The sequence below is a fragment of the Chanos chanos genome, chromosome 6, assembly GCF_902362185.1.
Source record: "Chanos chanos chromosome 6, fChaCha1.1, whole genome shotgun sequence".
Lineage (NCBI taxonomy): Eukaryota > Metazoa > Chordata > Actinopteri > Gonorynchiformes > Chanidae > Chanos > Chanos chanos.
This window is the reverse complement of record NC_044500.1, coordinates 32083498-32227676: the sequence shown is the minus strand read 5'-3', so window position 1 is coordinate 32227676 and position 144179 is coordinate 32083498. Positions and strand designations below refer to the sequence as shown.

At 38.2% G+C, this 144179-nt stretch overlaps 1 protein-coding gene across 1 annotated transcript; it reads left to right on the top strand.

Moving 5' to 3' along the window:
• Positions 1–28842: 28842 nt before the first annotated feature.
• grm7 (glutamate metabotropic receptor 7) lies at positions 28843–117709 on the top strand. The gene is made up of 9 exons (XM_030776568.1): positions 28843–29065; positions 53867–54002; positions 54524–54678; positions 66028–66165; positions 76275–76475; positions 85720–85859; positions 94369–95304; positions 112955–113201; positions 117660–117709. The coding sequence occupies exons 1-9, from the start codon at positions 28954–28956 to the stop codon at positions 117707–117709; spliced, it is 2115 nt and encodes a 704-aa protein (XP_030632428.1). The 5' UTR covers positions 28843–28953.
• The last annotated feature ends 26470 nt before the right edge of the window (positions 117710–144179 follow it).

Genomic DNA, 144179 nt, shown 5'->3' with positions numbered 1-144179 from the left:
CCATGGATGACTAATATGTGGACTACCAATATGTAGGCTATAAAGTAGGGGAATTCCATGGAGACAGGTAATTTATGTGGTTTCTATGTAATGTATAAATGTGTAAATGACATTAAATAAAATTAGTTTTATGAAAAAGCTTTAAAACCTTTTGTTAAATGTTTATTCCTGTTTGTGTCTGAGTGAGGCCTATGTACATTTTACCATTCACTTTTATTTTTTTTCTCTACATTTACTTGAGTGAACACTGTTAGATATTCTGCTTGCCCTCATGTTCTCTTTGTTCCTATTGACTGATCCTTCAGTGTCCATTAAAAGTTGTAAACACTCAGGGACCAAACTCAGTTCAAACTTTTTAACCACTATCAGTTAACCAGGATTATCCCTTTTGATTGTGAAACTATCAGGAATGCCTTCATTATGTTTCCTCTGGTCTTTTCTGAATGGTGAGGTTTTTTTTTTTGCTCCAGTTGTCACAGTCTCATGAATGGACCATGTGGCTCATTAAATTCTGTCAGGAGACAGAATGCCCTGACATCATATGTATCATATGCTCTCAAAACATTAATGCAAGTCTTCACTGCTGTGCTTACATTAGTGTCTTGACAGCACATGACACCAGACTCCAGGGAGTAACTTAACCTGTTTCCATGGATACAGCAGGTTGAGGTTGATCAGTATGGCAGTTAGAATGTTTTGAAGCTTGAAACTTAGCAAACTGCTCACCAGTGTTGCCAAGTACATGGTATTCTGGTAGAATTGGGTGTTATTGGGGGTATAGTCTTCAGGTTAGGATTTCTTTTTTTTTTTTTTTTTTACTTTTGATTTACCTTTACATAAATGAGATTTACCTGTGTTTACATGACTGGTTTTCATCTCTGACTCCAACTTAAAAACACGAAGAAAGAGTATATGCACACTCCTTAACCTCTGTAAATAAAATAGTTTCTACTGCTTTGCACAATGCTTTGTGCACAGAAACAGCCAACCAGCACAGAAAAATACGACACGGTCAGTGTTTGCAGTACCACGTACAGTCTTGTACTACAAGACTATTCTGTATCCCTCACAAACATTAATCAGACATTCAACACATACATGGACTTGCCTCGTGGCATGGACATCCATACACATGAGTAAAAGTTTCTTTAATATTAGTAGATTTAGTATTGGCATTATAGGGGTGACAGTGTGTTAAAATGTGTGAAAACTGATTCATTGATTGATGTTCCGCCACAAGATCCTTGTTACCCTATCATTTAGTCTTAGCTGATATTTTACGTTCATTTGAGCTTAAATGCAGCCTACATTTCTGGGTAATTTTTTTTTTTTTTGCCTTTGGTCAGTTTTGGCCAGTACTTCTCTTCTTGCATCTTAACTGAGAATCTTTGTGTCTTTTTGCTGTGTAAGTAATTATATGCTGCAGAACTGCAGAATTCTTATTTTTGGTCTGAGTCTGTCACAGCTGATGGTGCTGGCAATTGCAGCCCTGTTGTTGTTTTTTTGTACTGATAAGAATTACACCTGGTGTAATCCTGCAGTCAAATCAGTGATGTGAACACAGCTTTGAGATACATTTAAATGGTATTCGCAGCTTCAGTGTCATACAGGCTTAATTAGGTGAATGTGTTGATAATGGACTGTGATCCGTACAAGCTCTTTGTCTGTAAACCTAATGTGGGGTACCTGCTGCCTGTCCCCAAAAAACAGGCTGACAAATGAGTTGATTTTCATTATGGTGCAGGACGATCCTTTTTGGCAGCGCAGAGAAGGAGGTTGGCTGAAACATTAGGAGGTTTCTAATTATGCCCATATTTAAATCAGAAGGTAATTAATTTAGCCCTGTCAAACTGGAGTAACAATTATAAACAAATAGATTATTCACTCACACAGACAGTTATGAGTAGCTTGGCATATGCTTGTTTGTTGCAACTTTCTTAACGAATTTATAACAAGGCAAAGTGATGAGCCAACTACCTAGAATGCTTTATCAGAGCTTGTTTAAGATTGTACAGTTTCCTGATTTCTGAAGTGAGACTGCTGAGCCCAAACATGCTGTAATGTCAAAACATACTTTTCTACAAACCTGTACTGATCTACTGAATTTACCGGGTTGGTTTGATTTGGGTATGATGTTCCTGAAGGCCATAATTTGAATTTGCTGCATTGTTTGTGATGTATTGCACATAAAATAAACATGTTGGAGCAATAATCAGTGGCAGTGCAGGGTTGGAAGGTGCAATGTCAGTCTTTGATGCATTAAAAGTGAATGAATAAATAGATAAAGACATCAAAAAGCACAGAACAACATTTCAAAATTATAAAATTATATATATATATATATATATATATATATATATATATATACATACACACACACATACATACTCTGTGTGTGTGTGTGTGTGTGCGTGTGTGTGTATATATATATATATATATATATATATATATATATATATATATATATATATATATTTAAACATTAACAATAGCATAAGTACTGATTGTCAAGAATACATCACAGTCCTCATATTTTGTTAAATTATGTATTTAAAAATGTTTCTTCAGGTGAATTCAACTTAGCTCTCAGTACTATGCACATTTCTTTTGATTTGTTGTATAAGGCAATAGGAGCAAAAATATTTTCTAAGAAATCGTGCACAGCGTGGTGTGACAAGCTAAATTATTTTTGCTGATAGATATCACCCTGTAAGAGAAGAGAGACAATCAAAATGTGATATAAACATTTCTCATGGTAAACCTTGAGCTTGAAATCATTTTGTTGAAGATACAATATACATGCAAAATAGACCATGAATCACATTCCAGTACATATAAACATATAAAAAGAAAGGGAGAGGAAAAATAAAGCAAAAGATAAATACCTTAAAACTAAAAGCTGTGTGTATAGATGCAATCAATTTGGAATAGCAGTGAAGAGCTATGTGCTACAGAATGTTGTCACATATACTTTCATTGTGTGATGTATAAGATGATAATTTCAGCTCGAAAGCTTTCTGTTGGACGGTGTAATTCCATCTTGCTGAAACTGTACTGTGCAAAGTGATGCAGGAAGCTGCTGTCATAAAATGTCATGTCTTGATATGACAAGATTCATGCATGTTGTATCCTCACAATCAAGCTATTCAATTTGCTTCCTTGTCCTAAACATTAGAAAGCGAATGACAATGTTGTGTGATGGGTTTTAAATAACACTGTAAGTGACCATTTGATCATTTAGAGAGTGAAGAAGTGACAGTCGTATAGTGTCAAATGATCATAATTTTAAACACACAAAACCATAAAGATAGAAAGATATTATAGTGATGTAGGTGCAGGTTACTTGACAAAAGCTGAAATCAGGAAAAAAGTAAATGTATATTGTCCAAAATATTTATGATGGTTCACCAAAACACAGCAAAAATAAGGAATGCTAAAATGCCGCAGAACATGAAGGCACTCTACTACATGCTCTACTGATGAGCAAAGTAAACAATAGCATTCACTGACTGTGCAAGGATGTCTACCTTCATTTAGGTTCTGTGGCACTTATACTATCAAACCAAGGTTAAAAAAATGTTGGACAGAAATGATTAATCATTGCTACATCTGTAGCAATCTGAGTAACTAATCAGTTGACTCCTTACAATTAATAGCACATGTGCAATACATTTGACAAAAAATGTAAAAAAAAAATGTCTTCATGCATTGGGTTTTTCATAACTATACCCTTGTCGTTTGCTTGCTTAAACCGTACTAATTGCCCATGTCAAAATCGTCACGCACACCAAATGTCTGCAAAGCTAAGAGTGAAAACATTTTTGTTCTGGTACAAAAAAAAAAGAGGGGGGGGGGGGTCTTATTTTCAGGCAGGTATTATGGAACAGGAGAGGATTCCTCAGCCAGTGAAACCATAAATGGAAACTGAGAGCTCTAGCAATTTAAATTCCATTCATATGAAGGAAACTTAATACAAATTCAGCACAAATTATATTGTGGGGTGTTTTACAAGTAGACTTTTCACAGGGGTGGCGTAAATCCTATATAAAGCTTAGAGGGGATGATATGATTATTTTCTTAATTCAACAGAAATGGCTTATGGACAAGTGATCAAACTGTTCCTTTCTTCACCTGACTCTCCCTCTCCCAGTTATTTCCCTCTCAATTCTGAATTCCATCAACAGCTCATCAGCTCACATAGACATGAATTATATACCATGTGTTGCTGTACTGTTCCTCTTATTTCATTAGCTTTGTTGTCTTGGTAACATTTGTGTTTAGTTTAGTATCCATTGCTTTTCTTATTCTGTTGCATAGGTGTGTGGCTTCTCTAGATCTGATAATCAAAAAACAGCTTTCAGAAAATTTCAAAATCTCTTCACTTAGCTCTCAGGCTAAGACAACCTTCATGAAATCTGTCAAAATCTACATATTTCCCAGACAACCTACAAAATTTGATCATTTCACAAGTAAGGGAGACAGTGAAAGAGATTTTATAAGTTTGTTACCTTCAAACGTTACTTTGACGTTACTTATATTATTAATCTTAATCACAGTATGAATCAATCACAGCATACTGTGTAGTGTGTACACTGAAAGAAATTCAGCTACTTATGGTGTCGGTGTAATAAAGAAGGGGTATATTTATGGAACTGAACCCAATGACTCAAATTGTTCACATGAATTGTGAGTGACATTATTAGGGATGATGACCAGAAATTTTTCCTCAGTGACTGAGCTTGTATAGGAACCTTTGAGTGATTGCGGTTATGTCACCTGTGGATAGAACAAGCAGCTATGGCAGTTTGGGGTCGCTTTGTACTAGATGATATTTTCTCCCTTATCCTCACTCCTCTCATACTGTGCTCAACAGCCTCCCTCCAATGTCTACACGCTAATGGACACCCTTCTCTGAAACCTAATCTAGCAGAACTCCTTGTCGAAAAGAATTCTTTTTTATTTCTCTCAATTTACCTCAGTTTTCCTCATGCTTGCACAGAGGAATGTTAGATTTAAAAGGATGAGTCTGAAGCAGTGCCCTGGGTAGGGACTTTGCCCATAGAGGATAATCCTTTTTTGAGACTTGCATGTCTGAGGGCAGGCTAGCGGAGTGGAAAGCCTGCTCATGACAGGCGGTGGGTTGGCCGGCAGAAGGGGGTGGCTTTAGGTGTTCTTTTGCCTGAACGTCAACACGTGAAGCATAATGTGAATGGGCATGTTGTGTGGGCAGTGTGACAGGGTTTAGGATCACATTGTGGTCCATCCAAAAGGGGTCAGCATAGGATGTCAGCTTTTCCCTCTGCGTCACTTTGTGACTTCCTCTTCTCCACTTTTAAGGGAAAAGCATTTTCCAGAGAAAAAATAATCCATAGTCATAAAACTACCTTATGCTCATGGTGTCCTGAGGATGGACACCGCAGACGATAAGAGATAAGAAACAGCTTGTGTACAAATGCAGCCACCTAAACCACAGTAGGAAATGGGGCTGTTGTACCCTCATTTGTATTGTAAGGAGTATGTGCACATACTGCAATCCAAAATTATAACAAACATTGTATAAAAGACTGTAGTGGTCAGTTGTGGAGATGACAAAAATAAATAGCTCTCCTACTTTGTCATGCAAAAATGGTTCTGAACCAGAAATTGCACTTCTCTCCTAGCAGGATAAAGCTGTAAGCTTCCACTGCCACGCTCTAGAGCTTCTAATTTTTTCTGCTCTCTGCTGGACATGAGATAGAAGTCTGTCCATGTAGTAAAGTAAAACTGAACTTGAATGTTTGGCCACTACCCTGGAGTTCCCTGGATTTTTCCCCAGCACTGTTTGGCTATATAAATACAACAGTTGACCGAGCTGCAACTACACATTAGCCCCCTCGACCTGAACGCTTGGGTGAAGAGGCTGCCATTTCCTGTCTTTTTGGTTAGATGCCTCAGTTGTTTTGAGAGCGGACAGTACTTGTCACGTCCCCTGACCCAAGCTGGTCACGATGCTTGACCAGGTTTCAGATTCAGTCAAGTAATGGGAGTTCATCATTGCTAATGATGAAGAGCTCCTCAGACATCAAGAACACGATGATGGGTCAGGTAGGTGGCCTCAGCTTGCTAATGATCACTCGCGCTGCTAGCCGAGTCTGCCAATACATGCAACACTCTCTTGAGAGACTAGACCAGAGGCCATGAAGGCTGGATGTAGCAAATTATGTATTCATGGATGATGGGACTGCGCAGGACTTGAACACTCAAATTCTGAAGCCAACATCTCATATATATTATATATTTTGTATTTATTGAACAATTGCTGCACAGTTTCCTCATACGTTATTATCATAAGCAATTACTGTGTAAGCATAGAGGAATGGAGATTTGGGGCTTGGCATCGGCCCATCATGCCATTCCCATAATTCAGCAGAAATTCCACAGAGATGATCAGTCAGAAACAAAAAAGCATATTACATCTATTTATCTCAACCATATCACCCTACATATTTTTACCTGGAGTGCTCTTGGTTGCCATAGACTAGGGTTAATTGTGCCAGAATGGTCTGTTTCCATGGTAATATTGTGCAAAGGGAGGAGAACACTAAGTGCTATTTGTCAGGTGTGACAAGATGGTAAGATTAATCACAGTCATTCAAAAACATTATTTTCTCAGAAATGTAGAATGAATTGTAGCGCTAAAATACCTGTTCTGCATGACAGAGCTGTAGTAATTCACATCCGCACTGATGATATATAACAACATATTCATAACAATTTGAGCCATTATCACGTACAATACAGCAATTTCAACAAATTATGTTTTGGATAATGATATGTTTAGTATTTTGGTCAAATTCACACTAATACTTGTCTACAAATCACTTGTATGTTTTTTTTCTCATAATGACAAAGTCCCAAGATGTTTTTAAGGGATAATTTTAATTATTAAGTCAGCAAAGATAATATTTGTTAAATGTACAGTCAGAATTTGGGAAATGACAGTGTCTGACACTTTTTCTAAAACAGAGTAGTTACAGTATAAGAAGACTATCATTTTTCCTCCCATTTTATTATTTCATTTAAACATCTGTTGCTTGATTATTCATTTGCATGAACAAATTGCCCGAATTGTCAAATAGGGAGTCCATTAGGGGAAAGTGAGAACAAAGGGAATGACTGAACATATAATTTTTTTCACCCTTGCAATTCCAAAAACTGTGGAGATATGGCTGGCTAAACATTCCCATCATCATTAGATTTGTTTCTGTTTAATACAATTTGAAAAAGCAATTGCTTGCTCTTTGCCACATTACTTATATGCAGAGCGTGCATAACTGTCTTGAAACATTGCTCTCTCTTCCAGTAAAGAACCGAGCCTGAAGTTGACTTGAGTTTATGCTGAAACATCCTCCAGTTGGAAAGACACAGTGTCAGCATAAGAGTTATTTGTAGTGGTCTGTCAGGGGAGTTCAGCCTCCTCCTTAATATTTTGATTGTGTTTTGCCATTAGCCACTGTTGACAATGTGAAGGCTCATTGTGAAGTATGTCATGTCTGTCCTGGAGGTGTATGTATGTATGTATGTATGTATGTGTGTCTGTGTGTGTGTGTGTGAGAGAGAGAGAGAGAGAGAGAGAGAGAGAGAGTGAGTGAATGAGTGTTTTTGTTTAGTTTTATTGTTTTTCAGCACATTTTCACATGTTAAAGTGTATTGGTCACTACACATAAGGACCAAATAACACTGGCACCCATCGTCATTGTCCCCACTTTGCGGGGCCTCTTATCATCTGTACAAGCCTTCTCCCCTAGCTACCTGTCTGCATGACCATCATTTGTTGAAATCACAAAATTAAACTGAATTTCATGTTAGTGGAAGTCTGTCTGGTGTGCCTCAGCAATAGAAACTAGGTCATTGTGGCAGCATGAAAACCTCTTCTGCAACACAAAGAATCGTTTGGGCTTTTCTTTTTTCTATGGCAAAGCTCTTGGACAGTTTGATTTTAAGTTTCTCAATCAAACATATTTTCCTTTGAACCTACAATGTAGAAATGCATTTGTACAGCCCAGTGGGAACTACATGTACACTTTTGCTGCTAGATCAGTGTGCTGCATATCAATGGGCTTCCTGCCGCACCTTTCATTGCTTGGGGTCATTCATCTCCTCATTGCGGAGTGTAGCACAGACAGAGAAGCCAGTCAAAGGCATTTTCTGATCTGGCACTGAGTTAATGGTCTTCTCCATAGCCATACACTTAATACTGAGGAGAGTTGTCAAAAGGACTGCCATGAAAAATGCTTATCATTCTTAAATGAGGATTTGGGCAATTAGGGTAGGAAATTAAGATAAAATATGATGAGGCCAAATGGTTTTGAAGCTTATATGGATATGATAGCTGGATGTGTTGGATGGGTCGCTAATCAATGAAGTGGTGAGACGAGAAATGACGGATGCAGTTTCAGCTGGAGTCACAGCTTTAAGGTGTAAACCACTCTGAGAAAAGATGGGCTTTGCTATCCACATAGTCTTAAGACTAAAGATATATTTTGCCATTCTGAAGCTTCTTATCTCTGTACTTTATAATTAACAACATTTTGAAAAACAAAGCAGAGCATTATAAGTACGTCAGTCACACTAATAATGTATTTCCACATTTAGATAATATTAAACCACTACTTGTAACTTATCAGTTATTTCTTATTTTGCTTTTTAAGAGCCTTTGGCAATCAGTGCAAGAAACGATAAACAATGAAGACTTTTCACTAATTCATATTGTCACACTGTTTTTTCAACAGTCCTTGGTCAGCCTCTCTCAGTGCTGTTTGCCTTATAATTTCTTACACTACATAATTAGCCCTTCAACAAGAGTCCAGCCCAGGCTCTTTTTATTACATCATGAATTTTGAGTAACAATTACTTTTGGCCCCTGTTATTTATCTATTTGGGTACACTCTCAGTAATAAACCAAATTGTTTTATATTTTTCATATTTCTGAGTTATGAATTAATAATTACTGATCAGACTCCCTCCTGTCAACACTCCACAAAAGGTCCAAGCCAGTCAGTCCAGATTACTGTCACTACGTCCTGTGTAGATGACTCAGCCAGAAAATCAAGTGCCACAGTAACAAAGGATCACACACAATAGAATGGGCTGTAGTCCATCCTTTGCTCATCAAAACACAGACTCTCATTCACCAGTTCTAGACATGTTTTGGCCCTTCCAGCTGTACCCTACTGTTAGACTTTCTGATCCCTTCGCTGTGAAACAACAAAGTCTTCCAGCTAACAGCTTCACTTACTGAATGTGAGGCATATTTTCAGCTTGCTTTGTTCATGTTCAAAAGGAATGTATGATAGGGTATTGTGATCAAAGAATATTGGAATCCAACTGTATTTTATGAGCCAACATGTTTGCTATGAGTAAATGTTAGCTTGTGAATATCTGTGTCTATGAGGAGGGGTACTCAGTCATGCAAAAGTATACTTAATTTGTTACAAAGATTTCTCTGTCCCTTATACGAATTTCCCTACTTAATTCGGTTCAGTAACCTTCAGCAACTGACAAAGGAAACCTCTCCTCCACAAGGTAAGTGTAATCATGCCTGATGTTTCATTGTTCATTTACTATTAGTCAGATAATTATATTCAGGGGTGCACATAAGTAGTTTGCAGGGGCGCATGCGTGGTCAAAATAAATGATGTGCAGCATGTATTACTGTAAGAAGTGCTTTTGCATACCAACATTTTTGGCATTTTCGGGAAACAGTTACCTACTAAAAAAGTTACCAAGGTTAGCTCCGATGAGTAGTTAGCTTATGTTATAACCAGCTTTCTCTTTTTCTCTTATTTTAAGATTTTCATTTATTCATCAACATGTCCAAGAAGCAAGCTACATTAACTAATTACTTTGGTAGTCTGCCACCAAAAAAATGCCAGACTGAAACTGAACATAAAAAAACGAGTATTCATGGAAAAGTGGCTGCAGGAGGTAGCATGGCTCCAAACAGATGATGACTGCAAAGAGATGTGGTGTAAATATACCATGAAAATTGCAATCTTGCTGATAAATCAGGAGGGAAGTAATGACGACAGCTTGTAGGATATTCGTGTAGTGTATAAGGTGAGCACCAAGCAACATCTTCAGGTGCTCCTTTGAGAACCAGACTGAAAATGTTATGTGCACCCCTGATTATATTGATTTTCAGGACTAAATTCAATCTGAGCTATAATGTGGCATGGAAATGTGAATCCAGTAGTCCCTTATTCTGATGGGATGAAGTATGTAGGGCCTAGTCTTGTGTAGAGGTTTTAGTGACGTTCCTTTTTTTTTGGTTTGTTTCATGTAGTGTGATGTACCAGAATATCACCAGCACTGTGAGGTGCTCTCACTCAAAATTCCTTAAAAAACAAAAACATAAACAAAAATACAAACAAACAAACAAACAAACAAAAAAACCCATTATATATATATATATATATATATATATATATATATATATATATATATATATACATTCATGCCCACTGATGTTGGTGAGTGTAACCAGCATTAACCGATTAAATCTTCTTCAAGTCCAATTCTGTGGACAACAACCATAGCCTAACACTGAAGTGTATTTCAGTCAGTGGTTGACTGTGCATTTATGAGAGGCAAAAAGTGTGCCATATATGTGTGGCCTGGACAAGTTCAAGTTTCTCTGTGACATCTCGATGGGATTCTTAATGTAGTGTCTCCACTGCTGTGGTGTTGTAGTCCTTTGATTCCCCTGTAGAATGTTACTTTTCAACTTGGAAATTGAGAACAGTTCAGTAACAACAAGTTCTGAATAGGAAAACCCATAAGGACGCACAAATCTACATTTAGTTTTAATTTTTCATCTTCAGAAGACACGCATGAATGCCTCATAACCCAGTGATACTTGTGCGTTTACTATGAGGTGCTAACATGAAATCAGGCATGTCATTTGCACACAAATTACATCTTAGTCAAAAAAAAAAAAAATACATGTAATTTACACTGCTGAAACACAAAACAAAGCACAGCAACCTGTCAGAACCAAAAGCCAACCTATCAGCCAAGACGGGCCTTTCTTCAGTCATATAAAGATTGTCTCTATTGATAGAAACCCATGAGACCGTGGAAAGCCCCTAATTTCCTGTGATCTGGAGATACTTTTTTTCCCTTGTAATTTTGTAATTGCTTGTCAGCTGTGGATCTGATCATTAGTGGTTGAGCCGTGTTGTCTGACAAGGCATCTTGCAAAGGATGCTTTCAGCTTGCTAGGTTTCTCTGTAGCTGATTGGGATGTCACACCTTGTATAGTGCTGCAAGCTACTATGCTTCTGTCAGATTTGATCTCACTGGCAACTGTTGTGGTTGTTGATAGCTCTCAAAGGTGCTTTGTTAGAGGCTCTCTGGGTGTTGATTAGGTCAGACTACAGGGCTACTGACTGCACAAGTGACAAAAGAGAAACAAATACGGTAATGTTCACTTCCACTGGTGAATGATTTTTAGGTGTAAAATCAACATTGTTGAATACTTTAATACAAAGTTGACTTAGAGTTACTATAGAGCAAATAACACCAAAGGAACAGATTTAAGCAGGCATATTTTCAGGCAGTGGTGTACTGGCCATCGGGCATACTGGGACAAATCCCAGTGGACCGCCGCATTGGTGGGCCGATGGACCATCCATAAAGTTTTTGCTGGCCCTGTCTGTCTCTTTACCAGCCCTCTCTGTGTGTCTATCATTTGGGGTGCACATGAGAGCATGCGTGTTCTGGGACTGGGCTCACTGGCCAATCACAACCAAATTAGTTAATGTGTGTTAACATTCTAGACTAATGCAAAAGTAGCGGGCAGCAGTGAGATGGCCAACGAAAGCCATGGACAAGAAAATGTGAAAAAGTAATGGAAAGGCCAAAAAAATGAGAGAAAAAGAGGACAGGCATTAGAGGCACAGGCTTCCAAATGTAAAAAAAAAATTGACATACTGTTCAGACATCAGCATCCTCAAGTGGCCAGCGACGCTATTTTTGAGGAGCAGACTGAAGCGGTAAGATGGATGTTAAATTATAGGCTAGGCTACATGTTCAGTTAGAACTGCTTTAATTTGTGGTTATAAAATGACCCCACTGATAGGCTACTTGTGACTATTTAAGCCGTGCTGATGGCATGTTACAATGTAAGTCTGTGCCTACTGAAATATGTCTTGGAGTAGACATATGCTACTTTCCATTGCAAAATTCTTTGAATACGTTCAGAATCATTTGTCAACAAAAGACTGCATCATCACCAGCAAGGACTAGGGTGCTAAATGTAGTGATTACATGTAGTGATCACTACATGCTAAATGTAGTAATTACATTAACTCAAGCACACCCCCAACAACCCCCCCCCCCCCCCCCCCCCCCGGCCAAGCCCAGCAGACATGTCGAAGGCTGAACTGAATTTCTTTCCCAGTACACCCCTGTTTTCAGGAATCAACAAAAGAACAACTCCTTTAATAGAAGTCATCCAGGAACATTTAGCTAGAATTTTTGATAACATATTAAAACATTTTACACATTTTCAAAAATTTTATTGCTGAATAGTGTACTTACTGGATGTTAAATGTTGGAAACTGCATGAACAGAAGATATCATTTCAAAGAGTTTGTTGTTTCTAGTCATCAGTGCTGTTGGCCAGGGAAGCACAACAAAGTTACAGCATATAGGCTAATATTTTATTCACTTTGAATTTGTAGCTAATGACTATATAGTCAAAGTTGTTCAAAGGTTAATGCCTTAGTCACAGGAGTGTAGTCGCAGATTACCCATTTGTGATCTTAACCTTTTTTTTTTAATCTAACACACACACTTAACTGAATTACAAGAAAATCAATTCACGTAGCATTGTGTAATTTCATAGCAATTACACCTCAATTACTTGAGAGGCTAATTTGTCTTTCCATATGGCAGTGAACTAATTTTAATTAATATAAATGGGCAACATGATGTGAAGTGTGACCTTTGATTGCAACCCCAGTCATTTTCCACTGAGCTCAAATTCCACAGTCAGGAATCAGTCACAAGAAGATGTCACATTATGAACCATTACTTTAAGAGTATCAGTGTTATTGATATGACCATTTTTTGATCACCCATATTGGTTATTTAGAATAATTGATAATCTTGGATATGTAGGAGCTTCATGTATTTTTCCAATGATATGAATGATATGCTCTCTCTTTTCTCAGAGTGGTATGCTACAAAACATTGAATTTTCATCACTGGCATGGCATAAATTTTCATTTCTTTTAAGGTTATTGGTGCTTTAAATACTGCTGCAAGACTACTGCTGTGGAGTCTCAGGCTGTGTGCATTATTAATTCATTTATTTACTCCTTTGTTTAAACAAGACATTTATAAAGTTAATCTATAAACAACAAGTTCTACGCTGTCTTGTTAGACCACTTTGACCACTTTTTGACCAACTTTTGTGTGACTTTTCCGTGTTGACACCACTCACAGTTGACCATGGCACCAGTGTAAATGAGTGTGCTAACTAAATTGTTCAAACTCCTTAGAGTTCTTACCATCATAAAAGTGTAATGTTATATCTGACATTTGGAATAGTGGGTTAGCAGAGTATCAACCTTGCAAGTGAGTGCTGTGACATTTTGCCTGGAATACACTTGTATTAGAACCCTTTGTAAGAAGGTTCTAGACTGCCCATGACATTCTTAGAGTGTGTAATGAGCTCATTATACCACTGAGACTCCAAGGAACACAAGTGCCGGTGTCTGGGACATCTGTATAACCTTGAATTGCTAAAATGAGGTGAAGGAAGAAAGGACCTGTCAAAGAGCTTGAGATTCTTCACAGCTTTTCTTCTGCAGCCTCCTGACAGATTTCCTTACAAAAAAGTTCTTTCTGTTTGTTTTATTTTGTGCCATGCCATCTCCTCCGTTACATTATGGTGAAGAGTGCATTGGTTGTCATGCACCAAAGTTAAGGCATAAAATGCTATTTGGGTCATAGTTTGAAAGATCATATACTTTAGTTCCAAGACAAAGAGAGAGATAATAAATGGGCTGTGGTTTGGTTTTGTTGCATGAAAGGATCTTGGATTTCCTGTCAACAATATGACATTGCTGTCATGATCTGCAAGTTCCAAATTAGTCTGGCTAAAGAGAGATGAAAAGTGGTTTTATTAGAGGATATAAGTGTAAATGTCTGAGCTTTCACCTCATGCAAGTGCTGTTATGAAGAACCGTAGAACTTGTATCCACATTAAAATGCATTGTGAAACTCTGAGTGCATATGCTAAGCACCTCTGGATCAAAACACAATAGTATGTGACTTCATTTGAAAGTGAATTCAAATTATTTGAATTGAATTTTAATTCAAATTATGCATGTGAATATTGTAAATCTACACTTATTGGGTTCACAAACTAGCCTATTATGTAGGCTATTTAATACTCTGTCCCAAACACATTTTGTAACTGCATGTGTAGATAGTTATCTTCTGATCTCAGGAGCCATGTTACAAGTATTGGGACCTAACAGTAATTAAATTGTGATCTATTTTTGGTAGAGCCAAACCGTTGTGATAATTAGCTGATAACATTAGCACTCTGAGAACAAAATGTTTTTTGTTGTGTTTGCTGTTTACTTGTATACTATGGTTATGACACCTTAGAGCTGTTTCCATTTCCAGATCTTTGTAGATTTAATTTGATATGAGCTGCAAGAAAGCTAAGATTATCCAACAGAATTATAGAAAGAGCAGAAATATTGTGCTGTTCACTTTGGAAACATGTTGTGCTCTTGACTTTATCTGTGCTGTGTTTTGATCCCTAAATGCAACGCTTTGTATTATTGAAGTCTACTGAGCTACTGTGTTGAGGGGAGGAGAAAAATACACACACCACACACACACACAGTAAGAACTAAAACAGTTACGAAAAGTCTTCATATGCATGGCACATACAGAACAATGCTTGCCCTGCCTCTGTTACTACCAAGCTGTTTTGAACAAGCAAGGAAAGATATTCATTGATGAAATACAGACCTTCAGTGTCAGGCAGACTGTTCATCTGGAGAGATTGAGTGTGGTCCTTGAGAATACATGTAAACATGATATTTGTGAACAAAAAGCTAAACAAATTTATGCATGTGTTTGTGCTTAAATCTCTGCTTATTTGGAGAGGCACACTATAAGCAATTGTATTCAGCAGTCATGATAAAATGGTGATGAGAGATATTCTAACTGTCGTACATCTGCCCAACTTAATGGTTAGGGACTCATAAGAGGTGCTTGTGTGTATAGTTGCAGTCAGTGAACCACTGCTGCCAGTGTCCATGCCCCAATATCTCGCTGCACCGTTAAATGTACGAATAGTAAGAGGGAGAGGGAGAGAGAGAGAGAGAGAGAGAGAGAGAGAGAGAGAGAGAGGGGGAGAGAGAGAGAGAGAGAGAGAGAGAGAGAGAGAGAGCAGGATATGTTGGAAGCCATCATGCTTGGAGGCATGTTCAGTCGGGAGTCTCCCTGATGGCTGTAATTGGCACACAAGAGGTGTTTAGTTCATTGTGCTCCTCCTTCTCACACTCCTCCTTGGCTGCCGGCAGGCCTGGGCGTCGCTGGGGTTGAGATTCTCAGAGTCTGACACATTAATTCCATGCAGGTCTCTCCGCTCCTTCAGCTCCATGAAAATGGCATCACAGTGCCACATTTACATTCAGATGAGGTGCTGCTGATTCGCTGCATCAGGACTCCAATATCCAACCTGATGTAAAATTTATCGCCTGTCTTCTCCTAGATCAAATGCAAAGCTGCATGTGTTGCTGCTTGGAGTGCTCACACTTCATTGTTTAGGGGACATATCAATAGGAACTGAATCAAAAAGATATCCCAGTCCACCCCATTCCTGTAGCCAATGGCGATCTTATACTGTTTAGCAGTGTGAGCATACGAGCATCCATCATTGAGACTTTCATTGGTTTGATGCAGTCCGGTTGTCTCTCTTAGCCAGCAGTAGCGAGGCAGCAAACACACATGTTTGCTTTGGCCAAAGCAAGATTCTATAAATGGTGACATGTTTAATGTGTCAATGCACACCTTTCAAAGAAAAGCAAATAACACTTGACATTTACTCTAGAGGCATATTAAGCAATTTTTAATCAAAATAATAAAAAGCGTTGGTGTTGGCCATCTTGGGGTGGAGCTGCTCAGTTTGTCCTCCTGTCTGTGGAGCATGGTTCATTAGTTTAATGAGTCTTATACAGATGGCAGCCTTACCCCCTGAGGTCAAAGCATGCTCTGTTTTCTGCCAGTGACCTGGCTGCAGTGACGGAGCACCGACTAATCATCACTAACAGATCCTTTATGTGGAGGAACCTAAATACACAATGAAATTTGGAGATTATGGAGTTAATGATTGATGCATTACGCTCACTTATCCCTCTCTGATTTTAGATGTGATCATATGTATTTTGAAAATGATTACTGATATTATTATAACTGTTAGGCTGTCTTCATTTCCCCCATACAGTTAAGAGTTTCATGTTATGCATATCACTTATATCATATTTCCATTTCTAGTACACTCTCATGCATATTGTTTTGGAGCATACATATATTTCCATAGCAGAAGCAGTGTAAATGTCAAGGCTTTGCTATTGTGCATTTATATTTATTTTCTCACAGACACACACCACCACCCTGGAGTAAAGATGTTTTCTGCTGTACACATGCTGTGTATCAGCACAGAATCTAATTTCACTTTGATCAAACACACAGCTTTGAAAAATGACATTGTAAATACTGTTCTGTATGAGTGCAGAAGTCTGTGCTCATCTAGTGCTCAGCATTTTTGACACACCCACTCTGTGCAGCAATGATAGATCTTTCAGAACAAGTATCTTTATGGCCAAGCTCCATGTGAAAACTTAGCCCAAAGTCAAGTTATTACTGGCAAAAAAGGGGCTCATAAGCAACTTTTAGACTCGTCCTGCTAAAAAAGATCAGCCAAGTCTTTGGAGTTTTCCAATTCTCAGCAGGCAAGCGGAAACACAGTTATTAGTGTGCAAGGAGATTTGACAATGACTCTCTTGGCTGAGGCCTTGGTCCCCAGAAGTTGAATTAGCTTCAGAGGACATGACTTGGGATTTCCTCTTTTCATAAGTACCAGATTGGCTGCATATTAAATGGCTTACTCCACAGAAAGATTATGAAATGGCACGTAAAGAAAGAGCATCACTATAGGCTCCCAGTTGATTCCCACTGTGGTACTGCCATTACATGGCAATGTTATTTCCCATTTCAGATTGTCTTTTGTTAGATGACTGTTCGGATGCATTTTTTAAACCAGTAATGGATATGCAACAACCAGTGAGATCCTTTCCATTGTTGTAACTCTTATGGTCTCTCCTGGCACTGGATGGACAGTTTCTCACTTCTTAATTTTCAAATGCTGCCTTGTTGCTATTGCCTACTGATGGACCCACATCTATAGCACTATTACAAAGCCCCATCTCTGGTAGCCTTTAAGCATAACCAGCACCTTGATTTTAGGCAATCGCATAAAATGAATCTATATAAATAACTTGTTGTTCAGTGTATGGGGTTTTATCCAAATGGTTCCTCTCAACCACATCCAATCCAGAATGAGTGAATATAAATGGCACTTTGCAGAATCATGCCTTCCCTGAGGCTCTGACTTACTTCCCCTAAGGAGCATAATGCAAGCTGATTGAAAAAAATTGAATAACTGCAAAGTAGAAGGTAGGATTCGGGGACCTTATGTTAAGAGCAGATCAGAGAATTTAACCAGTTGCAGAAACCATAAACTCAATGAATTTATCCCGTTCTCCTTCTCACACATATAAAAATGCCTTACCGAGAGTATGAAGTGATAACAATCTGTTTAAATGTGTAGCTGTGTGAAGGTCTTAAAATGATTACAAAGCCTTAGAGTGGCACCATAACAAAGAGGTATCAAGACACATGGTGAAATGCTAGTGAATGATATTTAGATTTATTCAGGCTTTGAACTTTCAACAATCTAGAAACTGAATATTCTTTCTTTTAAACTTGGCAACATAAATTTGATGTTCACGAAGATTTAGTATGCACGCATTCACTTGAGGAGTTGATGATTTTAATACTGAATATAACATGGTATTGCAATAGCCTTGTACAAATGTGCAACAGTTTAAATGGGTCTGTAAGTGCCCTAGCCCCTGACTTTAAGTGATAAGGAATATGTCTATTATTCAGAACAGAATAATATTCCAGCCATGTCCTGGGAACTAAATGTCCTCAGAAAAGGCTTCCTTTGATAAAACGTTAGCGGTATCACTGAAAACTAGGGTACCACTTTATATTAAGAGGTTACCACTTTAAATTAAGAGAGCATTACTCCCATGTGCTTCAGAATAATTGCAGCTATAGAACTTGTATAAATGCACATGTACCCAGCACCACACCCTGACCTTAGTCCTAACCCTAAACCTAACCCAAACCCTGACCCTAACTATGATATCAACCTTAAGATGTCTATTTGCATAAACTATCTATTATGTATTAATGTGCACTTACAAAGTGGTCATATAAGTGGTCATGTACTTACAAATGTAGTTGTTACTTAAGTACAGAAGAATTGTGGACACTTTATATAAAATAAATCCACAGCCAGTGTATGTAAATTGAAATGTTTACCAACTTACAGCACATACAGATAATTAATTTCTTTTCTTTTTAATGTATTTGCTTTTCACGTGGTCAAGGGAACATGCTGGCCAGTGAATATGTGATACGCATGCTGGGTTTCTTAAAATACACTGATGCTACAGCTTGTTGTCTGTGGCTGGTCTTCTTTGCACAGTCAGATCCTCATGGTCACTGGTGCGGAAGAGCTGCAGGCACGACGCCTAGGGTTCATCTAAACCAGAGCAGGTCAAGCGACTGTTCAAACCATAGTATGATCCCATGGGTAAAACACCCCCCCCCCCCCCGAAGTCGCCGGATTGCTTGGAAGTTGCACGCTATATACTATTGGCAGAACAGGACACTGTGGTTTTTTTTTTTTGGTTTTTTTTTTTGATGTGACAGAATGGGAAGCCCCTTTACGCAGAACACTTTGTAGTGGATGAGGGTGCAAATTGAGAGCCAAGCTTTTTCTACTCCAGCTGGCTCAGTACTGCAGTACCTGCTGATGACAGGAAGCCTCTAGCTGTGGGCTCCACAAACATCTGGCATGGGGTTAGCCCATTTTAAATGTAATATTTTTTTCCCCCTTCAGTCTTTGATCAAGCCTCCCTTATTACAGAAATACCGTTATTCGAATGTATTATTATTCAAAGAAAGTATGTACTCAATTAAAGGTAGGAAAGGGCTGCTGCGATATGCGCATCGCTGAGAAACAATGAGTGGCAGTAAAAGGAATTTTTTGCACTCTGGACGAAGTGGATTGTCTTTGCACCACGAAAAAAAGAAAAATAAAACAAAAAACCTCTCAAACAAGCAGTCACGTTTGTTTAATTAACATAAAAATGGTATGGTTTGCCAAAGTCCAATAAAAGCACACAGAAGCAATGAGCAGTATTTACTTTGAGTGAAACAAGGGGCCTCGCGTGAGTTTTAACACATACTGTAGGATGGCAGCACTTGGTGACAGGACCAGCTGTCACTGCCTCTATTGGCATGAAAATATTCTCCACACATAAAGAGCAGGGAGAACAGACTGTGTCTTATTAAAGTTTGGCTAGAATCTCATCATTGCACTTCCATTTGATAGAATTTTTTATTTGAGAATGGCACCACAGAACCAGCGACAGAAGAAATGCAATTAATTTACAGTCTATTGTATTTAGCACATACAGAATATTTATTCTGTAGCATACAATTAGATAGAAATTATTTTTCATTTTTTATGTTGAGAAAAAAAAAAGAATATATCTACCATCAAATTAAAAGAACTTAAGTCCCTTTTGTGAAATGAAATTTGTGAAAGAAAAAGGAATTTATGAGATAGATTTACTGTACATTGCTCATCAGACTGTCACACATTTGTAAGTGGAAACTCATTCACCTCCTTTTATTGATGTTCTTAGGTTATGAATGTGGTGTTTGGCTAAAGAATTGTGCTGTCTGGTGAGTTTTTCAGTTTGAGCTAATTAATGTGGGAGCCACACAGTTTTTTTCGAAAGTAAAGCAGTTTTATCTAATTTTGATGCACTGCTTTAAGCTGCTGCCACTACCTCTGACTGTGGTTAAATCCTACAGCCTTGTAATAATACAGTAAGACACATGCAGAGTCTTGATCCAATTACATAGTTATCCTGTGGGTAAGAGGTTTGGCTGGGTCCATGTAGCTTTAGCCAGATGAGGCACAGGTTCTAAAGCAAGGCCTTAGGGCCCAGAGGTGTTTTGCGTTCAGACAGGTTTGGAGAGGGGACATTGAAACCCATTCTCCCAGCCTTCGCTCTCTGCTCCCCAGGAGGCTAAGCTCAATTTCAGCCCATTCGGGTGGCACATTCCCCTACACTGAATTAATCATGGCAAAAAATAGACTATTGTGGATATTGTTCAGCATCTGTATCAGTCAAAAACATGGCTGCTGGCGCCTTTGTTTATGAGCCACTGAGGGCTTGAGAAAAGCACAGAAGAGAATATACTCTAATGGAATGCTGCTAAAGTCAAGGGTTCTGTTTGTTCCAAAGAGGATAAATCTGCTTAACAACACAATATAGTACATTTGAATGTACTGGAAACATTACAAGAGGGTCAATGGGAGAACATAGCATTTTGCAACATTTTTTGTTATTCCTACTTTCTTCTGTGTTTCATGGTTTTGGGAAGGGAAAAAAATGGAGGAATTTAACAGGAATGTAACATTTGCTATGTCCCAATTACACTCACAGAACTATTTAGAATCCCAAAACAGGCTCAAAATAGGTTTCTAGTTTTCTTTCTTTCTTTCCTTCTTGCTTTTTTTTTTCAAAATCAAAATGTCTCCACCAGAAAGCAGGGTTTTGAGTAGACTGTGATAAACTCAGCTACATTGTGTCATGCTGATATACTCAGCCAGCTCCAAAGGCCTTGGGGAGTCAGTGAAATACTGCTCACATCCCACTATAGCCCAGGACAAATGACTAAACTGTCTTTCATTTGATGTTTGCATTATGAATACAGCACATTTAGGCTTGTAATCTTGGACACTGGCGGGTTAGGAGAAATGGAGAATGACGGCTGATTTCCTAGCACTTTTTTCTTGTCCTGCTTCATTGACTGTAAACAAGAGTGCAACTTGAGCACAGAAAACAACTTAATTTACATATCCTGAAACCTAAAATTAAGAGTAAAGAAATCTCTCTCTCTCTCTCTCTCTCTCTCTCTCTCTCTCTCTCTCTCACACACACACACACACACACACACACACACACACACAAACACATGCAAACACAATTCCATCTTAAAGGCACAAAGCAACAGAGGGGGCAAATATTATTCTGACCAATCTAATCTTCTTTCTGCTCCGGATAAAATATATATTCCAGAGCACTTCATGTGGAATAGCAGTCCATTTTCTTAGATGATGTTTTAGAATAGAATTGCTGAGGTGACTGAGTACTCACAGCCACATAGTGGATCATAATTTACCACGCTAACATAATTTCAAAGCCTATTTATTCACTAATAAAACCCAAATTAACAGTATTGATATTAACATGCAAACAAGATTTCAAATTACTTACTTCAAATCAATGGTGTGTCATTCAAAGCTCAGCTTTACTTTAGTATCAGTGAAGTGTTGCTAATTATGCTTTCTATGAAGTATCACAGTGGAAAAAAAAATAGTTTAGAAGATATAATGAAAATAATACAGGCATCTTTGCAAACTAAATTTAATGATGCCTAATCAGTTTGAGGCCTTCTGAATCCATTCTTGAACAGTGAGATATCTCTATTAATATGCAAATACTTCACAATTGGTAGTAGGTTTGCTCATTTAATGAAACATTGTGGAATTGTGACGTGGTACTGTTTGAAATTTTTGTTGTTTGTCCAAGCTGATTGTTCTATCAGTCTGTGCTCACTATGACAGCAATATCTATGAGGCAGACTGCTGTTGGCTCATGTTTAGAAATGTCTTTTCAGGAATCCATATAATGTCTTCTAAGGCAAGAAATGAAAATTGGAGAGTCTGTTGGAGTTGGTGTTATCAGTATTGATTTTTTGATGGAGCTAATGCTGTGCTGTCCATATCAAAGTACTCTGTTGATTTAGGAGCTGATTTATTAGCTGTTTTGTTGCATAGTCAGTGCAGGGTGGTAGTGCTGACAGATTTTACTGTGTTCAGAAACAACGCCAATGTGTCTGGCAGCAGATATCCGGAAGGCTTTTTGGCTTCTAATCAGGAGATGTGAGGCCACCACCATTGTTTGAAGCACTACACTGTTGAAGAAATGCCTAATCTTCAGCAATGCCTTTAACGCTGCCTTAAGGGTGCTGCAAGACATCGGAGGTCCATTTAGAATTAACATGTGGACCTCTCTCTACTTCCATCTCCATTTCAACACAGGAATAGATATGTAAGACAAATGAATTAAAGGCATCAGATTAAACAGGATTAATCCACTCCGTGACAATGGACTCATGGGTGTAATGAATTATGCAATTTGAGTACACTGGGCAGATTAATTCCCTGTCACTGAGCTAGAGCAACAGTGTTTAATAGTAAAGGGAAAGCGCTTAACGTCTACTGGGCACTGATTGAATGTTACTGCCTATTATTTTGTATAAAATATTTTCATTGTACTGATTTGTACTATTGTAACGTTTTCTTTTTTTTTTTTCCTTCGCCTCCTCACTTGCCATTATTGGATGAATCCGTGCAGCAGAAAATAGAGGAAAAGCCTGAAAGCGCGCCTCTATTCTTTTGCCCGACAATAATAGTTGTACGTGGCAAAAATTAACACTTGCAATGAAATTGGTGATTTGCTGAACCTGCTGTTAGCAGGTCATGATGATTATAATCCACAGTTACAAAGGTCCAGCAAGTAAACTCCAAATCAACATTACACTGCATAGTAATTTCATATCAAAGCCTGACATGGAGCTAAACCTTTTTACTGTGTATGTCAGGTCATCCCGTCGTGCATTAATTTGGAGGCTTGTGCCATTGCATGGGCATTTTCTTATGCATTGCCACGCTGGAGCAGACAATAACATATGCAAACACATTTGCAAACACATATACACGCACACACCAATACACAGACACTTGTCACTATGTATGCCAAATTACTGCATTACTGCCACTGTAATGCTGTTGTGCTATGTATGTAAATTCTGTTAAACGGTTCATATTTTATTCAGTAAGATGCTATGTACCCGTTACCATATTCCTCGTATTAATTTTGCCCAGCCATATGTGTGTTGTGGGGCATGTCGGTTTAATTTGGTTCAGGGATCAGCCTGTTTAACAATGCACCAGCTGTGGCCTGGTGTTTAATTAAGTAGAGGGAACAGAAAAGAGGACCTCTGAAGTTGAGTTTGATTTGATGATTCAGCAGCAGGATGCAAGGCCTGTCTGGCCCTTTCTGATAGAGCAGAGGCACCGCAGCATGAGCCCCTCTCTTTCATTTAGTTGGTACCTCTAATTAAGGGTCAGAGGGACTTCTGTCTTGGGAAAAGGGAACATAGCAATTAAAGCAGACGCATATGTAGATAATCCCTGGCTTTAGATCTACCTGTCCATCACATTTTCACTTCCCACTTTAGAGGAAAGCTTTGTTGTTCACCTTGAATTTCAAATGTTTTCAGTTAAGGGTTTTTACCGGGTTACTGTAAAAAATCTTGTGTAATGATGCCATATGATAGCTAAATATATGACATGATAGCTCTCTTTCTCTCTCCCTCTCTTACAATATATATACACACTTACATATGTACCCATATATATGCATACATAAAAATACATACACACACACACACACACTTATACACACACATACATATGTGTGTGTTTGTGTGTGTGTGTGTATGTATGTATAGGGAGAGAGAGAGAAAGATAGATAGATAAAGACAGATAGTTAAACAGACAGATCAAATCTCTTCAATAGCACACTATCCCATATGTTCTCAATCATGGTAAAAGTTAATTAAATTCGGTTTCACTCATGTTGTGTGGAAAATGGGAGAGAGAGAGAGAGAGAGAGAGAGAGAGAGAGAGAGAGAGAGAGAGAGAAATGTCACTTAAAATGTCAGTAATCACGACCCATTTCTAATATGCTTGTCTGAACCTCCCTGATTCCTCATTCAGCTCAGGTATAAACCTAAAAAAAAAAGGCATTTTGCCCCAGATCAATGAGGGTCTAGCCATTGTCAAACAAGCCCATGCACTCCTTTTTATTGGTACTGTCAAGGAGCTGACCTTTCTGTCGAGTGCTAAAAATGACCCCTGAGCAGTCATAAGCATGATGTATTGTCTCGGAGCCCATACCTTGCCCTGAACAGCCAAGCTTCGGGTCATATATGAATTAAGCACAGGGAGGAAAATGGAAACGCTCCAGGTTGTTTTGGTTTGCCAAATGTTGACTTTTCGAAATGTGTCATGGGACCTGAGAAAGCCCCAGAGAGGTGTTTATTACCATCTCTGCAGGCCCACAGGAAAATAACACATCATGTGCATCTGACTGCTGTAATGAGGGCAGAATGCTTGACTCTGTATTAAGAACCATAGCATATTGTTCCTACTAACAGTGTCATGGAAAATCATTTATTCAAGGGTATGTTTAAGGCATTTCTGAAGTGACAAAGGAAGTTTTACTCTGGAGGCCTGTCATTTCTGAAGTGCTTGACGGGCATTTCAGAGTAAGGTTTAAATTAAACATGCAGCTAATACTGATAGAATCCATATACAACTGAAATGAATCGGGTGTTGTGGGAAGAGACAACAGTGCTTTAATGATAGCGTACTGTAATAAGTAGTGATATCATAGTCGCTGGAATTATTTTTCTGGTTAAATTGTTGTCTTGCTATCTGATGAACAACGATCAATGGGACAACCTCTCTGAACAGCCCATTGCTCTCATGACAACTCTAATAACACGGCACAGAAGAGGACAAAGCTAGAGATTGTTGCTCTGCTCTGTTTGTTGGCTCAATGAATGCTTTACCTGACTGATGTCTGGACAGTGCCCATTCTCCAGCTGTGATCTTGGTATCTGACATTGGTGAGGGCCACGAGGTCCTGAGGACACAGGTAGCAGACATCCTGTTCCATGGACTGATCTGTCACCCTGATGGACAAGATAATGGAGTGTGATAATGGGGACCTTTCCCAGGGCTGCCTGACGCACAGTGTTCATCATGGCTTTACTGTCATCCTCACAGACACATAAATACACGCCTGACAGGCTGCAGGAGCCAAGGCTGCCATGCCGGACCCTGATATTATTTCCCTCACCTCTCATTTGAGTGTGTGTGTTTGTGTCATACTGAGAAAAGTGGAGATGAAGCTGGACAGGACTGGCAGGGGTTTTTGAGCTCAAGGTTTCATCCTAGATGTAGCTTAATCCCTCATTTTACAGGTGTTGACTCTTCTCCCTGTGGCCTAACTGAAGCTTCCCAAAAACACTTCTGGACAGTGGACCTCCACTGCAGCTTCAGACAAATGGAAAACAGCAGTAGCAGTCAGTTTTGTATAGGCATATGGTGGCAGAACATAGGCTGTTGCTTCAGTAATCCGAATTTGACCTCAGTACACAGACCTCAGTACAGAAAGTTAATACTTGTTCTGAGACATCACTTGGTTTGCCTTAAATGTTAGTGTTGAATCTTAAAGAGTGTCAAGTGATCATATTAAAATAGCTTTCACAAAACAAACCTGGATACCTTCTAGGTTCCGTTCCGAAAGCATTACCTTCTGAGGTGTATGCCAAAAAAAAAAAATGGCAACAAAAGAGCTTGTTTCTGAAAATTCAGGCAAAATAGGCATGATTGAACAATGGCTGGGCTTAATTTAGAATGGCTTCATATAACTAATCTAAATAAAGTGCCTCAAATACAAATACTTCATTAGCAATATACAGAGGCAGGTTTGTACAGCTCAGTCATTGTTGATTTCTGTTTTAATTTGATATTCATTATATAGTCACATATAGTTCTTTATATACTGAATACAACCTCTCCTTCACCTCAGTCTAACACTCCCATCCACACTGCTGTTTGTTCATATGTTAAAGGAAAAATTTTACCTGCCATTAAATCATGAAAGATCAAAAGGCTAATTGAAGGAAATAATGCCTCACTGAAATTCACCTCTTTGTGAATGCTGAGATCCTTTTGTGAGACAGGAATTAACTTTAGGGAGGCAAAAGATCAAGCTGCAGCTGTCAAAGATCAAGTAATCTCTGACCCATGCCAGAATGAAAAAGTCCAAATCATAATTGCATAGCAAACCTTTAGTGTTGAGTTAACCTTACGTCCAGCGCTTATGTAGGATTTATTTTTGCCTTTACAGATACCAAACCTCTAACCACAGTAAACTGCTTCATAGACCTCAACACACTGCACCTTTATAGCACAAACATGTTTCAGAATGAACTAATAGAAAGACTCAGGCTTGTGACAGGTTGTAGCATAAATTGATTTGGGACACACCTTTATGGAGATTGTCTCTAGTAGATTGGCTTGGGCTCCTTCAAGGCCTGACAAACAACTTAGGAATGTCTGATATGTTGATTGCTGCTCTTAGTTTATGTCAAGGGTAAGTATGCACTGAATCTTGATTTTTAGGGTTCGTCCAAATACGAATCCAGCGCTTAAGATTTGGCCGAATCCGAAACCTAATACCTAATACCTAATCCCACTTATTTCAGTTACGCACACATAAATGCGGTAAACACATAGAGAAACTGTAGAATAAATAATCACAAATAAATGATTATTGCAGTTATCACTTTTCATTACAATAAAAATGGGGGGGGCTAGCTATAACTTTTGCTAGGATTTTGCATTTACTAACCAACAGCTGAATGTTCACACTCAGAAACACCATAATGTTTCGGCTTGACAGTAAAGTCATCATTAACTTCAGGATACATGCTTTCTTCATTCATACAAAAACATTAAGAACAATATTGAAAGAAACATTAACTGAAAATTTTGTCCGACGAGAAATCTGTTAGATCTCAAAACCTAACCTTAATACCATTGTCCATCTATGAAATGAGCGATTCCTTTATGGAGAATAAGACACTCCGCATTTAATGGTGACAGTCGGTTGCCACTGTCGGAGAGAATGTCCCCAGCTGTACTGAACAGTCTCTCTTGGCACAGAGGTCGATGGTGGGCACAGGTAAACCTGTGCTGTTTTTGCAAGCAATGGAAACCAGTGATGGTGTGCCTTCCACCACTGAAATGAAGCTTAAGAAAGCGCTGATCTCCACTTCCGCATCTGATGTGGCTGTTTCTGAGCTGTTGCGGTACAGTTCATCCCAGCTTCTACAGATTCCTGAACAGTGTTGCTTGCTGGAAACAAATCAGTTTCACAAATTGTACATCTGACTCAACTTGAATTGCCTTCTTTTGACATGAAGTACTGCCACACAATACTTTTTTTGGTTGCAGCTTTCATTTTTACTCTCCGGCTACAGCCTACTATTGAACCGTCAAATGCAAACAGCTTCCCATCATCACTTGCATCCATAGTCATTACGTTGAGGTGTGTAGGGTTCGGTTTAGTCAATAAAATGGTATGAGGTTCGGCCGAATCCAAACCCCTTCAAAAACGAGAATATTCGGCCGAACCGAAACTGAATCTTGGATTTGGCGCATCCCTAGTCAAGGGTCTTTTTTTAGGCTGAGTAAAAGTATGGAACTAATTTGATATAGTTTGCGTGCTGATGAGATTCACACTGACACGTCTGAAACTGAGCGCTCTTGTTCCACGCTAAGATTACTTCCGAGAAAGTGCTTTTTGGTGTCCCCCTTGTGCTGAACTGTGGCTTAAAGCAAATAATTGAGAGCACTTAAAGCAGCCTCAAGATCACCCGAGATCCAAAGTCTCTGCCAGACACATTTTCATATCTTCGGGACAAAATGCTGACATTTGTGTCATGCGTGGATATACACGCAGATTAATCAGAATATAATTGGAAAACAAGTTTTAGAGAGGAAAAATGGTCTGAGCTACAGTACCTGTGCTTCTGGTCTTCATTCCAATTTGTAGTCAAAACAAGCTTGCTTTCTACCAATTTTGAAATCCTTAAATGCAACACACATGATTTCATTATGAAGTCCACAAAATAATGAGCACATTATGCAGTCTGTCTAACATGATAAATGCTTTATTTCTGTTTATGCAGAATGCTATGCAATTTATTTCACTGTTGTTTTGATTGCCAAATATGCTACTGGTGCATTCTGAACATGTCATACTTAAGCAACAGCATATTTTTTGGCTAGTCATATGTCTTCTGACAATGTACAGAGAGGATCAACTGAAGCACTTTGATTGAGAGTTGATCAAATATGTCTGGTCAAAATACATCTCAAAGCCCTCCAGGGCTAAGATTTTGGCCTACTGGAATAAATGTCTATTTCTGATATAATTATCCTTTTGAGAAAATGAGCAGATAAAGCCCCTAATTCAGAACAAGAGCTTTTCGATAATTGAGTTACTTTGTAATGTATTTGAAATGCTAGACTAGAAAATCTCTGTTTACTTTTTTATTAGAACAGTATTGAAGATTTCTGTGATACAAAGTGTGTGCATGCATGTAAGTGCCCCCCCCCCAACACACACACACACACACACACACATACAAGCTGTTGTCATCTCACCAACACATCACATTTTGGTTTTGTTGCAGATCCCTCAGATCAGTTATGCCTCTACGGCTCCAGAGTTGAGTGATGACCGACGCTATGACTTCTTCTCTCGTGTTGTTCCTCCTGACTCATTCCAAGCTCAGGCCATGGTGGACATTGTCAAGGCCATGGGCTGGAACTACGTTTCAACGGTGGCATCAGAGGGTAGCTATGGAGAGAAGGGTGTCGAGGCCTTCATGCAGCTATCCAGGGAAGCAGGTGAGTCATACTGGCTTAGTGCACAACACTGATACCTCCTTGTTCATTATTTTTCCAACCCCCCCCCCCCAAATAATGACTATCATTCATCATCTGGTTTGTTTCTGTACTCTCACTATTATTTTGTCCCAAACAGGCTGTGACTATGGTAAATAATTAGCCAATTGTAAGACACCACATTATTCTGAAAAGTCTTTGTCAAAAATATGAATGCACTGGCGATTTCAAGTGTCCTTCATATGAGTAAATAAAGAAGATGTGTTCTCTCCCAAAGGCTTCTGTGTAAGATACAATGTAAGCAATCATTCAAATGTCAGACAAACTGGAGTGCTGGAAAATCTTCAGAGAGCAGGAGATTAATTCTAACCCACTCGCTCTCATTACTGAAAAATGCCAGTTAATGCCGCTTGACTTGTACCTTTCAGGGATAAATTTGATTCTAAGCCTTGGCAGAGACAAGGACAGTACGTAATGACGTACTATCATAAAGTATCTAGTTCATGTCACAACACCAGACAAACAATTTTGACAAAGCACAAGTAAACAGATTGGATATTAATTTTGCAGGGAGACTAAAAAGAAACAAACAAAACAGATAATTATTTTGTATGTACATGGCCTATTGGCAAATTATGGAATGCATAATATATGAAAATGTGGACTAATATTATGGGAAATCTTATGTACTCCAAGCATCGTAGCAAACTGTACTACATAATGATTTAATAACCTTCAGGAGCATCTCTAGCAGTACACTCTGCTGAAATCTGGCTGTGTAAATCTGAGCATTTTTACAAAGTGAATGGTGATCTTTCTCATCATATTCCATTTTAGCTGAGGGCTCTTTGGCAATGCTTCCTCGTCATACCAATACTTAACTATCATTTAGCTTGGACTAGTGCGTAGTCATAGGTCTACTTATTCCTTTCTTTCAGTTGTACAGCCTTTAACAGGCATGTTATATGTAAGACAATATATTTTTATCAGCAGCAAGGTTGCAAGATTTATTATAGTTCAAATATGAATGAAATCTTTATTCACAAATGTAACTAGATGGCTTCGGTAATGCTGTACGATTCTTCTTCATAATGATCTGTCAGGGTGTTAGTTCACAAGCAGTTTCTGAGTCTGCCTTACAATGCTCAGCATGTTTGGTTAATTAGGCCAACTCACTTCTGTTTAACTGGAAAGTGGGAAATAGCTCTATTGGTTACCTTAGCAGTTCTACATTCCCATTACTCTGATTTATCTTCCTAACAGTAAAAAGAACACTTTTTCTAAAACCCCATCCTTGTGTGGACCTTGAAACCCAAGGGATATCGTTTTATTTTTATCCTGTATTTTGTTGGAGTCCTACGCAGAAAGTCTATTACAGTAAAGAGTAGCTTTGAGCTGCGGCATAGAGAAGATATTGTGGATAAAGGAGCAAGACTGTGGGTGATGAAACACCTGAAGGGCTGTAGAGGGAAGAGTGAAGTTAGAAAGGCCTTGAGATATTTCCTTCTCCTGTCCTGAATAAGAGGTTCCCTGGTGAGATCTAGTCTTAGAATCTTCATGAAATGAGAAGAAATTGAACTTTGGCCCGTATTTCATTGTCACCCGAGGTTCTGATAGTTCTGAAGCACATCTGTGCTTGGTTTTTGTAGTGCTGAGCTGAAAAAAAAAAGAATATAAATTTCCTGATGGCTTTATACTAGTCTTAAAGACTATCTAGGTTGTGACCCTGTATGTTCCTGGAAGACTCTGAATGTTGTAACTGTTTGAGTGTTTCAATTTCACCATTTATACTTAACTATTTTAGGGATTTTGGACTGTAGTTAATTGTCATTGAGTCATTGCTTGTGATATATAGCCCTGCCACACTTTGCTTTGTCATATTTTCATCTCTGTACTGCTTCCAGGGTTTTGTGTTTATCATCTCTGCTGTGGTTGCTGGAGGTTGGAGCTGGTTTTGTTGGCTCATTCAATAGAAGTGTGTTTATTAAGAAATTCATTAAGCCATGAAAATTTTGAAAAAAAAAGAGAGAAAAAAGTGTCAGTTGTTTGGATCCTCATTTGCCCATTTGATAACTGCACACAAAAATGATGATCCCCAGCTGTCTCACTAAGTTTATAAGTACAGATATGGGACACAGTGCTCTTTCTGTTCTGAAAGTTCTATTGTACTGAAGAGCACACTGCTCATGATTGAACAGCATTCCATCATCACAATTAGTCGGGTGTGACAACTGACCAGGTCAACAATCTCAGAGAGTTCAGCCAAAGGGCTCTCGCACACATACATGCACACACACACACACACACACACACACACACACACACACACACACACACGGATATAATCACATCAGTAGAGAAATGCCCTATGATGGGATGAAACGCATCACTCAGGATAGCCAAAATAGCTTCAGATTTACTGACCTCTGTCTTGCTCTCTGAGGGGTTGAGCAAATCTAAACCAGGCCAGGAAAATACACCCCTTGTTATAACACCTCTCACCACAGGACGCAACATTTGGGCCTGTAGGTGTCTTTGCCATGCTCCACATGTACTCAGCTGCTGCTGAGAACAGGGTGAAATATGACACATCTGATCATGTGACATTTCTCCATGTGACTCTGTAGATCACCACTTATTATCTTTGCACCACTTTGCACAAATATACATTTTTAGGTGCAGTGTGAAGAATATGCACGGTAACCCACCTGTGGTACCCTCATCCAGTAGCAGCTCTAGCTTGTGTGGTGCCCCGGTGGTGCCCTGGGCGACCCACCCCCACCCCATTATTATGAATGAATTTTGGTTTATTTGGTAGCATTTCGTAGTGTGATTGATTTTACTAATTGCATTAGTACTGTACAAAGTTAGAGGTGTGCTATTTCATAGATTGCCCTGCTCCCTCTACCTCAGGTTTCCTGTGGGGAGACCTGAGGTCAGCCTACCCCTGGCCCCTCCCCATCTCGTACTTCCGAGTGGGAGACCTTCCCAGGCAGTAGCCTGCTTAGCTCACAAACTAGAATTAGGATGTTCACTCTGACAAGGTTAATTGACCCACACAGTGTCATGATATCATTGGTGTGATGTGCAAATGAGTGATAGAAAACAGATCGCGTAAATGTCACCATTCCGAATTTTTTTGTGTGGGTGTCCCATGCCGCCCACGGCAAGACACCGCTCTGGGCGGCTGCTCATGTCACCCATACCTAAATCCGCCACTGCCTTCATCTCTGAAGTCATGGCTTGGCTATTCTCAGTGAAACCACCTGCTTACACTCAAGGGTGGTTTTTCCAGTAAACTGATTCAGAGTTGCTTGTTTATTTCACCTTGAGACTATAGCTAATACACAACCATTATGACTGATGAGTATATGTTTTTGACCACTGATGATGACCCTGGCTGATGTTCCATCATCTTAGCCACTAAGACTTTCTCTAGCCATGGGAATGAAAATAATGGATGCCCAACATTTTTATAAATTACTTTAAAAAATTTATATATATATATTTTATATTTTTTTTTTTTTTTTTTGTTATTTTATTTTCACTGGTGGTCTTACTCAGAGCAGCATACTATGATTACTTTCTGTGTCACAGGTCACATGACTCTGGAACAAACTATGAATTACATGTAGAACGTACACTGTTAGTGTTACATATCAAGTACAACATTAATTATAAAATTAACTCAAGAACCACTACTTTGTGGAACAACCTGCTTTTAGTATACTTTTTATCCCTTATTTACACAAACATTTATTTATTTTTTATGTGTACCTGCAGAATATCCAAACTGTTGCGTAATCAAATGATTCACATAGCGATACAACTTTCTATTTTACCCCATTGGTTTGCTTTTTTCATAACTCTGTTCTTTGTAGCAACCAAGTTTTGATATTGTGTAAGAATCCCCCCCAAAAAAAGCTCTTAATGACATCCCAAGGGCAAGTACATATTTCAAGTTTGGCCATCATTAATATTTCAGCGACTTGTCTTCATGTGAATTCTAATCACTCATTAAAATTTCAAGAGATCATGTTGTGGTTGTGGGTATTTGTTGAGTCGTCAGAACAACCAAATTGAAATGGCTGAGCTCATATATTCATGCACAAAACTAAGCAAAGGGCAAGTGGGGAGAGAAGTGAGGATGATATGCATATACTATGATAATTTCACTGTTGTAAGAAGCTTTGCTGTTCTTAAGACTGATCAAGCACTCTCAGGTCATATCTGTACTGGTTAGATTTATCATCTTACTGAATATCTCGAGTTAGGTGAAAGCAGATGAGAGTCTAGGAGATGTCTGTAATTGATCACTTGACAGTAAGAAGCTGTCCAACATAAAAACGAAAAATGATTTCCTAAAACTGTGAGTTAACCCTGACTTTTTCTAGGTAGCTCCTTTCAGTCTTGCTGGCTGAAATCAGCATTTTAGGAACATACGCAGAAAATTAAATGGAGGATTTGATTCAGATTTTATCATAACACTGTCCAGTGAGTTTAGTTGAACCTGATCGGAAAGGCAATTTTTCCTCTCGGGTAAGTAGGAAAAACATTTTGTTCCTTCACTGTGAGTCAGTGAATCTGTTTTTTCTTCGGTAAGGGAGAGTGAGACCAAAATGAAACCCATCATAGTTCTTACTCCCAGTGAGATCCGGCTCACTGGTGTGAGATGCAAACCTGTGGAATTGACCCACAGTAATGTCGAAGGCAATGTTTTAATCAAGAATTCACATGGCTGTATTACAAGACAAAGCATAGCGGAAACTCCAGATGACACGAGAGCTGTTTGCTTGATGGGTATTGGATAATTCATCAATCAATATAAAGGGATGACAATCCCGTTATAGCATTACAGATACTCGATTAATCATTGTGACAGACGTTTCATTTTGTTTGTTGAACCTGCTGGTCTCCTTTTTGGAGGCACACAGAGTCATGCTCAATGATATCCTTTGTCAGGTTATTCTTTATAAAAAAAAAAAAAAAAAAAAAAAAAAAAACATGATTGAGGGGCACTCAGACCGATTTTGAACAGTCTGGTTTATTGATGTTGTAAATTGTTTTGATTTATTCTCAATATTTTTTCTTTTTAAGTAAAAATACAGTAAAGATGATGTTCATCATAATAAGCTGTGGGATAACAGATTGCACTGTTTTTACTTGAAGAATTAAGTATGGTACAAATCATGTAACTAAAGAGGAAAACGACAAATTTTATAACAGGTTGTGCCATACCATAGACCTTTTAAAAGGCAAAGAATGCTACAAGGAAATTCTGATGTGACAGTAAGTAGTCACACTTTCATATGCCACACCTTTTGATGGATTACACAGTACAAAAGGCTTTCCGGGGGGAGGGGGAGGACGCACTGTAATGGTACAGTCCCTTCAGTTGTAGCAGACAAAAATAGAAATAGAACACTAGAACAATAAGGACATTCCAACAAGATCAAGAGACCTGAAGGGATTTTGTGCTTTCTGACTTTGTGCTGCATAAATTTCAGACCTTGAGCAAAATCGTATTACTAATGATTTTGTGAATGTTACAGTATAAATCCTTGCTGACTGAGTTCGGCTCCTCTGGCAGCTGGTCTGTTCGATGTAGAGGAAGCTGTCAGAGATCTTATCTTCAGGTGATAAATGTGAAGCAGCCATTATCCACTCCCTTGCGGGAAAGACCTATCATAACAAATTCACATTTTACAGAATTCCGTCAGATATGTGCCTGTGCTAAAGTGAAAGAACTTACTACCCCTAAGTAACCTCTCAAATGTTCAGCTCTCAAATCAATAATTAATGTGAGTGCTACATCAATGTCTGTGACACTGGTCTGTATAAGTACATCTCTTGGAGATATTATTATGCAGACAGCAATTGAAAGATATCATTTCTTCATTTTAATAATTCCTACAATTAATGTCACTTTGTGTGCAGAGCCATAACTTTAACTCCACAGTTCTTTCTCATCCAAACAAATGACTCTTCTCCTCATAGTGGGTTTAGAATATTTGTTTCCCAAGGACTCTAGCAGCTTAGAATATTCGACACCTGATATGCAAGCTTTAACATATGGGACATGCCAATGAATAAGACGTGAATCATAAGATGTGAATTTCATGATTCCTGATTGCAGTGCTTGTCAGCACTATCTAATGTATTGATTGTTCTCCTCTCTGCTAATATCCTATTAAACTAGGGGCAGAAGGCTATTAGTGAGTCACTCATGCACCCAGGGATTGAACTCAGGTAACAATTGAATGCCTTGTGGAATCTAATGCCAAACAGGCAAAGCTGTGATTAAGTTGTCTCCAGCTTCCTTTTCAGTGGTGAGTACCACATCAACATATTCGCCATGGGGTTTTGCACATGGCAATACCTCCCTCTACTACATTATTCATTTCCCTTTATAACCTTCCCCCTCACCATCGCTGCCGGTGGCTTACATTTAGACACACAGGGAATATTGTGCCACTTTTCCTTCATAAGAGAGCTAATACATCGGCATCTCTGAATTGCCTTGTAGCCACAAAAAAAAAAACCCTATGTGAGCAAAAGAGTTATATTTGTCAGTGGAACTGTGCAGTGTCTGATGTCTGAAATGAGTCTAGATAATGTTAGGTTAAATGGATCTGAGCTGACCTTTGCCCAAAAAGGGGGAATGTAATCAGAGCTTCGGCATCAATCAATAGACATTGTTGTTTGAGTTATCTCCTCGTTGTAATCTTAATTGTTACTTAATGAGCAAGAAACCTCAACACAACACACATATGCACATAGGGAAAAATGCTCTGACCATTATCAAGACAGAAAAAAAAGGACTGTTCTGGCTATTATCTGCCTCCCACATCTATTTTAAGCACTTTGTTTACAGCTTAATAAAGCTTTCCCACATTTTCATGTTGATGTTGTCATGTGAGACTCTCAGAATCACCCACATACATCTACCAGTGTTCTCAAACTGACTGACTTCACAGGAAGACTGGTTATCATTTTTGATCAATGTGTTCAAATGTCTCTGAGAGATGGTACACTCTAGATGGAGAAGCAGAAGATTTGATTCACATACTTTTTAATCACAGTTGAGTTTGAAGACAAAAAAAAAGAAAAAAAAAAGACAGATGTTACCTGAGAATGTGAAGGAGTAGAACAACAAGACTGAGAAACCCGGACAGGCAGACGGGCTCAACATCATATGTCCTTTGAGAATACTGCTAAAGTTATTGAAATGGCATGAGATTTATTGGTTTTCCTGGCTTCTGTCAGTTATGGCTCAGAATCTGAGGGCTGCAGATAGACAGTGAGAAGAGATGGACGGACTGCAAGAAGGCCTCCACAGTGAAGAGCCTCCAGGCTCCATGTTGACAAGTGCAAAATCCTTACTGTCCTCTCCTATGTGTTTAAATAATTTAACAATTCTTCAATAAAAGGTGTGCGGCATGCTTAGGGACCAGGACCTTGCAGGTTTTTTCCCTATCAGGCTCTTTGACAGTTGCAATTTTATCTCTCTTTCTCTCTCTCTCTCTGTGCAATATTCACACAGTTCATTTTGGTGTTATGAAAGCTTATCTTCTACATTTTTTGGTGGTGAAGACATTAGAGCCATGAGGTAACTATTCTTACATTGCAGCTCAAAACTAAAAGCTGATGTAGTGGTGTTTTCCCACATAAATAATTTTTGCATGCAACAAATGTAGCAAGAGGGAGTACTTATCACCATTGGTCATATACCAGTGTGTACTGCATTTACCAAAATACTTGTCTAGCTCCTCTTAACAAAATAGGATGCTTAGAACATAGACAACATGAGGAAATCAGGTTAAAAATAGGAAAGCTTGTCAATCCATGCAGCACATAAAAAGAGTTGTCCATCCAGTAAAATCAAAAAGAAAAAAATACAACGTGAAAACTATGGCTTTATGTAGCAGCACTTGAGAGGGTCAAGTTTACACTGTGTGTTTGTAACATGGGCATCGACAGACATGTGACTCATATGTGGTACATCCAGTGGTGCACGTGACATAAGTTTATTTTGTTCAGTGCTAACCATGACAGTGTTTGAAAGAAGTGTTTGAAAAAGAGCAAACTCTTAAGCCATGTACGTGATTCAGTTGGCTGGATTGCATTTTGGTTGTTCAGTAACATGAGAAATAAAGTATTAAAAGAAGACAAATGTCTTTCAATTTCTATGTCTATCTCATAATACCATATAAGACATTTCATTCAATTAAAGTTGAATCGAAGTCATTCAAAACACTGCCTCTCTATGCATGATAGACCGATATAGCTGTTTGTTACAGACTGTTGATTACTATGTTTTTTTCACATATGACTCTAGTTAAATGAACCTTGTATGAGTAATTATATTCTTTTGTGCTATGAATGTCTTGAGTTGCTGGGTAGATTCACACACATTACTTATTTCTGAATTCATTCTGCTGCTCTCTGTGAATGGAGACTAGTATTTGAACCAATCTGTAGGGGCAAAAAATTGCAATGTTAAAAAAAAAAAGACAGTAGGCTACATATTAGCAATTAGAAAATAATAATATTTGCTGCTGGAACAGGAATGAATTATATCACCTTCTGTGAAGATGAATGTACTTGCTGCAGTGATACAAATAATGGTTTTGTTATAAAATACAGTGCATCACACTACTCTTTTGTAGACAAATGTGTGCAACTACACAACACTCATGAGTTGCAGATATGACAGTGTAAATGCAGTTCAATGCTAACTAAAAGCCATACACGGCTTTATTTTATATACTTTCTTCTTAAACAAGCCCTGGAACAAATGCCTAAGATATGCATTAATAAACACAACCACATTACCAGGTAGGATTCAATTACTCGCCTCTTGAGGTTTACAAATATCAGCCATTCAAACACAAACATGAAGTGTTTTTTTTTTTTTTTCTTTTTCTTTCTTTTTTTTTTTTTGAAACAGCACCTAGTATGATGACTTAAATTATTACACACAATGCAATAAAATACAAAAACTGAACATGATCATTTGTTATGTTTGAACATAACTGGGCATAGTTGATTTTATTTAGCAAGGTGGGTAACATTTTGATGGAATAGTTACAAATCTAAATCTATTCCACACATGTTCCACCATTCCTCAGTTCCCAGTTCCAACTAGGTTTCAGTTGTAGTACCAACCGGCTTTTTCTTATGTGATGAAATTTTGTTTTAAGTGCAAACCAGTGATGAAAGTCCAGTGTACGCTAGATGCCTATAGGAAGTAACAGGAAATTTGGAAGTGTTGGTTAAGGGTAACTGTACATTTGTGAAGACATCAACTCTAATTATTTTTGTTTATGCCAAATGTAACATTGTTGAGGTGTGAAAGTCAGCAATAAGATGTTTGATGAAATCTGAGTGGTGCCCAAAACACATTTTATTAACAATTGGCAAAATTACAAGGGTCAGTCTGAGATTTTGAAGATGGTGTCAGATTAGAATGAAATTTCATGAATAATAAATCATTAGTGTTCCACTCAACATAGTAACTGAAATTTGACAGTCCCTTCCCTTGCCACTGAGTGGTAAGAGAAGGAAAGACCACTGATTTCCCACCGTAGCATTAGTCTAGTTCAACTAACAACAGAAGCTGCTCAAGCAGAGAAAACAGCAGCAATGAATTGGTGACCCAGGATGCAAAAGAATACATATTTTCCAACCTTGTCGACCTTGTCGACCTTGCAGTGAGCTTTGGGGCATGAAAGCCAATCAGTGACGATCATACACCAGATTACCTTGCCGTCATGATTGGCCACATGCAAGAAAGGAAAGGGCTGAGAAAAGAGCCACAGCAAATGTTTTACTACATTTTCATCCCCCCCCCCCCCCCCATAGCCCCACCCCTCCCCCCACCCAAGGTCTGCCACAAAAACCAGAGTAGAAAAATACTGAGCAGAGCTTGTGAGCTAACTGGAATATCTGTGGTCTGTGGAAATGTCCTTAAACTGCAAGAAATAGCACACAGACGCAGCTGATCTCCCTGACTTTGAAAGGGAGAGATGTCTCTGAAAAAAAAAAGCCACAAATCCTACTTTAATACCCCATGCTGAGCGCCAGAGACAAACCTCTCATAGACCAGCCTGCTCAAACAGAATTCTTAAAAGGTGTGGGATAAACCTTTGGAGGATTCAAAGCTGGCAGCCATCTTTTTTTAACTCCCCTTTTCACTCTTTTATAACCCAACCAGCTTATTATGAGCTGAGGAGAGAAAAGGGACAAGAAAAAGCGGAAATATGATATTCCTTCCCGATGTATTTCAGACCATTTTGGCTTTTTGAGTCAAATTAGAGGCTGAAAAGCCATTCAATCACCCTGTCAAAAGTAGTATTTCTGCTCATGTTTTGTGTATAGGCATTAAAACATTGGACTACCCATTGGACCTTTGCAGAACTGTGTAAGTAGTGTGATTTAGTCTGATGAATGCACATAGCTAAGTACATATTTCTTTCTTACATACTGACAACATTTAACTGAGGATATGTGTGTTGGTAATTCATCCAGAGCATTGTAAAATCTACCGAAATGACCAAAAAATCATATCATTTACAAAGCGTATCACTATTGTCTCTGAAGTGCCCTGTCTATTTGTAAACAGTGAAATAATTAAAACATTTCAACAAATAGATTCCATTTTTGCATCCTGAGCTCATTAACTGGTCATGCATAATTGATGGATAAATTTGACTGTAGAATTTTGCATCAACATGTTTACACATATTTAACTGAATCACATATTTGATAAACAGCTAAAGCTTAGATGCTCAAATCAAGCTCAGTAATATGGACACATTGTGAGAAGAATTGTAATAATACTTTGGGATCATGAGTGACTCTTGCAAGTCACATACTCAGTGCTATGCTGGTCCCATACTGCAAGCCATTCCCTGAGATTGAATTTGACAGTTTGGAGTCTGATTTTACCACATTTGACTCAGATATATTTGATTTTGAGGTCAAACCGTAATATCTTTGCCAGTGACAGTTGAGAACAGAATACTGTTTAAAATGTATTTTATGTTTATTTTTCATATAGATCTTTTATTTACATGATTAATAAGACAGAATAACAGTAGGTTTATTGTAAAATATAATGTTTAAACGTAGTCCTTTTCATTCCAAGTGCCACTACTGAAACTAACAGATGACTCTCCCAGTCTTTCCAGATTAGCTGATGAAGTGTCCACTTCAGAGCACTTGCATATGTCTGATTCCTGAGTAATTCATGCTTTCTTTTTCTTTCTTTCTTTCTTTCTTTCTTTCTTTCTTTCTTTCTTTCCTTTTTTTATGTTATGCTGATGTCTTTTAGTGTCTAACCTATGCAATGGCCAAAACAAATTTCACAACGAAGGCACTGCACAGTTTTTGATGAGAATTACTGGTATCCACTGAATGATCTTTTGTAATAGATTTTGTTGTTCGACTTTGAAAATACAGGACATTGAATCAAAATTACTGAGGGTCTTTACCCTCCATTCCAAAATCCTAATAGTCCTCATTCAGTTAGCACATCCGGGATTCAGTGAATTTTCTGCCGTTTTCTCCCCTAAGCCGTTATTTTGAAGGCAACAGGCAAGGAGGCCTGTTTACAAACAATCCTTTTGTCTGTAAACTGGCACTTCATTTAATGTCCTAACCTCATTACGTGAATCTCCCCCAGACAGTCCTGTAAAAGATGTTAACCTTTAAAATTGATTAACGAAAGTCTATCAACCACTCTTAAAGAGTGATCTGTGGAACACTAATGGCACTATGAAACCACTGTGGTTTCCAGGTGAAAATGTACTTCTCTTGGGTTACTTAAGAGCTTTTGTGCATTCAATTCATGCTTTGTACTCCTCCCCACTTGAAGCACTGCACTGCATACACTGGCTCATCATTGGTCCCTCTGATGATAGAGTTACTAATTACTGATTTGAATTGCTGCATTCATTTATTAAGGACTAATAATGGTGCCTCCAACAACAGATCACTTCTGCATTTAACAAAATGAAAAAAGGCTTTTAATTTGTTGAAATGTTGCACAATAACTGAATGATTTTCTTTCCCCAGGTTCTGGTATTTCCCCCCTTTTCATTCCTATAGATTTGCTTGGATAGTGTGGGTATGAGCTCTCTTATAAAAAAAAGATGGATAGCTGAATATAATTATTAATGGAATGTGAGGTAGGGTCAGGCCCTTTGAATATTTTGTTGGAGGTCATAATTTGCAATACAAATCAAGTATAGCACTATTTAAATTTAGCATTTTTAAATGTTGTCTTTTGGTAAACAGCAATAGACTCTTGATTGGAGTCAAGTTGTTATGAAAACAACAACAACACCAACAAAAAACCAAACAGACAAAAACCCCCAAAGTTGTGTATTGGTTCCATCTAGTTTTGAGACTTTTGCAGGTGTTGCATTTGAGAGAAAATTGTAGAATGTTAAGTGGTATTAAGTGGAATTCACTTAGGAGCACTGTTTGGGAAAATAATTACAGAATGATACTACTGAAAAAGCAAAACTACCATTTTAAAGGACAAAACAGTTTGATGTCACTATAGCAAAGAGCTTAGTTCTCTATGAAAATTGCTGTATAATTTGCATGTGAACATATTTGGAAAAACGTTTTTAAATGAAGTCTTTGAATATTACATTTCTTTAAACACACTAACTGCATAAATGAGTGAATAAATATGACATTGATGTCATAATTTTAGTGTGCATTTGTAATCTAGTTCTGTTTTGTTTTGCTTATTTGGCCAAGTAATTTAGAAGTAACAAGTTAGTCAGCAGTACGATTTTATTTTTATTTTGTTCTTTCTCTTAATCCCCTGCTATCAGCTATGAAGAAGTGTTACAAACCCTCTAAAACGACACGTATAATTATCAGTGTAGTACAAAGCTTACCTCTGTAGATCACATTAATTCAACTATGGGCTAACTGAAAGCATAAAACTTTTGTCTCTTAACTAAGCATGTCTCAAAAAAAAAAAAAAAAAAAGATGCTGTAGCAATCTGACTTCACATTGTCAGGGCATCTCTGTTGTGTACAGATTTCATAGACAGATTAGATCATCAGCATAACACTTACAGATTCTAGGCAGACAGAATCAATTAATAGACAATAAGGCCATGTATAGCTGAACTGGAACATTTATACCTTGTTGTAGAAGCAAGGTTAGGATAAGAGCTGCTACTTCGTGTTTTTTAAAGGATGAGATACCACTTCCTCACACTTTTATTAGGCATACTTACTAGTTTTTGAGACATTCTTTCATTTTGTGTCAAGATAGCTTTGGATGGCTTGGGTTGTAGCTACAGACCAAATTGCTGAATTCTTAGAGCACATGAAAACCTTAGTTAATTTAGCCATAAGCATTGGCCTTTGTTATCAAGTATAACTTAATGGGAAATATTTAAATTATAATACCCATTAGAAGTCCTGGATATGTGTAATGTATTTAATAATACAATGCCAGATAAAACAGCTAGAGCATATATATATATATATATATATATATATATATATATATAACAAGTTCTATTTCAAGTTTTAAACTATTAGCTAAACTCAAAGACAGTTACTGAGACAGATTTGTTAGTTAATTAAAGGTCACCTTTGATGACTATTTAATTTTACATTTCTTATGCCCAGAATACAACCTTCATCTCAAAATGCAGCAGTGTTTTAGCATGTTGGCTTCATAGTGAAAAAATAGTGATCATATGTCAAGCCTTGTGTTTCATTTCATCAGTCTATTTTCATAGTCTTCACCCTGGAAGTGTTATAGAGGTCTTTGTCTAAATTCTCAAATGTTCTGCACCATTTTTGTTTCATATCTCAACTATTTCAAACATTTGTAACTCTTTCTCAAATGTTGTATTTGTGTTCTCCTTTACCGTCATTTTGTTGTAGAAACATTTCTGCTTTTGCCTTGTAGGAGAATGATGGATAAAGTCACTGATGTCAGATTTCCTAGCAGGTGAGGGAAAGAGGTCAGGATGTTGACCTGCAGTTACCTCCTTGGCTGTAATTCTCAGGGTAGCTGATTGAGAGCAGGACTCGTCAGTAATGCTGATCATCTGCACTTTACATGCCTGGCTTATGATGGATGAGGTAGAGTTGAGATGTGTGAACTGGTAGGGAAAGGTTATGTCTCAGATTGTTAATGGAGTCACTCCAGCAGTTCCACCTCACATATTGTTCAATCATCACTGTAGTCATGGAGCAGCATTCAGGGTTTTAGCAGCTGCCAGAGATGAATCATTCTTGACCTTCAGTTGTTTTGAGAGTATCCAAAGAAACATTCTATCAAAGATATGCTTAGGTCGCTAAAGTGTAGAAGTTATAGCCTGTCAGTATGGTAAGTGCTAAGCAAGCAGGTTCAGTGAAATGTGATGTGGCATTCCTTGTATCATGACTACAGAATATCTAACTTAAATCTATTAATTTCCAGCCTTTTAGCTCAAGGCTTACTTTGTTCAACATAAACATATTGTCTCTGGGCTTGTACTATGGATCATAAATATTTGTGAATGTTTGAATGGTTCATTATTTAGAGCAGTAAATTGCATAAGCATCTCTTACAAATATGAAATATGGCTTCTTAAATAATATTAAGGGTTACTTGTAGGCATCTCTAACAGATGTTGCCTCATTATACACACAAAAACCTTCAATTCTAACATAAAATGAGAAATGATGAACACATATCCTTGTGGATTTAATGTACAGCACTTTACCTCTGGTCTGTTTAAATAATCAAAAGTTACTTGCTGATAGCTGTAATGACCCTGCTGTGCAAAACACTGGCAACAAGCAACATTAATCCCATGAGTGGGTGGCAATAACTTTTGGCTTGTCCAAAAAAGAAAAAAAAAAAAAAAACAAAATCCCCAGAGAAATTATTTTATCTGTTTTAAGGTAAAAGGGATACAGACTTTCATCATTTTCTTCAATCCTCCTGGAATTCTCAAGTGGCAGAAGATAAAATCTCTATGGATTCCACTGGCAACCTGTTTTTCTGATGGCAAATCAACATGGCGCCACTGCTGCCCTCGGATGAAATGTCTCTTCCTGTTGTCCTTACAAAGGACTGCTGTTCTTCCTTTGTAAAAGGTGTCTAATGACTTACGGCAAGCTTGCACAGTTTCCATAGCACTCGAAAGGCTATATTTATTATAAATGCAACACCTATGTTACTTTCGTGCTTGGGGGCAACTGTGCTCTACGTGCTCTTGTTAGCTAGCAACAAAGTGTCTAAGAAGCCTAACCCATTGCTCTATTATGATTTATACCGCACAAAGATTCCAATTTATTTTTCATTTGTCAAGTACATTTTGCAGGATGTCACCTCGCAAGTCCTTTGTTTGTTTTCCTCTTGTTCTCTTGAAAAGCTGTCCACATGGGTTATTTCTTCTAAAGTGCTCCTTGTATATGTTTGTATTGGTCTCTGTCATCATGCTCTGTGGTTCTTTAATTAATTGACTCAAAGGTAATTACCAGTGTCATTTCAGTCATGTTTCTGTAAGAGACAGAAAAGGAGTCAGAAGGAGGCACTATTTGTACGATTCACGAGAGAGAAAGAGAGAAGGACAGAGAGGGGGACAGAGAGAGAGAGAGAGAGAGAGAGAGAGAGACTTATCTGTAGTCTTCCAGCCATTAGTCTGGCCAAGAACAGAGGTCATTCTGTTCTTGGCCTTTTAGAAGACATGGTTGTTACTGGAGCTCTTTGTGTTGAGAAGAGAGAAGCACGGAGCTCTGGACCTCTAATGCAAGGTTTTGGGAACTAATGCAGCTGCTAATTTGTGTCATTCCCCTGCTGTGTACTCTGCTGATCATTGTGCAGTAACAGTCAACTCCTCCTCCAGCCCCTTTGGGCATCTGAGTGATGGAAACCACTAATCATTCCATCATGAGTTGCCTTGAGCTCTTGACTTCGTAAGGTAATGGTGGAATTAACCTTCAACATCTAGAGCTTCTGCATCGCTTCCACATTTTCTTTTTTTTTTTCATCGAGAAATAAAAGGGACACTGTGGTCATTACTCATTAAATACAAAATGCAATAGGACTAATGCACAGAGATTCTAAAGAAACAAAGCACTTAAACTCTACAGTATTTAAAATATAGCATGGAAAATATTTCAAATTAGTATCCTCTGTTGGTACCAAGCCATCTTGGTGTAATTCTGGGGACAAGTAGAAGCCAAAATGCTGGCAATTGGGTTAATTATTATTATAGCTGTCTCCTGGTCATAAATACCTTACAATACCATTGCATATGTTATGAACATTCTATGGTCTTAATACAACGCTATACAATTCAACATCATAATCATATAAAAATAATTTATTGAGAATATTTTTAAAAGTCATTTTAGAAACTATTGCACAGCCAGAAGATTAACAGACAAAGAGGTTATGAAACAACCTATATTAGTTTTGCTAAAAATGTGATCCCATTTCAATCTTTGTGTATTCCTTTACATAACATACCACTGGAACCAGCCTCTCATTCAACGCTCTGTTCAGTTAAACAACAAATCCCCTTCAAAATTGGCAATCAAGGACAGTGTTCATAGAAGGATCTTGGCACTGGACAGTGGTTGGCATTCCATTGGTTGGCCTTCCTCATTTTTTTGCCATTAAGTCCTGATGTTGAGTTGCTGGAAGCAGACCAATTTCCCTCCTTTTTCCTTTTTTTTCTTTCTTTTCTTGGGACCTGTGACTCACCGGCAACATTTCAAGGTCAGTGTGCTGTTGATGTAAAACTGTGACATCAGCCCTAGAAGGAATTTAACAGCACGGCCAGACAAGAAAATGAGTTGCTCTATAATCCTGAGAGTAGCAGACGCTGGTCTATTGGTCATCAGAGAGAAGCATCACAAAAAAGGAAAGTGCTCTCTTTTAATCGCATCAGCTCTCCTGAAAGCCATCTATTCACTGTTTCATTTCTAAGGATCTGTGAACATAGAGTAGCTTTGTTCAGTTGTTAATGATACACTGACAAATTTTCACTCCTATCCTATTTATCATTTAGAACTACAGTTTTCCTTATGAAGCATGTGCAGATGCATAGAGATGCAGCAATTTATAAGCTACATAAAAATGATCACTTTGCATCATTGCATCATTAACATCCATAAAAGAGGTGATGTATTTATGTATTTATTGGAACAGGGCTAAAAAAGTGCTCGGCTGTCTCTTTGTGTTGTTTGGCTTAATTGGAACAATACTTTATGAAAGAAAGATTGATCTGAAGGTGGTATGCATAATAGACACAAACAGGTGCTTAATGTTCCAGTCAAATTGTTATAAAGTCCTGGTGGAGTTTGACATTTTCTCTCTGGATTTTGGACCTAATTTTGAAATTAGAGGGGGCTTGATTGACAGATTCAAATGCTCTTTTCAGTCTTAGACTCTTGATGCTCACTTTTTGTCTCTCATACAATAAAGCAAAGAAGGGACAAACACTGTTTTTAAGCAGAGTCAAGATCTCGTTTTAAAACCTTCCATGCACCAGAGCATTCTTACTAGTTTAGAATTGTATTGTATATTTAGTCTTTCTTTCTTTCTTTCTTTCTTGCAGGCTCAGTTAATGCCCCGCTGAGCAGAAATCATTATCTTTGGTCGCATATGCCTATAACAATGACGTTGCATACTAAACACTCTGCAACAAAAAGTTGTGTTGGTGTAGATAGAGCCTGAAGTGGCTTAGGCTTCAGTTGTGGGCCACATTCATTACTATATATGCTTCAATTTAACACAAACCATTAATGAAACACTATAACTCCACTGGAACTTATGTGAATGCTTTTGTTTTGTCTTGTGTGTGAAATCTGGTTGAAAAGTTTATAATTCACATCAATGAATCAGTGCTTACCGGCATGTCATAAGGATAGGTGTTACACAGTTTCATAAGAAACATAAAGAACACTACCATGTTGTCACACTTGCTTAGTAACACACAGTTTATTAGGAATACATCTAAAACATGGTATCAGCTATAGTTACCTCGTAGTCTGGCTTATTTTTCTCCACATTCAGAACATCTCACTATAATAACTATTCATGGTGATATTCCTGTTGGCTGTCTCTAGTCAATCATCCTAATAAGCTCGATTTGAATTACAGCCTGCTTATCCAGCCTGAATAAAAGCAAAGGAAGTTCAAACCCATTGCATAATCAATTGTTCGCCAGCAGCAAGAGTATTCATGCAGACCGATGTCTAATGCTGAATAACCTTTGAGAAAGCAGTTTTGTGTTTTGACAGACAAGAGATTAATTACCAACTGGATGTTTGTCATATTTCACACAGTAGTAAATAAGCAATTAATTTATCACACACTCAACAGCATAGTTATAGTACAGAAATATGCCAAAAATGGCAATGTAGAGTTTATTAGACAGATCTGACATAGCTATATACTCATTACTTTACCCTCATGTATCATTTATACATTTGTTTACATGTGGATTAAATCAATTAATATGAGTCGCATTTGAACCAACCGGCATAATATAGATATGTTTCTGGAGGAGTTTTTATGTATAACCTCTTTTTCTACTGTATTATACATAATGACTTTTGTGATTCTGCCTCATCGAGTGAACACTGTTAGGGCCCACGTTGCTTCATAATTCAAGAGTAGCTTCTGGTCTCTAAGTAATTTATACCTACATTCCACTGCGATGTTAAGAAAAGCTAAGGTATCCTCTATTATACCCCTGTTCCTCTGACAAAGGCACATGGAAAGAGTGTCGGGTGCTGGTAAAGGAGCACACAGCAAACTCTGAGCTTTATCAAAATAATAGTGAAAGGATGAAGGTCGATCCAAGTCCCAAATTGCTTGGTTACCTTGGTGCAATTTTCCATCCTTACATATTCAATAGAGATTAATTGCCACAGCATGCAAGCAACAAATCAGCATAACTCACTGTATCGCCTCATCCCTGAAAACGTCAATATCTTGATTAGTTATTCAATCACAACAGCATGTATGAATGGAAATTACAAAAGGTGTTTGCTAGAAGCTCCGTGGGTAATATTACAAGTATTGAATTTTTCGTGGACCACAAGGTGCAGAGCTTCTGAGTGGCATACAGAATGTCTCTGAAATGTTAATTACAACCTTGAAGCAGAGTTAGCTACTGTAGCCTTTCTGATCATTCAAGCCTGACAAGACTTGGACGATATCTCAAGGCCGACCTTGTAAGTTTTGACACTCTGTGTGTAATTTCAGATTTAGTAGTCCTGGAATGAAGTCATATTTCAGACCATTGCACAAGCCTGGAAATGGACAGAGATTAACCTTAAAATGATTACTTAGATCAATATTTTGTCATAGATAATGCAGATAAATTTCTTGGTGCACCCTTGGGCTGCTGTCAGCAGGCAAAGTGCCGAGGAAGTAATAACTTGGGCTCTTTATGTGATAGGTGTCCAGTATACAGAGTGCTAAGCATCAGTCAGGCCACAGACTTCCTGAGGTGTTGCCCATACAATCAGTTCCCAGAGGAGTCCCAGTCATTGCTCGACAGAATGATTTCTTCTGGCGGGGGAGTTATCAAAGCAGTCCAAAGTAAAAACAGAGGAAAAAAACAAAACAAAAAAAAAAACAAAAGCAAAATCAAAAACAAAAACACCCCCACTGATGCATGATTTAATGATTAAACTTGAAATAGGTATCGATATTCGGCTATTGAATTACTGGATTGTCTTCAAATGCACCCTTTGCATGATGGTGTAAATCTTGACTATCTCAGAATATAAAATGCAAAAGTGCAATTTTACATCAAAAACACACGCGCGCGTGCACACACACACACACACCCACATGCACACACATTGTTTTAGGGTGAGAGCATGAAATATGTGATAGTGTATGATCTGGCCTTTAATGCCTGATCAAGAGTAGCAGTGTCAGGGAGATGCAACCCTTTGAGTTTTGAAAGGAGATACAGTAAGTGGTTCATCAGTTGTCTTTTTCATCTTGCCTTACCTATCATCTTGCCTTACCTATCAGTGGTATGTTAATAGAGCTTTCTTGTGTCCTCACTTGTGTTGTTTTATGGCATCATGTTGTCACATATCTAGGTTTCGCATTATTTTGCAAAATATTTTCAAGCTATGTGAGAAATCTTGCTGTGTACTATGCTCCTCTGAACCCAGAGCAGTGAGAAGACAAATGATAATTATGAATTAGAAAGTGACTATGCAAAGACCTCAAAAAACACAAGCACCGAAAAACAGAAACAAATAAAGAACTAATTTAAACCTTTTTCTTGGAATTATTCTACAAAATGAGTCCATAAATTACCAGCTTGCACTGATATTGCTGTGTTGTTGTATTACTTGCTTATTTTAAGATATTTTTCCCTGGCTTGGTTTGTTCTTGGTGAGTTAACCAGTGCTACTGCATGTTATATCCACAGTAAGATATAAAATCAATAGTGACTTAAGCCCTTAAGTGGAGAATTGTGTTTTTTGTTTGTATGTTAGTTTGTTGGGGGTGGGGGGGTGTGTATTTTTTTTATGTTTTTCAGTGCATGTTGTCTAATCAAGCAGGAAATTATAGTCAAAGTGTCAAAGTGGTTGTGGCAATAACCTGATAGTGTATGTAAAATTCATCATATGTTTTTACAGCATGTCTACTGTCATTCAAAATCATAGCCACTGAAGAAATTACTGTATAAGTAGAGCAGAAAATGCTTAAGCAGAACATTTTAGGGGCATTGTAAATGTTACAGTAGTTGGTTGGTAACCTTCTGTCAGTAATTTACTGTACTTTTTATAAATATTTTTTTTTTCTTCAGTACATTTCTATGATAAAAAAAATGAACATACAATACAGTAACTGAAGGCAATTGAATGATCGACTGATTGCATGATGACTGAATAATTTTGGAGTTCTCTGCCACTGAAATGACAGTAGATTGTTATTGTTCACATGTGTGTTAAGTGTTTGAGGTATTGTCACTGTGACATTTATGTGCTATTATTAATTCATTTGAAATTCCCATACACTGTATATATTTTGGAACATCAATGTTATGTCCGTCCAGCTTCGCTTGCCACACTAAATATATTCTGTTCTGGGGAGTTGATTGCATGTTGATTTTGGCTGCCACGTCTTCCATTCTAGGTTTTCATTTTAGCATGGTCACCTCTCTCTCTTTTCATTGAGCATAAATTATATTAGTACTGACGAAAAGTGCTTCGAATCTCAAACATTTATTTCATTGAGTGCTCTGATTTAGCTTGAAATGCTATTATGAAAAAAGGAAAGAAAAAAAAAAAACCCCAACATATTCTGAAGAAGCCATCACAAGTGGCTGTCCTTCAAACCAGTATTATCTTTAACCTTTAATTCCATAATTCTGAAATAAAATCTTTTCTTATACTTAAATATGACAAGTGTCACAGGAAATGTAATTCAAAGAGTTACATTTCAATTCTGCCTCTACTTCTCCAATAAGGTAACACTTGTGTTGTTGTTTTGGGAAATGGCAGAACAATTTCTTCTCTATGTTGTATTCCATTCTTACATGTTAAGAATGGAATTACATGCCTGTGTGGTATTCCACCGTAATGAATACGGTGTAGCCATTTCTATTTGATTTGTGATTCGTATTGTGGTCTTACCACTCATCACGGATTGAAATCCAGGAATTTAGGATTTTCCATTGCTTCCATTAACCTTACAGTGGAGAGGAGTGAATCTACCCAACAATGTGTAAGAAATCAAGACATGCAAGAGAGCACTTAAGAAGCATTTACAGTTTCATTCATACTAGCTCTCACTGAAAGCATTCTGGTCCACTTTGTTGCTCTCAAATGAGTTTTACTAGGCTGACCTTTCTTTTTCGCTTTGCTGTTAACGTTGGGCACACTAATGGCAATCTCAAACGTTTCCTAATAGCTAACCCTAATATGACCAATACAACAGTATACAAAGGCCCTGAGGAAACAAATGATTATTCTTGTTTGGATGTCTTTCGAGTTGTTCTCTCCATGGAGCAGTTCTTGTCCTTATCACTTCATTCCATTTTATTTACATAAACAATGTCACCAGTCAAAATTCCCATGATTTTCGCAATGAGACAGTATTCCAAAAGAAATAACATCAAACAGGGACTCATTTAAGACTCCCCAAAGAGGGAACAATTTATTACTCTTACACTAGGCAGAAGATTTGACCTGGATTCTTTGTGGCCATTCTAGACTTTTTTAAAATCTAGGAGCTAAATCCAGGCCAAACTACTGTGATCAGTGAAAGTACTACCCAGTACCTCAGTTTGACACTAAGCATTAAGGAGATGAATGGTGAGGTGATGGCCCAATGATGTACTGAGGATCTTCTGCCAGAGCTCACGTGGGCTTTGTAAAGACACCCTTTGTAGTGGAGACGTTACGCCAGCACTAACCAAGAGAAATATAGATTCCAGAACAGGGTTCTCTGACTGGAATCTAAAAATGTTCCTCATAATGTTCAGTGAAGTCTCGGTTACATATAGATATAGCAAATCCCACAGAGTAGACGTAGGGAAGGAAGTAGATGATAAAAATTATTTTTGCCTGAAAATAAAATGTGATACCCTGAGACAGTGAAACTATGTTTGAAGAATGCAGGTCTTATCAGTTCTCCTGAATAGCTCTCTGTCTTCAGTCTCTTAGCATTCTGTAAAACAGTGTCATAAGCATGTCACTCCATGCAAATATCTGGGACACACAAGAAGACGCAATGTGTAGAAAGCAGCAAGTGATGTAGCTGTAAACATGTTTTCATTTTGATCTTGGGTGAGATGCATTTTTTTCACAGGGCAATTTTAGACTGGAGGCAAAAAGTGAATGTCACTCAGCTGTGGTTACTGCAAAATCTTCCAGCATCAATCAATAAAGATAATACAGCATGGAATATATGTGTATAAATGTGTTATCTAATAATGCAATAATGCTCCAAACTGTTTTTCATGACAGTAATCATGACATTGTATGTCCTTGTAGTCTTGTAACCTTGGCCTCTACCTTGTAGGATATGAAATAACCTGAAGAAAACATTAAATAAATTTCGCTCATAGTTACATGACTATATATATTAGTGACTCATTAGTGATATGTTGGAAAGATATATTGTTGTTTGAGAGGATGGTTGGGGGAGCATCCAATAGCTATGAGAGATTAATTATAATTGTTATCTGCAGGGCCTGTCAGTGTCAATTTTTTTCAAAGTCCAAGTGGACAGTGATGTCCTTCAGGAAGAGTCTAATTGGTCAGTTAACATTAGTTGACAGATCGATTTAATCATATCAGTTCAAGTAGAAGGGTAAGAAGTGCTTAGGTTTGTGTCTTAACCCAGAAGCCATCATGTGATGCCAACTGATTGTCTGGTTTTGAAATTGGGTATACTTTTCATATGATTGAACTATAACCGCATACCATTTTTTCCTTAGTTTTGAAAACTGCGGTGCTGTCACATCTAGACATTTTTGAATGTGCATCTCAAAATCTGTTTGAGTATATTTGTAATCTCTCTCATGCAGTTATGAGTGTCATTTAAGATGTGTTTTTCTCCACTCCAAACATGTTGCATTGCAGTTTGATTATCTCTCTCTCTGTCAGCTGCATCCCCTTATCGATAATATGCCCTACCCTTATTTAGTTTAATTTATCCCCTTTTATTCATCTCTTCTATCACTTCAAACATTATTCTCAAAACCATCATTTAATGATGTGTGCTGATGATTATTTACAGATGTGTGAGGTGATAGCTACAAGCTCTGTTTTCACAATTTAAATTTAAAACATATCATGCCTACAGCAACGAGCATACATGTCATGCACGTGTTGCCTTTGTGAACACTGAATTTCAAAGTTTGTACATAAGCAAACCCCACCATTCATTTGTTCATGTGAATCAGTGAACATGTATGTGAGTGATGAAAGGTGTCCACATCATGAAGTATGCTGTTTCTTTCCTCTCTCTATAATTCATTCATGATATAGTGCCATCACAGTGTGAAGTTCCTCCATGAATATTCTGAATGAAACAAACAGAAATAGAATTCTCTGCTTTTTCTGGGACAAGTCGTGAAGGTTCGCCAGAGGCATCAGCCTTCCCTGTACTCAGTGCAGCACAGACTCTTATGATTTTACTTTATTTAACTTTAGCTTATATATTTAATTTAATCACATTTCTAGTTTGTGGATCCTTCACTAATATAAGCAGCACGAAGAAGAGTAGGACACTGATGTATGTTATTGGATAAATCACTGGGTGATTCAAGGCTTCCACTGGCCAAGGTGAAATTGCCAATGTGTGCTGAATACATGTTTTGAGGTACCATTTTGTTGTTAGAATGGTAAACGGGTTTCAAGAGTTGCTTTATTTATGTATGTATGTATGTATGTATGTATGTATGTATGTATGTATTATGTGTTAAATAATGAAAATAACCTGTGCTCTTTATTTCTAATCTATGTATTTTTATCCTGCTCTGGGGAATGCTGAACATTGTTAAAGTGTCCAAGTACTGGACCCAGAATTTCTGAATATGTAATGCAGTGTATATCCACAAGAGGCTTGGAATGGAGAAAGGATTTTTTTTTTTACATTAATTGTCCATCATGAAAGTTTTATTCCATCATTGTCTTGCAAGTTGAGGGATTGTGTATACAAATGAGGAAAACTCTTATTTTACTGACAATTCTGTTTTGTGGTTAGCAAGAATAAATGGCTTCACTGAAGAAGAATCTTTTTTTCTCTCTCTCTCTCTATTTGGCTCTTTCTAGGTGGAATCTGCATCGCTCAGTCCCTGAAAATCCCACATGACCACAAACAGGCGGACTTTGACAAGATTATTCGCCAGCTTCTTGACACACGACATGCCAGGGCGGTCATTATTTTCGCCTACGACGAAGACATTCGGTAGGCATTCACAGTTGTCAACCTCAACATGCAGAGCCTTCCATAAAATTTGGAGAAAAAAATCTATCATCTTGAACTTGGTCCAATTATTTATGTGATTCCTTTTAAGCATTCACAGTAACAAGCAGAAAGAGCTTGTTATTTTTGAATCAATACATAACAGTCAACAGAGTCATCATACACAGTGCAAAATGTATAGGTATTCTATCAACAGTAAAACTTCATTCACATATGTATTTGTAATTAGCATTTGCATAATATTATGTAATATTTCAGTCTTGCTCTTTGTATTGGAAAATGTGTCATATAAGTTCATTAGACAGTAATAGTCTTATGATAGTCCTTGTATCATTAAAAGACAGAATTGATCCATTCTTGGTGCTATTATGATAGTGACCAAGGATGCATCAAAAATCCATTTTATTGAGTGAGTGGAATGCCATGTCAATTCATATGGAAAACCACTAGGAAAATAGAATAACATGCAGTCCTAATGACTCTATATGTGGGAATGTTTTCAGAGGGATTCTCAATGCCTCTAAAAGAGCAGACAAAGTTGGACATTTTCTGTGGATTGGATCAGACAGCTGGGGGGCTAAAAACAGTCCCATACACCAGCTAGAGGATGCTGCAGTGGGAGCCATCACCATCCTGCCAAAACGAGCCACAATAGCTGGTAAGAACACATTCTACAAACAATATCTGTACCTTCTCTGATCATCTGTGCCAGTGCTGATTCAGGTTGTACCTGTGTTGAAAAGGTTGTGTCGAAATTTTTGTAAGTATATCTGTCCAAAATTTGAGACCTTATTAGAAATTTTTTTATGGACCTTGCAATCTGAACTCTTTGATACGTGTTTTGAAGGAATTTAGAAAAATACTAAAATAGTTGTGCATATCCTTAAAAGGCTTTCTTTCAGGCCCTAAAGTGACACACATTTGAATCACACTTGCTGGCTGAGACCGCAGGTGGCAATAGTAAGGGGTCCTTCTCTCCTTCTCAGTCAAATGGCACTCCCCTCTGTGTTACATTGCTTGACAATACTACACAACTCATAGAGTGGAATCATGAGTGATTGGCCTGTGATGGAGGAAGTGTGTTCTAGCTTCTCTCACCTCAGAGGTGGCTGCTCTGCAAGAAGGAGACTTAACAAATTGCAACTGGGTCTTCCAAACTGGAGAAAAAGGGGACACAAAACTGTATAGAACAAGTAGAGAGAACAGGGCAAAGATGAATGATGTAAACAGATTTGACTAGTTAGGGCCCAGGGTTAACAAGCTTGTCAACGATGTAACAAACAGAACACTCATTCTGGATTAAAAACTCCCCAAGGTTTTGTATTTCCTTTCCTCTTACTGCATCAGAGTTAGACATCAGAGGTTAGCTGAATCAGTGGAGTTAACCACACTGGTTAGAGCTGGAGTCTAAGAATAGAAAATCATTTCTCTGGTGCACACAGAACTGTGTCATGTTTGATAGGAGCAGTGGAAAATGAGAGCGTCTGGTGCAGAGTGCAGTCCGAATGGAAGACTGCTGTGCCACAGGACCGCCTTTCTCGTTTTCTCTGCTCTCTGGAGGATAAGCATCAGTGCTCAGCTAGAGACTTGGACTTCTAGCCTGGCAGGCAAAATCTCATGGTCTAACCTAGGGCAAGCATAATTTTGCAAGAGGAGCCCCCCAGTGCCGGGTTAATACATATAACCTGCCTCATGTATATATTAGGTATGTCACGATACCAGAAATTTAGTAGTCGATACCAATACCACTGAAATTGCATGATTCTCTGTACCCAATTCGATACCACAGTAAAAACCAAACAAAAAAAAAATAAATCCCATGTACTTCAATATGCACTCCTTTATTAAAAACTGCATAGTGTTTTTTATGTATTTATTATTAATCCCTGATGACCCGCCTTGAACACAAAGTACTTCCATACACGACTCTTACTGTTTTTCTTTTCAATGAGTCGAGGCGGATCTGTTGCTGCAGCTGCACTTGTTGCCATCTTCCCTGTGTTGTTGTTTTTAACTTTCGAAATATAGTGTGGCAGGAGAAGACTCATTAACATTCATAAAAGAAGCACTACCTAACTGGCCGATACAATGTTCCCACTCTGACATGTCGTATGTGTGCATAATGCCTTAAAGCATAAAGCAGCCCTAAACTGCTGTCATCACAGAATTCGCTCCTGAGGAGATTTAAATCTTGTTGACTCCTATTGACGTCGGACATTAGACACCCTGAAGTGCTTCAAGTAAGGTATGTACACGTTAATGATACATTATTTTTGTGAACTGGTCGCGACGTTAGTGTCAGTGTTTTAAAGTTTCAAGAGATCTTAAAGAAATCAAAACAGAAAATGATCTCTTGAAACTTAAAACATTAATGCTAACTTTAATGTTGCTACCAGTTTACAAAAATAAAGCATCATTAACGTGTACTTACTTTGCTTGAAGCACTTCAGGATGTCTGACGTCAAATCTCCTAAGGAGCAATGTCTCCTCCTTTGATGACAAATCTCTGAATTCTGTGATGACAGCAGTCATCTAATTTCAAGTTGAAGAAAGACCATTTAGGGTTTTTTTCTGCTGTTGAAGATAGTGGCAGATCATTTTTTACCCTTAAGACAAAATGACCAACAAATTTACTGTCAAGTTCCTGGCCAGTATGACAACTCTTAATTGTCATGCTCACTTTAAAGAAAACAAAATACAAAATGACCTCTTGAAACTTTAAAACATTGACACCAACTTTAACATTGCTACTGGTCAGAGCAGAAAAGTAGCGCTTCTCATATGAGGGGAGTCTTCCCCTGCCACACTACAGCTGTTTGTCAATACGGAGTACATCAAGTACCTGGGAGTTTGGACCTGCTAGTCCAGCTCGGGAGTCCAGACTCTCGGGGACGTAGCTGACGAAGGCTGCTGGCCAGAGCTAGCTAGCTCGGTCTGCTAGCAGATGTCACATCTCCGAACATTTAGGACTTTCAAGGAGGTGCTATCAATCCATATTCGAATTCTGAAATATTACTTTCTCGCCTGAAAAATCTTAAAATCTACATTTGTTGACAGAACAACAGTCATAATACAAAACTTACACTTATGTGGTAGTTCGTCTACCATCGTTGCCGCCACTTTGTGTGAAATTTGTGTGAAATGCATTTTGGAAAACTTGATTACCTAAGTGCAGACAAGTCACCTCCTGATGCATCCTAGATAAAACCCACGAATCGAGTACACTTCCGGGTATATGATCTATACTTGGCGAACTTTGAATTGGTACAGTACTTGGGCCGTGACTAATGACATTTCACAAGTCCATGAGAAAGCAAGTGCAGAGAAGAAAACATATTGAGAAACGGGTTACATTTTGAGAATTTGTGTGCTGATAAGTGTTTTCTTTGGCATTTAACAGCAGACCAGAACACTTGTAGGTGTATATGCTGCCCCTATCAGGTCCAGAAGAATTGCATCCCCAGTACCTACGGAACTGTAGAAAAATGAGAACCATCACGTTTTCAGAATTTTGGCATCGATTTTGTACCGAATTATCGGTTCTTGTGACATCCCTAGATATATAAGGATTTCTTCCGTTAGCCGGTAATTATCGTTTTTTGCCTGGTAAAATTTATTAAAAAAACAGTAAATTAAAAACTTGCCAGTCAAAATGTCTGGTAATAATGCTTATACAAAATGTAGCTATAATGAAGGCTATCCCTAAACAGGACATTTGTGTTTTGACAGCGAAACAGCCTAAAGGAGGAGAGAGTGACGCAGCTTATGTGCATTACAAGCTGCAAAGACACATTGAACATGTTTGATTTTGGGTCGGCAGCAGAAGACTTTGCTACAATGAATAAAGGAGAAAATAAATTTTACCTGGTAGCCTATAGGCTACATTTGATGCCATGTAGCCCTAGCCTTTTTTTAAACAGGCTATGGATGTTACAGGTTACAGATGTTTTGTAATAGCCTACATTCTAGAGGCTAATATTGATGTTTTGCTCAATCATTAACTGTTCATTTTGTTTAATCGTTACTGTTCATTAAATAGTCAAACTGATTTAAGGTTGTTGTCATTCTTTCGTTAACCTAGGTGTACATTATATTTACGTTTGTAACGTAGACTGTTATTGAACTGTGACTGGTAAGTTTTAAATTTGTCCGGTAATATAAATTCTTTTCCGGACACCGGACACCGGACACCGGACCGGCAAGAAAAAAGTCCTAGCAGAAACCCTGATATATGCGTGTGTGTCTGTGTTTGTTTCTTTGTGTGATACATATATAGGTGTTTTATATTAAATATGATTAGTTAACGATTTATGAAAATGGGAGCTCTGGAGCCTTGGGGATAGAAAAAAATGTGACATGACAGAGAGACTGGTGCTATGTAGAATGAAAAAGCCTCAGGCACTCTGACAAAAAAAGCCACCTGCTGACATACCTGCTAAGTTCAAGCCATCTGCAAAGTCACTGAGATTTTCCAGCCAAATTTTAAATGCTGTGCACATGACTGGGCAGTGTAGTTTACTTTTTCAATAGATCAAAGTAATACCACTATCATCATCATCATCATCATCATCAACAACAACAACAACAACAGTGATAATAACAATAATAATCTCTCAAAACAGGACTTTTTCATGTTTTTTAATGTTAATGATAGGTGTCCATGTCACGCTGGACACTTAATGATGTTTTCTGAAAGAAAATCATTGATAGCTTTCGAAATGGAAAACATTGGCAATATTTCTTGCCCACAAAGAGCAATGTTAATTCACTTTTAGTGCTGTATTGAATTCTTTGAACGTGATATATTGGCGTGAAGTACACAGGATGTTCTGATTGTGCCTTTTGACTTGTGGATGTTGCCTTGTTTGCTGTCTGCTGATAAGTGCAGCATACAGAGTCTTTCTAGGTCACATGGTTGTTTGAGTGCCTTGATGGAACAACACTGACAGAGCAATTTAAAAAATACTTACCTGAAAAAAATGTCACACTTAAGCCTTAATCATAAGCAAAACATTGCTTAATTGATGTCAGCTTCAGTCAAAAAAAAAAAACAACAACAAAAAAACATGCTTTGCAGCAAACACATGCAAATTAATGCCTCTGGGAATAAACAAGTTTTAAAAGTAATGTCAGAATAATGCATGATTTCTCTGATGTGGATATGTCCGCTGACGAGCATGTCATTAATTTGCTAAGATTTGATTGTAAAGAGAAAATAATTCTACTGTTACTTGGCTTTGCAAAGACTGGGACACTATCTGGATTTCACAAGTGCTTGTTCCAGATGACAGATCACACTAAGACCAAGCACCACAGTCAAAACAAACCCTGATAAAAGCACCGCTAACGGCCCTGCTTAGGTCTCTGTGACCATTGTCTATTCTGGAAGACAAATGTGATTGTCCAACCCTATGCCTGAGGGAGATAGGGGAATTGTAATATGCTTCAATGTTTAAAACATGCCCAAAGAGACTGATATCTCTCACACAGATACACACACACACACATACACTTACATACACATACACAAAGACACACACGCATGCATGCACGCATTCACATGCACATTTGCCTCGTTGTAGAGAAAATCTGTCAGTGCATATTTCAGACGGGGCAACATTAGAATTTAATGTTTATCTCTTTGACTCATTACTTTCTATTAGTTTGGCTTTTTATGGTTCTTCCATTTGAAGCGTGAGTGTCATCGGCGAAATAGTGTGACTTGTATTACAATGGCTGCTCATTCAGTGCTCAGCTAAATCATGCTGAAATCTGTCTGGCATGCTGTCAGGATGGATCTTTCTTTTGGCATTGGCTTAGCACACTAACAGTGACAACAGTGAAGAGATAGGCTTGGCATTCTTGAGCAAAAGCACTTACAACACACCTCAGCTCAGCTCTCCACTTAATGATCTTCACTGGCTCTGTCCACTACAGTTTTTCAGCACCCACGGTGGTGATGATTTTTGAAGTGAACACGTTAAAGATTCTGGTCTGATGAATAATCATAGGAAATTAATTGAAAATGTAATGATGCAAACAAGATGGTTTACCTTCTTAACCATTTATTTCAAACAAATATTTTTGGTAGGATGTAACATCACATTCAAAATGGCTTAAAGGAATATTTGTCTCTCTTTTGTTTTTGAGACCACCAAAACGTGATCATAATAAGTAGCCACTTTGCCCTTTTACATTTGTCGTAACACACTTTACATCTGGGAAATGAAACTAAAGCCTCTGACAAGATCGTAACAGTGCAGCACAAGAAAAGTATTTGGTCGACATTTTTCATGTGCCACTGCCCTGGTCTTTATGGGGGTAGTACATATCTGACATTAGTTGTGGCTTGCTCTTTAATTGGATCAAACCGAGCTCTAAGTGTTTCCTTTCAGCCTTATCTTGTGGCATTTCAGCCTATTTGTTTAGTTTTAATTTTGCCATTAAAAACACAGCTGGAACTTGGCCCTTGACAGTGACCTCATGCTGTGTTTGTTTGTTTGGGTGTTCATTGTTCTTTGTTGTAGATGGTCCTCTGCAGCAGGGGCGCTGAAATTGTCACTCCAGGATACACGAGTATGACCCTCAACTCACACTAACAGTCACAAACTCTCTCTCTCTCTCTCTCTCTCTCTCTCTCTCTCTCTCTCTCTGTGTTATCAAAAACAGCATTTGGAAAAGTGGAATATTAAGTGTACATACAAGTGACAGGAATAGAGACAGAAAAATGTGATGAGCAAAGATAATCGTTGCCATTAACCAAATTGGTAAGAATATCACTGTCATAAAGCATTGCATCACTTTCATGATTATGACAGTTTTACTCTTTTATTCCAGTATTGAGAAAGTTATACACACAACCCACAAGTCTGCACACAGTTTGAATCATTGTTTACTAAACAGTTGTTTCATGTATTCTGACATCATCCTGTTAGCTACGCTTTGCAACATACAATTTTAACATAATAGTTTTGGTTAATCTTTTGCTGTCAGCCCACTAATTTCCTGGATGTTTTTGTCACTGTGCTACTATTATATTAATAATACCCATTATATTAATAATACCCATCAACATATTTCTTCTGATTTACATCTTTGACTTCATACCTATGAGGTCCTACATGTATAAAATAAATGATATTTGACTGTTGATTTTGTGTACTAGTAAGGAATAATACAATGCACTAGTGCACTGTCCTTTTTATTGTCTGTAACTCATTTCCTTTTCTGTGAAAGATACATTAAAACTAATATCATTAGAATCATATTTTTGTCTTTGACATTCTAAGCTCCTTCATCGCTAGCTAGTGAAAGTGTGAAATTAATAATTCAATGTTTTGTTTTGTTTTCCTACTGACTACTGAGGTGCCCTTTGATTCTCATTTATTTCATGAGGAAAAACTGATCCTCCGTTAGGTAAGCGACTGTCTTGAGCACACCCATAGCCCACTCCAGAGGAAGCCAGTGAATGCTCCTCAGATCTGCCCTCTAATGATTGTGTGTGAGAGGTCTTTCTGAAACTGCTAGCTTTGTTTCATTGTCAATCTGCATCACATGAACTTTAATGCATGTCAAAGAAAACCATTGCTATGCCTTTTTTCAACCTGTGAAGTCAGAAATAAACATAAGCCTTGCTTTTGCAGTTGCTCCAGAGCAGCTGGAAGAAATTCCTGAATTGCTGATATATAATTATTTAACAGTTTTCTCTAACTTGCTATTACGACTGATAGACATCTCACTACATTCTTCCAGCTAATGAGGCAGGAAAATGTGTGAGGAAAAAGTCAAAATGTCGCTCCAACACCAAAAGGCCAAAGAAAAAAGAAAAACAAACCAACAAACAAATTAAACAAAAACAACAACAGCAACAACAAAAAAACAAGCAATTAAGCAACTGAGACTTTTCAGTTATTGATATCTAGGTTGGGCGGCACGGTGGTGCAGTGGGTAGCGCTGTCGCCTCACAGCAAGAAGGTCCTGGGTTCGATTTCTGGCTGGGTGGCCAGGGTCCTTTCTGTGTGGAGTTTGTATGTTCTCCCCATGTCTGTGTGGGTTTCCTCGCAAAGACATGTAGGTTAGGTGAATTGGAGACACTAAATTGCCCCTAGGTATGAGTGAGTGTGTTTATCTGTGTGTCTGCCCTGTGATGGACTGGTGTCCAGGTTGTTTCCCTGCCTTTCGCCCTATGAGCGCTGGGATAGGCTCCAGCAACCCTAATCAGGATAAGCGGCTTAGGTAGTGAGTGAGTGATATCTCAAGTCAACTTTAGCCATTTGGTTCCATGTGCAAAAGGTATATTTTTATCATATGAGTAATATGGAAGGATCAGACTTTCAGTTCACTTCCAATGAGGCAGTTAGGCTTTGGGCACATATTGATAATATCTTTTTTTTGTTTGTTTGTTTTGGTTTGGTTTTTTTTACAGTGAGAACATTTATATTTCTCCTCCCGTGATGTGTCAATCTTTGCCCCATTAGCTCAGAGAAATGTCAACCTGTAACTTATAAAAAGCACAGTGGAACTTCACTGTAGTAGACAAAGATCCTTAACTGGATTTTGACAGTATGTCTGCCACAGTATACGATAGTTCATGGTTCAGCAGAATGCATTCAATGAATATGAATAAGAATTCCTCAGCGAGTTCATTTGCAATTGTGAAATCATTTGCAAAACATCCATAATTCAAGTAAAGAGGAGGAGGAAAAGAAATGAATTGATTAAATGCTGGTCTGTCAAGCCTCTCTCTTTGAAACTTCCATCTTTATCTCTTTACGAATGCTATTAATTGACATATTTACCCTGTCAAACAGTCTTCTGGAAGCTCTCAAATGCCACGCTCAGGCCTGAGTTGTTGTTTTTTTCTTCCTCCTCCATGTAGTGATGTGAGGAAATAATTTCCAAATTATCAATTACCTCATGTGTTAAATCATTAGTCTAATCCTTGTCAACACAACTGCCTGAGTAGAATTGATCTGAACAGGCCTCCATCTTTCTTAAGTTCACCCCAGGGGCATTGACAAATTAGCAGTGAATTAGTCTACAGTTGGTTGGAGACTGCATCTGTTTCCACCTGACTTAAATATCCAAAATTAAGACCACGGACAAAGCAGTTAAGATGGCAAAGTGGAGTGACATTTTCTCGTGATCACTGGTGATATTCCAACCTGTTCTTCTCCCCTCTGGGCCTAAACTGACATTTAACCAGGCATAGGCCATCATGTTGTGGCATAATGCAGTCTGTCACTACTTTGAGATTGAGAACACATCAAAGGACAATACCTTATGTTCAGTGTAATGAGAAATAGTTACTGTTTCTAAGAGATCTCTTTTCATTGAATTGTAAGACTTGCTCTCATTCTCCGGACCCTGCCATGATTGTACTGCAAGGTTTTGCTCTGCCTGCTTAAGCACAATGTATGCAGATAATATCTATTGCCATTTATGGTGATCTGCACCATTAACACTATTAGCAGTACACTTACTCTTACATTTAGTCCTGTTGCATGTTAGTCAGCTCCAGCTCCTCCATCAGTAAAACTAGTGAGCATTCTCAAGAGGTCAAAGTAAATTAAAGTGAGACCTATTATGACTCTGATAATATATTCAGTGCCAGTATTTTATTGTTTAAAGGAAGACTGCCTGATTACACAAGAACTGCGCTGTCACAAAAATGACATTCTTTTCCCTTCAAGGGTCATCTATAGAGAAAAATAAAAATAAAGGGAAAAAATAAGGGAAAGCGGAACTTGGCATTTAAATACATTAAGATGCTAAATTATAAATGCAAACTTAGTGTAATGGATCTTTTCAAGTTACATCCCCATCATTAATTCATATCTTGTAGTTTATTGAACAGGGCCTTAAGTATAATCCTATTCTCTTGTGACTTTCAACTAATGTGAAATGGGATCAAGATCTCTATTTTACACCAAATGTTAACATTTATGGGGGAGTGACGCTGTTGAGTGGCAAGGGCACCTCTTGACTCCCACGACTGAGGGACTTCACAGGCTGTCTGTTAATTGCTCAGCATCCGAGAATGCGCACCAGCTGTAATCATTCATTCAAAAGTCCAAACAATGTTTTTGACAGGGGTGGTATTCAAAAGATCATCCTATACCTAGGCAGAGAATAACATTTTTGTCTTGTTTGAGCAAACTCTGAGCAGCTACATTGAAAGCTGACTCATTCTAAATTTTATGATGTTTCAGTCTTGCTGCTTTTGACTTAAATAACCTTCTCTAATCTGTCACACAGTAAATTCCAGTATGCATTTTCCCCAGATGTTGAGCTGATAATCTAAAGACTTGTGATCCATTGGTGCATGCATTAACCTATTTGCTTTTATCACATCTCTGGGGTTTGAAAATAATTTGTTCATTATCTGACCATGTAGTTGCTGAGAAATCGATGATGAACTTATAATGATCATGTGAATCTGAAGGAAGCCAGGGGAAGGCATTCTGGGAGATTTAGTTATGCAGGTCCCTGCACACTGTAACAAATCTAAATATATACAGTACCTTGCTTTTAAGTGCGAGAAATAAAACTATCACAACAATCCTTTTTTTCTCCTCTTTGCATCTTCAAATTGGCCTTTGGCTACACCCATACAACAGTACACAGCTAATCCTTATCAGGTTCAGTTCTTGATTCTCATTCTCCAGGTGTCTGTGGTCTGTGGACAGTTTTAATGTGACACAGTGCATAATGATGTAAATACTTGGTTCTGCCTCTGGGTAAATGCTGCCATGTAAGCATACTGAGCACTTCTCCGTGGATTATGCTTCAGTTTTTATATATATATATATATATATATATGTATATATCGGTGCCTTTCCCATTCCCAGGACATTACATGCATAAATATGCTTAAAAAGTATCTGTATAATACATTATATTATCAAGCAAAGTGTCCTGCACTTTGTCCCAATTGCAATTTGCAGATACATCATGTAAAACCTTAAAAAAAAAGGGTAGAACACTGAAAAAAATAGGATTTTAACCCGTCCCCACTCTCTAACGCTGCACTTCACCATGAAATATAATGATTACAATCCTTCAGAAATCTTTTTTTTTTTTTTTGTTATTATAGATGTTATTATGTTTGTTTGTTTGTTTGTTTTTCAAGATAGTTTTGGTAAACCACTTGAAGGTGCTAAGTGCTCTCATGGTTTTAGCATTGATGCCATGTGGCTACATTTAATGTATTTGCTAATGATATGCTAAAAACTGAAGGGTATGAAGGGTAACAGGACCAAGTAAGAGTAACAGGAGTGAGAAGTTTGAATGACATAGCCATTTTAAATATGTATCTGGTATATACATTGATTAATTATAATACTATTCACTTAATTTTAAGTTTTACAGTTGGAACGCCAGCAAAACCATGACATTTTCCAGGACGCAGGTCCCTATCTCAGGGTAAACCCATTCCAGGGCACCCTGCCCTTCATAAAAAAGGAAAACTCTTCCCAGGGTCCCCACCAGCATATCCGGGTTCATTTGCTTTACTGCACTGGCTGCCTTTGCACAGCCGCCCTCTCCACAACTGTGATATGATGTGATGAAGAAATCCAATAATGCAAGACGCTTAACTTTTGTCATTATTAGGTTAATGGAAAAGCTTCAAACTCATCACATATATATATGATATGTGTGTGTGTGTGTGTGTGTAGGTGCTTGAACAACATGTTACGGGGGTTGCAAAGGAATATTTACATCGAAAGCTGTGTCCTCAAGGGGTGCTTGATTATGGACCATCTGATTTGCAATTAGTACAATTTCCTTTCAGCATATATCATTCTTTTTCAGTCACCACTGAGTTAGGAATTCACATCAAGTAGTACTGACTATAGTGACTGACACTCGTGAGAATGCACTAGACTACTAATATTATGACTACTGCTACTACTACTACTCCAACTACAACTACTGCTATTATGCACTGAAAAAATTACACTTAAGTAATTTTGTGGATTTTCTATTTGTGGTTGTTCTGTTTCAGGTTTTGATGCCTATTTCACTTCCCGTACCCTGGAGAACAACCGTAGGAACGTGTGGTTTGCTGAGTTCTGGGAGGAGAACTTCAACTGCAAGCTAATGAGTTCCTCCAAGAAAGAGGAGACAAGCCGGAAGTGCACAGGTACTACAAAAACTTCACGCATTCTTTATTGACTTGGGCTTATTGCACCGGACATATTTCTTCCACGGCTCACATTGTCACCCCCATACATAGTTATAACAATGTCTCAGCGGACTCTGTCGGTTGCTACAGTTACCGGCAACCAAGAGGATGTCTTCGGTATTTGTCTGTGTTTGGTTTTGCTCAGCAGCAAACTCACAGAGCCCATTACCTCCTGCTCGTTAGAGTGCCATTTCTGAATACCAAGTACTCTTCCCCTGAAACTGAGACCTCAATTACATAACAAACTGTTCTCATCCCATCACTGCTATTTTAGGCTGATTGACTTCCACACTTCCCAGAGAGCTGGACTCATGCGTCAAGAATGACAATTGAAGCCCAGAAATGTTCCTAATGAGGCTATCAGAAGCACAGATTCCCCACAAGAAATCCTTCCCTGACAAAATAAACACTTGTGAGACTGCTGCTCTAGACAGGGGGGCACACAAATGATTATCAAGCTTACCTTATATTATTATTTTTGCTGGATCATAACTTGTACATAATATCACACAAGCGTTTAAGATACGGCTATGAATCATTTGTGTTTGTCTGTGGTATTTGAAAAAATCAATCAGTTCCTGTTATTTTTGGCATATTTTCAGGTATTAATGAAACTGAAGAGCAACGAGAGGCAAACTTGGAAAAAAAAAATGTGGGCACTCATATGCAGGGTTTTAATCAATATTATTGACTTGGATATGAATGAATAACAATATAGCAAACATTTAAGCACACAAATAACAAACAAATACACCAGGCACCCTTGCCAGCTAATTAAAATTAAGGTAACCTAAAGTCAAATTCCACTCGGGATATATCACTGAACTACATTTTTTGAAATTTACACTTGGTTGAACAATCCTATACATTATTTATTCACTTATATGTGTTACATTTGCTTGGTCCAAAGCCAAAGGGTATAGCATTGTTGTTTTGTTCTCTGTGCTTGAGAATACCATTATAGTTTGGCAGCTCAGGAATGTGTCTGATAAGTTTTACCCCATGACGTATATAGTCAGCACTGTGCACACCCACATGCCTTCTGCTCACCACACCTTGCTGCAACTTAGATGCAGTCCAATTGTCTTGAGCCAAAAGGTGTTTGATGAAACAAAGTGTTTTGTACATTGATGACGTATATCAGTAAAGATAAACACATAAGTGTAGGATACTTCTAACTTAACTGGGTGGTAATGCAGGGCTTTCAGTGCATTTCAGTGGTGACACATATCAGTAAAAGTAAACAGGCAAACATGGCAAACATCTAACCGTACTTGGAACTAATACATACATTTGAAAGCTTTTTAGTTATTCAAAGTCTAAGATCAAAAGTGTTTGCACAGGGATCACATATATGTGTAAATGTAAATATGTATATGTGGTACATGTCTAACTATAAATAATACAAGACCCGTATAATCATTTGATTAAACAGAATTAGCGGCTCATGAAATCCTCCATATTATTCATTTGAGTGATGCATTGAAGGGAACATCAGGGCCAACATCTGTATTTGTGCTTTTATTTATTTATTTATTTATTTTTTCAGTAAGTTCACAAGACCCAAATGTGCCTTCTGTCATGATGTATTCTCATACTTCCTCACATAAAACTTTACCTGAATGACAAGCAGTGTATCATGCATTGTCTATGAGAATCCCTAGAGGTTGGTGGGAGTGATTTGCGGAGTTAGGAGGAATTGGCATGCCATCAGTGACAGCTGTCAGCAACAGCTCTACCTTCACAAAACTTTACACTGTAGACTAGCCTCTTTTGCCTCCAGACAGCATCAGTGTGAGGCCAATTTGCACACATCAAGGGACTGAGTGTATGACAAGAGAGAAAGCACATGCTGCTGTCGCCTGGATGACACGCTGTTGAGGGTCCTAGAGAAGACTGGATCTGGTGAGATTGGGGAAGGAAAGGGTAGATCTGTTAAATGATGGATAGGAGGGGATCAGGTTTTGGGAGGAGAGTAGACATTTATTAAGTGACATGTGGAGGGTCGGTGTTACTTATTGCATCTGGTTGACATGCCTGGGTGTGGGACAACTGACTCCTAGCACCAGCAGCCCCAGTCAGTTGTCTCACATTGGTCAATCCCCTACCCCAGCCCCTAGCTCATTATTCCAACCCCTAACTGGGAATGAGTCTGGGAAAGGCTGAAAATGTACCTCTGTGATGTGACCAAACATGGTAGAGATGGGGTGAAAAGAAATACACAATTGTTTCCTGGGTTTTTAGGTCATTTGCATTAGTATCATGGTAAAATGAAGGCTTTTTGAGTCCATGTTCACTTGAATCCTTAGGTCAGTGCAGTGGTCTCATCCCTCCCTAGGCTGATTCACAGAGCTGAGTGGAGAGGGCTGAGCTAGATAGAGGCACCTCCCTTGATTTGGAAACTTGTATTTATCTCTCTTTGTATGTGTGCGCACTTCTGCTTGGGCCATTACTCGCTTGGCTCATTTGCCACTGCTCTCTGTTAATAGGACATAATGAGATTGTTAGGAGGAGTATTGATGGTGGGGTTTCCCCTACATCCAGTGAATGCTGTCAAACCTGCACCTGGTCTAGAATTACATTGTCTTTTTTTCCCCTCTTCTTTCCTTCCTTTTTTTCTTTTTTCTTTTTAAGGCCCAGTGCTATTTCAGGAAAGGTTGAAGGATTTTGGACACAATCTACACAATGAAATTTCAGCTAGCCCTGCCAAAATGTTATGGGCCCAATCTTATGTATACTCATTGCTCTCCTATTACATAGAACTGGTAAATTTACAATGCGGTTACAACAGTTACAGCTCTTTTTCTTTAAATTTAACTTGGCACGTAATTTAAAAGCACAAACTGCAACTTTTCAAGAACAACCTCATTAATTTATTACATTTCACTACACTTGAGGTTGGTTTTTAGGATGGTGTACATTTTGGATGCTTACATTAATAGATTCACAGTCATTTTATATCAAACTTTATTCTAAGTTACTGAAAAACTGAAATTATTTGGACATTGCACACAAGAATACAGTTAGAGCAAAAGTACAGCCTTTAAAAATAGCTCTATATGCAATGACACAAATAATGTTTTATTTACCTGTGCAACATGCACTGATAATACTGTGTGCAATGAATCAGTTTTACTTGTGTTGCTGTGTTAGAGTGATGTCACACAGGTATTTGTTGTCTTTATATTTTGTTGAATGAATGATAAGACGCCTTGACAAAAGCAATGTACAGTAATGACCTTATCCAGACATGCACTAGTATGATGAATAGTGGAGTGCAGAGCAAAAACTAATGCAAGTCAGTTGGCATTCTCCTGTGTTCTACCAAAGCTATAGTGATGTATTTGCGTTTACTTATCCACAGTTACATCATCTAAACAGCACACAGCTTGGGAGTGTTTTTGAATATTGTGTTGTGTTCATTTTATAAGAAACATGTATCATTTTCTTAACTTTTAAAGGGACTAACAGTTAGTTTTTCAATGCCATGATGGCTTGTGGTGGTTGTGAACCAGGTATCAGTAGTTTCAGTGTAGTAGGGGTTAATGGAAACAAAAAACAAAACACAGCGCCTCTTGCTGATTTTCTAGTCATAGAATAAAGAATGAAAAAAAGGAACAACAGAAGAGAGCAGCAAGGGATTTGCTTGAAATTGTAGCCAGGTATGTGCCTTATAGGGAGTGTAGCCAGCAGCTATGATATCCATCATGTCAACCTCCATCAGTACCAGAAATGAAGTTGTTCATGTTTGATTCAAGGTTGTTGTCGATATTTGATAAGCCAACTGTGTTAATGGTGTACAGCGGGGCCACTATGTATACATGTATTTATATTTGTTGGGATGCTAAAATTATTTCTGATTTGTGTTTGAATTTGTATTCAGATAGAAACCTGAAGTGGGTGGAGTTTAAAATGGAAGTCGTTCAAAACTAAAACAAAGCATATTTCTACATGTAAATCTATTGCTGTTATTATTTCTATATTATTTCTATATATTATTTACAATATATACAGTATCTTGGGCCGTAGTAAAACTAAAGAGCTTTGAAAATGATCTCGTTTAGTAAAACTGAATAATAGTAGCCTATACCTTATGTTGGACAACTGGAACCTAAACTGTTAAATATGTGCACAGAGCTCCACCAGCACCTTCCTCAATTTAGGGACACTGAAGAAACTGACATGTTTAACAATAACATAATAAATTCACATGGATGTTAAAACTAACACACCAACCATCAGCACCACCTTCCACACCTCTACATTTGGGAACTTAATGAATGTGTTCTTTACCAAAACAAATGAAAGTGTTTTAAACATGCAATACAGAGAAAATGTTGAACTAAGCAACCACTTTTCAGTAACGCATTTAAAAGTTAATAAGTTGATAAAATATACAAAAAATCTTCCAATCTGTGCGTAGACAATGTGCTTGAGGAGTCGGAATCAGTTGTGTAGCTGACCAAGAACGTTTTAAAACTAGAGTTAGACAATTTAGAATATGCCAAATATAATTTATGCAGGATATGGTGTCTCTGTCTTCGTGTTGCTCTTGGCAAGTTTTGATTTTGAAGACACATGCGATGCAAGACCAACTGCCCCCACTGGCATGCTACTCTGTCCAGGATATATTTGCTTCTGCAGAAAATTTTGGTTTGTGTATTTAGCTTTAACATCAAGTATTTGCAGGAAAACTTCTGACTACTATAATACTGACATCATTGTCGAATGATTTGCAATTTTGGATGAGTCCTTGGGAAAATATCACCTTATGCACCCTTTCGTTACCCCATAACTTCAGTTTAGAACATAACAAGTCCAACAGCAGTGCTGAGCTGACCTGATGTTACCTTTGCAGGCTGGCCATGTGAACAAACATGCGCATGCGCACACGCGCACACACACACACACACACACACACACACACACACACACACACACACATATGAACGGATTACTTGCCTTCCAAACTGATAAACTGATCAATGAGAATGTGGCAAACAAGGTGAAGTTTTGAATGATGATGGTAACTAATTCATATTAATTAATGTTAACATGTTTCTCATGGGCCACAACAATGTTGCAGCTGCTGTGAAATTTAAGCAGAAAAAAAATCCAAACATAGTCAATGTAGATATAATAGTAGGAATGTTTAATGCATGTTACAAAAAAAAAATGATACTTATTGAATTGGTCCAGCCCAATTTTATGTCATTCATAGCCGCTGTTATATTTATGCAAGACCAGAATATGATATCTGGTCTTCCATGATTTTTAGCTCATTGTGAATGACTGGTGTCTCACAGAGGTGTAGTTACAATATGCAATGGACACGGAGATCTGTATGTTGTTTGCACAAAATAGTATTTATCTAAATCAAATAATTGTTCCATAATTATGTAAAAACTGCTCATCCCTATATGCACTGCATTTAAACTCTGCACTGTTTTCTCAATTTTCTTGTGGGTCCAAAAAAAGCCAAACCATTTTCAGAGCAATTACCCAAGAGTCACTAGAGCCCATTTGACCTTGTGATAAAGGAGAAAAGCAAAGCGAGGCCTCTTAGTTTCTTCAAAGTCCAACATGTTGTAGTTCTTTTTTCCCAAAGCCTCATTAAGACTCTAAAAGCAGGGCAGGAGGACACATTTTGTCTTGGCAGTTGAATAAGGTAACATTTTGTGATTGTTCTTTCACTTTAAAAATTGTGGTTGTGCACAAAACGAGCACCTTTTCACAGAATTCAGAACAGTTTCATGCTTGTATCAAAAAAAATTTACCTGTTGGATAAAAGAAAGTCTTCAAAGGTGACCCTGTCTTACTTTGTTATTGTTTGTCAGTCTTGGTTATTTGTTTTGATCCGATTTTTCTGGGCAGATTCTCTGACTCAGGATAACGCCCTTGTGGAGTAAACAAGGAAAATGCACAATTATGTGCAAAGCCGAATACTGTTCATTCACCTGAAAATGGGCCTTTGGCTGACACAGTCCCATAGAGTTTCATTTCTGTTACATCACTACCATCCTGTTCCCCAGACATTCACTCTAAATCAGAGCTGCTCTGGAACATATGGCAATGTTATTTTTCATTTATTTCATGGTTATGCAACTAGTTCACACTGAAAAAACTGTCATTGCGGAAAGTTCAGCAAGTAAAGATTAAACCCAGACTCCAATGTTTATCTTCCTCATCAATTCAATTTAGCTGTCAAGTTTGTCACAAATCTGTGGAAAGGTGGTAGCTCCTCTAAAAAAAAAAAAGAACAGGTACTGTTGTTTAGGTACCCTTTTTGATGTGCCTCTTTCGAATTTTGAATTTGAATTATACGGTGTTCTCAAAAGGAAGACCAAAATCCCATAAATAGATTATGAGTCATCGTTAAAAACAACAAATGATTATGAATAACTGGATCAACTGCTGACTGCTGGGCCTAGTTTCAGAATTAAAAAAAAGGTGGTTCCTGCGTAGGATTTAATTGTAGAAAGATGGAAGAGACAGTCGGGTTGTTCTCAATGTTTGACCTCATTCAGTTGGTGCCAGTCTTCCCACATCCAGCCATTGATCATAATTACATGCTATGTTTATCTTTGCAACACAGGCATATGGATCACTTCTATTTTCATTGACAACTTAAAGAAAAATACCACATGAGGATAATGAGTGTGACAGGCATTTCCCCATATGCCTGGGTGCAAAAAAACAACAACAAAAAAAACATCCTTTTATGTTACATACAAATAAACTCTACCATTGTGTCTATGAACAAAGATCAAAGAACATCTTAATTAGGGAGGAGAGAAAAGATCCTTGACCGTCCTGTGAGTACATGTTATTGTCATGTATGATACTTGCATGTTACTCAGGCATAGACGCTGGTTATACGGCACACCATATTCATGCATGGGAGTGTTGAAGTTCTTGCTTTTCCTACTTTTTTTTTTATTTTCCTTACTTAGCAGAACCGCAGTCACTAATTAACTTTGAAAGCCCTACTGGGTATAAATGAGATCAAAAGAGATCTTGAGCATGAACACATTGCTACAGAGACGCTTTTGTCTGTGCATTCTGTAGTACGGCACTGTGAATGGCCGTATAGGTTTGTATCAAAACAAAGGAGCGGGAAGAGTTCCCCAAGGCGCCCATTGCAGTGTATTCAGAGCTCTGAATTTCTGTTGTCTTTAATACACATTCTAAAATGGACACTTACCCGTGTGCACAAAACAAGATCTGATATCTGTCTACCCCTGAACGTGATATCTAACTTTTTTAATCGAGACTTTCCATGGCAAATGGCTGCTCAAACAATCCAAGACAGGGGTCCTCTATATACATGATTCGGAAATACTTAACCAGCCTTAGATATTTACAAGTCATAGATATTTCAGTGGCATTCAGTGAGTGAGACTGCATGAACACAAGACAATGAAATAGCTCTTATCTAGAAATAATAGTCTCCTTTTAACTTTATGCATATATCGAGCCAGATGTAGACTTGTAATTCATTACACTGCTGGCCATTTTTGAGTTGTAAGTTAGATAAACACACTGACTGATCTGGTCAGCTTTACATATTGTTTCTCAGAAACAGATAATGAACACTAGGAAGGATGAAACAAGGGGAGATATCAAAGGTCTGCTTATGATTTCACACATGCCCACCCCAGCAAAAAAACAAATTGAGAAGCATGAAACTGTAAACTGATGCACTGAATTTATTCCTCCTTTGTTCTTGGAGTTGTTATCATAACGTGATAAAAAAAAAAAGTGGTAACGTGACTCCAAGAGCATGACATGTGTGCTATATGATACACAAGAGAATATCAGCTGCTGGTCCTCTGTATTTCTTAATGGTCTATTTACACATTCGAATTTTCATATTGTAATTAACCAAGGTGTACATCAGAAAATTGTTCTCAAGTTCTTGCGATTTTATTGGAAATTATTACATGACCCATTTCCACTGAAGGTAATAATGAATTGCCATGCTCATAGCATGTGGCTGATAAAGATTGGGGGAAACTCATGCAGGTTGGAAATGGGGACTCCAATTAGCTCTAACATCTGGTGCCCCCCCTCCTCAAAATGGATATCTTGGTCAGTCTTATCCAAATGCATATTAAATACTGAGCTGTCCGTCAGAGCAGACGGACTGGAACATTTACACATTATAAACACATTATCTTTGCATTCAAAAAAAACCTTTCAAACGGTATGCTCATTTATTCAACAAATAAATTCCCAGACACTGAAAAGCCAAAATGAACAATAAAATAATAGCATACGGATTCATTTTAGTCTTGTCTATTGTCTCAACCTTTAAAAGAGGCAATTAGACTGTGGCTACTCACAAGAGGTAGGTTGTGATTTATGCATGCCCTCCTGTTCTGACTTTTACTTGATGAAAGCTTTATGTAGAAGGAGTCATATAGGACGTTTCAAAGCAAACATATTGCTCTTGGCCTCAGCGCCATTATGACTGTCTTGTTACTCAAAGATACACTCATGACATTGTTTATATTTATTGTTAATCCATCAGCCAATTGGAAATGTTTCATTTAGTAGTTTTAATTGGAGATGCAGATTTTTTTTTTTTTTTTTGGAAAGTATCCAAATGTAACTATAATGCTCAGATATCATGACGAGTCTACTCTCTTAATGTGACCCTCACATAAATATAGGCTACCGTGAATGGAATGGTTAAGGGTGAGAGCACTGTACTGACTGGACAACATGTTACACTTCTATCTGAACAATACCTACTGTGGACTTGCTCATGTCCTGAACAGCGTTGCCAACTCTATTTGCAATGATGCTAATTTTATTTAATTCACTTTTGAGCTGTGAAAGGAGATTATCAACATGGTGTTTAGTATTACCAAACACTACCCTTTTATATTTCTGCATGTCACCCTGTGACATAATTAAAGAAACCAGTGGTACTTGTTCAAGTATAAGTGTGATCAATTTGGCTTAGTAGCTGAGACACAGTTTCTGATTCATGTCAGGATTTAACCTTTCCTTCTGCAGTCTTACATGGAAGTGGTGTGAGTAAGGGCATAGGCAGTGATTAAGTTGGCTGGTGTGTACTCAAGGAACATTTAGCACTATCTGACAGCATGTCCCACCGGGTACAGACATATTTCTTTTGGGGGGTGGGGGGAGGGTCAAAGCAGGAGAACAGTGGAGCTAATTTGAGGAAGATTGCAGAGAATAATACATGAGCTGTATTTCTTTCCCTTGACAATGTCCACACACATGAAAGGTTGAAAGGTGAAGTAACACTTGATAGAAATGCCCCTTTCTCCAGATTAATGCCCCTTCCTTCACTTATAGTTTATATCCCTGACTACAGTAAATATTAAATGAAGTTCCAGAGTTTAATAAATCTAGCTATATAGCAGACAATGTGAAGATATCTCACCCAATACAAGAAGATGTCTAATAATTCTCAGTTGCTGATAATATTAGCATTTCACATATTTGGGGAGATCCATAAAATCAGATAACACACAATGGTTTTGGATGATTATTTTCAGAGCTCTGAGTTTCACAAAAACTTCGAAGTAGATGCAGTATGATGTGATGGAACATGAATGTCTTTTTGCTCAAGCATGAGCTCATTAGTATTGCAAACATTAATATGCCCCACTAAATAACACAGTGACAGCACTATTATGAGTTTTACTGGTTGAAAATGAAAATCCCTTCACAGTAGCTGCTTGAACCTAAAGGAATTCCCTAACAGAAATACAGCTCGGAAGATTTGAACATTATTAAATTAAGTATGGACAAGCTTTTGCAGTTTCAGCCCACTTCTTGATGATGTTTCAAATAATGGCTTCTGCCCAGTGTGACTCCATCGAAAATAAAAACCATTATATCCCTTAACAATATCTGAGCATCATATAACAAAAAGGCAATAAGAAGGCAGATATTTCCCCTCACATGTATCTCTGTTCTCCAAGTGGTTTGGTGCACATCTCAATGCAAGGCCATGAGGAGTGACCCCTTCCTCTCATTCTGGGTGTATTATTTTATCAATCTTTCTTGTGTTGCTCTTTAACCTGCAGGTCAAGAGCGAATCGGGGTAGACTCAAAGTACGAACAGGAGGGGAAGGTGCAGTTTGTGATTGATGCTGTCTATGCCATGGCCCACGCACTGCACAGCATGCAGAAGGACCTGTGTCCAGAGCACTCTGGAATCTGCTCTGAGATGGACCTGGCTGGGGGCAAGAAATTGCTGAAGTACGTTCGCAGTGTCAGCTTCAATGGTGAGTGAATCACTACCTATTGTGACTTACAATTAAAGACCATTTGACACGTTTATGTAGTGTACACTTTAAGTATTTCTGTTCTTGAGAGGGAATGTGTGTGAGATTTAAAAAAATGAAAAGGTGTGAGGCAATAGATAATCCACTAAACTGTTAAAATACCTCCTCTACCTAAAATTTGCTATTTGAATCAATAATGTTCTGAGGGAAGCTAAGTCTATCTCTCCTCCCCTTGCTGCTCAGGAACAGTCACAAATAATCAGGTACTTACATATCTGCAGGTAACATCAAGTGAATAGCACATTCTTCCATGTGTGTTAAGTTACTTGACTTTACTATGCAACTCCTTGTGTGAAAGAAATGCAATGACGAACTTCACGTGTGGCAGAGGAAGCTTCAGCTAAGGTGATAGGTAGGTTCGTGAGAAGGAAACCTATGCAATTACAGTGCTGGACTATAAATTGGGACAAAAAGTGGAAAAAAAACCCATTATACATTACAATGAAAGTATAATTGTCAGAGGGTCTATATACTATGCATTATGAGGTAATAATACACAAGAGGGTGTGCATTATAGCAAATATTGACACAGTGTCATACAGTCAATAGGTCTGAGGTAAAACCAATAAACATCTGCTAAACATCTTTGAATAATGTCACGCCAGTGGAGTGGTGCAGGACCCAAGCGCAAGACACGAAGGTTGTGGTGACAAAAAGGAGGACTTTACTTACAAAATGAAGATAAAATACAGGTGCAAACAGGAACAAAACCCAATAACAAAAAGGTGCAGCCTAACAGTGTGTAATCCAAACACAAACAACAATAGACAAAGGACAGGTGAAACACAAGGGCTTAAATCCAAGAGGAAAACTAAACAGGGCAAACATGATTGGATAAACTTAACAAGGGGAGAACGAGGTTAATAAATGCAACAAACAGGATCAGGTGAGGGGTGGAAACACACACGGAAGAGGAGCACAAGACACTTCAAACTAAAAGTCCAAGGATGAGGTGCAGGCTGTGACAAATAATTATAATAGCATGCCACTGAATTTTTGCAATTGCAGAATGCATCTGTTTTGGTGGTTATCAAATAAACTGAGGCTTCAAGAATTAATAGATAAAATTTTGTACTCTTCATAACAAATGACAAGCATGAGGATTAATATGAGGATTAATAAGTAAAACTGTCTGTACATTTTAGCCCTGCTGCTGTGCAGTTCCAGCCATGGTGCACAGTGGGGATGAGCCACAGACTGACCAATCCTGACAATGAATCTGTTCTGTTTGTTTTGTAATTTTCAACAGCATTACACAATAATACATGATCTTAAATATGCCTATTTATAAAATTGCAAAAATGCTTCAAACTAATGTTTATACCAGGGGTTGTATTGTGAGCAAGCTGGTGAGAGCATGTGGCTATGAAGTGGTGTGGTAAATATCATATTGGCAGATAAAACATTAGCCTTGATGGTAGCTTTCAGAAAACAATTGTATCTACTGTGTAATTACTGAGGGGCTTCTGCAGTAAGAGGCTGATTGCTTGGAGTGGGTTGAGTGGTTCAGTGTAGAAGAGACAGTGATTGCATCATAAAAGCCACTGGCAAACCAGTGATTCACTCAGATCCTCTCTTCTTGACTTGAGCAATGTGAAGGACCTAGTCATGGGTCATGCCCCCCCCCCCCCACACACACACACAAACATACAATCTAATGTGCTAGGTTTAATTTGTAACTGTCTTCGAAAGGGAGGGAAGTAACCTTTACCTAGTGAAATTATTTCTTTACCTGGTACTTCAAGCAGGATGTCAAGTCACATACTTTTTGAGCTAGTAACTTCACAAGGTATGTAGGATTTTTCCCTCATTACTTAAGCGCCTATTAATTTGTTTGTGTTGTCCAAACAAACAGACATAAACTATACAAATGAACTATACAGTCTCATAGGCAATACATTAGTCCAGCTTTGGTTTTCTTGTCATGGTGTATACAACCAATTTTTTGCTAAAACTGACATCAATGCCTGGCTTATTTTTCCTCACGTATTAAACATGTATCACGTACACTCGGGTATACACTGAGGCATGCACAACTGCACACAAAAATGAGCTTACTCCTTAATAATATGTTATTTCTAAATTGCTCCTCCACCTTAACTTAGTGATGTGAAATACAGCATATTTGCAGCTTTGTCAGGCTAGTTAGCTATATTTTCCCATGTGTTTGCTTGCTAGCTAGTCATCTGTAAGGCGTGACATGACACAGAAAAAAAAAAAAAAAAAATCTGGTATTAGCTGCAAAATCAATTACAAACACATACGATCCCAGCTATTTGTTTTCTCATGGGCATCCAAACAATCCTCTCATTCCTCAGCTGTGTTCTTCTGATGCTTGTTATGTACGTCTTACTGCTAGGACCTTACATCTGAACTTGCCATGCACTACAGATGCCTATTCTTAATGTCATTAAAACAAAATAATATGTAATGAAATCTTCAATTTAAGTGTACTTAAATGTAATACACATTGAATGATAATTTTTATGTTCAATATAAAAAGTACTCATAGCATAGCATAAATCTTGGTATCACTAACCAGAGAGAACTGGACATTGTGTGCACAGTGCATATTGTACATTTTAAGGCACACATTTCAACCTTTACTCATTATTCCCTACATCTCTACAATAAAAGTTTCCTTTTGAAGCTACTTTCCTCTTCTGTTGTTACCAGGGATTTAATAATATGAATCATATTCTGTCTGATGTTCCTAAATACATCACAAATTTATGCACGGAGTCTCTGCTGGACCTTTCAAATAAACCTTTCAAACCTTCAAAACTTTTGAAAACTGGGCATTAATACTCATTAGTTCACTTAGCATGTTATTTCTATGTTGCTGTCACAGCCTGCTGTTAGACCAAAGGGTAGCCTTGCATTTAATACAAGCATGTTGCAGAAGGTAAGTGGGCATCACATAAAAATGTGATATAGCTTATACAGTAGGGGTGTATGTAGTTGGGGTGTTATTAAAAAATAGGGAAAAAGGCAAATAAAATACTTTTTTGTCAGATTAAAGCAATATGACCCCTAAGCCGTGTTATGGATGCTTGTACTGCAAGGGGATATTGTGTTTAGTCTACTCCTAACATAACTAATGGTTGTAGCATTGCAGAAATAGTATTTCAATGTTTTTTTCTTTTTTTTTTCTGACATTCTGTGAGCCGTACACTAGGCATGTAAGCAAAAATGCTAGAAACGATCAATACTTTTTTCTAATACTTGATTTATCATAAAATCTGGGGCTGACCTCTCAGCCTTAATTTCATAGACAATTTATGTTCATGTAGCCCTCCAATAGATCAATTTGTTTTGCAGCTGCCAGTGAAGTGGCTTTCATTGTATGCAACAACATGACACCTTTTGGAAAATATAACCTAGTAAATGCAGGGATTTCATGAAGGCACACTGGGGCGAGACTGGTTTGATGTCCTAGGTATCTCAGTGGTGGGGGTGCATCAAGTACACCTGCAATCCATAGAGTCGACCCTGACTGAATATGCAGACATTTTCCAGGAGTTAGGAACTTCACGTACCCCTTGAATATCCATTGACATTTATCTGACAGCCTCATCAAAATTTTTCTAGGCATGTCCGATACCATTCGCCCTCTGACCGAAGCTAGATGAGGAGCTTGATAAACTGGTAGCTCATGGTATTTTTGAGCCAGTGCGAAACTCAAGGTGGGCCACACCCATTGTACCAGTTGCAAAGAAAGATGGCAGCTTAAGGATATGTGGCAACTATCACTTCACAGCCAATAGAGTTGTGAAACCTGATGTTTACTGTGGCTGAACTGTTCTCAAAGTGAGTAGGTGGAGTGGTTTTTAATAAGCTTGACCTCAAACAAGCTTCCCAGCAGCTTGAGTTGGATGACAACGCGGCAGAGCTGCTTGCCATAAACACTCATAGTGGGCTTTTTCAGGCCTGCTGCTTGTAGTTTGGAGTATCAACGGCTGTGTCAATATTCCAGCGTTTCCTGGACAGCCTTCTCGCTGGTATTCTGGGAGTTCAGCCGTATCTGGATGACACACCTATTGCTGGCAAAACCATCAAAAAGGACAATTCATAGCTTTCTGCTGTGTTGAAACGCTTCGTGGAAGTGGGATTGTGATTGCAGAAGGAGAAGAGCATCTTTACTGCAAACCAGGTTGAATTCTTGGGTTTTCATGTGGATAAGGATGGTGTGTGGCCAACCAGTGAAAAGGTGGAGGCTATTCAGAACACGCTCTCACCCCAGAACAAAATGGGGCTTCAGTCATTTCTTGGGTTGCTCAATTTTTATAGCTGCTTTCTGCCCAACAAGACTACTGTCCTGGAACCCCTGCATCATCTACTTGACCGGTCTGCCTTATGGCAGAGGACTGACACACATGAAAAGGCATACACTGCTGCAAAGCAGTTGCTACAGACTGATGATGTGCTGGCACACTATGATGTGACGAAACTCCTGGCGCTGGTGTGTAATGCCTCACCTTATGGCCTGGGGGCACCGCTCTTCCATGTGGAGCCGGATGGCCAAGAGGCTCCCATCTACTTTGCATCCAGAACGCTGTCCTCCACAGAGAGAAACTATGCACAAATTGACAAAGAAGCATCAGCAGTCATTTTTGCAGTCAAGAAATTTCACCAATACCTCTCTGGCCGCCACTTTGTGATTTTCACAGACCACAAACCCCTCTTAGGCTTACTGCACCACTCTAAGCCAATGCCGCCAATCCTGTCCTTCGCATGCTACATTGGAGTGTGCTCCTTAGGGCCTATTATTATGAATTGAGCTATCGGCCAGGTAAACAGCTGGCGAATACAGGTGCTTTGAGTCACTTACCACTGCCTGCCACAGTGACTGAGATGTCACCACCCCTAGAAGGGTTTGTGCTAGAAATGGTGCCAGATACCCCACTGAATGCGACAAAATTGCTTTCTTTACTTTGAAAGATCCGGTCCTGCCCTGTTTGCTGCACTGGGTTCTACATGGATCACCAACAGATGTGCCCAACAGCTGTTTCAAGCCATTTCTCGTCAGCTACCATGAGTTGTCTGCACATAAGAACAGTTTGTTATAGGGGAGCTGTGCAGTTATTCCCAACCTGGTGAGGAAGGAAGTGCTGGACATGCTGCACGATGCACATCCTGGCATTGTGCTCATGAAAGGCCTGGAAAGATGTGGTCGCCAGGTGTGGATATAAAGATAGAGGAAACATTCAAAACCTGCAAAATCTGCCAGAGGTCACATCACGTGCCACCTACAGCACAGCTCCATCCTAGGGAGTGGATGACCAAGAAATGGTCCCGTCTACACATTGACTTTGCTGGTCCATTCCAAGGACAGTCATTCCTCATAGGTGTAGACTCCCACTCTAAGTGGTTAGATGTGTCCATGGTAACTTCCATGTAGTCCTCTGCAGTCATTAGCACACTAAGACTCCTCTTCACAACTCATGAATTGCCAGACATCATCGTCTCCAACATAGCCTCCTTTACCCCTGCGGAGTTCCAGCAGTTTGCCAGGCTAAATGGCATCAGGCATGTGACCACAGCACCATACCATCCCACTTGGAATGGCCAAGCCGAATGTATGGTCCAGACAACCAAAGAGGCCTTATCCAGGATCATTGTCAGTGACTGACAGACACATCTGGCTAGATTTCTTCTGTCACAGCATGTCACCCCTAAATCATCAACAGGGAAAAGGCCGGCTGAACTTCTCATGAGCCGACGCCTGACCACTGCCCTAGATCGCCTTCATCCTGACTATGAGAGTGAGATGCACCGCAAGCAGGAGATGAGTGCAGAGAAGCATCAAGGCCCGAACAGCAGTTTTCAGCCAGATGACGGTGTGTACATGAGGAACTATATTGGGTGTCACAAATGGGTCCCAGGTGTGATTGTGGATGTCACTGGTCCAGTTTCATACAGACTGCAGAAGCCAGATGGGCATTGCTGCCATGTGGATCAGTTGTGTGGCTAGGTAACTTCATGCAACTTCACAGCTTCAAAAGAGCCTACTGATCATGGTGACCTGCCACCTGAAGATTCGGCACCTGAATCAGCCATGCCTGTAAGGCCAAGAACACCAGAGGATGCCAATGCTGCCAGGCATGGTGAAAGTTCCTCTGGGCCTCTGATGTGCCTGAGCCCACCACCCCTCTACAGCGCCCTGCAAGAGAGCGTCACCCGTGATGGCACATGGCAGATTTTGTGAACTGGGGGAAAGTGTATTGGGTTTTCATGTTAATGTGCACACGCACATAGTTATACCCACGTGCTTATCGCAGAGCAGGAGGTAAATTTGAGAGTGTAATCGAGTCAACGTGAGCACCACTTGCTCATGTTATGTGTGCTGTATTCCACACTATATTCAGTAAAAGTTCGCTTAACAACTAGCACCTCCCCTGTCTTTTGATGGATCTTACAGGTAGAGCTGCCATTTGAAAACCACATTTAACCTGGGCCAGTGAACAAAAACAAACATAGTTGGTACAAAGAGCTAAACACCCAGGCAATATTTTCCTACATTACAGGAAGACAATATCCACATACATGCCACTAAACAGACTGAAAAGTGGTTTCATGAACATCAGGATAAAGCAAAACATTTTGTATAACCCTCCCAATCACTAGATCTAAACAACACTGAAGCTTTATGGAGTTGCAGAGCACAGATTGCAAAGTAGGTTTCTATCACCTGTATTCCTCAAAGAACTGGAGGCTTTTCTTCTGGAAGAGCAGTTTAATATGCTGCTAGACAGAGCTCAGAAACTGTGTGACAACATTCCAAGAGGCACCAAAGTTCTTAGATATTACATACTAATATACAGCTTGATGTTTCCATTATTTTGAAACATCACCATGTTTACAGTACAACAGATATAGCCAGAGCCCATTTAGATGAGGGAAAAATGGACACTAATTATAGTAAACCCGAAGCACATGTGCTAATGTCCAATGTAGATCTGCAGACCTAATGAGTAAACACCTCTGGAAAAGATGAAATTCAAATTTCTTTATGATATAATCAAAGATATATTAACAGAGATATACTACACCTGCAGGAGGCAAAAACATAATGTCTTAATTCTCATTTAAGAAGTACCTTTAGATGAAATTAAAATAAACATTTGGCTTTATTGCACTGCTTTATATTGTTACATTAGCAATATGTATCTAGTGTGTTCATTTACTTTTATGACTGATGAAAAGCAGTAGCCATGTTTTTATCAGGCCGTTACTTGTGCATGCAAGCTCTAGTGATGAAAGGATTCAGTGCATAGACTTGAAAAGATGAAAATATAAAAAAATAAAAAAAAAAAACACATTGCTTGAAGTTTGTCTATGTACATTTTGCTACTTTTTCAAAGGCTTCTTCAAAACTGTAGCCTCCAGTGCAAAGATAAAAAAAAAAGACTTTAAAAGCTCACTGCATACTAATAAACTTAATATGTGCAAGGAGACCCTTCTCAAATCAAATATTTACAGTACAGTACACAGGCTTCACGAAAGCAAGCACATGATGACATGAATATGAATATGAAAATGTCTATTTTCAGAACCCTTACAGGGAAGGGGAGTACTTTTTGTGATGGGAGTATCAATAAATATATCTTTTATAAAGTGCGATATTTGAACCTTTTTCTTACTTTTTTTAGTTCAGTGATCGTCTCCAAATATCTGTAGTACCGCTTGCATTAGCAGTCTTCTGATGTTAAATATTGTTTGAACAACAGAATGCCATACTTGTTTGATTGCTTCACGACTGCACAGCTCCATAGGTGGTTAACAAACTGTATGATGCATCATATCGCCTTTCAGCGAGACTTTATACATATATGCAGTATAATAAGACTAATTATAGCCAATGGGTAAAAAGGGCTAGCAATACACTAATGTAGGATTAAGCTGTCATGTTTTGTTCAGTTTTCCTGTTGACACACTCTGACAGAAATACCAGGATGCTTCAGCCCTAAATACTGTGGCATCTGTCAGATAACCACTCTGCAGAAAGAACAAGGACTAGAGAACAATGGTCAGCACATTTAAAGAGCTCTTTCTTGAAGTTTAATTTCCTTTCTTTTTTCTTTTTCTTTTGTTTTGAATACAACCTGTTCAGGCCTTTCCAGTGTTGCTTGTGTTAGCATGGTTGCATAGAGCTTTTGGAGCTCTTATCTCAGTGGAGCACAAGTGGAGCTGTGTTTCTGTCTCAGGCTGAGTTTATAAATCTCTGAGAGGAATGAGAAGAACAAGAAGGTCTATACACATGTCCCTTACAAGCTCTGGTTTCCCCCCCAACCCTCATCCAGAAAGAGTGACAGCTGGTGCTAGAGAGTGTGAGAGAATGGAACAAATAAAGCTCAGCAGCATGTTGCTGGTCCACCCACACAGAACAATGTGCACAGCAGTCATACTCTTTTGTGGCAACTTAGATTCATGCCTTTGTCTACTCTTGCACAAAACACCTGTTTTAAAAGGCAAAAATTGTGTGGCAGAGTACTGTTTTTGTATTTTCGTTTTGTTACATTCTGCATACGTGCAGAGATGCTTCTTGATAAGTTACTTTTTGGATATATTCATCTTCATAACACATTTTTGAGGATATATAGGATTTAATGTTGCTAATACGAGGAAAGTGAGATAGTCATTGCCCCAAAAATAATGAGAGAGTTGGCAAGGATGAATAGTTCTTATCTGAAGCTGAAAGAGAGAGAGAGAGAGAGAGAGAGAAAGAGAGAGAGAGATGTGCCCTCTTTGTGTTCCTCAGTGGTAGTCCCTGGGGCAGAATAGCTTTGCTAACAGGAAAAGGCTTGGGAACTTGGATGACTTTTAGAACCATCCAGCCCAGGGCCTCGATCTCTGGAGCCTTTTCTCTTTTTATTTGTTATACTGAACAGACCCCATCTTGAACAGAGAGAAAAATCAACACAGCCTGTGTTTTGATATGTGGACAAGAAAAAAAGCATACATACACACATACACATTGGGAAGAGTAGACATAAAATGTAAAGAAGGTCAATGCATTGACTCTGTATTTCTTGGAGAAAGGTGATATTTGTTCACATTCAGAACTCATCAATCATACCTGTCTGGGGATGAACATGTCAAAATAGAGTAATCCACTTACATTTTGTGGAGAGTTGTCAGTCAGATAAATGTGATAGTAATGAATGACTTTTTGTCCCCTCAGGGAGTGCCGGAACATCTGTGACTTTCAATAAGAATGGAGATGCTCCAGGACGCTATGACCTGTTCCAGTACCAAATGAACAATAACAGTTCTCCAGGATATAAAGTTATTGGCCAGTGGATGGAAACACTCCAACTCAATGTAAGAAAGTCAATCGCCTCTTCATATATTTTTTTTCACTAAAATGTCTAACACAAAAGATTGTGTTACATGTCCATGAATTGTTCGCATATGAACAAGCAAACACAAGTCAAAACCATTTAGAAATAATTTGCCACAACCTTGTCTTCCAATGGTTACCAATGATAGACAGTTCATTTTGATTACATGCTGTTACCTTCGTAAAAATTGCACTGAATCATCTTTTTTCTCTCCTTCTGATTATTTTGACTCCATTAAAGATGATAGAAGTTCTCGGGAACTGCAGACTCAGCAGTCAGATTCAGTCAAGCATGACAGTTAAACATATTACAATTTTGTTCAGATAATGGGCAGGGACATTTAAAAATTAGGTCTTAATACCCGTGTCTCAAGAGACAGTAACCCTTGATTGAACCTCAGATCATACATTAATGTATATGAAGAACCCCTGCCCTGTGGAGCTCGTCTTATTATAAATGCATCAATTACATTACTGAGCTGTCTATGTAATTGCTGTGTGTGACCTAGTTCTGCACTCTCTTATGGATGTATACCAGCCCTTTTATTCACTGGGCAAGAAACATATGTGGCTACACTTTGATGTTTATAAATGAAGTGTACAATAAACTGCATGGTAAGTTCATCATTTACCCATGTAAAATGTCCTATATTTTGTATAGTACTTAATCAATTTAGCGTGAGCATGATTTTCTCAATAACGTCTAACTAATTATTTCCACAAAAGCAAAGAACATACCAAAAAACAAATGGAGTGCTAAAGCACTGCTAGTTAAAAGTGGTGTGTTGTATCTAAACAGTTAATGCAGGTTGTCACTGTTTTTTTTTCTTTTGAGATTAGATTTCCATTATGAACATCATAAACGTAGTTATTGATTTAAAATGCACAATGCACTATTGGGTCATTACATTTACATACTTTCATACATTCATTTTAAAAATGACCACAAATTTGTAGGATTGCCAGATTAATTCAGCAGCAGTTGGTTTGTGACATACCCATAATTCCGTAATGCAAGCATGTATTGTCATTTACAATATTAAATTGTTATGGTTGTCTGTAAATTGCTCTAGGATATAATTCACCAATAGTCACATAGCCACAGTAGGCCATCCATGGACTGTGGAGTTACACGCAAAAGCTCCTGTCTGCATAACGTCAGATGAGTCAAAGTTTGTTACGCTACTGAGTTGCAAGATTTTAACAACGCAATTAAAATATCATACAGCACTTGTGTGATATATCGTGTGTGTGTGTAGTTCAGATCATGTCAGCTTATACTGCCATTATGTCAAAGGCGGCACAGCCAGGTATGCATGAAATATTTATTTGTTTTGCATATGTTTACTGTAAAATCTTAGAAGGGCCTTGTATTATTTAATTTCTCCTCCTCTCTGTTTTGTGGCATCTGTTTTTTAGTCCCTCTGAGAGTCACGGCCTGTATTTTACTTTCGTGAAAAAGCAAGGAATAATTACCTTGATTATTAGTCATGTGTTTCTTGCTGAACGTGTGTATTTTTCAAGCGATGTCCCCTCTCTCTTTGCCCTGGCGGTCTTGTAAATGGATTCGGCTTGCTGTGTGGGATTTCGCGTATGTATTCTATCATTCTGAAAAGGCAATGGGAGGAGCACAGGCACAGTGCTGTGATTCACGTCTTCCTGGACGCTGTTCAGTCACACATGAGAAGTCCACTGCAGACATGTCGGAGGATCGCCCCCAGCTCCCACAGCAAATGTCATTTGTGCATCATCTCCCCCACAGAGAAGATAGGCAAAAGGGTTCAGTTAAACAGCCGTTTCAGGGAGGAGAGCAGAGAGATTTGGTGCCTGTTTCTCTTCTTTTTTTTTATGAGAGCAGAAAGTCAAATGAGCTGTATTTATTTATTTATTTTCATCCTTTTTTTTGTGTTGAGTGTTTTTTTTTTTTTTTCTTGGTTAGCAGTACAGATAGCTACAGAAGGTCACATTTCAATAAGCTGTGCCTGGAACACTGGGTGAATACACACCTTCTGGCTGCATACAGAGAACACTGGCAGTAAACACAGTGGGCTGTGGGCTTATCCGCCTTGCTTCATGGTCTTGTGATAAAAGGCAAAGCTGAAGCCATTCCCCAAAAATGCTTAGCATTATGTTTAGGCGGCTTATTTCTGAATTCATCAGGCTTTTTGCTGAATTCTTTTGTGAGCTTTGCATTTGGAGGAATCTCTGTGTTTTTTTTTTGTTTTTTTTTCCTCTCTTTTTTTTTTTAATCCATCATGATGATGATGATGATGATGATGAGGATGATGTTGATTATGATGATGATGTTGTTGTTGTTGTTGTTGTTGTTGTTGTTGTTGTTGTTGTTGTTGAACAACCTTCAGTAATTAATGAAATCAAAATTTTGCATTTTCTGAATTTCTGGGAAGGAAGTTCATCCTTACAATTTCTGTTTTGTTTTAAGGTGCATATTTATGCTGTCACTCTTCATTTTTACATTGTAAAGACAGGTACTGATAGATATCACATTAAGATTGCAACAACATACACTTGATCTTCACTGTGACCTAACTCAGTCCTCAAACTGTGGTTGTCTTGTCCAGAAACTTTTAAAATGACTAAGCCCTACAGACTTGCTCGACAGCATCTGATATTAAATTTTAAACGTGACCAGAGCATGCAAGCCTTGATGTTGTCAATCTAGTCCATTCAAAGTCACTCTAGTTTGGATGAGTCAGAAGTCAGGCTCTTGTAAGAGTCAGAGGGAAGCCTCTGGAGATATGACCTTTGAGCTCTGTCCACATCCCCATCAAACACAAATATACTGTATGTCTGCAGATTATACATCCAGTCTCTGACGCACAGACATGTTCTCTGGCACAAGTACTGGCCAGTAATAACAAATGGTGGGGCAAGAATTTTCTGCATTGACTTTCACAACCTACTCATACAAAATTATTTTTCTAAAATGAACAACAAGTAGGATATAATGTATTACAGTGTGGTGTAATAACAAAGTCAACCAACCACAGCTTATTTTAATTAGCTTATCATTTGGATTGCTTTCTGAATTCCAAAGGGAGCAATTACCTTTACCTCCATGTAGTTTCAAGAAGTTTGATTAGTCCAAAATGGGCTAATTATATCTGCCATGGGACCAATTCCTATGTGTGTTCACCAAAAAGTTATGGGCATTTCTAATCATCATAGAATCAGAGTATATAATATGACGCATAAAAGGACTTGTCAATTTTAGCTAGGAGATGCTTAGAGGACAGAGTTTTTCTTGTGGATGCCAACATCATTTAAGACCGCATTGACAGTACAGGGAAAAACACTGTCTTGGGATCTTATGTTGTTTATTTTAATTAATCATTAATTTTATTTCACCAGCCACCAGCACGGCTTCCTCCACTTTACTTAAGAGAAACCATTGACTTCCTCACATACTGGAAAACACAGCTGCATACTGCCCCCCCCCTCACGCACGCACAAAAATTTTCCATATTTCTTTTGCACAAAGATGCCCCCCCCCCCCCCCCCCCCCCCATCCTGTGTACCTTATTAGAGTTAGAGCCAGTGTTACAAACTGTTAGAAAACCTTGCTGCCTGTTCACTTGTTGACAGATGTAGAATCTATGTGACTAAGAATGAGAGGACCTCTGAAGACAACAGCATTCCCTGTTTGTTTCCAGTCTGTCTAACTTTCCCTCTCCTGTCACGTTCTGTTTGACGGTAATTTGCCTTGCGTATACATTTGGTAATAAGAGGCTCTGAGGGATTTTTTTTTAAGGTATTTTCCACAGAATGCTTAATTATTTGGGCAAACAATTGCATGAGAAAGCAGCCGAGCATAGACAAAGTGTCAGACTGAATTTGCTTCCAGGGTTGAATGTGCACTGGTGACAAGCCTGTGACAATTACAGTGCTTGACATTTCTTTACATGCACATCACACACTGTGCCTCAAAATCAGCAGAGTTCACTTTTAATGTGAGAGCAGAGAGGAAGAACAAACATTACATGGGCTTTGATTAGTCTTAGCAAGTAAACACAATCAGCATGGCTGGCTCCATTTCACCATGTCAAATGTGATAAAGAACAGAATTGTATGTGATGGAAACAAACTACTGCAAATAGACTACTCAGTACAGAAACAGGGCACATGAGTAGATGTGTTTCTTTGTGATCTACACTGCATGTGTTGAGGAGGAGGAAAAGAATTAAAGGAACAACACTCAAGGCCAAGGAGATAGATCTTGCTCGTATCCATAGCAACAGGGCTGTTAATCTCATTAAGATTTCCACACTGTGCTTAATTATGAGCATTAGAACAAGAATACGGTGGCCCCTAAAGTCCAAATAATGAACTGCGTTATGATGGCTGCAACAAAATTGCTTTGGGTAGGGAGCACAAATCAAACTAATTAGAGTGGATTTGATTGCCTGGTCCCCACAAAGGACCGAGTGCAAAGACCACAAAAACTGATGCAAGGAATGCTGCTTACTCTGGCCCAGGAATAGAGCAAACGTATGAGAGTGCAGGGAGAATAAATGTGCTCTAAGTGTCAGTTCTAAGTTCCTTAACCGCAGATGTTCTGTAGTGGATGCATTCATGCATGCAGTGTTAGGGGAGGACTAAAAAAGAAAAGAATAAGGCAATCTTTAATTATTGGTTTCTTAGCAACTACAGAGGCCAGAGCAGCTTGCAGAGTTGGCACATTGTAGAATGCTGTAAAGAAAACCTTGAAGATAATGCAGAATTTTTCATTGTAAGAGCTGCAGTTGTGGCTAGTAGGACAGGATTAAGTTGTTGTTGTTGTTGATGTTGTTGTTGTTATTTTGGTTAGTGACCATTAGTTGATTGTAAAATATTTTAAGACAGTTAGATGTCTAAATGTCTAACAACCCAAGAGTAGAAACCAAACTCTAGCAACCACCAGATGAAATCCTAGCGACCACCAGGTAATGAAACACTTCTGCGCAAGCTTTAACGATAGAAGAGTATATTGCCACATCTGTAAATTATAGTTAAGTCATAACAAATTCAGTATCTTGATCACATTTGATTACAAAGTGACTTTCTGTTCCTCTATTACAACTAACTTTCCAAACTGTCTAAATACAGATAAAAATTTATAACAATCTTATATGGTTTTCTAACTTCACATGATCAAAAGAAAGAAAGAAAGGAAAAAAAACAACAACAACAACAAAAACAAATAAGCAAACAAATAAACAATTACAGTAAAATATGCCTCTAAGCTCTCAGCTCTGTTTTCAGAGAATGAGTGCTTGGATACCTTCCTTTTTAAGCATGCCATTAACGGTATTTAAATTGCTACCTGACCTATGATGTTAGTCTAAACTGAGGGGTGATTTATTGGCAGTAGTGGTTGACAACAGAGTACTTGCAGGCAGGAAGGCAAAAGGCTGGCTGGACCTGATAAGAGAGCGAGGCTGTAGGCATAATGAGAGAGGATGGAGACTCGCCCATCTCTCGGCATGGCTTTAAATACAGTGTACCCCAGCACTCCCTTTCCCCCTCTCCCTCCATGGGGGATGGTATGAAACAGAGGTAGCTTACTGTAGAACACAGAATAATGGATCTGAAGGTAGCTGATTGTAGAACACAGAATGATAGATCTGAAGGTAGCTTACTGTAGACCGCAGAATAATGGATCTGAAGGTAGCTTACTGTAGAACACGGAATAATGGATCTGAAGAGAAGAAACAGCTCTGATGAGAAGTCTGTATTTTTTTTTTTTTAAGTAGCATTTGCATGATACAGCTTTATAATTCTGTAATACGTGTGTAATAACTATTACAAATATGTGTCTGATTCATTACATTTTTTTTTTCATTTCTATGGACTTTCTTAATACTTCTAAGAGCCTTAAACACAATGTGATAAACAATGTCCTAATTCCGTCCCCTTTTCTAATGAAAGTACGGCAAAGTAAATGTGCTTCCTCACTAAATCTGTCAGTACCTTGTGCCATGGAACCATCTGTATGTCCTGTCTGTGTAGAGAGTCTCTAACAACAGGGCAGTTAATCTTTAAACATTGAACTGTGTGGTTTGAATGTCCCGAAAAGCAGAGGCAATCTACAGCTGAGAGCAAAGTAATTGACTTTTGTACTACCTGTGTCAGTTGCAAAGTAGTTTATTTTAGGTTCTCAATCTTCTCTGTTGCAATTTTCTAGTGCTACCCCTCCTCCTCCTCCATGGCCTGCTTACACTGCCATTCAGGGCAGCGTGATGGCCTATAACCTGTTAAAGTTTGTTCAGCTGAAAGCAGTAGTGGCAGATGAGCTTCAGCCTGGTCTTCCAGAGACCGAGACTCCATTTTCACTGGGACAATTTTAAAGGGTGTCATCACTCATGCAGCAGGTCCGTTTCATACGTTTTGAAATTGTTCACGTATGTACTTGCTTGCACCTGAAGTTAAAATACATATTGCTGTGTGACTAGAAGGGTATACATTAGTAAAGGTTGATTTATGAACGGCCAATACAGATATTGTGGAGTTGAGGATGGGATATCTACCACACAGAGAAGATAATCCAGTGTGCTCTATGTGCTTGAGTAACAGCGTAAAGGCAAGTCACCTAAGAGACAAGTATTATATGCACACTGATGATACAACTATAGGAGTTATTCTCATGTCTTGTTTTCAAATGGTGACATCTTCTAAGAGAGGTTGTTTCAATAATTCAAACCAGCACCAGTGTATGTTCTGTCTGATAGAAATTTGGTGTTCGGTGTAAATAATTGATTCTGTTCATACCCATGCTCCTGGCAAGATGATCTCACGAGAACATGGATGTGTATGTTCCTCTTTGCATTCACACCGTGTGACTTTGACAATACATTTTCCCGAGCGGGTGACTTTATTGCAGCTTATGTAATCAAGTTGATTTGAGGTTTAAAACCAGGTCTCATAGTCATTTCTGTATGCAGAATGAACAGGCTGATCTGACTTAGGTTGTATTGTTCATGAAGTTTTAATGATTTTGTCTGGGTGGTGTGTGTGTGTGTGTGTGTGTGTGTGTGTGTGTGTGTGCACGCGTGCGCGCAACTGTATATGTGTGCGCAAATATGTGTGTGATAATGTGTTTTTTATAGTTATGACAATTGACTGAGTGGGAGGGGTGAAAAAGTACGGGCAAAAAGAGATAGAATGAGAGAACTGAAGGAGGAGGATGGAGAACATGGTGACAAATTCAATCCAGATCTGAAGAGGAGACGTGTTTCTTTCTTTTGCTTTTTTTTCTGAGTCCAGATGGATTTCAGTGGGAAGATTAGAAGGTTGCGGCGAGTTTGCCTTTTGTTCTGCTGCTGGAATGCTGTGGCATGTCCAATCAGCCTGCCCAACATGTGCGTCACTCTGTCTGATGTAGCTTTCTACTCTACCCTCCCCAGGTGTCACTTTGGTATTCACACAGTTGCCATGGGGAGTCAGAAACACTCTTGAGTACTGATGCAAACACCATCTGATAATGGCAAGAGCTAATAGTATGTTTCTGTGGATTTTCATTACGACCATTTGGCCTATCTTACAGCTTCACTGACTCGAGGGAATATATGCTGGCTTAATGTCACAGTATATTATAGTGGAGGCTTAAAACGTTCACTGGTGCTGATGAAAATATTGTTCTCTAAGAATATATGCTGATAGTATCTGCCTGTGGATTTTCCTAGAGATACTGTTGGCCTTCATTTGTCACCTCATATGAGAGACTATGTAATGTCTCCTTTTGTCTAGTGCTGTATGTGAAAAAAAAAATGCACTCGAAAGAAAGAAAGAAAGAAAGAAAGAAAGAAAGAATTTTCTTCTTTGTTAACAGATCAGCTGTGTTAACAGATCAAGTTAGGAGCTGGATGGATTCTTTCGTACCTTCCTTTTTCAGACAGCCTTGATTATGTGTTCAGTTTCACGTTATCATCAGCAGTGCTTTAAAAGTTGTCATGTTGCCTCTCACATTGCCACTCATCTGTAATTGTTCAGTAGATGAACTCAGTTGCGTGTTACAGACAGCCCCTCTACAATTCGAAATGTTCTCATTTGATTATTTACCTCCTCAGAACACCGATATTTAAAAATCAGGTGTTTTTTTTTGTTGTTTTTTTTTTAACATCTTGCATGTTTTGTGTGTCTGTGTTGTTTGTTCCTGTAAGAAACAATTTAAAATCGGTCAAGGATCTAATAATCACAATACAGTATAATATGCCGCTCTCAGTCTCATGGTGAGTGTTTAATACTTATATCAGCTATACATTTATTCAAGGCTTTCATGTTTGTTTGTTTTGTTTTTATCTCACAATTCTTTTTTTTTCTTTTTTTTTTAATCATCATAGACAAAATGCACAAATATAATTTAGGAGTAAGGAACCAGGTGCAAAATCAGTTGCAAAAAGCAGTTGCATCAGTGGCAGGAAGCAGGCACCTTCACGTAAATGAATGCTGAAGTTCTCCTTTGATTAATGGCAGCTTTGAATTTTCTTTCAGATTGAGGAAATGCAGTGGCCTAACGGAGAGCTGGAAGTGCCCAGTTCAGTGTGCAGTAAACCCTGCAAAACAGGTGAGAGGAAGAAGATGGTTAAAGGCATGCCATGCTGCTGGCACTGCGAGCCGTGTGACGGCTACCAGTACCAATACGATGAGACATCCTGCAAGCTGTGTTCCTATAACATGAGACCCAACCCCAACAGAACAGCATGCCAGCCAATCCCCATCGTCAAGCTGGAGTGGCACTCTCCCTGGGCAGTCATCCCAGTCTTCCTTGCCATGCTTGGCATCATTGCTACTATCTTTGTAATGGCCACTTTTATCCGTTACAATGACACTCCTATTGTGCGAGCCTCAGGAAGGGAGCTGAGTTATGTTCTTCTGACTGGCATCTTCCTCTGCTATATCATCACCTTCCTCATGATAGCCAAGCCGGATGTGGCTGTCTGCTCCTTTAGACGCATCTTCTTGGGTCTGGGCATGTGTATCAGTTACGCAGCCCTGCTTACCAAGACCAATCGTATCTATCGCATCTTTGAGGAGGGAAAGAAGTCCGTGACACCACCCAAACTCATCAGCCCTACCTCCCAGCTGGCCATCACCTCAAGCCTCATTTCTGTGCAGCTCTTGGGGGTCTTCATATGGTTTGGGGTAGACCCCCCCAATACCATCATTGACTATGACGAACAGAAGACCATTGACCCAGATCGAGCACGAGGGGTACTCAAGTGTGACATCACAGACCTACAGATAATCTGCTCACTGGGATACAGTATCCTGCTCATGGTGACATGCACAGTGTACGCCATCAAGACAAGAGGTGTGCCTGAAAACTTCAATGAGGCCAAGCCCATTGGTTTCACCATGTACACCACATGTATTGTGTGGCTAGCATTCATACCCATATTCTTTGGCACAGCACAGTCTGCAGAAAAGGTAAGAGCCATATCTGAATGCTGATTACGTCTACACTTGCTGTAGATTGAAATTATATTAGTAGGAACATCCTGCTGTGTGGGGTCCATTTTTGTGCTTTTATTGTGTAGCTACTCTATTCCTTAGCTCGCTCTAAGGCAAGTAAGACTTTAACCTTGCATATGCTCCACTTTCAGCTCAATTTCCAAACCATTTGGCAGACGGTGTTTCTGTAATGGATCTGTTTTGTAATACCTGTTCAAAAGCTGTAGGCAATCTAGAGAGTGGCTTTTGTGCATAGAAAATATCATCCGTTTTTTTTTATTTTCTTTCCTCAGAGAGTAATGAAAAATTAGATATCGATATGCGAAATGTGCTGTCTCATTGATTTGGTTGGGCATAAAAGAATTAATGGCTCGATTAGGGATCACAATCAATGTCCCATGACCTATCTTTTAAGAGATGTTTCATTACAGTCAGAATGTTCCGTTATTATCTGTACGTTGGATGGGGATTTCTCTTTGTCTTTTCTCAATTTTGCGACTAAAACGTGATTACTTAAGATTGGTAAGTGGAAAAATACAGATCCTGATTTAAAGGGCATCTAGAATCATAGGATTAGTCCCTTGATGTTGATGACCTCTTGTTCCAGTTTAACAGATGTTCTGGCATGGTTTCCATGTAACATGACATTGCCAGAACTGAACGTAACTAGATTTCTCATAGTTCTAAGGAAGGAATAACTTCACCCAAGAACTTAGAGGGAGGTTTTATTTACAAATTCATTGAAAACCAAAGGAAAAAAAAACAGGATAGATGACTGAATGACTATGAAACACATTACTGTGCTGATATGAAATAGCTGTGGATTCCCAGTGCTATTACCTGGGCTTCTGTGATGCCGGGGGAACTAAAGATGATGTACAATCCTAGGAGGAAGGCGGCAAGCTCATTAGGGGAGCAGTCTCATCTGTAGAAGACTACAGCGTATGAAGGCCTGACGTCAGCAGGTGCCCCAGCTGAGTGGAATTGTGACACCCTGGCCTTTGCTGCTTGTCATTACTTACCTTGCCACCACTGAGCTGAATACAAATGAGTATAAGCTGCTTTCACACTGACTGCTGCAGGCTGGGCTGTGTAAAGTGTGTGTGTGTGTGCGTGTGTGTGTGTGTGTGCGTACGTGCGTGTGTGTGTGTGTATGTGTGTGTGCGTGCGTGCATGCGCACACGTGTGTGTGTGTGTGTGTGTGTGTGGGTGCGCATGTGCGTGTGTGCATGTGTGTGTGTGTTTGTTTGCACATGAGTCATACACACACTTTGTATGGGAGGATTTTGTATGGCCAAGGTTAGCCATGTATGCTGATATGTAGTCTGGTATGTTCATACACCAAAGGCAGTTTTTTTTCTTTTTTTTCCCATGTACTCTGAGACAGGCCATACCCTTAGCAGTATAAACTGTACTACAACATGAAGCCAGTAATCCATGTGCTGATATCTGGGAGTGGGGTTTTTTGGGCCCATATTATACTAGCATTATCTGAAACATCGAGGTAATAGCTGGCAATCTATCTTTTAAATAGCATTTGACTGCAACATCAATAAACTAGCAATCACTTCACTTGCAATTATGAGTTTATGTCTATATCACCTTCTTTTTGATTTACTGTAGCTGGAAAGCTAAATGTTTTCAGAAATAGCGTCATATCTTTATATCAAATATCATATTTTCTTCTTCTTTCGTAAATTGACTGGTAAGTTCTTTTCTTAAGTGGTTTCCACAGGCATTAATAGATCCATTCAGAAGCCAAATCTTCAGATAAGATTTTTTTTTTTTTTTCTGAGATGCAGAGACCTGAAATGGAAAAGAACTTAATCTCTTCACTTGAGTAAAGTATCTAATTAAAGACTCACTTTTGACTCACTTTGTCTAAGCAAGACAAAATAAAAGTGTGCCTCAAAAAGTCAAGCTGTAAAAGTAAAATGTGTTTAAGGCAAAGTACTGATACATGGTGTACTTGTAATGCTGTAGCAATACTTTCAAACAGAATACAAAATAATGTAGTTTAAAATGCGTATCCACATCCAGATAACATTTTTATTGTTATTCTTCCAACAGAATATCTTATTCTCTATGAAAAGAATGAACAGAGGATGGTATTCAAGACTCAGGGTGTCTTATCTTGATCTGTCCAGATGAAATATCAGCCTTCTTAAATTTAGTAGTCCTTTTTTACAAGCTGCTGAGGCCTGTACTGTGCTTGACGGAACTTTTCTTGCAGGGTATTCGACAAGTTCATACTTTCAAACAAATGCTTTGTCTTTGTCTGAATGCACCATAAAGTAGCACCAGCTAGGTCTATCTTCAACACTGACATCAAAATGATTTAACATAATACTGTTCTCTACAAAATTTGAGATGTTGTGGAATAAAAAAGACAAGGACAAATTTTCCAAAACATTTGCTAGCATGACAGTATACATACTCAGAAAATAAATTATATCAACAAGATACTACACTTGAGTGTTTATACTTAGTCACATTCGAATTTCAGATAGTGATGCAAATTCAGTGATACACTGTAGTCAATGCTGTTCACCTGAACCTAGACAGATTTATTACTGATTTATTATTGATGGAGTTATCACAAAATAATGTTCACAGATTCTATTTCAAAGTTTCTGTTTCAGTCTGAATGACATGACACAGTCTTTTTTATACACAAAACTTGTTGGTTAAATAAAAGTAGTTTGTTTAATAAAGGTAGTTTACTTAGTAGTGTAATGTTGTCTTGATGCTATAAATTGTTAAGACCTTAAGACCTTATAAGAGTGAACCAAACAACATTTTGAATGAAAAAGCAATATAGTCTAGAATTTTTCTGGAAAGCCAGCTCTGTGAATCATAATGAGAGGATTCATTGAAAGTTCATGATGGTGTTTACATTGTGGTAGGGTTTTGGAGCTTTAATCTTTGTCTTTGATTCTCCTTTCACAGTCTCTACTCTTTCCCTTTCTTGTCACTTTTTTTTCTTTTTGAATCTCATGGTCTTTAGGTAGTTCAGTGGCTATTAATTGCCACCCCTTCTGAAAGAATTTACCTACTAATGTTTCAAACAAAGCTTTGAATAGCCATACCTACATCTAAAATGTCTTGAAGAAACCCAAGTCTATGAAACATTTCTGCTATACATGTTTTCTGTGGTACATGGACCTTCTGTTCACATCTGTGCAGCTGCAGGCATTTCGTGGTTGTGCAGCAAGGTGGAAGGCATGGGAAGTAATAGGGTAAGACGTCTGGATGTGACATAGGGCATTCCTCCACCATTCACCATTCTGAAATTGCATTTTAGGAAAGATTTTCTCCTTCAAATGTCTCTGCATTATTGACTCAAAGATGAACTACAAGGAAAAGCACAGGTTTACATGGTCTATGGCAAAGCACAGGTCTATGACATACATGCAAACTCTTGTTATGAAACACAAAACAAAGTAAATAGCCAAGTCCTTGAAAATGTCCTATGAGTAAAAAAAATGTAATGGTATATTATTTCGCTCTCTGGGATGAAGCTAGTATGAAGAACTTCATATAGCCTGCCAAAATAAAATAATCAAATAAACAAATGAATAATTGTGTTCATAGCTGCGGGAAGTAGGGGTACTGGGGATGCTGCAGCAGACAAAAAAATTATTTACCCAAAAATAAATAAGTTAAATAAAATGACTGAAAATTCAGTGGAAACACTAATGACTGTGCTAATGGTATGCTTCCATTGCAGCGAATTTCGCTTCACTTCCATTCAGGATGTACGTGGGCGAGATTTGCAACTTTATGCAAATGAGAACCACGTGAGATCCAAGCAGTTCAGTGAGTGATATGTTTGGTACATGATGCTCTCTAGTCACATGACCTTAGTGATGTAGCTCTTGACCTTATTGTCACTGATAGCTGACCACTTGTCAAAATGGCGCAAAATTATGACCATCTGACATGAGCAGCTAATAAACTGAATTTCAACCAGGGAGTGAGTAGTTGGTCAGAGATCATTGTAGTAGTAAGACATGGATGTTGACTTGGATGTTTTTGTTGCAAAATGATTTTGTTAGGTTGCCATTTGAGCAAATAGGCTAGGCTGGGGCAGTAGGCTATATATATATTTTTAAAATTCAATCAAACAATGTTCATAAAACAGATATTACTGCGACTACCATGTTATGGAGAGGTGGCCTCACATCCAATGTTCAGATGCTGTACAAAAGTTAAGTAACTGGCCAGGCATAACATCTCATTCTGTAGTTGACAGATAAATCATTTATAATTTTATTTTTGTTCGCCAGCAAAGCCTAAAGGTGTAATCGTCCTCATTTCCCGTTGTCTTCATTTATAGCCTCAGTGCTACCCAACATGCATTGCAAGACATTTGTTACCTGGATTACATCATATTTAGTTTGTGGTTTGAAACACATTTTCTTTGTTTCATAGTGAGTGATGACTTCACTTGATTTGGCCAATGAAACTGACAATATTAAACACGTAATTACTGTAATGCAATTGGATTAGCCATGCCTTTACTGTGAAACATATCACCTAACATTTATACCACACTCCTAAGCTATTCACATTATTAACAAGTATGTTAGGTTTCTCCTATCAAAGTCGCCACGCTCTGCTAATGCCAGGTCTGCTTCTGCTTAGTTAAACACACCCCCCCCCCCCTTTTTTTTTAGCACGCCCTGTTCAGAATACATTCCTGCGGCTATGATTATATGCAAAGACATTTTCAAGATTTAAATGTACATATAAAGCTAGATTTTAGTATGTATGCATGCATGCATGTATGAACATGTTTATTTGTTTATGTTTATGTTTTGGTATATTTATTATTTCTTTTTTACCTTCTCATTCTCTGACCTACACAGAAAAAAAAAAAACATACAACGCAAGAAAAAAGAAATCAAATTTGGCATAATTAGTGGTCATCTCCTGAAATCACTAGAGATCTCCAGCAGTTAGTGAAAATGTTACATTTCCTGGCATGGGGATCAATGGTCAGTCTTATAAACAAGCTAAAGTATACATTCCATCAGTTGAAGAGGGATGTCTAAGCAGTAATATCATAGTTAACTATAAGGTAGAGAAGGTCTGTGTGACCCAGAACGGAATAACAACTAACCAGTTAATTCACGTTAGCTACAGATTTACAGTGCCAAAAGCAACCACTGTAAGCTCCAGCTATAATTTTTTAAAAACATTTTTAAGTACAACAGTTGTGCTAGCACAAACTCAACCAAACAGAGGAGTTCTGATAAGCTATTCATTAAGAAGGACAACAAATGACAAGCTGTTTCTGCAACTTTGTGAGGTGGACTGAATATGCAAAAGCTTTGGCTTGTAGCACTGTCATAAACTACTTTTTTGAAGATCCATTTCCAGGAATGGCCTGAGTGACTGGTCCCATGCTACACTTTTTAGAATGTTATTATTACATCGCCTTAGTGGTGTTTTTATCCTTACTTTTGGAAATAATGTATTTCATGTGGTTTTCCAGGTTCACTTCTGGAAATGATTTATTTAATTCAAATAGTTATGGATTTTTTTGTATTATTATTATGATTATCATTCCTTTGTGTGTGTGTGTGTGTGTGTGTGTGTGTGTGTGTGTGTTTATGTTTCTCTAATTTTGTGATGGTCACTTTAAGCTTGGTATCAGTAAGAAGTAAGAACTGCAAGTCAGAGTCCGTGTCCTTTGGATTACCTAGGAAAGTCTTAGGTCATTTATAATGCATTCATGCATCAGGTGAGGGCATACATAATGAGAGAGATGAGTTAGAATTCCTCAGACCTATGCTTTGACCCATCCTCTGAAGTGCTGCCTATCCATCAGAAACACATCATTAGGAGACACTGATGGTAACTGACAGTAGGTGTGTCTCCAATGATTTGTGGTGATATGGAAAGCAAGTTCTGCAAGGTCAAGATAAAACAAGGCCTCTGCATTCAGAATGGTCGATCAGTTGTCTAGCACCCCCGCCCCACCCCCCATCCCCTAACCCATCACCCCCCAAACTCATCACCGACTCGCTCTGCATGTTAGCTTGTTGAATGCTAATTTTTTTTTTTTTTAAGTAACATTTACTGACAGATTCCCCTGTCTTTACCTCCTGTCAGTAAGTGAGGGCTAGCTTTTTACATTGATGTACTTGGTCCCATTGTAGCTGTTTGGTGTTGTGACATTCTAAATTAATAAAGCCTCACACACCTGTCTAAAGCCAGGCAACTGCCTAAAACCATACTTAACTTGACAAAGAACACAGCCCGCCAGTCAGGTACCAGTTGACTGTCCTGCTGATTTTATTGGAGAGGAAGTGTTTATTTATTAACCCCCATCCCCTCCCACTCCTTCCATGCCCTCCCTCATGACACCTTGTGCCGGAGCTCTTTACATGAGACTAATAGCCCAGCTATATTTGACCAGCCCATTAATCATTGGAGCTGGCCAGGATAGTGTAGTGTGCCCAGGCTTTAAATGGTAAATTATCTTATCTCACGGCAGGGGAGCCAACAGAGCCTATTTATAGTCACTCCATTTGACAGCTGCAATGTTTTACATTACCCAATAAGGCTAGTGTGGCAGTCTGTGACAGATATTAACAAGGTAAAATAACAACAAGGAAATGGTAGGATGTGTGCTATATGTCAGTTTGGTGCGTATTTGGTGACCTGGTGGAAGATGTTAAGCCTGGGTAATGACCCTAGATTCTAAAGAATGTGGAGATGACTGAAAAAAATCCATACATGTTAAGAGTAGGTAAAATGGAGTGATGTACTTGTTGGAAAGCAGAATTAATGAACAAATTCAGTTCCTTAGACTCTAATCACCGACAAATTGTGAGCTGTAGTTTCCCAGATACGATGCATAATGATAGTTGTATGTATCAGTAATAAGTGAACTGAATGTTTCCATGTTGGCCTTCAATGTTCAATTCCACACGTTCTAGAAGGTTTGGCCTAATAGACACAACATCACCACAGTGCTCATTAAAGTCTGATTTCCTTTTCTAGAGGTGAAGAGGGAATTAGTTAAGCTACTTATTACTGACCCACTGCATTTTTCTTTTTTTCCATGAAGAAACTTGTGACAGTGGCAATGGTACTTGTAATACATACATCACTGGATATTTCTTTTGCACATCTGTAATATTAATAGGTTCAGATAGTGTAAAAAGACTGTAAAGATTCTACCAAAACCAAATGGCCGAGAATAAAAATCTTTCTCTCCTCTTTATATCAAGCAACAAATATAGACAAATTTGAATGACAGAACAGGTGTTATGCTCTTATACTTTCACAAAAGATGGTCCTCTGAGGGAAAGCTAGGAGTTTCAGAACAGCGGACCAGGTGGAAAGTAATTTGGCAACGGACAAACAACACGGCCCTTGTCCTCAGGTATCATATGTTGATGTTTGTCATGACAGTGAATAATGTTAGAAGTGACAGAGCCTGATGCACGGCAAGCTTTCTCTGTCATTTGGATCACAATGTAAACTGAAGTTCGTGACATTTGTCGTGTCTGCTTCTTAAAACATATATCATGAAAGATGCTGAGAAATTCCACTGACAGCATGGCCACTGGGTGATTAGGGATGGTACACATATATGGTCCACTCTGCACAATGCAATGCAATCAAATATGGTCTTTTTCCAGGCATCTACACCAGTATGAAGGCTGAGAATTTCTATACTGAAGAGATGATTTTACCTGGATTGTGCTGTTGTTTTGATTTTAGTTTATTTTTAGTTTGATTTTCGTTTACACACACACACACACACACACACACACACACACACACACACACACATACATAACTGCATTCAATAGAATATTTTAACATTTTCTGCAATGTCATCCTGATGTGTATGTGCAGGGTGGAACATTTCAAACATTCCCTATGCCATTCAGAGAATTCTGGTATCTGTGTCACCAGCTGGGTGCTTTAATGTTTCCCATATGCGTTGTAAAAAATGTACTGAAGCAACCTTGCAGGGGGTTTCTGAATGTATGTGCTCTGTCGAGTTAAAAAGTGAATATATCAGTGATCCATACTATTTGCAAAGCAGAGGGATTTTATGTTCCATCTCTCTGAACAGCATCTGCTTGCATTTATTCTTTCCACACTAAAGGTTGACCTCTCTCATGCTTAAAGCATGTTTGTGTTGATGCTACTCTCTTGAGATTGAATGTAGGAGTCTGCTACTCTTTGACACTGCTACACAGAAGAGATTTTTCATGCCTGTCAATCACATTTTGAACGAAATTCCATTCTGGTTCTCATGACCAGTTTCCACGGCAACAGTTTAAAAAAGGGGGGAAACAGCAACTTTATGAATGTTTGATACTACTCCCTCTGCTACCCCTAAATGAAAGGAAGGACCTAAGACTTATATAGACACCATTCATTATGGATTAAGTTATCCCATAGCTGCTGTTTGTTTACTGTTCTGCTTTTTTCCTGGATGGTTAGGAAACACTCAAGGGTGATTTTAATGCTTGATAAGTATTTTCTTTTTATTTTCCAAATACTGCTTTCCACTCAGTGTGAGTACTCCTCTTCTGTGCATGAGCAGTGTCAAGCTCCTGCTGATGGAGGGAGGTAAAGTGACATTAGAAAGTTCTCATCACCGATCAGTACTCTGGTCATGAACCCTTACTTATGAATCCCAATATATTTTGAGCACTAAACTTCATGCAAAGATGGATGCAATACATAAATGAAAATAGCCAGATGTGTCTGTTTACCTAAATAGTCTTAAGTCGCCTTAAGGATAAAGACAAAATGAGCACCATATTCAGACTCTTCGGATGACCAAAAGGCCCAACAATCACACCTATGAGTAGCAGAGTTTTCAGCATACTTGTCATTTTTTGTTTGTTTTGTTTTGTTTGTTGGTTGTTTGTTTTGTTAGTATTTTTTTCCTTCTAATGCACTGCACAGACGTGGCACAGACTGAAATCTGAAAGACTGAAACTAAGTGAGTGATTTAGTAGGTATTTTTGTGTTGTCAAGTAAAATTGATGGCTAGAGAATGCCTAACCATTTGGACCTAGGAATTCATGCAAATTATTTGCATGCAGATCTCATAAGCATGCAGATCTCATAATACTGTAATTAAGTAACAATGATTAGTTTGCAAAGAGAAACAGAGCATGGTATTGCAGGTAGGAATATACAACAAAAATCTGCACATGAATGGATATGTTTCACCTACACAGGTAAACACACAGTCACTACTTGTTGAAAAGACAGATGACTTGAGTAGAGACCTGAAGGCGACCATAGGAGAACAGAAAGAAAGCCTTGAATCCAGGGTAATCTGCCTTTCCTCCTGCGTGACTGCTTTTTTCCTTTGCTGTGGCCTACTTTTCAGCAGTCTTCAACTAAAGAAGTATATGTCAACGCTTCCACACAGGGACCAGTCGTCACTGAAGGCTTCTGACAGAGAGTCTTTAGCTCGGGGAGACCTTAGGGCTGTTTTTCATCAGCCACTGTGAAGAGAGACACTGGTTCCCATATTACAAACTACAGGAGTAACATTGGTAATGACAATGCAATAGGTCACGAATGCAGACTCAATTAACTCTCTCTCTGCGCTGCATGCATTTTAATGATTCTTACGAATTTATGTGTTCACGACAAGAGCTGATTTTGGGCTTTATTTTTGAAGAGGATAGTCGCTCCTCAGAAAAAGAATGGCATGTTTGTTGGAAACCACTGAAATAAGGTTTTGTTGTGCAATAAACAGAAAACACAGTGGAATTTCTCAGAATTTGTGAGTCTGTAATTGTTTCAAAAAATTTTATTGTGTGTCTTTAAAATACTGTTTAGGTAACCAAGTCATTTTTGGCTACTGCTGCTATAATGCTGTAATTTATAATGTGATAATTTCCAGCACAACTTGTAGAATGTCAGGATTCAGTGAAAGTGAAAAGCCATAGAAGGGTCTCACTACACACTGGTTTAAAGGCATAATGTGTATTACAAGAGCAAGATTACAGCACAAACTGAACAGTAATATGCTTTGTTATCATGCCATTGCTGATTTACTCACAGAGTGGCACTTGCTTGTTAGGAACTACCTTGATTGTATCGGTATAGACCTAGACATTGACTAATAACAGATTTTGAATATATTTTTTATATTTATTTTTCAGTACCACATTTTTTATGGTGAAATTCATGATGTGGCCTGAGTTGCTGGTTTTCAGTGTAACACTGTAAAAGACTTTGATTTCATTAATCCCTAGCTAGCAACTGCTCCATGGTATGTCCCACTGGCTGGCAACTGTTCTATTATTTACTTGTTCCTGCTTTCTATTCACTCATCATCTCCCGTTGCTGTGTTTCAGTTGAGTATGCCCAGTGGTGCATGCTGGAAATGTTAAGATTATTAATGGCATTAGATGTGACCACTGAGGTTCTGGAATAGTCATTCAATAGTATCCGGTACAATGAATATGATTGGATTATGCACAGCAAGACTCATATTTACTACAAGAAAACTCCAGGAGGTCCATAAAGATCTCTCTTGCTTGTGATATTCCAAGTTGAGAAAGCATTCTCATTACTGTAAATGCTAAATGGGAAAATGATTATTAAACACGTTCAATGATCTGTGTGGTTTGTTTGACAAATACAGAGTGTCTCTCTTTCATTTAAGTCAAATGGCCTTTACAGGCTTTTTCTGACTTTCCCAGATGGCTTTCCTCCCCCAAGTATGTTCTCACACACACACACACACACACACACACACACACACACACACACACACACACAAAACAAAACAAAAAAATCCCTCTCGCATTTGATTTTTAGAAATTTCAAACATAATCACACAATCATACCCCAAGCAGGTGCAGCCAGTTCCGATAAATCTCATTATGTTTCTTTTATGCACTAATTTGCATAATCCCAGCCCACATTTGGCTTTTCACTAGTACATCCATAATTATAGATGCAGGATTAATCTGAACTAAATTCTTGCTTTTACATTTCTGCTCGAACAACTGATGAACTAGTTAACACTTCAAACTTTTTTCATTGGGTGATCAATTCATTTATAGACTCTAGTATTTTATGCAGATCTGTCTAGTCCATTGTCTTTTCTCATGTTTATATGAGTGATGTTCCTTAATATCAGTTTGTTGGTTCTTTGCCGTCTAAACATATTTGACCTGTCAGTTTCACTCACTGTTTTCTTGTTCTGGGGAAATTGCAAAATGTCCTGTATAGTAGCAACCTGTCTTGCTCAGTGAGATATTTAGTGGCAAGTTTTTGTTTTTTTGGTTTTTTTTTTACGATATTTACTATTGTATCATGCATGGACATGTAGCTGAACAAAGGATTTGAAATAATCATTAAGCATATTTAATCTCTGCCAAAAGGAGCATGCATCACAGTTGTCAAAAAACAACACACTCATTTGAATCATTTTCCACATCTGCTATGAACTGATTGCTTTGTGCTGGTTTGAGTGCATTTTGTTACACAGTACATTAAAACAAAACAAAACAGGTGTCTCTACTGCACTGGACATGCATACTCATTGCATATTCAGTGAAAGAATTTCATTTGAATGTGAGTGTGGCATACATGCAAGGAGAACATGATGTGCTATATATACATGGGTGCTGACCTTTCTTTAATTCAACTCTATGTTTTATTCATGCCATCTGCAGTCAAACCATGTCTATTTAGGTCAGTGAACACAGGTGCTTCAAAATCTGCCACAATGTCAGGCAGTACAGCTAGCATGTTGTTAATCTGCCATAACTGCTGTAAGTACATAAAATACACACATTCTCTCTCTCTCTCTCTCTCTCTCTCTCTTTCTCTCTCACACACACACACACACACACACAGCTCTACCATGTTCTCTGCAATATACAATGTACAATTTATGAAGGCCCCACAAATCTGCAAATTTTGTTGAAAATGTTGAAAACCGGGACATTGTAGTGTTTAACAGATATTTGCTGGGACTCAGGACACCCAGCTTGAAACCAGTGCAATGCGAGGTGTCTGGTCACTGTATCTTTAGCAGTTATCTTTGTTGGTAAATGTGAGGCGTTCGTGTTGCACCTGTCTGCATCTTCACAACACAAAACAAGTGAGTTTGGTGACATATGGCTCTTCGTTTAGCGCGAAGGACTGCTATAGTTGGTGAAATTCACGGAAAACTCCGATGATTGGTCATATTAGCAGAAAAGTTGCGGTGATTGAACAAAATTGTAAGGGCGCGCAGAATGCACGGGGATTGGTTGAATTTGCATTAATTGTTGTGATGACATCACGAAGTCCTGGAGGGACTGCTATATACACCACTATTCACTGTGATAATACTAAAGCTATATCACACTTAAAGCCATTTTATTGATAATGTAGAAACGGTTAGAAAAAAAGTTGTCATTTTTTTTTTGTAGTCCAGTTTAAAACAGATGCATTATTTTTTACTTGTTGGGGCTTAAATCGCAGCAAGAATGGTATTTAAAAAAAAAAAAAACCCACATATGTTGACATCAAAACCTCAGCATGTTCATAGGTCCTTGAACAGATAACACAAACAGGTGGGAGCAGATAACACAAAAAGGGGTAGATAACTTTCAGCAACTTTTCTGCTTTTAATGCATGGTTATGCAAGCGGAATCTTCCTGCGGAAGCTGCACTTTGGGGTACATTGTTTGTATAGCTGCATGCAGTTCATTCCATATAAAGAAACTCTGTGAAGACTTTGATATGCTTCAACTTATATGCAAAATAGGTCTACATATTGATTTTGTTGAATTGAGCGCTGCCCTATTGTTCTTATTGGGTGATAACTCTATCACAAACATTTCTGTTTGATTAAACCATAAATAAAAAGTAACCATAAGCAAAAACCATAAGTGCTAAACTATAGATGTTTGCCCTTCTGAATTTGAAACAGTGCTTATGATATTAACGTAATAATGAGTAATTATTCTAACAGGACAGATTATTTGCAGCAGCTTGTTATTTTCTTAGGGTTCCAATAGTATGCTTCACTCTACTGTAAACAGATCATTTGTTTGCCCCTAAAAATTACATTCCCTCACTGATGATGTTCTTTATCGTCATTTTTGAAGCAATGTAGCATTTGCCATTGTCAGCAATGCCCATTCCAATGCTATATTCATTCCTACACTGTCATTTATCCATGACACATTTAGTAGAGCATGCAGTCATTTTAATAATCTTTGATCGAATTGAATAGCATGCATATGCCTAATATCTCTGCTTGGGAGAAATTAAAAATCAGTTCGTGCACTACAAGCCGGATCATCTAATGGTATTCCATTAAAGCATTTTATTAACCTGCATGTGGATTTGAACCTCTGCACATACTCACTGCTCAGTTTGGCAGTGACTATAATGCATGATGATCTGATGACATATGTGCTTAAAGAACATTCAGTCGTGGTCTCACGTTCCTTTATAGGTGCATATCAAGGCTCGTACATCATTGATTTTTTTCCCAGCCCAACAATGATGTTATTTGCTGTACATCATTTTATCTTTGTGCAGTCATGTAACTACGTCTTGTGTGATTAAAACATTGAAAGCGTTACATGGATTGCCATGCCATAATCTATTTGCAAGCTTCAGAATAAACTTCAGAATGAATCATTCTAGTTGCCAGATTTTCCATTGCATTTAGCTCATTTGACTTTATTTATTTATTTATTTTGAAGGAATTATCATAATTTGACATTGAATTACATTTGAAGTCAGATTCTTCTAGTTTGAAGAGATAAAAAAAAAATTTCTTCCTTAATAGTTCACCCTTATGTGCTTAAGTTTAAAACCTTTTGGGCTATGAGGAGGATAGACTGAATATGCTTTACTTTCATGTTGTGTGACTATGCTTTCATCCTTTCATATTTTAAATTTGGAATTAAAGAACAAAAATAAATACACCAGAATAACTCATCCATCCATGAAATCCCATGTATGGTATATCTCAGGATGGAAACTCTTCACTTCCACAAGCTTCACTGCCTTTCACCTAGCCCTTTTTGATGTGCATTCTTGCCAATGACAAAGTTGTCACATTTATGTTGAGGAACTAAAGAGACTGTTATTCTGTATGGCAGTGAGATGTTTTCGTCTTCTTCTTTTTTTTCTTTTTTGTCTTATTTTTCTTGAGCGTACCACAGTTGCTATAGACTTGCGAACATAAGTTGCCTGAGCTTGCGGGGGTGTCTGCGATGCTCTGATGTTCTCTCTTGTAGCTGCTGTTGTTTTTCTGTGTGTTCTTCCTCAGGCCTGCTTCATAGAAAGATGTTGTGGATATTAGGTTTTCAAAGTCAGTCTGAAGATGGCACCTGAATTGCAAAATATATAAAGACAGTTGTTCAATGGACAGTTTGGTCTAAAGTGATAGAGCTGACACAGTACTGGAGTGAAGACTCCTGTGAATTTCTTACCACCTTTTTTTTTCCTAGAGGGAAAGAAAAGCAATGTTGTAACTGAACAGCATATTTAAGACATTGTCATAAAGTATTAAGAAGATGTGGTTGGTAAAAACGTTTTCACCACAGTGACAATTTACAGTAACAAGGACCCTGTATGAGTCCAAACCATTTACAGTCAACAGAATGGGTATAATAATAAGAGATTGCCCTGTATATTTGACTGTAACTTCTTGCAAATCATGCTTTTAACGACCACATCTGAAGTGTTTGAAATATCTTCACTGTCTCAAAAAAGGAAAAGTAATATCCCACTGATAATGTCAATCAGATCAAGTGAAACATAACCCATAGTGTCTTTATTCATTTTATCAGCACAGGCCAATAAGATTGCTTCTTATCTCATCTGAAAGTGTTGAGGAAACCTCTTGGAAAAGACCTGAAAAGAACTAGGTGATTGGAAAGACTATTTAAACAAAATAAGCATGCAATATACCAAAATGAGCCCCAAAACTAGTAATAAATGTAAACTTATACACTCATTTGTTTGGCTTCTCTCAGCATGCTCCACTAATGGCAGTCCCATTATACAGTCAGATCACATTCACGCAATGCAGAGTTTGTCTGATTAATTAACCATGTTTGAGCTCTCACCCACACTTAAATACCTCAAACAAGCGATTGTACACAGACATCCTGAAAGACAAAATGCTTCAAACAATTAACATTGAGCACAAGCAAGGAGACAATGGCAGGACAAGCAAAACAGCAATGATAAAGCAATTAAGCGGTATCCAAAAATCTGCTATGCCTGAATTTTCAAACTTATCCTCAGTGAATTAAAGTAAACAAAAACATTTTTATGGTGCTTTATGGCTAAGGGAAGACACCTAGTCTATTTCTCTGGATTCATATTCACAGAGACTCACTCTGAGGGTTAATCTGGGGAACTGAAAATGTTCTGTAGTTCAGTAGGCTTTAACGCTAATTTCTTTTTAGATCGTTGGATACGAGTGTAGCTCCCATAGTGGCTTATACAGTAGGTACATATTCCCACATTATATATAATGGAACACATGAGTCCCCTAACTATTTCATCTTGGGCATTCACGAGTTGAAACAGCTTATATAGCTTGTTTCCTGCTGGTGCTCTTTAGTGCAGTGTGCTTTTAAATGGCTTATTTAGTGGTTCTTCTCATTTCCTGTAGAGTATTGTGAGGTCCATACATTGAAGTGAATGAGATTTTGTCATCATGGAGTAAGTCGTATGACCTTGGTTCTCTTACAGCATAAATGCTATGGTTTGGTCTTCAACATAATTTTCATATGCCAGGCATTTAAGCGACATACATTTTCATGATATGCCAGAATGTGTTCAGATATTGTTAGCTTTTTATGCTCAGTAGTTTGTGATCATCATGAAAAGTCAGTCAGAGGTTTTTACTTTGTATTCAGATGGCACTCTTATTAATGCTGCCCTCCTCATCCCTAAATCTCTCATTTCACAGTAGGTGTTTCATTCAGTGTGTATCATTCATGGTCAGTTCTGACAAATTTGTGAAAACATTTTGGTTGGGAAGACAGATGATGAAGATCCAGCAGGATTGAATTATTGTCTGCCTTGTACATTCATGAAATTAAAAGTGTTTGGAACATATGTCAACGTGCAAGCCCCTATCCTTTTCACTTAAAACAGATGGCAAACCATTTTTTAGGCCAAATGTAGACCTCACAGGGGGACAGACTTACGAACAACAGCATAAACTGCAGCTAATTTGCTGGAGTTGAAAAGTAAAGCACACAAGCAAAAAATGTCCTGCTTGTGTGAGATCTACTACAGATGATAGAACAATCGGTACACAATATTGTATTAATTATTGACACACCGTTCCAGTCCCTACTTGACCCACACATACCACGAAATTCTGTGAAGCTTCCTTGTTTGACCATAACTTGTGTTATTGTGAGGGTTCCAATAATATTCACTTTGCTTCTGGAATTGAAAGCCATGGTGCATTTTCCAGGTTGTCTCATACACTTATTACAGCAATGCCTTCTTGATGCAGTAATTGCAGTCTTTATATAATGCATGGAAGTTTGCACCTGCCTCCCTAATGTGTTAAATGATCTGAACACCTACTCTATTTTTTGTGTCCGACACCCCTTTTTTTGCGGTTTCCACCCACAGCAATTGACACTCCTACAGGAACATCCAAAATTGCATGTTGTTTTGAGTAGTCATGGAAAGATCCACAACTCATGCAGGTTTCCAGTTTAAGATGGGGAAACCTCTGTGTTCTATTTTAGCAAATGCTCGTCTTTGCTTGGACTCACAGTTTTACATGTATTAAAGCAACAGGAAACCTTTTGCACATTACGTGTTCTGGTACATACACTACAGTTTTTATGTCTCGATCCTTGCGTGACTCAACTGCTATACATCAATATGTATCCGTAATGACCCTTTCTCATGCCTCATGTCACCCTTTCCCCAACCCCAAATTTGCACTTTAGCAATTAAGCTTAGGGGGTTTTCACACTTGTCCTTGCAAAAAAGAAGAGCTGCACACTTTGAATGCTACATTTCCCTAGGCAACTTTTCCACATCTCTTCAGTGTGATCCAACCCTTTAGCCTCTTGAATAAATAACATGCTGAAAAATGTGACAAGACCTCAACCAGACCTAAAAATCAAATTAAAAAGTGGACCTGAATTTAGGCTTAACCCCAGGGATCCTATTATTGTCAGGTCAATCTGCCAATCTCTTTATACATGTTCTGCAGGAGTCAGGTCAGTGGCAAAGGCTTCTTGGGCAGGTCCCACACACATTGCATATGAAATATTTATGCAAGGGGTCATTAAAGTTTCACAGAAACTCAGAAACTGAGCTTCACATGAGTTGGGTTTTCTTTGAACTAGCCTATATTACACTTTCATTTGTTTAAAAGCTGTAAGAGTGAAAACAAGCATGAAACTGAAATTTTGACAAGATGGGTTCACACTAGTATTTGTGCTCATCCTTATATAAATTTAAATACATTTAAATTTATATAAATGTTAGTGTGAGGCATTTTATGGTATTGTGGTTTTATGTCTAGTATTATGATGGCAATTTTTACGTCACTCTTATTTAGGTATTATGAAATTAAATGATCACTTATATGTGTGGTCTTCCTCTGCTTTTTCAGCTGTACATCCAGACAACCACTCTCACTATCTCCATGAACCTGAGTGCATCCGTGGCTTTGGGGATGCTCTACATGCCCAAAGTGTATGTCATCATCTTTCATCCAGAGCTCAACGTACAGAAGAGGAAGCGCAGTTTCAAAGCGGTGGTAACAGCTGCCACTATGTCTTCAAGGCTTTCCCACAAGACAAGCGACCGGCCCAATGGAGAGGCCAAGACTGAACTGTGTGAAAACGTGGATCCCAATAGTGAGTACCGGTTGTCTGCTCAAAAAAATCATGTTCTAGCTCCACAACTCTGGGATCTGTTTAAATCCAATGACCTTTAGCTGCTCATGTGAAACTCAGCTCTTCATTAGTGGCGTCTGACCTCTCTCTGTGTGTGCTTTACTCAGAGTGTCTATGTTCAGGTCATGAGTCATCACGTTCACACTAACTGTTCAGAGGAGCTGAGCACTCATTCAGTACTGTAATGTCCAGTTAGTTCTCACAGGTGCTGGAGGCTGAGGCACTTGCCAGTCTTAAGAGTGATCAGTAAGACTTTCAAGGCTGTCTTTAAAGTTTCTGATCCCGAAGGTAATGAAGTCAGACTGAGGCTGAAGTAGACTTGTTTGCTCTAGCTGTAAACTTAAAGCATAAATTATGCTAGGTGGAACCACAACGTTCAACATATTAAATCATATGCGCACAAAAGCATCAACAAAATTTGGCTAAGATGATAGCTTGTTGTATTAATGATCTCAGTGAGTTCATGGTACATAAACTCAACTAATACAAGCTCATCCTTGTATGTACTCCTATAAACCTTTGATCTGTGTTTGTGGAGGATGCACCAGAATGGGGAGTTTGACATAGTTTCACTCTTAGTTACTGGCACATGAATAGATATCTAACATAAAAACACCCTTATTCCTCATGCTATACAAATGTTGTTTTTACTGATGGACCTATGTTTGAGCAAATCCAGGGCTATATTTCCATGAGCAGAAATTGTCACTTTTAAACAGACAGCATATGCTTTTGTGTATGCAATTATTTTCAAACTGCAAAGGTAGACACTGGTGGACATCATCTCGGTTAACATTACACTTATGGATGTGGCTTGTAAGGGTGCCTGAGATGTCTGTGAGACAGCAAAAGTTGCTTAAGTTTGTAGGAACTCGCTCTATTTTGCAAATAAATTTAAACTAAATGATTGTGATTAAACTCTCACAAGTAAAGGCCAAAAAAGATCAACAATGAATTGTATGACCTCATCAACTCTTCCACTCCTATCTGCTAATATAAAAAAAAACCCCACCTCATAACACTTTACTTGAATGCCTTTTAAATAGGACTCTAATAGCAATAATGCCATTAGCATTGCAGAAGCCATCCTTAATTTGTTAAATGCTTTGTGCTTCTGCTATGTCCCAATTAAATCATCAGTGGTGTCAGTAGATTTCCAAAGTTAGTGTGAATATTAAAAAAAAAAAGGGGGGGGGCAGGGAGAAAGAAGAATTTAATCTTTTATCTGCTTTGTAAGGGACATTTGAGAAAAGTGTTATGGAACTTACCGACATCAGGTTTTTTTTTTGTTTTGTTTTTTTAAGCTGACTAATGACAGTAAGCAACTGCCAGCTGATACGCTTCTACCTTAACCGTCTGCTTGATTCAGCATGTGCTTGAATCAAAAACTAGGGAATGACCTCGCCTTCGGAGAAAATGAACTCAAGAAAATGATGGGTCCTGAAACACAGAGAATAGACCTACCCTTAAATTATTAAAGTATTCCTGTCTGTGAAGATCATATTAAATCTAGCCTTATGGCAGGATACCTTACACACTCTGAGACATGACCTTTTGAGTGACAAATCCCTTTGGAGACCTGTCATTTTCTTGGTAGCTATGGATCCAGACAATAGGACTCTTGAGTGCCACTAGATCACCCCTCAATCATATCCCGTCTCATCCCTGTGGAATTAAAGACTCCCACACACAAGCCTGGCCTGAAATGAAAGTGTAAATTCAAATGACATGGCAATTTGGTCAAATTATACGCCCTGCAGTGCTCCCATTGGCCTCCCAGAAGCACCCCAACAAATGCTGTTTTTTTTTTTTCTCTCCAACAGGCTAATTCTCATAATGTGTCAGGTAAGACCAAATTAATCTTCCTTCGTTTTGTTCTGACCTTGCTCCATTTTAAGGACATGAATAAAGGACGTGTTGGAAATTTTAAAGGGGATTTCCCGGCTGTTAATTGCACCCTAAACAAGTTTCAGCCAAACCTCCATCCAAGTGAACATTTGCGAAAAGTACCAGCAGTCTCACACTGCCTTTTATTTGAAGGTGTCAGAATCCTAGAGACACAATGAATAGGATGAATAGTTGGCTTCCATCAGTGTCTAAACATGTACAATAAATCAACAGAAGTCATATTCCATGGTGCATGTGTCAGTAGGAATGTGCAGGAGCATCTAAGGCACCTCTGTGCCCATTATAGTCCCACAGCTCAATTCCCAACACACTGCAGTGATGGCAGGGCAGACTCCACTATGGCTCCCAGTAGAGCAGTGAGCCATCTGTGCGTCCCTGTGCTTTATCTCTCTCTCTCTCTCTATCTCTCTCTATCTCTCTCTCACTCTCTCTCTCTCTCTCTCTCTCTCTCTCTCTCTCTCTCTCTCTCTCTGTATCTCTCTCCCTCCTCTCTCTATGTCTAACTACATATCTTAACCCTCACAGCTTGATGTTAAATATGGATATAAATTTCACATGTATGTGAATATCCAGAGCTCTGAAATATCTGACACTCTGGAGTATACTGTTTGTTACTGGGCAGAAGTGCGTGTGCCACTGGTGAAATGTAGAGTAATTACTACAATCATTCTCATCAATCCCGATGGCACATGCAAATTCAAGGCCCGTTTGATATACAAGTTCCATTATGTCCTCTGCGAGGAATGGAAGCTTTTATAGGCAGCATGAGGAAGGTAGTGTAACTGAAGGAGATTACAGAGATATAGATAAGTGATTAAATTATGTAAATGCAAATGGAACTTCAACACAGATGTGTATAAGAAAATTACAGCTGCCGTGGCATCTCGACTGGCACGTCAGAACGGTAAGGACAAGGATAATTTTATCTTATCATGGAGAACGTTGACGTATAGTCCATTCTTATACTGATAGTGATCTCCACTGTATTTATCTTTTTTTTTTTTATTCCAACTATCCTGACTCTCTGATAACTCCACACCATAGAAGGGTGGTCACAACTAAAAAAGCAATGCCATGCACCCTGTTCTAATATTATCTCAGTGTAATTTCCACTCCTGTCACAGGTGTAGTTGATTAGTATGCTCTGTTTCACAGATTAAGTGTTTGCCTATAGGCCCAGTGTTTTAAGGGACTAGGTTTTCACTTCTGAAAGGGAACAGAGAGAAGGATTTTCATCCATTTCAGACCAAGTCCCCCACTGCGCGATTGTTTTTCTCCCTCTGCAGCTGGCACCATATTGGTCGAGGTTGCTCTCTGCCTTCCCCTCCCACATGGATAGCAAGCAGAGATGAAAGCCATTAAGAAACGTATAGTTCAGCTCACTTTAAGGATGTGGTGCTTGGGGTCAGTGGGAAGATAATGGCTTTTTTTTTTTTTTTTTTAACCGAAGATTCATTATGTGGCGGAATGCCGAATTGCTACTGTGGTTTGTCACGCACCGCAGCTGCCAAGCCAAATGAGATCTTAAACAGGGGTCAGGTGCTCTTTTCCACCATTTCCCAAATGTAATGTGACCCTACCTTGATGTCAGAGCTATAAAAGCAACACCATAGTGGACTTACTGTTTCTTTTTCTTTCAGTACTGGAAGTTGAATTGTCATAGTTCTAAAGGAAACCTAATAGGAACTGTCATGCTCTTAGATTGACCTGTATGTTATAATGCACATTAACCGCATCGTAAAATGATTATGCAGGATACGGATTCTCTTATGTTACTGCTGTTCACTCCCTTCAAGGTCCTATTAAGGAGCTCATAAAATTTATGGTTTGGCAATTTTGTCATCGCTTTATTAAGGGAGGACATTTGTCAAGGGCAGAATCTTAAGGAAGATTGTTTAGGGGACTGACATTTAGCTAAAATTCAAAGTGCACCCAAAACTTAAAGAGTATGTTCATGTTCTTTTCACTCAGTGACCTTTACTGCAACAAGTCAGAATTACTCTTCATGCTGATTGAACACAAATTGTGTCTCTTAGAACAAGTCTGTATGTGACAGAGTGACTTGATTAACACTCTTGATTGTCAGAAGAGTCACACTACCGTGGCACCATTTAAACCTTTTCTTTACCCCATGCTTCCTAAAAGTTGGGCATGTCACCAAAAACAAAATGAGCAATTTTGTGGGCACACCATTTAATGTATGTGTATTATTCCTTTTTTGTGTGATTTGGCAAAAGAGAGAAATCAGTCCAATTCAGTCATTATAGCTCTCTTGTTCACTCCCTTATTCTGGTGGGAAAGCTCCATATAGCTGTAATTTTCTTTTCCTTAACATTATCACTTTTTAAAAAAAATGCAGAAATATCTTATTCTTTTCTTTCTCTTCTTTGCAATGTAACCAGCAGCCTTTTCTGCTTAAACCACAGTTATGTAGACAGCAAAATAGGGGGGGAAAAGTCAAATGAAAACTTGAAAAAAAAAAAAATCTTTTCCTCCCCTCTCTCTACTCAGGTCCAGCCACAAAGAAGAAGTATGTGAGTTACAACGACCTTGTGATCTAAAGGCCTCCATCAAAAGAAGGAAGCGATCAATGAGCATTCCACATCTCTTGGCGCTTTGGCAAAAATGGAAGAAAGGCTTTTCGTGTCCCTGAGCTGTGCTGCCCACTCACATCTCGAATCAAGACAGATGGGCTCCACAGCTTAACTTTTACCTGAGGATACCGGCTGCTATTTTAACTCCTTATGAAAAAGAACAAACAATCGCAAAAAAAGAGAGAGAGAAAGAGAGAGAGAGAGAGAAAAAAACCCATCCATTTATTTGTGCATTGATGAGAAGAAAATTGAATGGGATAGAAGGATGGGACAAACATCAGCTCATATAGGTGGATTATTTGAAACTGCCATGGGTCCACAGTGTATCCTTTCTTTGAAGCTCATGCTCTGATGATCTTTTTAAAGTCAGAGAACAATGCACTGCGGAGGACCTCATGGCAGCAGAGGAGGGACTGCTTCTCATCTTTACATGTACTTCCAAACTGCAAGTTTTCCAAAATTCCTGTAAGAGTTTGTGTGGTTCTTTTTTGACATACCTGTTACCTTTGTTGTTGGACTTTTGCTGATTCTGTTTTGCGATTACTTTTTTTTCTTTCTTTCTTTCTTTTCCATGCCTCTTGGATGCATTTAATATTAAAGCCATATTCTTCTCTTTAAGACACCATTGTTTTACATTTAGTTTTTTTTTTTTATTCCAATGTAGTGTTTTGAAAATATATTTTTATTTCCTCCAATGATATCTATGACCATCTGTGTTAAGTTTTTTTTTTTTTTTTTTTAGATATATTTCCAAGCTGTTGTAAAGGATTTTACATCAGACGTGTATTCAGTGACAGAGGGAAACCATTACAATTCATGTCTCATTCATTACATCTCAACTCCAGTGATAGATGGTGCTCCAGATTTAAAAAAAAAAAAAAAAAGGAGTTCATGTAGCATTTGTCAATGCATGCCTGGTATGTTTGATGTTGAAGTAAATAAATCAGATTAAATATTTCAGCACAAGGATGATGCACCAAACAGCTCTCAAAAGAAGTCAACACTTATTTTTGTTTACATTGTAACGCATTTCTTATTTTTTTCATCAATGTCCACTCACTGAAGATAGAATATGGCTTTAATTTGTCTTGGAATTTTTTATTGCCCCGCGACTATGGAGATATTGTGGGAAAAAAAAAAATGACTATAATTATATATATTTAAAAATACAAAAAAAAAAAACAAAACTAAAAACAAAACATAAATAAAAGCATGTATGTTTTATACTGTTTGTACTAAGTATATTCATGTTGCCCTTGATGCTTATGTGCCAATATTGTGGGAGATCTTACGTTTGGCCACTCATGCAACTATTTTGTGGTGTTGTCCAAGAATGTATCAACATGAAATAAAACCATTTGGTTATTTTTTTATTATTATTATTCCCTGGAAAGAAAAAAGTCCTTGGTGTTTTTTACATGCTGCACATTTCTTAAAACACATGCTCTTTGTGTTAGCTTTTTACAGCTGAGTCTCACACCTTGCCTGCAGACATCTAAAATGATTCTACAGATTCTACAGTATAAATACCTTCTGTTAGCAGTAGTTGTTCTGGTTTTCTCACATATAGGACAGTTTCATAATCACTCCTGGTTGATGACAATGCTGGAATATTTTTTCCACACTTCTGGCTTTATTACCCCTCACCTGTCTCCTCCGCTCAATATATTATTTGTTCATAAGAGATTTAATATTGAAGTTCTTTTCAGTTACCTTCAGAAATTCAATTTGTGTTTGAATCATACTGAAAAGAACAGTGACAAAGGATAGGTATGTGTTAATTATCAATTAGCCACACTAAATGAATTAGTACATGCTTATTAATTAAGATACACTGCGATAACAAAGAGATGTGTAATATGTATCAGTGTTACTGTCAATCAATGAGTGTCTCACTTTCAACCATATTATAAATATAACAGTTTTGCATAGTAATATATGCAGCACACAAACATTAATACATGTGAAGTTCAAAATATTACAAAACTTGTAATATGTCAAAATATTAAGGAAAGGTAATGTGTTATGGGAGAGCAGGGAAGTTTTACCAGCCTATGGTACACTCTGTACTTTTCGTCCACATGGTGCAGATGTTGTTCTTGTTTCTTCAACTTTGTTGTATTGTTGGCAGTATCAGACAACAATGTCTGGAAGTAACTGATTCCAGGTTTCACTGAACATGCTGTTTCAAGTGAGAAGATGACCCAAAATAGTGATAAGAAACAATGATGTCAATATATTTGTATCAATAGACAGGATTAAGTAATAATCTAGGTTAACATTTCAACAGTTTTTCACAATAAACCTCCATGATACAAACAGATATATGAAAATATCACAAAACACACACTAGGATTGTGCCACCAACCCCTGCCAAAACTGATTATCTGATTTCAGTAGGTGAGAACACATGAATGTCTGCCCTCACTAATCCTAGGGTCTGTAAATGTTCTTGAAGGACAGGAAGCATACTGCCACCCAACCTCTTCATGGTGGGTGACGAATCATGTGCCCTATAGAATCATACAATAACTGAAGAAATTTTTCAATAAAACAGGAAAGATTAACAGCTGCTAATAAGTGCAAGTAAGTATACTGCTGAGTTCATGTTTCAAGCTGAAGATTTGATGACTGTCAAAAAAAAAAAAAAGTTGTTAATGATGCATGGTAGTGCTGTTTAATGGTATAAAATTATGTCAGCATTCTGTAACATCATTTTCATAATCATTTTTAATTTTGTAGCCTTCATGATCAATCTCTTAATAACACACAAACCACATATACATGCACTGAATACTTGAAATGCAGAGAGCAGCACACAGCATTTGTGTTTTCTAGGTGAACATGGTGTTAGGCAGATTTAAACTAACTGACTCATCTAATTATTGAAAGTGACTGAAATATAACAACAAGCAGGTCAGCCTCTAATGACCACCCCTATTTAGCTTCCTTGTCATTTGATCAGGCTCAACAACCCATGACCTTGGACTTGTCCGAGCCTACATTGTCAGAATCTGACATAAACTTCAGATCTTCACCAGAGTTATTGTCATGATCATCTGGTGTCATTAATAATGTCAAAAATAACCTCAGATTAAATGGAGGCACTGGTTATCCAGATCTTTGCCATCTCAAGACTCCAGCAAATTCCCCCTCATGGACACATACTTATAAATGACTAGCTACTTAGCATCATGTTAGCTCAGTAAAGTGATAAAGTGATGACCATTGAGTTACTGATGTCTATAGTAAGTCTATTAATGATGAAGACAATGAATTGTGTCAAGCACTGCCAAGCATATTTTTTCCTCTGTAGTTGATTGGCTTAACAGGTAAGCTACCCAAAATGAAAAAGTCTACAGTAATTATTGTAATGGCTGATTCTGTACTTTATGTTACAAATTAATTATATTCCACTATTTACAAGCTACTCTCATCCAGAGCAGCAAAAGGCATGGTTACTCAGAAAAATAACATAAGTGCAGGTTCTTACAAGCATACAAAGACGCTGAGGTATGTGAAAATAACATGAGCTGTAAGATAAGTGCAGTGCAGGTGCTCACTGCAGAACAAACAAAAATCCCTTCACTGCTATAAAGTGCCTCATCAGTGCTAAAGGAACATATGGGCCCCCCAGCCGATACACTCTCTCTTCCATTGCATTAAAACGATAATAAAGCATTACAAGCAAACTAAATGTCATATATTTGTCATATGTTCTCTCCCTTTCCTCATACATGTGAATAAACTATGCAGCATTTTACTGAACTGTTTGGTAGGTAGGCAATCAAGCTAAGTCAGAAAATAACCAATAAACAGTGATCATATGAATTATGAAATTATTCCAACTGTTTGTTAAGTGCTACTGTGATATTAATGAAAGAACTGAAGCAAAAATAATGATTTCTAAATGTAGGATAATGATTTGTAAATAGTAACATTTTCTTATATGACTAATCAGTTGAATTTGGCTGCTATATGAGCTCATGTAAACCAGGACAAGAATATGTCAGTTGGCCGGGGTCCAGGTAATCATAGTCTACATGTTTCTTTAATACCTGTTCCCAAGCAGATGGCATGGCCCTTGCATCTGCTCTCAATATTAAAAATGGAAAAAAAAGTTTAATGTGCTAGAACATGAAATTCTTGACATCACTGATGTTGCACACCAAGACACAATCATCAGAGACAGTATAATCAAGCAGTTATGAAATACTTAAAAGCGATAAAGCATATATAAATGACAACATGTGGAGTACATGATGAACATGATTGCAGCCGTGGCATGATTTTAAAAGATGAGGTTTTAGCATGTGTCAAAAATGCTTATGTTGACTAGATAATGATGTTGGGAGCTGGTGGCACAAGGGGAATGGAATAGTCCGTTGTCCCAAAATTGCAGACAGTTACAGTGTGTATACCCCTGGATCACGGTTTGGAAATTCTTTGGAGCAGTACCTTTAGTAGCATAGATGGTTAGAACTAATGTCTTGCATTGAATTCTGGCTGACGGCCAGTGGAGTGAACTGAACAGTGGGGTGGCAGGAGAGAATTCTGGGAGATTATATATCAGCCTCACTGCTGAATTTTGGATTTGTTGCAGGGGAGTGCTGGCACATGATGGTAAACTAGTGAGGAGGGAGCTGAGAGGATCCAGCCTTGAGATCCCTTGTGTTTGAAGAGTTATATGGTACAGAGTTATATGAGGAGTTATGTGGTGCAGGAAGTAGGGATATATCCGAATCCGAGTACGTTATTTGGGAAAGCACAGATAATGCAATAGAAACAGATATTTTTTTTCTACTCAAAGTTGCTCGTTATAATTCGGAGGAAAAAAGCAAACAAACATGATTGACATGTCTGTGCATCAGCCATTATGTTTCTTCAAATCAATTCATATCGTGGATGGCCACAAGATAAAAATGCCCATTCTGTTTGCAGCATAGGATTTCACTAATTGTTTCATTTATAACACATTATTGAAAAGTGGTCGCTATATTCTGTAGTTGCCCCCACCAAGTCAGGTGCGGGAGCTAGCAAGACTAAAGCCTGGTGTGGTAGCTGAATTAACCCTGCAACCTATACATCAAAATGAAGTTTAGAGCCTGTAGTTTTTAGCTGTATGTGTTAATTTCAGACAGACAGTTCACAAAGCTTAGTTTTGCTAAAAATAAAATTTAGAAAAAAGAGAGAGAGAGAGAGATGAAAAGTACAGTATGAAGATGTGGAAATATATTTCATAATTAATTATATGCCAACATTAAATCGAGTTGATGCTTTGAAGGTGCAAAAATTGCATTGCCATTGAATATTAGGTTAGAAAATACAAAACACGTTTTCCCGACTTAACATGACCTCTTGTATAAACCACCTCCAGTGGTTGTAACACTGATTTGTCAGGAGGAATCTATCTATTCATCAAGGACCATTCAGAGGAGATGGAGAAGCCCTGGAGTGCTAAGTGTTTTGCTTGCAGAAGGATCAGTGATGTTTGGTCCAAACTTAAAAGCTAAAATCAAAATTGTAGTGAAACTCTTAAAGTCTTAAGCAAATGCATGATGGAATTTGAGATGAAGTTTTGATGTAAAAATGGATGAACTTTAATATTCAGTGAAATGGGAAATAAAAACTAATTTCATATTGTATAATTTAACAGATGTAAAGCTGAGCTTTTTCATTTGGATGACTACTGGGGAACAACCACTGACATATGATCTACAGCTCTATCTGCTGCACTCACACTATTAATTAATCAGACCCACTCAAGTGATATGATCAAGTGACATCAAAGTCTCATGCAAACAGATTCAATGTTTCCAAATCTCTGACTTATTCTACAGAGTGCGTTCAAAAGACAAAATTACATTATAAAAAAGACCTCCCATATCATTCATCCCATAGGATATGACAAGAGATCTTTCCTGACAGTGCATTGCTATCAGTAGACGACTAGGAAACCATGTTCTGAATTCCTAAATGACATCAAAGCTGACATTGATTGGCGGAGCAGCCTCACACAGACTCACACCTAGCTGACAGCATGCACAATCAGCACTGTGCCCTGCCCCCAACCTCACATTTGACAGGAGGTGACAGAGACATGTCTCTCATCCGAGGCATGGGAGACAAACTGTGTGGGGACAAAGTGTCAAAAACTTTTCTCAGCAATATTAAAAACTAAAAATACTGTATAGGTTGCAAAAAGCACTCTGCTGTCAGTCCCATTTGACACACAGCGGCTATAGTCAATGGCTTGATGGAGAAGAAAGGTTTAGTAGGTATTTTTCAGCACAGAACAGCATCTGAAAAAAATGAATGATTTAGAAAAACTTGTTCAGTGATATGTATGACTTTATAAAAGGATTTAAGTGACTCATCTGATCACCTTGATGTAAATGTAAATCTCTGGGACTGCACACACACACTGTGAACAGTGAACAGTGAATTTATCTCTGCATTCAACCCATCCAACACACCAGTAGTGAACACACACACCAGACACAGGAGCAGTGGGCAGCATTCCTTGCGCCCAGGGAGCACTGGGGTTAAGTGCCTTGCTCAAGGGCACACAGCCATGGATGTTGGTCCTGGGAATCAAACCGGCAACCCTCCGGGCACGAGCCAGGTTCTCTAACCTTTAGAGAACCACGAGTGCCCAAGATCAAGAAAGCCAATAGTTATACTCTTTGCTAGTTATTGATATAAAACTCTTATTATCATTTTATCTTAGAATTTAGTGGAATTATTATTATTAATATCATCATCATTAGTAGTAGTAGTATTGTTGTCATTAATAATTTCATTCATTTTCTAAGCAGCTTATCCCGATTAGGGTCGCTGGGGGTGTGTCCCAGCATTCATTGGCTGAAAGGCAGGCAAACACCCTATACAGAGGCAGACGTACAGACAAACATATTCATGCACGCATTCACACCTAGGGGCAATTTGTTACACATTCACACCTAGGGGTAATTTATTATCTCCAATTCGCCGGACTTACATGTCTTTGGAGTGTGGGAGGAAACCAGAGCTCCCGGAGGAAACCCATGCAGTTATAGGGAGAACATACAAACTCCACACAGAAAGAACCCTGGCTGCCTGGCCGAGAATGGAACCCATGACCTTCTTGCTGTGAGGCGACAGCACTATTCACTGTGCCACTGTGCCAACCCTATTACTTAATTAAAATGTTTTAATACATAAACAAATGTTTTAAGACACCTTCAGCTCTTGCATATTAAAGTGAAAAATGAGTAAAGCAAGATTGGACTTAAAATTTGTGTCAAAACCATAATTTGCTGCACTATTTGTGAGCTATATTTTATTGGAACATCAACTAAATGGCTCCTATTAATATCTTAAAATTGTCTTTTGGAAATGAAAAAAGTTCCAGAAAAATATCAACAGTAATTTAAAAGCGTACTACTGGCCTCAAACTGCTATGTCTCTGATTTGATGAGGTCCTTCACTCTATCAGATAGGAAATAACAGGTGTCAATAGAACCCAATTTGTACTATCCACAGGAAAGCAAGTTATTAACCTTCCTGTCAGGGATTGTATATTTGCTTTTTGCCTTTTCCATTTACTTGCGGAGGGAATCAGGATGTAGAAAGAAGACTATGAAAGACACATTGATCTCCTTCAACTGCATGCTAAGTAAGTATTTGACATTTCATCTTGGGGCCTCTGGCAGAGGCACAATCAATTTAACTCTATCCAAGCTGAAACCATTATGTTTCTTTGAAATAGGCTACAACATATAGTAAAGCGACTTGATTTTCCACCGGGCTTACAATGGCCACTCTAGTGTTGAAAAGAAAGAAATAAAACATTTGTTCTCTTTCTGATGGTCTTAATTCATTCTTAATTAGAGTATAAGAACATCAAGCTAGGGACAGAATATGCCAACAGTAATCTTAAATAGTGCTGATTGCTCTTAAATGTTAATATAGCACCGAAAGTGGGCTGACAGATACCTAATCATGCCAGGGGATTAGAATATGAGAAAATAATTTCTGATTAAGAGAACTCCTCACAAAATGGGGTATGTAGGGGAATACCATAAGACCACTTTTTTATGTTTATTTGTTTATTTATTTGGAATTTACTGAATTATGTGGTATAAAATTTGGCAGTGACTGGTCCTCTGTAGTGCAAAATTTTAATGGAAAAAAAAAAATACGGCTCACTCAAATACTGCAGCAGAATACCTGCCTGGAAATGAAATGCAAGCATAAATGACCTGGAAATGAGCACAGTCTGCTTCATGTCAGATGACATGTGTATATTTATCTCCTGCATATAGGGTTCGAAGTCTGGTGTTGTTTCAAGTGTAACTGGTCCGCTTGACTGAAATTTCAGCTTTGTCAGGTTAACACATCTTTAATACTAATTTGCAAGTTAATATTAAAACGAACAGAACATTTTGCTTGTTATAAAATAAATAAATACAATTTCTCCAAATAAAACAAGATATAGGGTTTTGGCTCTTTCCATTCTACTTTATTGTTTGGGTGTTTCAATACAACAGTGTCTTCACCTGGCAAATCAGCTTAGTATGAAACCACACTTTTTACAGAAACAAAGAAGGCACCTCAGTATCTAATATTTTCAGAACAGGTTAAATATCTTTATTTTTCCAGACAGGAACATTAAAACCTTTTTACAGCAAACACAATTTTGCCAAAAAAAAGTCTTTATTTTGGTGTTGTCTGTAGCACGAAGATAGAAACACACAGATGTTTAGTTTGTTTACATGGGCTAAATTAAACACATCAGCAACTGCAAACACAATGTACAAGGACAGCAATTGCATAAGTTCAAATAAATAAAGATAGAGAAGAGATAAAAGGTGCTGGAGTGGTGATGGTGGGATTGGGGTGGAGATGGGTGATGGTGAGGTAGGGCCAATGATGCAGGACAGTTTGTCTGTTTTATGGTAGAACAAAAGAGGAATGAAAGCAGCAAACATACCAAAGGATATTGGCCTCACAATACACGTGTATGTTATGACACCAACATAACAATAAAGTAGACTGGTGAGTACAAGAGTTGTGAGTACAGAATTTACTGCGCTCATTGCCAGAGTGATCTAGACGGCATGGAAATCTCTGGTTTTCATTAGGTTTGCTATGTGTCTCACTTTATCTCCGTCTCCTGGGTAACATCACTGACATTTGATGATGTATGGACTGCAATAAGTTAAGTTCAGAACCATGAGAAAATGAATCCCAACAATGTAGACATGGATCCCAGGAGTTAGCAACAATAGAGGAGTGGCACTAACTACAGAAAAGCTATACTTCATGGCATAGAACCTTATATAGGCAGGAGGATACAGCACAGCAAAGGTACCAGTCTACCATTCAAGTGCAAGTCTGAACCAGTGGGCAACTGCCAAAGACTATTCCATTTATAGATATTCTTTTGGAGGTCTGAGAGAAACCTTTGAAATAAATGTAACACTGTTTTAAAATTCTTATACGGGACCATTTGAATGTTATATACTGGTAAAAAAAATCACAATTCATTCAGCTGAACAGCAGTCATATCAAAAGAGTTCAGAGTGTAGGATGGCTTCTTCAGCGGTGATAGAAGTCTCACATGCAACTATTCATCTCCCCAAACCTGTTTACAGGTGCAGAGAGTAAATGTGGCACATCATATCTTGTTATAATAATATCAGTATAACATCATGTGATATAGACTTGAGGCAGAAATCATGTAACATCAATTAAGGACAAGACAGATTTTATATGAAACCATAGCTTCCATTTACATGTTTTTTCATGTGATGCTAACGTTAATTTAGCAGATAGGAATAGCTTGTGGGGAAAAGAAAACTTCCAAGGTGGACTCAAACTGATGAAGATGATGAAGTAGCACTCACATCTCTTAATATATATATAATATGTTGCACCAAGGGAGAGGCCCATGACGCTACACACTATCACACGATTTACCAAGCAGTAGCATAAGAATTCTCAAAGCAACTCCTCAATGACAGAAGTTCAAATACATTGTAGACAAGAAACATGATGACATAAAACAACAGAACAGATGAAAGAACTCATTGTCTTGTCAGAGTGCTCTCTCTTATGGTGTTTTGGTACAAAATAAAAAGACCTTAGAATCTTGTGGGACACACATATATTTACCAAATACCAAGAGTGACTGAGATATACTGTATACAGTGAACAAGGGCCAGATATTGGGTTTGTGTGTGTCTGTGTCTGTGTATGTGTGTCAATATTCGAACAGAACTGAATTGAATATAACAATGTTAGAATAACAGAACAATCTAACATTATGATCCAGTACTACCAATGAAGTACAATTTCTAAATTAAAAATCTGCTCTACAAAGCAAAATGTATGACTACAACTTATAGAAAATTTTCAGATTTAACAAAACACTCAGACTCAGTCAACATTCTTTTACTTAAACTTTCATGCAGTGCCTGGAATGAACTTTAATTCCCTAGCAATATGCAAATTTTCTGCCAGTTATTATATAATCTTGCGGACGTGGGTGACGAGAAGCATTGAAATACTACACAGTCTAGACTACACATGTAGCATTTTTACTCCATTTTAAATGTCAATGAAATAACTTCTCCAAGTGCTGGCTCACGATTTATGTGCCTTCACGGTCAGGGGTAGTTTTAAACTGCAGGTCAGTACAGACTGTGTAGTGTGATAAGTGATGCAATGTCTCTCTGCCATAACACACTTCTCTTCAGTAGGTGGAAAGGACATTTCAAACAGCGATCTTATGATTCTGATCTAATGGACTTACCCTTGATGCAAATGCCAACATTTACAGCCAGTGTCTTGTCACAACTGTTTGGCTGGAAATGGAAACTAAAGGGATTTCCATTTTCCATTTTCATTTTCCAACTTAGGGGATCATTATTATCACCCATATTTGAATTTCTACAATGTCTCTCAGGGCTCACTGAACATGTTTCTCAGTGAAATAAGCTGTTAATTACTATGAGATATCGGACAGCATTAGCGATGCTATATGTTATGTTATACAGATACTGTATGTTGGAAAAGCTTGAATGGCATTTTCCTCTGTTCAGTGAATTCCTGCTCATGTACTTGTCAAATTTGATCATTTGATGAATACTCTGGTCATTTGAAATGATAATATCTAAGACAGACACTATTTAGCAAACTTATTAGTCCTTTCACTTCTGCAACTTGTTTTTGTTCTGTTCTGACATTCATGAGTGTACAAGAGCGTCTTGAACCAAATGTTACGATCGGCTGTGTTGAAAGAAAGCATGGGCAGCCTGAGCAGTAGCACTGGCATTGGCAGCGGCATTCCTTTAAAAGTCCGTGTATATGTGTGTGTGTGTGTGTATGCGTGCTGGTGTGTATGCATGTGGGTGTATTTGAGATGGTTTCCTACTGTCTTTTATAGGACATTATAAACAAGAAACAGGGAAACAGCACAGTAAAGTTTCCCCCGTTCCCACTGGTAGGGTTTAAAAGTGTGAGGATTTGTTATGAGTGTTTGTGACAAGCTCCTCTATGACCAGAGTTTGGGGTGCCCTGCCCTCATCCATTCTTCCTCACCGCTGGTGCACACATCATCTGTTTCTTCTGTGGCCAGTCATACATCACTGTTAGAGCGGGGCGAAAAGCTCTTTACGTTGCATAAACACAATGTCGCCTGGGCGCTCACACTTTTCAGTGATAGATGGGGGACCTCACTAGGCGAGTGTGTGCACATGATGACGGAAGAACACACAAGAGGACGGCCTTTACACCTCCTGGCTGGAGAGATACGACTCCATTCACTGTAAGCATAGTTAAAATGAAAGTCTTATGTGACAATTAAAAAAAAAAATAAAAATATGACGTGATCGTCTTTAAGTTGAAACGAAATGTACGTGGAACATCTTTGGTTAAAAGTAGGAAACAGGAAAACTTTACTGTTTCCACATCTATTTGCAATGTACTCTAGTCTGAAAAGCTGTAGTTTCCATGACAACCAAGCCAGAACAAGTACCTCTTTTTCTTTTGTTTGAGAAAGGTAAACTACTGTGAGGGTCTTGATTCATTGTCATGGACAAGAGATCATAACATTTAGTATAATGTAACAAATGTCACAAAATGACAGGTGGTCACTCAGCGTAAATAAATATGTATTATGATTTATTGTAAATATACTGTTTTGATATACACATACTGCATATAATTAAAGTGAATGTAAAAATAACCCAAAAGAACATCCCATGTTTGACAGGTTGTTGAATTTATTCTTGATTTAATTAACAGTTCTGTTACATAAGATGACACAGTTCAGGTATTTTGAATATAAGGAACATTTATGTAAGTGCTGTGGAAGTAAGCTGATTATTGTAGGCCCTGATAAAGCAGATCTCTGTATGGAACAGTGATGTGGAAGGCTTCATGGTTTCTGGAACTGTCATTTCTCATAAGATTTTCTCCTACTCAGGATAATTCAGTGTGCATATGACTCCCACACCAAGCTGTAGAGCAGCCTACCAAACCATATCAGTTTGTACTTTTTTCTGCCATGCTACAAATATATATTTTATGCAAATGATATACTAAACAACTATCCTAGTGAATCATAACATTTTTTAAATTTTCACCACTTCTTGCCCTTAAAACTAATGTTGTGATTATGTTGTGGCTTTCTTAGTGTTTTTACAGTCATCTAGTGTTCAGTGATGCCTCGTGATGGACATTTCTGGACATGCCACTGTATTATGCTGTATGACAGACATAACCCAATCTGAAACATTATATAATGCACAATATTTTAATGATGAGTAATGAAAACTGATGTGGTGGTAAGGGTATGCATTCATATTCCCAAATCGTGTTTGTTCCATTATCAATAATACAAATTATATTTTCTAGGCTCCGAATACAGGGAAAAAAAATATAATTTTTTCTGATGCTCTCAGGACTGTATGAGACTGATGGAAATGAAATGTGAGCCTCACCGATCATTTTCAGAGAAGGAAAGTTGCATCAACAGCACTGACAGTGTCTAGGGAAAGCAATAGGAGATTGATTTGGACAGGAGTTAAATGACACTGAACTCTAGTGACTTCAGCAACAGATCAGAGCCCTGATGTTTAGCTGTCACCAAAATCACAGTCTGTGGGGATATTTCAGCTAACACATGGCTGTCAAGCTCAGGATCCATATTACTCAGACAAGATATTGGACAAGGGATGCTCCTGACAAAATTTCAATCAAACTGAAACTAGAGCTCAATTACAGGGACTGAGGCACACCATTACTCCCTGATGTCCAAGACAAAGGTTTTTTTTCTCTCTTTTTTTTCTTTTTTTTTTTCCTGCTCTTTAACTGATATGGCCTCTATCTCTCCACTAACACACCATGCATTTTTAAAATGTCATTCCTCACAAACAATGTAACTATATCCAACGAGATTGCTATATTTTAACCCTTTTCTTTTACATTATAAAGAGATTAAAGGCTACAAAGACTCAGTATCTCAATAATAAAAACAAACAGCAAGGCTTCATACTGATCCAAGAATTAAAGGGTAGTGAGGAAATGAATTATTCTTTGATATATATATAGTGTTTCACCATGTCTCATAGCCCGTGCAATGATCTGTAAAATGAGAAATTTTATCAGTTCATAGGATCAAGACACGATACAAGAATATAATGAGAAAATAAGACCTGGTTTAGTATAGGGAGTGAGATATTGTTAATTTGACGTGTTTACTTCTTTAGTCTTTCTCATCATATAGAATGGAAAATGCTTGCCTCTGGCTTATTAGAAGCTAGGTAATGTGGACACACATGTATTATTGAAGTTAGCTGCTATAACGTCAGGTATTCCAGAATGCCTGTAGGCAAGGCATGTTTCAAGCTTCTCCTCTGGTTTAGCCCTGTACTGTGTACATACAGTGATCAAGCACCTATTGCAACTGCCATGGAAAGCAAAATGCCTCACTGGGCTGAGCCTAAAGGTATGCAGCCTAGCAAGACATATGAAGCTGTTGACACCCCTTCAGTTACGGTGAGTTACGGGTTGAAAAGGCAAAGAACAAGCGTTGTTCTGTTCGGGTTTTTTTGTTGTTATTGTTTGTTTGTTCGTTTGTTTTGTTCGTTTGTTTTGTTTCATTAAACAGAGCATGCCAAGACCTTCAGACTCCAGTGGGGCAACTTGTTTCGAATTAGTCCCCGGAGGCTGTGATCAAAAATGCCATGCAAGACACTGACAAATGCATATTCCTTTGATTTGCATATGTAAGGAGCATCAATTTGCTTAAGTAATTTCATCTTTAGTTGATTCTAACTAATGATCCTCTGATCCAAGGGTCCTCAAATGCAGTTTATTTGCCTTCATAATGTAATCAAACAAGCCAAACACTTTACCCTAACCCTCTCTTTTGCATACTTATTGCGAAGCTAAAATGTTAATTTTATCACCCACAACAACACAATGCATTTTCAGTCCTGCTCAGAATTACTCTCCTGGTAGCCTCCTGTTTCTGATTTCTTCTCTATGCATATTTTAGCTTACACTTTTAGAGTAGCTATAGTGTTTAGCAGTAGGCGATTTGCTATTTTTTAACGGGGGGAATGGCCCAATGGTCACTGACACTACTCTATAGAGTATACAGAGGGATGGCAGGTTAACAAGGGTGATGCATTTTGGTCATTTTGCTAACAAGGGGGATGCCCCCCCACCCCTTCCCCCTACAAATCTCTCACTGCTCTTCAGTAAGAACATTGCAGAAGCAAGGAATGTACTTGTTTTACATTTATTTCACAGTGTTGGAGCATTTTGTCAATAATACATTTAGAATATAGCTACTATAACATTATGACATAATCTCGATCATAAAATCCTTTGCCTAATACATATTTGTCACTTAAGTGTAAAAACCATTACAAATGAAAGGGTGGGCTTTGATATATTTTACCAAGACAAAAAATGTGTTTGATTATATCTTGACTGAAAGGCCTAGAAGCTTGTATATAAGGTTCTCAGAAAATAATGTGGACATGTTCCTAAATATCCTGCCTGGCATAATGTTCAGGGAATACACATCCTCAAAAACCTGTGGTGAATTTTATTGCCCCCCAAAAAAAGAATGAAATATTTTGAACGGGTTTTGCTACTTCAGCCTAATAATGTTTTTTTTTTAACCTCACAGTAAAATAAGAGAGCTAATTGTACCTTGAACTCCCATGCAGCAGAATAGAGACAGTCATGGATTGTATCTGTGTTGAAAGAGCCCATCAACTGAGAAGCCAGCCACTTCCATATCAGGTCTATGTAAAAAAAAAAATTTTGAGAAATATTGTGAATGACACTGTGGCAGACTTCAGACAGGACCATGGACAGCAGCCTGTCAGCACCAGACACACCGGCAAGACAGCACTTGGAAGCAGGTGTTCAGAAGCTGAATGGAGAGCTTTTGCAAAATTCAGTAGAAAACACACATAGGCACATAACAATAGCCATAGAAAGTGAATAAAATGGATTTGATTTAACACTGATGGACACCAAGCCATGTGATGTGGTGTGTTAAAATCTAGGCCCTTCTTTGAAGCCCTAGAGATTATTTCCCATCCTGTCTGAGACTGCTGGTGCAGTCAGTAGTGTGGGCAGTTGTAATGTGTTAAGGCATCGATCCTCTCAGTCTCCTCGGCTGCCCAATGAGGAAGCAAACAGCCTAGCTCTGTTCTTCCCACAGCCCTTTCCATTCCATTAACTCTCTCAACATCAAGCATGATTTTTTGCCCCCTCTTCACTACATGAGGTACTAAGGACAGAAATAATATGATCAAGGCCGATCTCATCTCATTGCTCCCCTCTGGGGCAGGGTTTTACAGTAGATATTTGTAGGTCTCATCTACGTAGGTTCCCTTTATTGCAAAGGATTTATGCCATATAGACTAAATCTTAAAGAAAGTTCTCTTCTGATACATAGATTCAGGTGAAACCAGATGACTTTTCATTTTATTGTCCATTTGAAAGACCAGGCAACCAATGAGTTGTTCTGATGATGAATTGTCTGTTTGGACTGGAAGTTTTCATAGCAGTAATCAAATTTACTTTTTATTCCTCTCAAGCACTATGTGCTCAATTACAAAGCGCGATTCAAAGCAGATTCTCTTCTTCTCTGTTTCTGTCAAAAATCTGCCATGATTTTCAAGTGTTTGAATTATTTGTTCTTAAATATCTCTACGAGAAGAAGAGTGCAGTTTTTCCATAATCATTTGAAGCCTCTCTAGAGCAGTCATCTGCATCTATCTTAGATTATTATAAAGTGCTTCATCTTGGCTTAAAATGGGTCAGTTTGAGTTGGTGCACGCTGGAAGTGGGTCAGTTTTAACAGGTATTTTTTGCTACATAGTGGAGACAACTGTGTATCACTACTGGCCTGTGTTGATCATGTAATTCTAAGTTATGCGTTTGTGTCCAGTTTTAAATATGGTTGTACAGTGTCACAATAAATGCTAATTGTGACATTTTACATCCCACCTCCAATGAAAATGACAAACACTCTGGCTTATATGAGAAATGAATTTGGAATCACATTAATGCAGTTCACTGTGATCAGCAGAGAGACACAGAACTTTCCAGCCATCTACTCCTCTCAGCACACTTCAGTCATTCTGTAATGTGACTGTAAAACCGCATACAGTATGAAATATCAATAATACTTTAAGGCAGGCCTCGTGATTTTCCTAAAGTAAGCTTGAGCTGTCTCTGATGGTTCAGAGATATCCTGAATCCACTCTTCTTATTATTATCTCTATTTCATGGCTATGGTTCTTCCTGTCAGGACATTGTACAGTAAATGTTCAGTTATGAGTAACTCTGGAGTGTGTGCTGCCTTATCTTGAGCCCTCCAGTTGGAAAGAGACAGACACATTTCTCCAGGATAAAGCCTTTATGTTCTCCATTGGGGATAATGGAAAGATAAGACTTCAGTGAGAAACTATGTCCTGAGGTAAAAGACAAATTTTCTTTTTTTATTTAAAAAGGAGAGGAGATTTTTTTTTTTCTGAGAAAAATACATAGTCAAATGCTCGGATCATAAAACATGTTTCACAAAGAGAAAAAAAAAAAAGATAAAATGGCTATATGATTCACAGAAAAGAAAACATGACTCAAAAAATCTTTGTTTGTTCCCTGGACTTCAATAATTCTGAGAGTGTATATAAATGTCCTTGGTCCTTTTTGGTTTGTTCTCTTTGTTTTTTCTTTCTTTTTTTTTTAAAAGTCATCTTGCAGGCTCTCTTTGGGAAAGAAAAAAAAAGTTCAAACAAACTTGTGTGAAATCTGTCCTTCCACCTCATCATCACCTATCTTACTCTGGTCTGTGGGTGACAAGGAAACACAGGAAGGATTTTTCCCTGAGCCCAGATGTTCATGAGCAGGCAAGGGCATGACTAATGCAGCCCTAATCCATCAGCATGTCCTCTGCTCTGAGCCTGCCCAGTGATTTCCACACAGGTGATGGGTACACAGAGTCCTTTATAGCCCCTCAGATATGGAAATATTGGCCGTCAAAATGGAAAAGGCCTGTGACAGGTGGATAACACACGTTAGGGCTTATCACCTTCACAGACTTTGGCATGCTGTTAAGGCCAACATCTTCTCTGAGCCTGACAACCCCACACATTCACACTTTCTACCTCTGCTGTCTCAAACCACCATTGCATTGCATTCAATCATGTGAGAGCAGAGATCTGAGAACAGACCTCACAATGCCCAATGTTCTTTCAGGTTTTAGGTACCAGCAAGATGATAATTGGCCTTGCGTTGTGATCAATAGTACAGTTAACACTTCTGCTTATGTGATGGAGCAGCTGCTGATTGGTGGATGAGATCTGGCAAACTCCCCACACTGTCTGTCTATTCGACCAAGAATATCTGCATGCTACAGACAGCACACACTACCTGTCCACATTTACATAATGGACAGACAGGGTACTTCTGAACCAAGAAGAATTTATGGAATGAGTGATTCCTTGAGAGAATATCAGACTTTCAGAGGATTTGCTGCAATTTGAGTAACTGTTTCCTTTTCTACCTCTCCAATAAAATGATTTTGAATGAGAGAGTTTTTCTAATCATATCTTCTGAATCTCTTTGAATCATTTCACAGTTTAACTTATATCAGTTCTTAGTTTAACTGAATAAATGGAATTGACAGGAATTTATGGTTTTTTTAATCGCTACATTGATGTTCTATTCTCTAATAGTTCAGTTTGATATGTTTTGCTGTTGTGTGCTTTGCTATCCTTGCAATGTCTCAGACTTTGGTTGTCCAAGCTTGAGAGCAGAAGTGTTGCCTCCATAAACAAAAGCTCTTTGAAGAAAAAAATTTTTGAAGAAATGTTTTAAAAGGGAGACAGGACACTGTTTCAATGATTTCACCATATTTCATGTGGTGAACAATCTGTCTAACCACCAAATTCTGGCTACTTGTAGACTTGTTGTGATATATCGTTGTAGGACTGAGGGTACCAGTTTTTGAACTGTTGTAGAAAAAGACCAATTCATATCTCTAATCTTTGTTTCAGTGTTTCGTTGGCCATGGGAGGTTATGTTGCTATCATTGTGAATTTTGATAATGAGGCAAATTGTACAGATAATACTATTTTAAGTGTTCTTACAGGTACTACATTTGCTCTTTTTTGACTCAAAAGTACAAGAATTAGAATGTAAAGCTACTCCTGAGTGATTCTCATTCTGTGTCTTTTGCTTTTTATCACTTTTATTCATTTTATTAACATACATAGTTAGTTTTTAGATGAAATGGTTTGGAATAGTTCCAGCAGTCAGAGTTAGAGGTAAAGGTAGTCAAAGGTAGTTCTTTGAATTGGTTTGGGGTGTGAGCATGTCGTCTGGAATTGCTTGACTCTGAGGACTCCCCTTTGGACTTCACAACAGTGACAACACGTGAGAGAGCTGGTCATGGGGAGGAACAGGGTTTGCTCGGTCACAGAGACCTGTATAACGAGGTATTTGGCTGCTTTGTAAAGAGAGAGGCTACTGAGGGAAAGAGAGAGGCTACTGAGGGTCTGCAAATCCCAATCGGGAAAATTCATTATAGATATTCCATTAAAATTGAAGAAAAGATGTGATCGAGTTCTGAAAAAAACAAACAAACAAACAAACAAAAAAAAAAACAGTATTTCAAAAAACTGCACAGTTAAATTTTTTGACTGTCTTTAAGACCTATGTTTAATGGAGCCTTCTGATATGTCACCATTAATAAGGATTCTGTATTTTCAGTCTTAAGGTCTCTACATACTCACAGAGATATGCTGTATACTTATTTTTGTACAATTCTGTTTGAGTAAACTATGCAAAATTTAGTGATTACTCACAGACGTGTACTTGCATAATTTGTAACTCTTCCTTCAGTGTAGTGGCTCCCAATGGTCCCCCTTTGTTTTCTCAAATAATCTTCCATTTGCAGAGACTTGCTAAAGCCAATTCAAAATTTGTTACACAGGAAAGGTACCACACATAGTCTACTATGGATTTAATGGGTTGTTGGTGAAAGTGAAATATGGATTGATAATCACATTTCAGTTTTCCACAGTTTATTAGTGTTATGGAGTACAATATTTAACTATATGCTTGTCCTTGTCCCACCCAAGAAGATATTACCTTTGCAAATGATAAGATATTTGACAGTATAAACAAAGTATCGTCAAAATATCGTAAAGAAAGGCTCAGTACACAAAACTCAACCTCAGGTAATAATGAATACATTCCAGCATTTCTTCCTCTCTTGAATATGTGAATTCAAAAACCTCGTAAAATATGCACAGTATCTTGGGGTGACAGTGTAAGGTCAATGTAAATGAAACAACAGAAACATTCCAAAAGCATTCTGTATTTTTTTTTTCTCAAAGAGTTAAGATCGAAACAAGAGGGTGAGTTCACATTTTGGGCTAGTACACTACTATCTGCGTAAATGTAGGTACGAAGTAAATATTTTGAGAGAACTCACTGTGGTCAGGAGAAAAGCTGCCAGATCAGCTCTGACAGCTCCTAAACAACAGGCGACAAAGATGAGTGGGGTTGGCATGAAATATGATTAAAGCAGAACCTTCCATTCTGCTTTGATTTAAAGGAACATGTAGTGACCAATTCATCTTCACAGCCTACATACAAAGTCAGCTACTTTTGTTAGTAAGCATGAGGTACAAAAACTGGGCAGTTGGAAAAATCTGCTACTTCAGCATTCCATAAAATGGTAGTAGAAGAGACAAATACAGAGCTTATCTGTTCTGGAAAAATGGATTAATAAATAAACTCATAAAAATTAATATTTAGACCCTCTGAATTCAGTTGCAAGAATAAATAGTACCAAAGCCTGAGTTCAGTCAGTTTTTTGGAGAGATGGTCTCCAGATCATTGGAGTATTTATTTCTGTATTTATTTCTCTTTCAGGAAATAATGAGAAGACACAAACCAAATATGTTTATGATTTGCTTCAGCTTCATTGTTCTAAATATCCTAAATTATAACTTAAATCTTATTTCTTAATTGTTATCTTATACATTTTGCCTGTTTTGTTGTCAGTAGTCCAACACTGGGAACAGTTAAGAATAGCATCAAAGTAGGCATGGTGCATGATGTACATTCAGGAGATGATCTCATATATCTTTACTCATCACGTCTCCACTGCAAAATGTGTCACTGGCCCTGCATTAAAAAGGCCATTCCTTGTGTTATTCTCCTATATCTGGTACTGGAAAACTGTCATACAGTATCAGCTTCATTTGGTTACGTGTTATGTCAGCGCTCTTTCTCCTCCCATTGCCCACATTGTTTGAGATGACAGACTGCTGAACAACAGGGAAGCTGCACTCTGCACCATGATATCAGTGAGAGGTTTGTTCACAGTGATTAGTCACACAAACACATTTTGGAGGATCTGAAACACTGTACAAACAGAAAACAGTTTTCAGTTTGAAAATAAAATTAACATCTCCATTTATATAAACAGAAGGGAGAAATGTGAGGACGAAAATAACAGGAGAGTTCCCTGTTAATAGTCATCATTCACAAAGCAGCTGTCACTTATGCACAAGTTGTGAATAAAACTTGAATTCAAAATAAGATCAAATCAAATATTTATGTGTTCAAATGAAAAAATACTCAGGACTCTCCCTGAAAATTTCTGAAAGAAAAAAATTATTGATTGTTCTGGGCACAGTAAATTTCAAAATGCTTGCCATAGTGCTTAGATACTTCTGGAAGATCTACAGCAGAACTCTTCAGGGTACAAGTCTATGTTCAGATTGTATTAGGTCCTATATAAGCTAAAGGAGAGCATAGACATGATCTGATAACTAAAAGAGAAAATGAGTTCTGTATTCTTCCATAGGAATAAGAGGGCACTCACTTTCATCAGTTTCAGTCTAGTCTCTGGTAGGCTTTGACTCAAAGAGGCCGTGCTATTGCTGAATTGAGATGGTGCCTCATTCCTGCCGACATAGACTGATGGGCAATTTCTAGCCTTTCCCCTGTACTCTCATCTCCCCCACAGGACAGGTTCCAATACAACATGCTCTGTTAGATTGGGGTTAATGGGTCGGTGGAGTGGAATGGAGAAAGGGAGTCTCTTATCTTGACACTGGAGGAGGTTAAGAGCAAAGTGACCCATATAGAGGGCAACCAGATAGATGTTTGAAGTCCACCTGTTTGTTGCCTCTCTAGTAACTTAAACAAGTGTATGGTGCACCGTAATTGTTTGATACAAACCTCTCTACTTTCATTCTTGAAATCTAATGCATCCAAAAAGGCTACTTAAACTACACCTTAAGCGGAACTAAAATTCAAAAAAGTGTCCCCTAAAGTTAAGGCATACAAAAACGTGATGAAATATAAGAAGGCTGTATTGCAACTTGACCCTAAAGTAACAGACTTTGATGAGTCTTGATCTAAGAACTTTTGCCTACTATAGTCAACTTACTGCCACTGTCATGAATTCACTCTATTGCTTGTATCATTCTATTAAACCTAGTGTGGGAAAAGAAAAGTCAGTTTCTGCTGCACCGATTGTTAGTGTGTTAATTTTTATTGTTGTGTTTGTGTTCACTAACTTTGTATTAGTCAGTTGTAATATCAGGATGTTGCCAGTGATCATGTAATATATAATCATATAATATATGCCGTGAATATGGACAGCTGTCAGTGTAAAGTACAGAGCATACATGTGAACATGTGGCACAAGAGAGATACTGGTGAAGTTGAGTGATATAAAGGTGGTTAGGGAAGTTCTACAGGGCATGGTGATAAGTACAACAAAACAACAAAGTGCTTGTCTGGAGAAGTTGTGCAGCCATGATGAAAACAATTCCCTGAAATCAATCCCATCTATCACAGACTCCGCTGGGTCCTGAGCATAAGCCTGCACTGTTCATCCCTTCCCAAGGCATTTCCTGCTCTACCCCACCACCACCTCACACCACCCTCTCCAACCCCCCAGATAAAATCTGCAATCTGCATCTTTGCCTCAGTGTCTCTATTCAACTCACATGATCACACTGAGACATATAAATGAACGGCAACTTCTCTTAAATGACTCAGCTGTTTTTAAGCCCCTAAATAAAACCTCTGAGCAGAGTGTGACATTTTTAGAAGTTTGCTCGTATGGTCAAGGATGACATTTTGAAATCATCAGCTTTTTTAAAAATGTGTTTATAGATGCAATACTTCAAGCAGAACTGAAACTGTGTAAATGTCATTATTGTTGTAATTAGTTGCTGAGATTTAGAAGTCCATTTTTAGAATTAAAGAGAGAATGTAGGATTTTTTTAGATCACAGCACACAAGTATCGCTGTTCAATTGAATTGACTCATTGTTGTTTTACGCATGTCTGTGAACAGATGTGAACAGCGTAGATTTGTCAAATGTCAGGAAACGTTCTCTGAGAAACCTGAGGAACAAAATGTATTCTTTTTGCTCCAATGAACACATTGTTGACCAGAACACCCCGAGCTGAACAGGCACAATTGTACTCCCCACCACATAAGACTTGTTAAAAGTTTTTTTTTTCTTCTAAGACAGAGTTACACTGCAGTAAATTAGCTCAGCAACATTCAGCATCTTCTTTAGAACCTTTTTTTTTAAATTTACACCAAAACATACCTCCTTGTAGTGACCTTTATGAAGTTTGTCATGTTCTTAATCATTGAGCACTTGGAGAGTGCAGACCTCCGCCAAGGCCAATAGTCCACTCTTCTATTCAAATCTGCAACAGCAACCACTATATATATGTCTGTATATATTTCCAAAAGTATTAGAGCAAAAAGACAGAATGTATGACTGAGAAATCCAATTTATTGTAAGAAATAGTTAGCGATTATGCATCTGCTTTGTAAGCCCACAATAACCTTTACATAGGCTTATTTTGGTTATATTGACTCGGAAACAGTAAGGATAATTTAGACATTGTTTAATTCTTACATACATGCTGCATTTGTTTCTACAGTGATGTTTTAGGTGGCCGTTATCTTTTGTTGTATGTAATTACGATAGATCCTCGCATGTTTGAAAAATTCAGTTCATTTTTGATCATTTTTGCTCATTTTGGGTTTTTTTTGTTTTTTTGGGTTTTTTTTTCATTTCTGTCTTGCAATGTAAACGAAAGTGGAAAATAATACGTGGATCCACCCCGTTACTAGGATTTGCTTCAAAATTTGACAGGTTCTTCCTTGGCCCACGCTGCACCCTTCCACCAAGTTTCATGAAAATTGACCCAGTACTTTTTCCGTAATCCTGCTGACAGACAGACAAACCAACAAACAAACTGCATAAAAAACATAACTTCCTTGGCTGATGTAACAATTTGTTTTTATATCTCATCTTAAACAAAGGCTATTGATTCGATTTTATTGGAATGAAATGCAGAGGAGCACAAAACAAATGTAAGAATAATAATAATAATAATAATAATAATAATAATAAAAACTTTTCTTAACACAATAATGCTGCATATACAAGAAGATTATCAAGTTTAAATTATTATAACTGAAAAGATAGAAAACTGCAGTTATTTCCTTTTTGCCTCATTTCCTTCCTTTGGCAATTTTAAAAAATAAATGTCATCAAAAAAAAAAAAAAATGAGGCATCTTACCAATGAAAGAACAAAATAAGGTTGTGCTTGCATGACTGCTTTGCTGTATATGTCAGATACACTTATGATCATCTGAATGTTAGAGGACATTTTTCCCTGTAATTGTGACACAAATTAATTTTCCTGTTGACTTGTTCTTTTTTTATTATACTATTATTTTGAAATGGAGTTCAGTAAGTAGACACATGAGAATGCCACTGGTCTGTAGTACACACACACACACATGCGCACACACACACACACGCACACAGATACATACACACACGGATATATATTCATTAGGATAGAGGATTACAAAGTGCAATTAACAAATTACCTCTGGAGATATAGGTTGGCTCTTATTGTGTCGAATATCATTATAATTCCAAGGAAATTCCAAGAATCATTTGGTAGTGTGTGGTTTTTGTGGAGCAATATGTTAGAATGTTTTGCACATTTGAACATTTCACAACACTTTTAAAGTGCTCTGTTAAAAAGATTCTGTTGCTTTATCAAACGCTAACACTCTAAGAGTGCTAGGGATAGAGTTACTGAGAGTACTAGGAGACATTTAATAAAATCTTTAAGCACTTCTCATTTGCCATTGCCGCAAGTGTCAATCAATGTGTTGTCTTCCTGAGTGTTCCACTCATACAGCTGTGACCAGGTAAGCCATTCCCTTTAATTTGTCCTTTACTACGTATGCAACAAAAAATTCAGGTCAAGGAACCCTCATCGTTTTGGCCTTCCTTAGCTTGCTGACATTTAATCAATATTATGTAGACGACAGCATGAACGTTCCAAACATTTCAAGGTTATACGGGTCACGCAGAATTACTTTTGGAGAGCCAGTTTTATTACACTGTCGTTGCTATTACGCTGTCACTGTCAATCTCGCTCGTTCTTTCACAAACACGTATACAATTAGAAATCATGCAGTATAATGGCTAGATTTATACTTCAGTTAATGTATTACAGAAAGTAACTGTAAAAGGGTATAGACATTCGGATCGTGTTCAAACAGCCAGAATACGAGCATGTTTTTAATTAGCCTGGCAATGAGAATGTGACAAAAACGTGACACAGTATAGGTGTATCAGTTTGATCAATAAATGTTCATCTGTTCGCATCACAGTTTATTGAACATTCATACTTTTTGCCACAAACTTTACAATACCACACACATACATACACATACACATACGCACTCACCCACACAGATCAACAAATTTGTCCGTTAGGGGTGGGGGAGTTGGGATGCTGCCATGCTTGAAACCAAACCCGAACTTCCAATGCAGTAATGGACCTTGACACACTGTTAGCTGTTCCCTAAATAACACTAGTAATTACAGCCCTGAGAGTACAGCTAAATGAGACGAAAAAGGTGAAAGACTGATGCCCGCCCCAGGACTGATGAGTCTATGCTGCTTTTCCTCAGGCACATCTCTGCACCAGCCGTGTCTTTAAGGCTTCACAGAAAGGCTCAGGCTCGCTCTGAAATGGTAACATTTTCTGACATGCTCCTCTAATGGTATTTCAGAGTTTCCAGAGTCCTTGGATTCTTTGTACCCCCCGACCCCCACCACCACCACCACCACCACCACCTCACTCCTGCCCCAACTCCATATTTACTTCAGCCAAGTCCTTTATAACATATAGCAAATCTATGTGATCTACAGAAAAAGAATAAGGCATACGGGGGTTTTAATGGAGGAAACAGTAATAGGTTTGACTTTTAGATTTGAGCTTGTTTTGAGTGTAATTCAATTCATGTTAAAGACATGATTTAGTCTGCAGGACGAGAGAGCATTATAATCAAATTCAGTCCAAAGAGCAATTACAGGATCCCAATGGCATACATGACAAGGCATAGGAGAGATAAGTCATGAAATATTTAATTACATGTTAATAATGCATATGCATATTTTCTCAGAGAAAGCCCATAAAGCACACAAACAAAGAGGCAGCCTGGAATCTGAGAGATCAGTCTCAAATTAAAATTCAGAATATAGGGTTGAACTCGAGTTCAGCTAAAGCCAGGCACGTGACACATTTCACCTATCATTATTTTTGTGTCTGACAATGTGGGGACATTGGTCCGTGCTTGATGTTTCTGTTTGCGTGTATCTCCACTATACAATGCACTCAATGCATTTGTCAAGTCATTTCACTTATGCTTATGAAGGACACATCTGTAAACAAAAGCGTCTCTGAAAATGGAAGACATCAACTCTTAGTGACCATCAACTCTTAGAGAACAAACAATGAGCAGCAGAAATGCAGCCAAGTTGTATTGATTTCC

What these genes read in the sequence shown, in the direction of transcription:
- grm7 (XM_030776568.1), top strand. Translation starts at nt 28,954, where the DNA reads ATGGTGGACATTGTCAAGGCCATGGGCTGGAACTACGTTTCAACGGTG. An exon ending in GCCTACGACGAAGACATTCG is followed by an intron (nt 54,003 to 54,523) that starts GTAGGCATTCAC and finishes GAATGTTTTCAG; the next exon opens with AGGGATTCTCAATGCCTCTA. An exon ending in GACAAGCCGGAAGTGCACAG is followed by an intron (nt 66,166 to 76,274) that starts GTACTACAAAAA and finishes TTTAACCTGCAG; the next exon opens with GTCAAGAGCGAATCGGGGTA.